The 130,537-nt window shown below is 48.4% G+C and overlaps 5 protein-coding genes across 12 annotated transcripts in view; 4 read left to right on the top strand and 1 right to left on the bottom strand.

The window, feature by feature from the left end:
* Positions 1–9,092: 9,092 nt before the first annotated feature.
* Positions 9,093–23,080, top strand: PCMTD2 (protein-L-isoaspartate (D-aspartate) O-methyltransferase domain containing 2). Of its 2 annotated transcripts, none has more exons than XM_090065254.1 (6): positions 9,093–9,208; positions 12,843–13,191; positions 15,601–15,703; positions 17,259–17,430; positions 17,796–17,919; positions 19,434–23,080. In XM_090065254.1, exons 2-6 carry the CDS (start codon positions 12,885–12,887, stop codon positions 19,814–19,816), a joined length of 1,089 nt encoding a protein of 362 aa, XP_089921380.1. In that variant the 5' UTR covers positions 9,093–9,208; positions 12,843–12,884; the 3' UTR covers positions 19,817–23,080. The 2 variants fall into 2 exon arrangements, with proteins under 2 accessions (XP_089921380.1, XP_089921381.1); XM_090065255.1 differs by lacking the exon at positions 9,093–9,208 and adding an exon at positions 9,771–11,812.
* A 5,639-nt stretch (positions 23,081–28,719) lies between these two features.
* LOC149856800 (peroxidasin homolog) lies at positions 28,720–77,522 on the top strand. 5 transcript variants are annotated; one of them, XR_016438373.1, is made up of 23 exons: positions 28,720–28,975; positions 41,840–41,911; positions 49,167–49,238; positions 49,471–49,542; positions 52,002–52,073; positions 53,602–53,673; positions 55,819–55,988; positions 57,789–57,906; positions 59,892–60,061; positions 61,207–61,479; positions 62,180–62,296; positions 64,212–64,370; positions 65,527–65,639; positions 67,758–67,914; positions 69,115–69,223; positions 69,951–70,108; positions 70,637–72,140; positions 72,621–72,755; positions 73,446–73,654; positions 73,871–73,985; positions 74,679–74,772; positions 75,228–75,373; positions 76,118–77,522. XR_016438373.1 is itself a non-coding variant. In XM_090020768.1 (23 exons), exons 1-22 carry the CDS (start codon positions 28,812–28,814, stop codon positions 75,321–75,323), a joined length of 4,218 nt encoding a protein of 1,405 aa, XP_089876894.1. In that variant the 5' UTR covers positions 28,720–28,811; the 3' UTR covers positions 75,324–75,345; positions 76,118–77,522. The 5 variants fall into 5 exon arrangements, 4 of the variants coding, with proteins under 4 accessions (XP_089876894.1, XP_089876895.1, XP_089876893.1 ...); XM_090020768.1 differs by having other exon boundaries at positions 74,682–74,772; positions 75,228–75,345; XM_090020769.1 differs by having other exon boundaries at positions 28,721–28,975; positions 62,210–62,296; positions 75,228–75,345.
* A 1,163-nt stretch (positions 77,523–78,685) lies between these two features.
* SRMS (src-related kinase lacking C-terminal regulatory tyrosine and N-terminal myristylation sites) lies at positions 78,686–93,832 on the top strand. Of its 2 annotated transcripts, XM_090020773.1 has the most exons (9): positions 78,686–79,402; positions 83,561–83,682; positions 86,944–87,110; positions 89,107–89,248; positions 90,126–90,284; positions 91,352–91,367; positions 91,716–91,941; positions 92,357–92,513; positions 93,269–93,832. In XM_090020773.1, the coding sequence occupies exons 1-9, from the start codon at positions 79,050–79,052 to the stop codon at positions 93,460–93,462; spliced, it is 1,536 nt and encodes a 511-aa protein (XP_089876899.1). In that variant the 5' UTR covers positions 78,686–79,049; the 3' UTR covers positions 93,463–93,832. The 2 variants fall into 2 exon arrangements, with proteins under 2 accessions (XP_089876899.1, XP_089876898.1); XM_090020772.1 differs by lacking the exon at positions 91,352–91,367 and having other exon boundaries at positions 91,760–91,941.
* Positions 93,833–95,626: 1,794 nt separating this feature from the next.
* PTK6 (protein tyrosine kinase 6) lies at positions 95,627–104,480 on the top strand. Its single transcript, XM_090064095.1, has 8 exons — positions 95,627–95,835; positions 96,876–96,997; positions 98,204–98,367; positions 101,179–101,332; positions 101,868–102,029; positions 102,933–103,114; positions 103,705–103,858; positions 104,293–104,480. The coding sequence occupies exons 1-8, from the start codon at positions 95,627–95,629 to the stop codon at positions 104,478–104,480; spliced, it is 1,335 nt and encodes a 444-aa protein (XP_089920221.1).
* A 17,867-nt stretch (positions 104,481–122,347) lies between these two features.
* The window catches only part of PPDPF (pancreatic progenitor cell differentiation and proliferation factor), a 10,881-nt gene continuing 2,691 nt past the window's right edge, over positions 122,348–130,537 (bottom strand). Inside the window, exons 2-6 of one of the 2 annotated variants that reach the window (XM_090065212.1) lie at positions 128,047–128,099; positions 126,044–126,133; positions 123,904–123,981; positions 123,230–123,326; positions 122,348–122,760 (exon numbers count right to left, since the gene is read on the bottom strand). In XM_090065212.1, the coding sequence (XP_089921338.1) occupies positions 122,646–122,760; positions 123,230–123,326; positions 123,904–123,981; positions 126,044–126,098 (345 nt within the window). In that variant the 5' untranslated portion in view covers positions 126,099–126,133; positions 128,047–128,099 and the 3' untranslated portion in view covers positions 122,348–122,645. The remainder of the gene's footprint in view (positions 122,761–123,229; positions 123,327–123,903; positions 123,982–126,043; positions 126,134–128,046; positions 128,100–130,537) is intronic. The other variant, XM_090065211.1, reaches the window with a different exon arrangement.

Raw genomic sequence — 130,537 nt, 5'->3', positions numbered from 1 at the left:
ATGGTAAAATATGGAGGTCCTGGTTCTTTGTTCCTTGGGACTCCAGTAGGATTGGGAGCACCTATATCTCATGCACTGAGCTCAGTCAAATCACTGTGATGTCAGCCCCCTGGAAATGAATGAAGAATGAAGACAAAATCTCTCTGAGGTTTAAATAAAATGATGTCACAGTTGCATCACAGCTCTAAAGGCTGGGACTGTGTTTGATAATACCTTGCTTCCTATTGATATCACTGAAACCTGCAGCTTCTCTGGTGCTAGGATGGATGCTTGGTCTATCTGCAGGCAGAGAAGGAAAAAGCCACAGGATGTGACAAGAAGTGCCGGTAGGGTGGCATAGCAGCAAGCCCTTCTGGCAAGTCCTGCAAGTCCCTTTCCCGAGAGTAGCAGGCAGGGTGCAAGAATGAAGTGCAAAAACAAAGCATGAGACAAGGATGTGACTGAACCAGCAGAGGCCAAGTCCTCAGATCCAGCCAGACCTAGAAGAGATGGCTTCAAGTAGCTGAGGCAGCTGCACGTTTCACTTGCTGGAACAGCCCCTGTGATATGCTATCATGAGGACACAGAAAACTTGGCATCCCAAGAAAGGGAATCGACACACCTGCAGCTCTTTTGGGCTGCTTCAGTGATGCCAAGCAGCTGGGTGCAGCCTAGATCCTGCCTCAGGTGCCATCCTTCCTGTTGAGCGTGGCTAAGCAGAGCTAGGTGGGACATGCCACGCTGTCTCTCCGTCATTCCCACTGGGGTTCAGCCGGGTTTTGTTCTGCATTGCAACCGTCCATGTCCTATACCAGTGTCATATAAATGCCAGGGAACTGTGGATACAACCTGCAGGGTTTTTGGTTGTCGCCGGGTTGGTCTAAGGGCATAGGCAGGCGAGGTTCTTTGGGTAGATGTGCTATCTTTTATTAGACCAACTGAGTAGTGGGAACTTTTTTTCCAACTATAGGCAGTCCTCGACTTACAGCGTTTCAAGTTACAACATTTTGCACTTACAGCGTTTATAAATTGACACCCCGCTTCAACTTTATGACTTTACAACGCTTGATCTGATGCGATGCCACGCTAGCGAACGAGTTCACTGCGTCTCTCAACTCCCTGGAGACCATCTGTCCAAACTTGCTTGGACACTTTCTTTATGAAAGCAGACAAGACTCCAGAAAAACCTGCAGCCAGTGCTCCTGAGAAGACTCCAGCCAAGGACCCTTCAAAAAGTCCAGCAAAGTCACCTCAAAGTAGTCCTTCCAAATCAATATGATTGCTATTTACAACATAAATACATTAATGTAGCTACATTACTCATCTATAATTGATCAAGTACAAAATTCTGAGGTATTTTTGGGGAAAACAGGGTATCGGGCCTTGGTTCAGGAACCAATCCCCCATTTATAGCATTGTTTCTTATAAGAAAATTGGTTCTGAGTTATAACGCTTTGACTTAAGACGTCGTTTTCAGGAACCAGTTGTGTCATAAGTCCAAGGACCGCCTGTACTCAGTTGGTCTAATAAAAGATATCGCATCTACCCAAAGAACCTCACCTGCCTATACAACCTGCAAGAAGACAGCTAATCATCAGGGCCTCATACCACAATCATAGTGCCTTTAATTTTAGGCTACCATTCAGGTGTTGTTTACTTACTGGCATTTATGATATAGTCTATATTTATTTATATTATTTAGCAACTTTGCCCATTCAATATTCTATAATTATTACATGCTATTTACTCATTGTATATATTATGTTTCTTATTTCTTTGATTTTCCATTTCTTATTTCCAGGTGCTTTTGCAACAAGCCACAAACATAAAAGCGTCAACCAGGAAAAGAACAGGTTAACCTCAGATTTTGTCAGAAATAATAGCACCCCCCAACACACACACGCACACTCCCATAGCATTTTTTGCCCATAAAAAAAGCTGAATTTTACTGACTTGGTTGCCAAGATTCATATTTTCTCTCCTCCACCCCCATCCAACAGTCCCTACTTTTAATTCAAAGTGGAATCCTGACAATGCAAAGTGTTAATAGAATTAGTCTGCGAATACAAACTGTCCATCAGGGCTTGTTAGCTCAATAGTTGATGCCATAATCTTATCAGAACCACCTAAAGGAGTATTAATCAAGAATGGCTGAACTGCCTGCTTGGATCTCAGAAGTGTAATTAAAGTCCAAATAAAAATGGGAACTCATTTTGAGTAAAGAATAGAATAACGCAAAACTATTTTGAACCAAAAGCCACTCAGCCAAATCATCAGCTCCTTTCCCAGGCATTTTAAATAGAGTTTTGTCTGAGCCAGGCTTGAGTTAAACCTGAGACAGGCTTTCAAAATGCTTTCTCTGCGTGACCCGGAGCAAGGAGTGGAATTACTTGTGTGTGTCAGGGTTACCCCCATAAGTAACGCAGGGAGGAGAGGACTGGACTCCAGTTTATATGGGCTAAGGGCCAGATGCTCAGCCAGTGCACAACCTAAGGATCAGGACCTATATTTAAAGGAACAGCACCACTCCACAGGTAAGAGAATACCGCTCTTGCAGTGTGTGTTGCACAGCTTGCGGGTTTGTATTTGTTCACCCCTCTCCTACTCTGTACCCCTGGTTTTGGCCTTTGTTTAACCGTGATTTCAGCCTTTGAGGAATCTACATTTAAATACTGGCTGATTGTGATTGCTGTTTGCCATGCTAATCAGTACCATTGGGTGGGGGTTCCTCCATCACTGTGTCCCATCAGCCTTTTGTGGGCTACTTGATAAATCACTTGCTTATGGGACAGGGATCCTCTCCTTCATGTTTGAATGCTGTCTAGCACAGTGGATCCTGATGCATATTGAAGCCCTCCTGGCACTGTATTAATACGAATAACAACACAATAGTTCACGCATGAAACATGTTGGGAGGGACGTTTATCCTAACATCCAGGGACTATGGTTTATATGCCTGCACCTGTAGGGCCTCAGTATCTACTACAGTGCACCTTGTCTGGCCACTTACTTATCCCTCTAAGAAGTGGGTATAATATGATACCAAAGTTAAAGGGTTTTTCCCAAGTGCAAATGGTGGTAGACAGTGCAATGCAGCAGAGGATCAGCTCTATCCAGTATTCCTGCTGACCCTGTAATGGCCACTTACGTACCTGTAGCCAGAGACATCCCAAAGGAGATCCTCCCCTGATTAAGATTTGTAAGGCTGAATCCTTGGTAGGAGCAAACTGTACCTGAGGTGGTGTGTCACCAAAACAGTGAGGTCTGCAAGGTCAATGTACCATGTTGGCATTAGGGTTGCTGGGGCCTGGGCAAGAGAATCATTTGTGGCCCTGTAGAGGCTTAATCCTGATGACGTATAGGCAAACTGGACATTTTCGATTTCAATTTCACTTTGCCCTATGCATGAAAATGCAATGAAAGTATCTTAACACAATATTGATAATACTAATATTCGGTGTAATTAATTTTAATTTTTAAAAAGTGTGGGGCCCTGGGCGATCACCCTGTTTGCCCTCCCTTAAAGCTGCTCCTGCGACGTGTGCCCGTCTGTCTGGCAATGAAACCCCTGAACTGGATGTGCAGCAAAATGAAGAGAGACAGCAACCAACCAAGCCAGTTGGCTTGCTGATCCTGTAACCCTTGTTTTCACAAATAAGCCTTACTCCCCTGAGCCGTTCTGTTGACTTCAGCTGGGCTCTTTGCATCGGTAGAGATGCCTTGTGCGAGTAAAGGATGCAGGTTTGGACGGCTGATGCACTGGAGCTACTTGTGCGCGTCCAGATCGCTCCCAGGAGGAAGGGCCGAGGGGATGGGGCCCTAGTTTGTACATGGCTTGGTAGCAATGTCTATACCGATGGTGACACCTGGTGGTAAACAGCCCTCAAAACAAACGCTCTTCTGAAAGGGCCGCCAGATCATCTTTCCATTTCCTGCCAAGCTGGGGCGTCGCGGAGGCCTGTTTTTGCAATACCAGAAACGGGCAAGGCTGTAAACGCCGGGAGGAGAAGGAAGGACTGAGGATTTCATTAACAGTCTTACTGCTGACCATAACTCATGAATAACAAAGCCCCAAGTGAGCCATCACAGGTGTAGGCAAGGCCTCTCTAAAGTGCCTGGAAAGAAGCATCGGATAAAATCATCACTTACAGGCTCACAAAGCCAGAAAAGTAAATAAAACGAGACATTCTGGCCTCTCTGCATGTTGGTTTTTAATGCAATATTAGTCATTTTTCCCTGCACTTGTGCTGGTCTTCAACAGCTGCCTGAATCCTACCTGCTGAGAAATGCAAAACTCCTGGTTCGGAGGTGATTCCTTTTATTAGACCAACTAAGGTTGCAAATATATATATATATGTGTGTGTGTGTGTGTATATATGTGTGTGTGTGCATATATCTATATATATGTGTGTGTATATAGCTATATATATATAGATATATATATAAATCTTTTTCTGCAAGCTTCAGGCACACACACCCTTCCTCAGGGTCAGGGAAAATTAAAGGTGGTAAAAAGTCCCCATAGGCAATGGGGGGAAATTAACTTCATTTATAGGTAAACAAACTTCATTTTTTTTGCACAGAAGCAGCTGAAGGTGGAAGTCTGTACCTCTGGGTCCGCTACTTACTGAGATGCACATGCTACATGCAGCCAGCAAGGACTGTTAAGAAGCAGGTGGAAAAGAGTCCAGCTTCTTTCCAAAGGGGGTATTCACCCCACAAATGCCACTTTTTTCCACCAAGAAAAAGTACATGAGTGAATAAGCAAAGTAAATCCATGTCAGATGATGCTAAAAAGGCCCTTCCTGCAGTACTTGAAGAAGAGACATGGTCTATGATGCTATAGAGGTGAAACCAGGTCTTTCTATTAACCCCTCTGCTCACCCAGGAAGGCGAGCACTCCTGGAGCAGGGTTCACAGCAGGTGTCCTGGGGGGTGTTGTACTTTGTGCCTCAAGTGCTGGAAACGATCCATTCCTCTGCTCCTTCCCATTGTCATGCCCACTGCTGGCTCCTGGCCCTAGACTTGTGGAGGACAATTAGATGATGACTTGAAGGGATGTCTCACCTTGCCCTGCCTGCTGGGTTCCTATGGGTTTTGCTCCTCTTTGCTTCGTGCAGCAGACAGAAAGCCTGCAGGGCACAGCGGTTGATGATTATTCAGTCTCCAACTGTTTCTGATTGTCTCTGGCGCCCGATGCCATAAGAAGAGGTCAAGTGCCCTACCAAGATGGGGGGGTAGAGGTTGTAGCTGTGTTGGCCTGCTGAAGGGCATTTATACCTAAAAGCTTGCAAAGCAGAATTTTTCCAACTATTTGAGTTGGTCTAATAAAAGATGTCACATCGACCCAAAAAATCAGTCTGCTTATGAAGATGGATCCCTTTCTCTATGTCAGTCTTGCCTGGCTATATCACCAGCCATCCAAATTACCCACAGGACATTTCTACTCCAATGATTTGATTTTATTTTTTATTTCTACCGGAGAAATAATCAGCATATCTCAGCCAGTTGGAACGGCACAGCAAGGTGAGAGATGGTTTATTTGCTGAAGGTCACTCCTAAAGGAAGGGAGTTGGCCTCGCTGGGTGCTGGCAGATTTTAGCCGCCTTGCTGACCTCGTGCTTGAGAGCCCTCGCCACTGAAGAGGACAAGGCGAGCACAATCGCTGCATCCCATTTTGGTTGAATCAGCAACCAGGAGTTGCAGCGCTCACCGCACACAAAAACTCCCATTCTCCCAGGCAGCTGTCTTTGCAGAATGAAAGTGCCGACATCTACAGTATTACCCTGTGCATATTCACGCAGGATCTGCTGTTATAATGCTAATGAAGGGAGCTAGGATAATCACCTTAAAACATAAATAGATCCCAGATGCTGACTCACCTTCTCTTGCTCGCGTCTTGCTTTCCGGAGACGTTTCTTTTCCGGGCCTTGCAGTGTGGGCTTGTTACGTCTGGGAGGACTAATATGCTTTTCCTTTCCTGATCTCGAGGCAACTTAAGTCAGGGAGTCTCTTAGCCAGATGCTGGAGTCCATCTAAGTGCATATTGTAGCCCTATAGTATAGCATGAAACACGGTTTTCAAGGCCTCTTCCGGTCATACTGCGAGACCCGCAGCCTCAAAGTTCACTCGGATCATGGGGTCTTGACCAATGCAACTAAGTTATCTACACTTCACTCTCCAGCATGGGGCATCTTGTGCTAACAGCTGAAGGGGGATAGAGCCCTCCAAAAAAATATTTCTCTCTTTATCACAATCGTGACCACAGACAAAGCAGTCTCTATTCTTCCTTTTTAGTAAGAAATCTGCATCTTCTATGCCCCAGTGAGCACCCCACATCAGTGCTATGTTTCTGAATATGCATGCACACCTCCCCTCCCTTGGCCTGGACTCTCCTACCCTTGCCTGCCCAGTGTCCGTGGCATGGTTTGGGGCAGGCGGAGAAGGAAAGGCAAATGCTGAATTGTGGGTTATACCATGGGGCATAACCAACATGGGCCTACATTCCTGCTCAGAGCCAGACAAGGCTCTTTGGGTAAATCTGGTCTCTTTGAGTTGGTCTAATCAAAGACATCCAATTTACCCAAATTTACCTCGTCTGCCTATGCACTTAGACCACCACGGCTACAACCTAAGTCCTTGCCAGGCATTCATGCTCTTTGACTCTCTCTGTTGTTTTTATTTATAAAATTGGCCGTGACATTTAAAGAGCTGATGAGCAAAACAGGCGAACTCTGAACTTGGCTGCATCGATTTGCCACTGGCTCTGCACTGCTAAAGCCTCCCTGGGGATCAGAGGGGAACTATAGGCATGCAAAGTGCGATGATGGAAGCTCCCAGCATCTCATGCAGGAGGAGAGTAAGTCCACAGATGTGAAGCACGAGCAAGTGGAAGGAATTGTTAGTACTAGGAAAGCACGTATCAGCCCAGAAACTCCCAGAGAAAAACTTCTGGAGCAGGCTGGTCCACAACAGTTTTATTCCCCTGTTTGCTAGCTGTTGGGATGCCTCTGTGATCAGCTATAGAAGCTGTCTGCACTTCCTCTGCTACATAGGAGCAACACAGCTCCATCCCAGCCATGCCCAGCCTATGAAATGAAGGTGATTTTTAGGGCAGTAGCTAATATTTCCTTTAAAGCCCCGGCTCCCAGAGTCCTGTGAATATAGAAGTTAAATTAGGAGTGGTTTCCCCACCCTCCCATTGAAAAATAAAATAAGATTCATTCTTGTGATGGCAAAGAAACATGCAAGAATGAGGCCCAGCTGCAGCCTCAAGGCTTTAAAACCAGGTTAGAACATAGTCTTCCTTTTATTATTTAGAAAAGAAAGATCTCCCATTTTCAGAGATCTGATTCCAGCTGGGTAATGCTACAAACAGGAACTGTGCTCTGGGTTGGGGCTTTCACCTCTTCGGAGCCCAGGCTGGTTCTGCATCCTGTACTAGGCCAGATATCCAAGCCAGGACCCTCTCCTCCGGGCTGGACCAGCAGGGAATTTGGGACCTAGAAGAGTGACAGGTGGTGGGAGCAAGATGCCGGGTTGGGGAGAGAGAATGCAGGAACGGGATGATATTTTGGTGACTGCAAGGGAAGGGGGAGAGCAGACTCAAGGCACCTGCTGGAAAATGCCAGCATTCAGCTTGTGCTTATTTTTTGACTACATAAAATAATAAGAAAAATAGGGTCAAGACCTCCACAGGGCCAAATGTTTTAACAAGACAGATTCCTACTTGACATCTCCAGGTTTCTTTTGTGAATCAACATCTCCCTGCCACAACAGTGCTAACACGGTGGGGTACCCCCAAAAGGCTCTCAGGGAACCCGGGGTCCCTGGTTGAGAATCACTGGTGTTGGGCACACCAGTAGGGTGTATGGGGGGCAATGGGGCTCTGCACAGGGAAGAGGGAGGGTTGGGTTGGTGCTGTTTTGGGGGAGGAAAGGCAGCCAGAGGTTAGGGAGATAGGGAATGGGAGCAAGGAGGGACAGACCTGGGGAAGAGCGTAGAGCTAGGGTTAGGGTTAGGGCTAGGGCTAGGGTTTGGATTAGGGTTAAGGCCAGGGTTACAGTTATGGCTGGGATTAAGGTTAGGGTCAGGGTTTGGGTTAGAGATTCATTTAGGGTTTGGAATAGGGTTAGGGTTGGGGCCAGAGTTATGGTTAGGGCTAGAATTAGGGTTAGGCCTAGGGTTTGGATTAAGGTTAGGTCCAGGGTTAGGTTTACAGCTAAAATGAAGGTTAGGGTCAGAGTTTCAATTAGAGATTTTTTTACAGTTAGGGCTAAGGCTAGCGCTAGGGTCAGGGCTAGGGTTTGGATTAGGATTAAGGTTAGGTTAGGACTGGGATTAGGGTTAAGGTCAGGGTTTGGGTTAGAGATCTCTTTAGGGTTTTGATTAGTGTTAGGGCTGGTATTAGGGGTAGGGTCGGCTTTCGGGTTAGAAATGTGGTTACTTTTAGGGGTAGGGTTTGGTTTAGGGTTAAATTTAGGGGCAGGGTTAGGGTCAACGTTTGGATTAGAGATCCGGTTAGGTTTACAGTTTGGATTAGGGTTAAAGTTAGGTCGAAGGTTAGGTTAGGGCTAAGATGAAGATGAGGGTCAGGGTTTCCATTGGAGATTGGGTTAGGGTTTGAATTAGGGTTTGGGCTGCGATTAGCGTTAGGGTCAAGGTTTGGGTTAGAGATTTGTATAGCGTTAGGGTCTGCATTAGGGTTAGGGCCAGGGTTAGGTTTAGGGTTATGATTAAGGTTAGTGTCAGGCTTTGAATTAGAGGTTTGTTTAGGGTTAGAGCTAAATTTAGGATTAGGGTCAGGTCTAAAGTTTGTGTTAGGTTAGAGCCAGGGTTAGGGTTAGGGTCAGGGTTTGGGTTTGAGATCCATTTAGGGTTTGGAGTCGTTTTAGGACTGCTATTAGTTTAGGGTCTGGGCTAGGGCTTGGATTGAGGGTTAGGGTCCAGGTTTCCATTAGGGTTACTCCTAGAATGAGGGGGTGCATTAGAGCCTCCCCCCGTCTCAGTGCGCCCTTCCAGCTCCCCCCTCCCCTTTCCCCCAGTGGTCCGTCCCAGCCGCCGCTGTGCTTCCTCCCCTTTTCACAGTGGTACGACCCAGCCCCCCCCCCCCCCGCCTCCCGCTTGGTGCGCGCCGCGCCTGCGCAGTGGCGCTGCCCGGGGCTCCCAGCTGGGGCAGTGTTTACAGCAGCCGGAGCCGGAGCGCCCGGGGGAGCTGCCCCCTGCCCAGGTACCGCGGCCCTGCCCGGGCATCGCTGCCCCTGCCAGCCAGGGCGTGCTCCCCCGCCTCCGGCCTCGCTTCGGGGTGCAGGGGGCTCCCCCTTGCCCATGCATGCATGGGGCGGGGGGCGCCCTGCTGCATGGAGCAGCAGTGCCCAGGGCTGGCTCCCCCCTCCCCAGCTGGGGCTGCAGTTGGGCAGGGGGCGGCCTGGGCTCTGCTGGGGGCAGGGGCAACGCAAGGAGCTCAGCGGCAGCCCCCCCTCCTTGCACAGCCCCTGCCCCTGCTGCAGTGCCCCCCGCCCCCACCCCCCACGGGTGCCCGAGGGGCTTGGGGGCACGCAATCCAGCCGTGCACGCAGGGGTTTCTTGCCTGGGACCTGAGCAGGGCCTCCTGCCGTGCAGGTGTTTGCTTCCCCTCCCAGCAGGATGAGACCCCCAACCCAAGGGTGCACGAGTCTGGGCGGGTGTGCACGGGTTGGGGGCTGTGCATGAGTTGGGTGTGCACAGCTCCGGGCAGGTATGCATGGGTTGGGGGGTGTGCATGAGTCTGGGGGGGGGGTGTTGCATGGGTCCAGGGGTGCATCCTCATCCGGTGGCGGTCAGGGAGCTGGCCGGCCCCGCCGAGAGGGGTGTGCAGCCTGGTTAAGATCCGCAAGCGTTTGCAGAGAGAGAGAGAGAAACTGTGCTGCAGAAAAGGAGAAGCTTCTGGTTATGGGTTTTCCTGGGGGGGGTGGAGGCAGCTGGATTTCTTTGCAAAAACCCCTACTGGGTTTTAACCTCCGTGGGCATCGTTCGTTTTCCAGCGCGTGGCATAAAGACCGGTTGGTGCTGTTAGACCTAAACAGGTCAAAACTCTTCGTGGCTCACAGGGCCCAACTCGGGAAGTCTCATCCAGAGGCCCCTGCTGCTGCATGCACGTGACCTGGTTCAAGTTGTTTGAAGAGCAGAAGGGAGTGAGCGGCCAGGTCAGGGGACCACGGGATGGACCTTAAACTGCAGCGTGGAAGGGTCGTGGTGGCGCTTTGTGTGCACGAGGAACCAAAAAAGGCATTTAAGCCCCATGGGGAGCTGTGGTAGGAGCTCGGCAGGGCTCCCAGCTGTGTTGGTAATCCGTCTTTAAACCTGCAGCTGTTTAATAGCATCAAGAACACCTGGTTGGGAGAGGGGTGGATAGATTCAAGAAAGAAAGAGTGTCTGAACTAAAGTTAAGGAAGGCAGGGTTTGGAGGACACGAAAAGAGGGTGTGTTTGCTTTTTCCTTCCATGAGAGTAATTAATTATGTGAAGTGTATTACCCACAGGCACTGACAGCAGCTGTAAGCAGGCAGTAGCTGAAGCATGGCATGCACGTAAGGCCAAATCGAAGTGTAAGGCTGCCGATGAAGTCCCCTAGAGTCCAGGCTCTTTCTCCTGGCAGTAAGGTGTACCAGTATGGGGGTGCAATGGGGCTCGGATGCACGGATCCAGGGATGCATGAGTCTAGGGGCACATCCCCATCCAAGCTGGCCGGCCCTGCCAGGAGGGGTGTTACCTACAAAAGGAGAAAAATATCTGAAATTCTTATACCAGATTTTAGGCAGACAAGGTTCGTTGGGTAAATGTGATCTCTCTTATTAGACCAACTAAATAGTTGGAAGCAGTTTTCTTTGCAAGCTTTGGGGCACAAACACCTTTCTTCAGGCAGCGGGAGCGTCTGCTGGTGTTTTGTGTTCTCCTGGATGGAAAAGAAGCCAATGTGCAAAATGTAGGTTTGTACTGGATTGTGGCGTGTGAAAATCGCCTAATTTCTGCCTGCAGTTCACTCTTAACAATTTTAGTGGTGAAGTTCATCATGTCTAAGGTCACTGCAGAGAGGCAGAGCAGGGTTGTGTGTGACTCAGTGTGGCAAGATTTGCTTGGTGGTGGTTGCATTTTTTCTGTTGGTTGTGAAATTGAGAGTGCGTGTGAGAGAGAGAGAGATCTTTTTTTCTGTCTTGCTGAATGTATAGAACAATTATCTGTGGGCAGATCTGATCCCAGAAAAGAGCAGTGAAGTTGCTGCTTCGGCTGGTTCTAGCAGAGCCAAAAGCCCTGTAAATCAAAAATCACATTGTACTTTTGGAAATGGAAATTTTTAGTGGGTGGGAACCAGCTAGATGAAACTGGAGTTGGAAATTAACTTCTTACCCTCTGCAGCTCATTCTTTAAAAGATGCAGATGATATGCAGCCTGCATTGTGCGGCGTCAAAGGAGGGTAAATGGACTGCTTTCTCTTTGCAGGATGAATTGAGTCTGTTAGGAGGTGACCAATCCGGTGACATCATCAGCATTGTTAATTTCTAAGGGCCAGATGGGGCTGAAATAGCATCCAAGAGATATTATCTCACTTCGATCTTAGAAGAGACCCTGACAAATTGCGCTTACTTCTATAGAAATGTCTTTCCAACATTTATTTATTCTCTGCGCTGATGGTGCTGGTTGAAACTGCAGAAGCAAAAGCAAGTTGGGAGTTTGTCCGGTGTACTCTGTTTCAGTGCATCACTTCTGGACTGAAAAAATGCCAGGAGTATATACACCTACCTCATCCCTAAACACCCAGTGCTGTCAGTACTGTGGTTGTAGCAGCCCTGGAAATGGTTAGCTCCCCTAATTTTCAAGGTTTTTGCTTTGGGGTGCTGTTAGGTCTCAAAATGAAAGGAGATGGGGACCACCAAACTCTCTCGCCCATATCATGTTCATGGCTAGTATTTGCAACCCCCTGAGGGAGAAAAGGAAGCAGCTGTGTCTGGTACACTTAAAAGGAGCAGTTTGTTAGGAAGTCGGCTGTTATAGTTGGGGTTTGTATGGCTGTTAACGAAGTGCAGTTAAATTACAAAGTAGACAGAGGCATTGAAAGATGCTGTGCACTTAATTGGCGTATGCCTTTAATTTGTATGCAGATCATCAGTGTTAGTTACAATGCAAACAATAGGCATCATCCTAGGACTGGATTTGGGTTATCCAGGTAAGTGAATTATGCCCATACCCAGAATGCACACTAGTGGGGTCCCTGGATTCAGTGAAGCAGCCTCTGAATTTTGCCCCATCCTTCTTCATGTGTCCCTGGGTGGTTTTATTTTTCTGTCCCCAAGCTCTTTCCCAATGCCTTGTCTTCAGTTAGAGGCAACATATATGTGTCTTAAAGTTTGTCAGAAACAGGCCCTGATTTTATTATTGCTTGGACTTTTTGGCATGTGTGGACAGAGGGGGAGAGAGACAATGAATAAAAATGGGCACCAGAATGTAGAGTTTTATATAGCACTTTCAGTCAAAAAAAATAAGTGAGATTATAGACATCTTTTCACTGAAAGAGGGTATGGTGCAGATAAGCTGCATGTGATAGCAGGAATTTGCCTTCCAAAAATGCGCAAGTCTGAAACCCAGGTACCAAATCTATTGGGTTTTGGGGTGGCTTTTTTACATATGATAGATATTGTGCATGTGTATTTTTGGTTTTTTGTTTTTTTTTTTTAAAGTAATTTTGTGGATGAAAGTTGTGTTGCCGTATTTTTGCACCGACGATCTTCCAAAGGAGATGCTTTGACTGGGGCTCTAAACGGCTTTGTGTGCGGCAGCCCGAGTGGTTATCATAGTATTAAATGCATCTTGTCATCTTCCTCTTCCCAGATCCCTGTTTAGCGTGAGAACCTGCGGGAAAAATTGTTGAAGATGGGAGGCGCGGTGAGTGCTGGTGAAGATAACGATGAGTTAATTGATAACTTGAAAGAGGCGCAGTATATCCGGACCAACCTGGTGGAGCAGGCGTTTCGAGCTGTTGACCGGGGAGACTACTATCTGGAGGAGTTTAAAGACAGTGCTTACAAGGACTCTGCATGGAAACATGGGAATATTCATCTCTCGGCTCCATGTATATACTCAGAAGTGATGGAGGCGCTGGATCTTCAACCGGGACTGTCCTTCCTGAACCTGGGCAGTGGCACTGGCTACCTGAGCTCTATGGTGGGACTCATTTTGGGTAAATATCATTTCAGTCATGTTCATTATTGCTTAAATTGCCTTCTGTTTTCACAAGGTATGGAACCCTTCCTCTGTGACTTTGAGCTTTTTAAGATATAATTGTGGCTATCGTTGTAAATAAAGTATGCTTTTGTCAAGCTTGTGGCATGGACAGACATAAGTTGCACCAGTATTAAATTATATCGCTATAAGATGCTCCCATATAAGTGGAGCTGAAACCTAGTGATCTTTTTGGTGTTTTTAAAGCTGTTTTGTTCAGGTTTAAAGTTGCAGCCGTTCAGCTCATTTATATTGGTATATTTGGTGTATTCCTACCAAAATGGGCATGGGTCTTGGGCTTGCTGGGCTTTCCTGTGAGTGTCCAGAGTGGAAAGAGCCAAGTTGGTCTGAGGTTGGGATTGTGCATGATGTATTGCTTCCGGCACTGTATCCCATTTTCTTTTTAGTCCACCTTGGCCAAGCTGAAAAGCACCTGAGGAGCCCAATTATGATCTCAAACTGGCACTCATTAGGGGTAAGTCTGCCTGTCAGAACAGCCAGTATCTAGCCTCCTGATCAGCTCTACTGTAGGAGTAAAGCCATGCTTTGAAGTACTGGCTAACATATGTTTTGTCTTAACCAATGCAAAAGCAAAATCAGTGGTGTGGGTTGCCTGCATTTAGCAACCTTCTTTCCATCCCCCTCCCAAGGAAGCATGTGGCATTAAATGCATAAGTAGATTAACCCTACCAGGATTCAGCAGCATGGGTGACTACACAGAGTTAAACATGTGAAAAAGCAGGAAATCGCCTTACGTTCTCCTGGTATGAATTGCTTAATGTAGGGCATGCTTGGAATAAATCTGCCTTCACTTGTCCTGGAGAAATCCAGTTAGTGCTTACTGGAAGGCAGAAGCAATGTGTATAGTTGGCTAAATAACAGTATGGATCCTATGCTCCTCCTGGGTACTGGGCACCGATTTCAATAGTTTTAAGTGTTTGTCATCAGCACAGCCTTATTACCGTTTTTAGAGGCTTTTCATAGAGCTGGTATTGGCAACGATAGTAATTAAGGTTTGAGCACTTAAAACTTGAGGATCTTGGTACCATTGCTTCCAGGAAAATTAGGAAGCTGATAAAGCCAGTTTCAAATCAAAGCCATTAGGGTTCAGGTAACCTTTAATTACAGTGTAAGCAGGGCTATTGTCTTCAGTGCTCTTAGTGCATAATAGCAGGCCTGTTAAAGGGCGAATAACTAAGTCCGCAACAATTTTGCTTTCAGTTCTTTGAAGGCAAATGGCCCCATTGTGAGATTTTTTCTGTGTAATGTTTGCTCATATTATGAAAAGTCACCTGGCAGGCCTGGATTAAGATCCTAATGTATTAAAGCGGGGGTCACTGGATAGGATTTCAAAACGGATAGGTTTTGGGGGCTGTTTTTGTTGGCAACAAAAATGATCTAGAGAGAGGTTTTCATCCCCTGAAGCAGTGGGGACCAGCCTTTCTTGGCCAGACATGCCTGTAAATCAGCCCTGCAGCCTCAAATGCCACTCCAATCCCTGCCTCCACTTGATCTGCTGCTCTGCTTTCTGTTTCCTGTGCTATCTCCTGCTGTGCCACCTGTCCCCTTCCCAATCTGCCACGTGGCACACCTTAACTAGTATATTTTCTCAAAATGTTGTTGCATCACAACATTCCCATCGCACCTTGCCATTTCCTGTAAAAAGTGGGAACACCTGTGTCAGAGAAAGCTGCCGTCCATCAGGGCTGTAGCCATCTCTGACCTTCAATGGCCCCATGTTTCAGATTGGTGACCAATGTACATAAATGCAGAGGACTCCTCTGGTGGTAGCTTAGTTCAGCTGCCCCCAGCAAGTGACCATGAGGCAAGCTAAGGTGTGAATTTGCTGGGTGTTAGCTACTCTTGTAGTAATTGTGCATGCTCTGACTCTGCTGCCAACATGAGCTAGGTTGCCCTTCTTTTACTGAGGGGGGCACATTAACCTCATACTTACTGCAGGTAAGAGTGTGCACATGGGAAGGTAGGGCCATGTAGCTCATGCGCTACAAACTCACGCTTTAGTTGACCTCATTTATGTAACCATGGCCTGGAATAAGCTGAGAAAGTGAGCATGCTTTTATTTTTATTTTAAGTATGGTGTGCCTGTATTTTGTACTTTTAAGAGAACATCTCTCAGCAAAGTGCACGGGCAGGGTTGTGTTTAGATGTGACCTCCACCTACTTGAAGGGCCCTCACCCAATAGTCATACTGCCTATTTAAGTGGGGAAACCCTTCCAGGGAAAAGCTGTTCATCGTTTGTACTGCAGGTAGTGCTCACAGGTCCCAATCCCTAGACTGATGCTCCAAAATGCTGGGCTTTCTCTAACTGCATTAAAGAAACTTCCTTTGTGCACTCTTACTTGGCAGGTCCTTTTGGTGTGAACCATGGTGTGGAGCTTCACTTGGATGTGATCGAGTATGCAAAGCAGAAACTGGAGGACTTCATTAAGACAAGCGACAGCTTCGACAAGTGAGTGTGGAGGCCGCTGTTGGGATGGCGCTTCGTGAGTTGAGGCTGTTCTGAGGACTCTGCTTTCATGGGCTTGACGAGTTGAACCAGGCAGTAAGATTTAATTGCAGTCAACCTTTGCTGAGCCTGCAGATGACAGGATTTGATATTTGTGACCTGATAGCAGAAATTTCCCCAGACGTTTAAACGGAGACCCTTACTCCTATAACATGGTTTTCTCCGTCAGACAAAAAACTTCCCTGGTTACTATATAAAGTTATTTTATGATGATTAAATCAGTCCTGAAGTTGATTGGGATGAATCTGGTCTAGGGTTTTCCTTGAAATGTCTGTTCTGCTGTCACGAGTAATAAGTTTCTGATGAGGTTGCTGAGGGAACTATAGGCTGTGTGTGGTAGTGGTCATATTTTTGGACTGCTTTTGCAGTTTTATTCCCAAGAAGAAGTGCTTCTGGTCCCTTGGGGGTGTCACTTTGCCCATGTCACACTATGGTCACAGCAAAGGGAAGCTGATAGAGGTGGAAGAGGTGGCCCTGATGGAAAGAAGGGCAAAAAAATGCCTGTAAATAGCAATGGTAGGACCTGCTCACCTGACGTCAGTGATCTAATTGCTTTTGTTCTCAAACCTGTCTTCCACCTCCTGTCTAGCTTCAATGAAATGCAATAATTTTAGCTACAGACCAAAGTCCAACTGCAGAAGTGTACCTGTACGTATTTGGGAGTAGGGAGGGGGGAGGCTTTTGTGATGCTGCAATGCAAGAACAAAAGGGCAGAGGGGAAGTACAGTATTAGTGAGGATGTCAATCAGATGAGAGCTTTGCTCATTAGTGGTTGGTAGGAGCTGGAAGATACCAGTGAAACTCTTAAAAGAAGAACATGTTCTTCTGTGCACTTCCAAATTCTTCTTTATGCAATTATCCTAATAGTCGAGTTGTATCCTGACTGTAGTGCAACAAGTCTATAAGAGCTTAAAGCAGCCAATAATATTCAGCTTGTAAAATGCTTTGGAGGATTTCCAGTAAGAGAAAACGGCATGTAAAACTGTGTTCTTCTACAGCTGACCAATCTGAATTTCAGGGATTGATGTTATAAATAAGAATACTCTTTTTTTTCTTTTCTCTTTTTTTTTTTTTAAATAAAAGAATAAAATATATGGCATTGTGAAAGGAGGAATATGGCCGATGGGATAGCTACTAAAACTACATGGGTAAGGGCTATTACAGCTGTTTCAAATATATTATTTTTCCAAAAGCAAAAGACTTCAAGAAGTGCGGTAATATTCAGTATGACACTTTACAAAGTCATTTTCTCCCACGACACCTGAAGTGGTGTAGTTAGTCTGTCATCACGGCCTAATATGGGTTCAAATATAGGTCCATTCTGGCAGACTGTGGATTCCAGTATTTTGAGATGCTGGGGCATGGGAGGAAAATTGGCCCATTGAAACTATTAATCTGTTGTCCTGCCCAGTAGGAAAGAAAATTGCAGAGGCCATTTCTTTTGTCTTAAGCAGCCGTGCAGTTCAAGACCGCTATAATTGGACTCCTTCATTTTCAGGTTTGAGTTCTGTGAGCCCTCCTTTGTTAGCGGCAACTGTTTAGAGATCTCTCCAGATTCGACTCAGTATGACCGTGTCTACTGCGGCGCCGGAGTCAAGAAAGAGCACGAAGACTACATGAAAAATCTGCTGAAAGTTGGGGGAATTCTTGTCATGCCGCTAGAGGAGAAGGTTGGCGCCTCTTTCCTTGTGATTTGCAATATCTTCTTCTTTGGTTGGTAGCTCTTCCTGCTATTCACTGGCTTCCTTAGATGTGCCTATCTGTGATTGCTCTTTCAGGCAAAATTGCCACCCTTTCTAGAAACCGAACTCTGCAGGTCCTACTTAAATGTTACACGTTCTGCATAGTTCCACCAACCGGTCCCATTTTTTCAGGTCTTTGGTATTTAGTTGGTTGGGAGCGTTTCATGTTGTGCTGCTGAACTTCAAATGCTGCAATAACTGAGTTATTTGAGAGCTGTCGCCACACTTTTGCTTTCTGAAGTTCTGGGGATTTCTGTGGTTTACCGAGCAGACTGTGCTTTCTCTCTCTGCAGCTGACTAAGATAACTCGCACTGGTCCTTCTGCCTGGGAAACCAAGAAGATCCTGGCTGTTTCTTTTGCTCCTCTAGTTCAGCCCAATCACATGGATTCAGGGAAGTCCAATGTCGTTTATTTGCGTAAGTATAAATACTTGTCAGCAAAGCTGCTTTTTCTCCTTGCACCAGTTTTGTCTTGATCTCGGCATAACGTTCCCACCTAAACTAAGCATACCTGCCATTCTTCTGATGTGAGCCATGCCAGCTGCTTCATATTCATTGCAGTTCTCCAATTTTTTTTTAAATTATTATTTATTTATTTATTTATTTTGGTTCCTGTTTTATCTCTGAATGCTGGAGTAGTGCGGTATAAGAAAACAGATTGTAATCAAGTCCAAAGTTTTAATGAATGCTTTGTGAAATTGAAGCTTCTAAGTATGGTGTGCCTTCATTTTTAAGCTTCACTCTTGGACTGTGTTAAGAGAACATAGCTCAGAAAAATGAAAAAAATGGATAGGCAGGGTTGTTTTCCGATGTAACATCTACCTACGGAGGCGAGTAGTAAGGTCATCCGTGAGGTTCCTTCAGATAGGAAACCCTTCAAGAGAAAAGTTCTTCGTTTGTATTGCAGGTAACACCCACTGGTCCCAATCCCTAGACTGAGGCTCCTGTGCAAGGTTTTCTGTAAACACATAAGAAGACCTGGTCCTTGATCTCTTTTCTCTGGCCTTTGATAATATCCATCACTACCGGCATTCTTTGTGTTGCTCACCATGCTGCTTTTCATGTTGGGTGAAGTGTGTCAGCTGATCATCTGAGCATTGCTTTGTGTTGTGTTCGCTATGTGAGCACCTACAAATATTTCATGCTATTCTCCAACCCCTCCCTGCCCATCTTTGCCTAGATCAGAAGAATGCCTCAGTATCTGTATATGCATTGCATCCTGCAGTAGTTAAGTCGCGCATGCTGAATGGACTGGAGAGCAGTGCCCAAGATAAAGTAGTCTTCCAGAGCCTTCAAGAGGATTTCTAAAGAAATCCCACTCCTAGACTTATACAACTCCTTTTCCTCCAGCCAGTTTTCATATGTTAATGAATTAAGCCCATGACACCTTTCAGTGGATAGGTGTTATTCCTGTTTTCCACATGAGAAAGCTGACAGATGCTGAAGTGACTTGCCTGTGGTCTTGAACCTAATTGGTGATGGATGTAAGAGTGCAAGCTAACCCTACTCGCTCCTGCTTCTATGCATTTGGGGCCATTTCCATGTTTCTCAGCAGTGAGGAAACAAACTTTCCTCCCAGTTGCTGCAGAGTCCAAACCGCAGTGATAAAGCCTTAAAAATGTAAGACTTAGAAGGTGCTGCATGTTCCCGGGTGATAGGATGTTGAAAATGCTCTTTTTTTCCCCTTGCTAGTTATCTCCCCTGAATGTTTTGCTATCTCCCCTTAATGTTGAGATGGAGGGAGAAGCGCATGAAGACCTGTGGTTTGGTGGGGGAAGAATGCTGTGCATTTTGGGTGAGACAACTGTTTTTATAAACGGGGCAGGAATTTGGATAAAAGGTTAAAGCTGCGGGCGTCTGACCACTCTTCATATTGTACTGCCAGAGCTGTGCCTGCACACCTGTTCATGCTCTCCGTTTTGTGTTTCTAGCGCCCATGGTTGTCCGCAGCCTCCAAGATCTGGCCCGCATTGCCATCCGAGGAACTATTAAAAAGATAATCCAACAGGAGGCCGGCAGTCAAACCGGAAACAGCCCAAAGAGCCTGCCCCGCTGCAAGCGCAGGCGCGTCCGCCACCGTCGCATGGAGACCATTGTTTTCTTGGACAAAGAGGTCTTTGCCAGCCGGATCTCAAACCACTCCGACGATAACAACAACTGCGAAGAGTTTGAGGATGAGACTCTAGAAGAGGAGGAAAAGGGTATCTCGGAAATGAAGCCGGACCCCCCTGTAAACTTCCTGAGGGAAAAGGTCTTGAGTCTGCCTTTGCCCGATCCCCTGAAATATTACCTGCTTTATTACAGAGAAAAATAAGTTTTCTTTCTCGTAGGAAGCGGAAGGGTAGACAAAAGAATAAAATACTTCGTAGGGCTTGACAAATGTACACCACTTGCTTGCCTGTTAACATGACCAAGTGTGGCGGTAGGCTGGCTGGGAATGTGGCTGCTGTATAAATGAACATCATGGCTTTTTTTAAGTTTGCTCTCCTCCTTGGTTGTGTGCTATAGTTTTATCCTAGAGCAGGGCATCTTTAGGAGGGAAGCTGGTGAAATGCCCAGCTGCTTGCAGGAAGGATTTAATTCCCTGAAAGTAACTGTGCAAGAGATGTCTGAGATCTCAGCTCTACTTTCACCAAATTGCAGTTTTTCAATACTCCATAGGCAGCCTCCTGGAGTCCTTCATTGTCCATGCTCTCCCACTAACTCTGCCGTGTCGTGTCCATTTGTAACGGAGAATGAAGTTCTTACTAAAATCTGACCTGGTAAACCTTATTTGGGGTTTCTTCCAGAACCCTAAAAAACCCCATGTCTTGCAAATGTACAAAATGGGATTTTGGTGTTGCTCCAAGGTACCCAGGTTTTGAACAATGGAAGAAAGCACTGGCCACCTTTCGATAGATAGGTCTCGGAAAGAAACGGTACGTTTTGCCATAGGAGGATTGAAAAGTTTGGCAGGGAGTTGGCGTGCCCATTGCAGAAATCACCTGGTTATATAAAATCCAGGCTGAGGCAAAGTGTTAACTCTGTAAGGTTACAACTAAGGCAAGCAATGAGTACATTTTAAAAATTGACCAGATGACTTCCAGAGATTGCTTGGATAACCAGGTTTGTGACTGCATGTAAAATTTTGGGAAGTCATTCCAAAAGGGGGGAAAAAAAAAAAAGAAGACAACAAGCCAAATGGGTGGAAAGAGGAGAAATGTAGCAGAGGGTTGCATAAAAGCAAGCTCTGATAGTATGATCAGCAGGTCTTGTTTTGGGCAAATTCACATGCTAAATGCAATGTAATGCAGTTGGGAGTACTGCTAGGCTGGATTGAGGGAAGTAACGAAAATGTTGGGCATCGCCCAGATGTCAGGCTCTGAATTTTAATGGGTCTGTGTCCCTCTGACGTCTGCTCTGGCAAGAAGATTAGAATAGATTTCCTGACCACCTTGTCTTTGTATGTTAGGTGGAACTAGATTTACTGCCGTTCTAGTTTATCTGATTTTTTGGGGGGATTTGTTTTGGCTTGTAATAAACTAAACAGCTGTTTAAAGTAGTTTGGGTAGAAAGACTTTATAATCTGGGGTTTTGTGCTGCATAAATTCTAATCTTTATTCTCAAGTCTTCCTGTGCCAGTGGTAGGAAGAGACTTGCGTTCACACGGAGAGGGGGAGTTATTTGAGCCGGTTTGCAAAATTAACTTTCCTGAGGACTGGAAGGAACAAATTGAGCGATGGATGTGGATTCCCCCAGAGGGTAATTTTTAATCATCCTTTCAGTGGATAAGCCTCCTGTGTCAGAAAAGGTGTTTTCCCATCAGAGAGGCCCTTTGAGTTGGGTTGCTTGCTCTTGTTCTCAATTAGATTGTTCTTCAGTTTCCCAAAAGTGGATGAAGATCGCCTTGCATATTCCTCCGTATCCTGTTGGGTTTTGTGGTGTTGAGTTGTACAACGTGCTTTGACTGAATTGGAGATCTAAATTTTGTGCAACTCTTACAAAAAAGTTTTAGGGATTAGTCTAATGAGCCCGAGTAGTGCGCTTAGACTCTCTTGCTCCCTCACAAAAGCTCTAACGGGGACAACTTGATAGTTTTCTGTGCGTTTACAGATACCCACATTGTACTCAGGACAACCAAAAACATGCGCTTTTTTTCTATAAAAGAAAACCCAAATGTGATGTGTATGAAGTCCAGTAAAATCCAGGTGTAATACATGTGCTGTGCGGTTCCCCAAAAGATTCTGGCTTCGGTTCTGTTAAGGGCTGCCGATCTGTAGGTAGGAGTCTTCCTCTCCAGTGATACTGCTTTTCACCCTCTCTAGCAGCCTCTTGCTTTTGGCTACTAAGCCCTTCTCCAGTTTTAGCAATTGCAGGACTTCCTACTGATACATAGAAATAATCCATTTTTTTTAAAAACAGCTGGTTATAAACAGCTTAAAATGGATGTTTACATGCATAATCCATCCCAGGGTCTATTAAAACTGCCCTAATTAAGGGAGATAATCTTTGCATTTATAGCCCTATTTGATTTCCACCCCCCCATGATTTTAAAATATATTTAATCAGGTTTTTTCCCACCAGATCTTCCCTGTTATTACATTTGCTAGGTTTTGCAATATCCTGGTAAATACATTTTCATGTGTCCATCTTTGTGTGCTGTAAAACACACACTATATATATTTCCTGGGTATGGGTGAGACAATATATTTATTAAAAGCACTGCATGTTCTAGGTTGTCCAGTTGTCCCATTTATCAAAACAGAAAGCAACATAGCGGAGAGAGTTTATCTGATGTATTTTAACTGTGAAATAGTGTAGCTTGTAGCCAGTAAAAGAAGGGGAATTGTAAATATAGCTTTCCCCTTTCACAGCCACTTGCACTGTAGTTTTGTATAGTAGATTAGTGCTTTTAGTAGACTAACTGTAGCATAACAGTTTTTGCGTAGTCTCTAAGCACCGTGGATACACCACCGGCTTTTCTGTTGACTATTTCACATTTGTTTGCTTTTTAAATGTCCTTTCTAAATTTCTAGATTTTGATAGGATCGTAAATTCATATCTGTGCAAAAAAAAAAAAAAGGAACAAGCTTCAAATCGTTTTAATCTTAAGTTTGTCAGTTCAAAAATGTGTACAAAGGTAACGACAAATTTGCATATCTTAATAAGGCATACAAAAATGTTTCAGTTGACAATTTTTTTAAATGAGTGTTTCTATACTAATAAATGCAGTAAAGACATTTTGGCTTTCTTAACATTGTATCTGGTTGTATTTAGGTTTTTTATGGAAATAAGTATTTTCATAACTACAGGAAGGAATGTGTGGTGTTGTAGACGAGATCGTTCGTCAAGTTGCGCAGACGTATTTTACGCTGAATCCTTTAAAACTTGGAGCATCAGCTTCCACAATAGCACAATTGATGATCTACAAACCAGAAAGTTATGGAAATGTGAAAGAAGTTGCTGGCCCATTAGGAGTGCATGTGGAATGGGTATGCATTTATAGTATAGCAATATCCTGGTAAGCAAACTTTCTTATTTACACCCGTCTGTGTGAGTATGAGGTAACCATCCAGGCTTCTTTCTCTCGCCGGCGCTGTGAAAAAAAATTCCATTTTGGCTTCAGATGCAATTGGAAACTACCTTGAATGGCAGGTGTATTAGCAGACCTGTTTTATACACTTTGGCAAGCAGCACTCTTCCTTTTTTCCTTTGCATCGGTCCAGGCCTGTGCATGGCGGCCAGGGGTAACACGTTCTTCTCTGTAGTGCAAAGCAGCGGCGATGCATTCACATGCTGCAAATTCCTTTGGTTTCCACCTGCTGCTGACCCGAAACTTTTGTATTTTCTATTTGTTTGCGGGTATGTGTGTGCCATGTTCTACTTCAGGAAGGCAATCTGCTTATATGTCGCTGAATCCGTTTAAAAGGCAAAGGTCCCCTTTTCAGTAATTGTCATCCTCCGACAGAGGGAACGTTGGACAAATGCTGTGTAGGGACAGGTAACTGGAATTTACCAGTTAAATTGCTGTATGTGTAATAAGGACTTCAAAACGGGCTATTGATTGGGGTTCCCTTTATACAAACTCTTAAAACACATTCCAATTCTGCTAAATACCTGGTCATGTGGGCACAAGAAAGGATTTGACTGATACTCTGAAGGGCTTGGAGGAAAGCCTCTGACAACCTGCATACACTTAAACTCCGGTGCTGTGTGATGGGAGAGTCTCTAGGTAAGATGTCATGCTACCACAGTTCTCTGGAAAGTGATGAAGAACTCCCCAGGAAGTATTAGTGAGGGGGGGATATTTTTCTTCCCTTCTGCTTGGGGTTAGTCATCTCATGTTTAAAAAAGGGGAGCCTGGATGGTCACCTTGCTGGGGTCACTTGACCCCAGTTGTCTGTCCTGCTTGGTGCAGGGGGGCTGGACCCAATGATCTTCTGAGATCCCTTCCAGCCTTCAATCTGAATGAATCTGAGCACTATGAAAACAGCAGTGCTGTGATAATCATCGTTCAGCTGTGGATATTTATCTAAACAAAATCTTTAGCAGTGTTTTTCCCCTTGTATTATTCTATGCTAAAAAGCAGTGTATTTCTCAGTTCCTCCCCCACACTAAGGGTGGGTAGTCATAAATGCTCTAGAGATCCAAGTTGGGGCATGTCGTTGGTGCCATTGTCCTGGTTGGGTCTGTGAGGCATTCAGAGGTGTATGTAACCAAATACTGAACTGATTCTTCCATAATTAAATCAGAGAAAGCTCTGTTTAAAATATCTATGTTGAATTGCCAACCTTGGATACTCAATGACAATAATTGGAGCGCCACTCAAAACATGGAGACGCTTGGACGGGGAATCAGTACACAGCCATATCTTTCCTTGAGGCATACTTGCAACCCTCATGGGTGTTTGTCTGAGTTGTGCTTGTAGCTTGAGGTAACCAAAAGTGAAGAGCCGTCTAGTATCTTGAGATCCGTGTAGTGCACAAGTGCAGCTGGGTTTGGACCAGTGTTTCAGGTGTATCCTTTGATTCTTTTCTTTATTTGATTTTTTTTTTTTTCTTTATTATTATTATTTTTTGGACTGCCTTTGAGAATCTGAGGATATTTTGAACATACTGCTTGTGGTTTAATTTCTTCTGAAGCGTCAGCCCTGTTAATTCCATGTAGGAAACCAGTGAGCCTTTTCCAAGGACTCTCTTAGACTTTTGTATGTAATGTATATTTCCAATATACCCTGTAAATGCGCACTGACGAAAGTGTGTCTGCATGCTATGTAGTAGAGGAAATGTTGCAGTATCTATAGTTATGAAAATTAAATGCACGTGTGCAGCATCTATTTTTAACAGACCTTTCTAACTGTAGAAGAGCCCCGTTTACACTGTAGACTGATAGCACTGTAAAAAAAATCATTACTCCAAAAAACAAAAACTTGGTGACGTGGGATTTCCTAAGGTGAGACTTTGTGAAAAATTAATCTCAGTGGCATTGTTGGGTGCTAATACAATAATAATTGAGCAAAAAAGTCTTGCTTTTTATATTTTCTTCCAAATTTAGGTTTACTAAAACTACTACTTAAGTTACTATAATATCTTGGCAGTGACCTAAGCCTAGCTCTTCATCAAAAGGTGACACACATTCTTGTCTTTCTCCTACCAAAACCCATTGATGGGTTGTCTTTAAATGCTAACGCTTTTATTTGCTCTTTTTAATTTTATATTAAGAGGCTGTTGATTTGTAGCCACTATAACATGCCTGATAACTTGATTTCTTCCCTTGAAACCTCCAAATAAATGTCATCATTATTTACTGATAATATTCATAATGGAAAATGTTCATTTGGAAGCAGTGTTGGGGGAGGGGGGAGGGGTTCCTTGCTGTCCAATGTATTTTCCACATTTGTGAAGAGCCAAAACACTTCGTCTGGGGGGGTTTCCCCTCCATATAACCTCTCCTGTCGATAGTGTTTCTATTTTGTAGATCAAGTCAGTTTCTAAATAAAGTGCTTATGGATTTTTTGATGTGTACGTAGTTTTTCTATTGTGTGCTTTCCACTGAGGTTTTATTTTTAAGCTAGCACATGGTTCATTAGTAGGTATAACACCTGTGGTGGGGGGTGGTTTGGGGTTTTTCTTTCTTTTTTTTTACGATAAATATTTATGAAACTTAATTTCACATGGTTGGATATCTACAATAAATATTCACTGTGTCAGGACAAGACAACTTGGACCTGACGTGGATGTGATCAGAAAAGGTAAATATAGAAACGATAGAAATATAGGGCTAGCGTGGACCTTGGAAAAACCTCTAATCACACCCCCCCCAGCTCAAGGCAGGATCTTCTCTGTCTTAACCTGTCCAGCTAAGCCTTTGTCTAACTTGTGCTTGGCAACTTCCAGTGATGGAGATGCCGCAGTTTCTCTAGGTGGACAGCTTGAACCCTTGTGTTAACTCTTCCCGTGGTTGTTCCCATTACCTGTGAAATTTCAACTCTTTCTTCCAGAGCTGTGCATGCCCTTTGGGGTATACGTTGTGATGCTGATGGAGAAACAGGTACATTTAACTATGCAAAAAACTATGCATTTAACTATGCAACTCAGAAGGCCGGTGGTTTGTAAAAGCAGCAACAGCAAACGGATGCAAAAGATAAAATGCGCAGCAGGGGGAGAAAAAGATGCTAATTTTCTCAGAAGATCCTATGACCCCAGCTGATTTCCTGCCCTTTGGGTGTGGGGCTTGACTCGTTGATCTTCCAAGGTCCCTTCCAGCCCAAATGTCTATGAAATTTATCATTCAGAACTGCGACTACTTTTTCAAGAGCCTGTTTCCTCCAAGGAACTGTAAAAGCTTGCTGCTTTTAATGCGGAATGGCTTCCTGTATATAATTGTTGCCAAACCTTCCAACTTCACCAATATCCCTACCTTGCCTTGGACAGCATCTGGGTGAACTGGTGTTCTTCATTGCAAAAATAATGCACCAAGCCAAGGTACCCTAGTCACTAGCTATTGGAAAGATTGAATCCCATATGAGCACTGACCTTAATGAAATGTCTTTGGAGCACCTATGGGTTTAAATGGGGGCCTTGGAGCTTATTTTTGTAGGAGGATTTAAGTGTGTGTGGGGGGGAAAGCATTCCTTTTTGTAAGCTGGATTAATTTGGAGAATATTGATATAGCTTTGGGACACTGAACAGTTTTACCCTGAAAAGGCTATGAACTATTTGTGCTAAGTTACTCCCAGGTACCATGGGTCATCAGGGTGTACCCAACCCATGGTGCCCGGGTCTGTCTGACTCCAGCATGACTGGGATATTGGTGTAGAGCTTGTATAATTTTGACATAACGTTTCAGCAAAATTTGAACCCAAGTCTTGTTTTATAAAAAAAAAAAAAAAAAAAAAAAGTGCATAGGTCAACTTTTAAACTAGTTTCAAATTAGAATTTAAACTTCTTGTTCATTTGGGAGAGTCCCGTTACTTCTAGTGGTTTATTAGCCATTCGTGGTGTTATTAGGTGAGGGAGTTTTGCCGCTAGAGGTCACACTTACTACCCTAGAATCAAGTCCACAGAGTAAAGGTGGAAACATGCCTCCACATTTTGCCTCGTATTTTCAAGCAAGTGCCAGTATAAATAGCAGCTCGCTGGAGGGCAGGAGGCACAAACCTGGCGCTGTGCGTCTCCTCTTTCTGGCAGAGAAGTGAGTGACTTTTACCTTCAACTACTTTAAAAGCCCAGACGATCAGATCCCACACAACAACCGCACGCTGTTGTATAGTTGGTTCATTTGGCTAGTGCAATGGGAATTATTTTAGAAATGTTCTGCAACGGCTTCTTGATCCTCTGATTTGGAGGGGGAGTATTGCTAGAAAATCTCTGAACCCTAGAAGGCTGAAGTAATGCCAAGAGCTTGGGGAGAAAGGGAAAACATAAATGCAAGGAAATACAGGCTGAGAAAGCTGAGCTCCTTTCATTCATCAATAGTGTAGGAACCTATGCCTGTATCCGGAGAAGCCTACCATTGCGGGAATCTGTAGTGATTGGAGGGCTCTCCTTCATTTCTAGCTTCCCTGTGTTTTGAAGACTTAAATTGGGCTCTTGCTAATCACTTTTTGTGTCATTTTAATTATTTTACAGTTTAAAGATGGGAACGTTGACTGACTTGATGGGAACTTTGGATGGATCCTGCAGACAGAAGCCTGGAAAGATGCCTTGCTCAGAGTTTCTGGAATTGCCATATTCCTTAATGAACTTCAGGGCTTCCCACTCAAGTTGTGGCTTTGCATATAATCATCTCTGAAAAAGTTTCAGAATTATTTAACCCTTTATAAGCTTCTTCATATTGAAAGTTAAGACCTTCAGTCTGAAGACCTGATTTGCCTTTCTTCCCTGAATTTGTTGTCACATAACACATGAGTGCTAGGATTTGCATTTTCCTGCTTGCGGGGAGAGAGCATCACTCTTTTGAACCCCTACTCATTTGAAAGGGTTTCATTGGCTTGTGTTTATGCTATGTTTCATTGCCTTTAACTTACTTAAATTTGCATTTTTTTGAATTGGTGGATGAGACATCCCAGTATCAAAGCATTTTATTTGGCCACCTTGATCAATGAGTAATCAGCTGAGGAGCTATTGGTTAGGCTGTCAAGTCCATTTTCCTTCTGTTTAAGTGTATGTTGCCTGTGATACTGTTCTCTGCAATGCTGTTTCTCTGCATGTAGTTTATTGTCACAACTGATCAAACTCTTAAAACCACCAGAAGCCTTAGTTGAATATTACTGACTTAGTTGCTTGTAGCATGGAGCCGCTACTGTCTTTCTGCCCTGAACAGCTTACTGTCTGAATAGACCAGACAGAAAAAAAGGCTCAGGGAAAAGGGATCCAAGTTGGAGTGGGGAGTGGGGGGGACCAAGACAGAGATTAAGGGATTTACTCCAAGATTGTACTAAAAATAATGGAGCCCAGGTCTCTTGCGACCCAGTCCAGACCTGCACCCATATGTTCTCCCATCCCGACAAAACAGACTTCATGAATGTCTACCAGAGACTTCCCTTCCTTCACATTTTTAAACCAGCCAAGAAATGTGCCAAAGGGGAAGGCGCGGAGTTAATTCATTATTCCAGCTGAAAGTCAAGGCAAGCGTAAGTTGAAAGCGATTGTGGGTGTCAAATATAAGCTCTGAAGGGGGGAGCAATTCGCTCTCGCATGTTGTATGTTAGGGCCTTGTTTTAATTGAAAACACATGGTGATGAAGTCTAGGAGGAGGGGACTCGGGGCTGGGAAACTTGTCAGCTCCCTGCAGTTCTGAACCGGGGAGCCTGCACGCCAGCAAACACCATGCTGGTCAAGTCTGCAGCTCTCCCAGGTTTTCTGCTTTTTCTCCTCTTGCCCGGCATCTCCTGCTCCTGTCCTAGCCGCTGCTTGTGCTTTCGGACGACAGTAAGATGCATGCATCTGATGCTGGAAAACATCCCCGATGTCCCACCGCAGACCAACATCCTGTGAGTAGCTGATGCATTTTGTTGCCTTTGTAACCTGATCGGACTTTGGGGCGAAGAAAGAAAAGCCAGAGGCAAAGGCAGGGGCTCTACCTTGTGCTTTTCCTACAGGATTGTGCTTGCACAGCAAAAGCCTCCCTTTTAGACACTGTCTTATTTAACCTCTGTTGCTAATTAACAGAGTGATTAGAAGAAACAGAAAACCCATAGGGTTGCAAGGGGTGACCTTTGATTATCCAAGGCTCATATTAAATGGGGCTGATGTAAAGGAAATCTGTGTGTTTCCAGCAAGAGAAAGCATGGGAGTGTGGAGAGAGAAGCTATCCAGGTCTGTCTGGAAGAAGTGTGTGCTCTTGTGCTTCGAAACACCACTCCCTTCTCCTTTTAACTTTTTTCTTTCCAATCCCCACAGGAAGGCTTCTTTTAGGGAGAAACCATGGAAAAATAAATAAATAAATAAAAGCTTATGAATCTCTATAAATCCACTAGGTTGCCGGCACTTTTGGGGCTGGTGGCAGTTACAAACACTTGGTTTGGTTTATTGCAGTCAAAGGTCTGCAGAATTGAAGGGAGGTGCATGTAGCATGTCAATGCCATTTTGGGGCTTGTATACAGTTCATCGCAAGACGTGTAAAACAGTCAACTGCCTAGGACGTCTACGAAATGCCATTTCTAAAATTGGAGGTGTGTCTGGCTGTCCAGAAGATCTTTATCTGTAAAGTGCAAAGATAATCTTAGTTTGAAGAGTTGGGCAGTGTCAAAAGAGTAGGAAGTTACCAAAGGTTCATTATACACGCAGCTGGCCTGTGCTAGGCTGTTGCTGACCGCAAAACTTGTTCGACATGAACCAGCCAAGGATTTGCTCTTGTGGACCAAAGTGTGAGCTCATCTGGGGCGTCTCTTTAGCTTTTTCCACCCAGTTTCCCACCATAGTCATTGCTGGCAGAAACAAGAGCGTAGTGTAGATGGTAGGCTAGCAACCACTGACTTTTTAATTTTTTTTTAGCTGTTGTATCATCTAGATGAACCTCTGGTGTCTAACTCCTGCCAGAGCACAAGTGCTGGCTATGTGTGTATTAATGTTATTACTGTTGCTACTGTCCTGGTGGGGAAATTTGTATTTTCAGTGGCACAGAGGACCATTATAGTGGCCTGTATGGGCCTCTGATTAAATGGGCATTATAAGCTATAAGGTCAGTCTGCAATGCAGATTCATCCAAAGAACATTGTCTGCCTATGCAGATCTTCATTGCATTGATCTGCTTTACAGTCATTTCCACCACGTCTATTCAAGCTGTCACCAAATAGGCTTTTTTTTGTGTCACACCTTAAAATGTTAATCCATTTAAGTTGTCCTTATTCTCTTTCTTTACCCTCAGGGGAACAGTCTTTGCCTTGTGTTGTCTATGGGTTTCTTGGCTGAGAGTTCTTGTATCGCTTACTGGCGTGTGGCAACAGAGCAATGGATTATAACGAGGGAAGACTAACTGGTCTTTTTTTCATAGCAAGGCAGCATTTTACCTCTACATCCAATTTAAATAGTTGCACTTCTTTCTATGAACTTCTTAGCATTAGACAGAGGGATATTTATGGGAGCAATTACTTTTTCTCTGTCGTGGAAACTTTTTCCATACAAAGATTCTGTAATGGTCTCAGATAAGCTCCTATGGGAAACAGCCTATATGTTCAGAGACTTGCAGGCTGGGATCCTGCTCTGTGACTGCACCTCCCAGGTGCTCTGACTAATGCAGACAATTCAAACCTCCCTTCACATTTTGTAAAGGGGATTGAGCTCTCTCTAGGATTTACCATGTGTAACCAGCCAGATTTTCAGGACTTTCAGGCATGCTGTTACCATGACTGCATGAAGAAAGAAGGGGCTAGACTTGGGTACCTTCCAGTATCCAGTTCTCCTGTAAGTTGGTTGTGAATGCATCCGCACACTTTCCAGGCCCCAAAGGTTGGAATACCTGGATAATTTTGCTTGATGTAGCAGGCCCAGGCAGCAAACAAAAGCAGCGGCTTTTAAATGCCAAGTCCTGAATGTGACTATACAGGCATGGACTGTAGATGGTGAATCAAAAAACAGTCCCAACATGGTGTGGGGGGAGACATACTTCATTGGGGAAAGTGCTTCAGTCTCGTCGAAGGAAACGCATGAATCACTTGGTTTTAATATGTCCTGTAAAATTAAAAACAGAAGCTCATTTTGGTCATACCTAAAGATTTAAGCTGACCTGGTCCAGGTGAAATATTTTCTGTTCCTGGATCACTGCAAAGGTATGGGGTGCCTTAAGCAATACTGTTTAAGATGAACATGCCTGATGGGCAGCTTTTAATTGAATTTGTAAAAAACAAACAAACACTTAATTGTTCACATGCCATTTAAGAGATGCTATGGAGCAAAGAGCACAACTTGCATACCCCACATGCCCCGATTCCAGTCACCCCTTGTTCTCGCCTGATCAGCAGGTGAACGTGAACGTTGTTTTAAGTAGAATGCAAAGCAAATGGTGGAGCTGTGATCTTTTGCATATCCCTGTCTTGGTAAGAGCAGAACAAACCTTAGTATGAACCAGGCACCTCCGTGCTGAGCCTCAGCCCTGTTGTCTGTACAGCTTGACCAGTCAGGAGCAGCTGCAGGTCCCTTGGCTTGCACAAGCCTTGCAGGGCCTGTGTGTCTCATGTCTGTCTTCCTCTCTTGCATCCAGTGTAGGCAATGGGGATTGTAAATGTAGGCAATGGGGATTGTAAATGTAGGCAATGGGGATTGTACACAACATGCAGTGTGCCGCTAGCTGACGGCTCCTTTGTGTCTGTAGCCAGTTGGCATAATTTACCGCAGCCTTTAAACTTAGAGCCAGTCCTAGGATGGATGAGCTGTTACTGGATCCCTTCTGGTTCCCATCTCTTCCCTTCCCTCCTGCAACCTCCATCCCAGCTGGGTCTAGCTAAGAATCTGGACCAGCATCTGATTTTAGCAATGGGATATCCATTTCTGCTAATGAAGCCTGTTCATTTTATCCGAACCAGGATGGCGGTAATGGTTGTATGCATGCGGGCAAGTCAGCTCTAAAAATGAGCGCAGTATCGCCGCAATTGTATTTTGGCTGCTGTCTGTTCAACTGGAGCACGGCTATCCAGATGTGATGTGCTGCTTACCCCTGGGACCCGGGCAGTGTTTGTAGCCAAGAGCCCAAGGAAAGGCAACAGCTGTGAAGCATACACTCACTGAAATTTTTCAATAGGTTGTTAACTTTTTAAGCCATTTCTGGCATTTAAAGCAATATACTCTGAAATGTGGGTCTGGGGAGAAGGGGCCGGTGAGAAGCACTTCCATGTGCCTGGCGGCTAATGAATCCCAGTCCTATTAGATACATGGATTATTCTCCTTTGCATTGTGCACAGCACACCATAGAGAAGTAGTTCTCACTACATTTAGCCCAGGGCACAAACCCCTGTGAGCTGAACTCACTGCTAGCCCCAAGCAAAGGTGACTCCATCTTTCCATCTCTCTTCACGGACTCTGCATTTTTTTTTGTGCACGGGTTTCCAGTTGGATAACCTTTGCCTTTCCTCCACGGTTGTTCAGTGTGCTGTGTCAGGTTGCCACTCAGCAGCTTGCTTCCTCCCCAGAGGTGGCTGCATTTTCAGTGGCAAAGCTGTATGCATGGCTTTGATCCTCTTTGGGGTCCTTGCGGGTAAAATGTTGGGCAGAAAATGAAATACCATCGCTATCAGAAATGGCACGGAGTGAGTTCGCGGGGTTTTCTTGGGGGCAGGGGTGGGGGTTCAGGAATGGCTTCAGATTTTTTCTCCAAGTATTGTTTTGTGCGGTGGATGGGAGGGAGGAATGAGGAGAACTGCTTAGGACTGTCTGTGTCTGTCTAACAGCCTGTAAACATGTATCCCCGCACTCTGGACATGCCAGGTGTGATCTTGTCCTGTTAGGCTATTTAATTAATCCTCATTAAAGCCTTAAGCATTGGCCAGGCTCTTCTCTCTGCACTGCAGAGGGAAGTCTGTTTATGAGAAGGAAGCGGGAAAGACGATTCAATACTCTCTCCTTTTTCCCCAGTTTTTGGGAGAATTCCTGTCTTTTTTTTTTTTTTTTTTTTTGAATGAGCTGGAAAATCAGGGGCCTAAACTTGTGACGATGGGTTGCATAGTGTCCCATGGGACTAGTTCCAGGATGGATATTTGTTTCTCCTGTTTACCCAATCCCCACCCCAGCCCCATGGCTTCTCCAGGATCATTTGCTATCCTAAACCACAGGATTTCTTTGCTGCATGCCTTGAAACAGCTGTTGTGTGTCCTCCAGGGGGTAACAGTGCTACAGCAATGGGTGGGGGAGGTATCCCTACCATCTTTCTCTAAGCAAGTGTCTGTGTGTGCACATGTATGTACACGTGTGCACGCTTAGTCAGTTGTGGCCTCAGAAAAGCTGATGCCCAAGCTGCTGGAGAAGCAATATGAAAGCACGCAGCAGGCATTCATCTTAGGCTGGCAAGTGCCATGTGCCTGTTGGTTCCCCTGATGGGGATTAATTTATCTTACTGCCTAGATCCCTCAGGAGCAATAAAATGATGCTCCAGGATCAGTGCTGGTGTCTGCGTTTCAGGAGGAGGGAAGAGCTGTCTTTCTTGGGCTCGGACAGCGTCCCGAGGCAGGGAGGATGCAGCGTATTGAGGAAGCCCTGCTGCCCTCCCACGAAGAGGCTTATCTGCTTTGATCAGGATCCAACCCTAATCTCCTAGTTGCAAAAGAGGACCAATTGCTGCTGTTAACATTTAATAGTTTGCATTAGTAGGGATTGCCTGGGTCAGCAGTTTGCTGCATAATCTGCTAATAGTAAGACCAAATATTTATTCCTGAGACCACTTCTTCACCACCCCCCCACCCTTGGCTAGGACTGAAGGGATTCTCTTCCCAAAGGGGTGGTCACTAGAGGTGTTAGCCTAAGACTGGACTATGCAGTAGACTACCACAGGGACTTGGGTTGTCTGCATGAGAAAAGGAGCCATGCACATGAAACTTAATGCAACCAGGATGTCAGAGCGAGGAGTCCAACAAGCAGACCAGGGCTAGGTACAGAAATTATACATGCACCAGTATAAACGATCATAAACTGGTTCAAATCTGTAACGCAACAGAGGTTCAGTGCACATAAACCAGTTTCAAAATGGCCAAAACTGGTTTAAGATAAACCTGGATGGATGTAATATCAGACTTGACCAATTTAGTTTAAATCGGTTTATTGAACTTCTGTCCCAGATCCAGCTGAGGAATGTGCTGGGTCTCCAAGTCCTAACAGGGCCACCAACCTCCTGCCTCTACTACATCAGTCCCCAGTACAATAACTGGGAGATCATTTGTTAGCTGGGTGAGTGGGGCTTTTGTGGGGGATGAAGTTCAAAGTGCTGCTCCTGCTGTCACTAGAGATGGGCCTATGGTCCAAGGTTGGACTAGATATGACCTCCTGTGGTCCCTTCCCACCCTCATTTTAGATGATTTTGTGATTCAGTGATGTACATACCACCCATGCTACTTAAAAGGCAATAGGAAACGTTGAGTTTTTCCTATTCGGCACCTAGGGGTGTTCCAGACTATTGTCTCTTACTCCCAAATTCTTGGTTACAATGTCAAGCGTCTCATGCAATGCTAGCCAAGTATTCCAGGTGAAACAGAAATGGTCACGCTGTCAGAGGCAATAAATGAGCATGGATCCGTGACTTGCAATGGAGCAATGTCAGTTTGCAGGAGGTGAGAGGTTCGGGCCTTAATGCAGAAAGCATCCCTAGGGTGAACTCTGTGCCAGTGCTTGTAGTCCGTGTTTCACTCCACTGTTCCTTTGCAATCCAGCTCTCTTGAGACCCTCTCCAATACTTTGTCCAATCCCAAGCTCCTCGGGACCGTGCCAGCCGAGCAATTAGTGCTCAGAAAGGCAAGGCAAGTGTTTTTAGGACCATCTGAAGGGATTCCTAGAAGTGTTGCATGTGGAGTGCATAAGGGCGCATTGTTGTTGCTAGCCCCAGATGACATCTTTTGTTTCAAGGACAGCCATCTCCCCACACTCCACTGAGTCACTCCATAAAAATATTTCATCTCGGGCCAGGTTTTGGAAATAGCTTGGGATATTGGCTGCTGGGTTGTTTTGAAATGTTTTTGCCTTGCGTGTCATAATGAGCATAGAGCACAGTTGAGAACCGGCCCTCCACTCGGGATGCTGACCGGAGCAAGGGCTGGTCTGGAAGTCTGGCTGTCGTAGGATGCTGATTTTACGATGGCGAATTTTTGTCCCTTGAACTTACAGGTGGAGTCATGCGGCAGTAAAAGCAAGCTGTTTTTACTTTTTTTGCTCTGGGTGATTTTTTTTGAAGCCTGAATTTTCACCCTCTTCCATCCCCACCTCTGTAGATTCATCCTGGACTGTGCTCCGCTTTATCGGAACTTGCTACGGTATTGCTCCCCATCTCGGCTTCCTTGACAGGCATTGGGGGTGACCCTCCTTGAGACCCAAAGATGGCACATTGGAAGAAACATCTCTTAGCATCCTTATCGATCAAACAAGGACCAATAGGCAATACTTAAAAGGCAATAGGAAATGTTGGGTTTTTCTTATTCAGCACCTAGGAGCATTTATTGTCTCTTACTCCTAAATTTGTGGTTACCATGTCAAGTGTCCCATGCAATGCTAGTCAAATAAGGATAACAGCCCTCGCTTTCTCTGTGTGAAGCTCAGTGAGGGAAACGCAGTGGAAATGCTTTTGGGAGCTTCTCTGTGGATCTGGTAGCCTGAGCAGAAAAGGCCAAGACTGAATAGATCTTGAAGCCCCAGCTTTCCTCCCATGTGGCTTGTTGTCCCCCTGTGTGGCATGCCTTGCAAGTCTGTTGGCAGAGCAGTGGCACCTGCCCGGCTTGTGCAATCCGTGCATACGTGGAGGCAGTCAGCCTGCGGGGCTCTTACTTGCTTGAAGTTTACTTAAAAATAGTTGAATGTTTTTCTCCCACAAAATGGTCTAGGATTGCCTCAAAGCCCTCTCCGATTCTCTCTGCCTGGATACAGTCCCTAAGAGCCAGGTCTTTGCTTATAAAGATTGGGTCTGCATTCAGTTCTGCTCTGAATGGCCTGGGAGACTATTCTTGTGAAACTGTAATACTCTTGCCAGTTCAATACTAGCAATAATTTACAGGGCCTACCTAGTGATATTCTTGCATTAAATGGTTCTTGTAGGTGATTATCTGCCTAGGCATCGTGGTGATCAATGCTTCTGTAAATGCCGAAATAGATTAAACACAAAGGAAAATGGCTAATAAGAACCACTGATTGCTTTGTGTCCTCCTGCCGTGAATTACTCAGCTTAATGATTTACAGGATGATAACAGCTGAGCGGTTCAAAAGCAGACAGCATTAGTACTTGGGTGGCACTGCAAGCATCTGACTTCCCAGCCCTCTGGGTATAGTGCTTTATGCTTCCTGGGATAAACTTCATGGAGTTGCATGGAAAGGTGGAGGGTTTATTCCTGTAGCAGGTCCTAGATCATCTGCTTATTTCAACCTGGCTTCCCCGCTGCAGCTACAGCTTTTTCACATAAGGCTTAGATCAGATTAACCCCCCAGTCAGCCAGTGTCACCTGCTTGTTGTCCAGTGGGGGTTAGTGCTGGGGCAGGATGGTGGCTCTCCCCAGCAGGCTGGCTTCAATGATACTGCAATCCTGGGCATGCCAGGCTGCGTCGGAGGCACCACTGCAAGGCACTACCATAGCGGTATGGATTGCAAAACCAAAGCTCGCTCTCCCGTGCAGACACGAGAGAGTTAAATCAGACTATCCCCCCCTTCCCTTCCCCACCCTGCACTTTGCAGATCCCAGGCTGGGGGGGGGGGGGGTGGGAGGTGAAAATAAACATGAGGGAGGTTTGCTGCTAATATCGAAAGCAGCTGGGGACAAGCTGGCGAGGGAGAAGCTGTGTGGTGGGTCCCCGGGAAAAGCATGCTTATTAGTTTAAGGAAACCTGAAGGTCTCAGAGACCGTACCCTGGAGGCGGGGGAGAAAAGCATTTCTGTGTAAGGAGGGATGAGGCCCCAGCAGGGAAGCTAGCCATCAAATGTAGGCACAGCATAGGCATGTCCCCGAGCGGCTTTCCACCCCATCCCTTCCCCAGTTACTCCAAGGCTGAGACACGGACCTCATGACCCCAAAGCTGACTTTATACATGGGCAGGAATATGAATGGACAGGCAGTACCCCTGAAGGGCGAGGGGGAATGAGAGGTATTTGACTGCTATAATGAAAGATGGGGAGAGAGAGGTCATTGAAGGGGATGGGAACGCTTGTCTGCACTCACGTTTTGAGGCACAGACATCATGTCTCCAGCCTGTCTGTCCTGCCCTTAGATGCTATGGGTGTTATATGTACTATTATATATATTAAGGGAGATATAATATATAGTAAGGCATGTTGTGGAGAGACCCTCCCTCAGGGTATTCAAGGAAGCATAAGGAAATTAGGTATCTAACTTTTTCATAGTTTCCAGGGTTGGAAGGGACCTGAGCAGATCATGGGGTCCGACCCCCTGCCATGGCAGGAAAGAGTACCGGGTCAAATGACCCCAGCAAAGTGTATATCTAGCCACCTCTTAAAGCCCCCCAGGGTAGGAGCCAGCACCACTTCTCTTGGAAGCTGGTTCCAGCCTGAGCTCCTAGCTGCCTTTTTCACTGATTCTTTTTTTGCAGTTGACTCTGGGCTCCAGCCCCCCTTGAACTCATTTGCAAATCCCATCTGAAGAGGTCCTTCTCATGTGTCTATACCACATTTGACCACTTTACATGCTTTTGCTCATTTATTGTGCTTTGCAGAGTCTTTTATTGTACCCATGCCTTCAAGGAGCAGGTGTTGCACAGTCTGAGGCTGTGCCGCAGTCGCAGGGGTTAAACCCCTAGTATAGCCCCACTTCATTCATTCCTTGGAGCATCCGACTCCAGTATGTAAGTGGTTATAACCATGGTTGGTTAGCCTCTGGTAAGGGCTCGGCTGCTGAAATGTCCATTTTTTCACCATCGGGTATTTTCTTTGCCTCTCCTGCATCCGTAGTCATGTCTCCTCAGCTGTGGCGTCAAGTTTGGGTGCTGGTGAGGAAGTGAATACAGACATCTGTGCGCTGCTGGGTGGTCGCACGGCGGGTGTCTCACGTTTTCAGTTTGTCTCAGTCGTTCTGTCCCGCCGGCCACTGCTCTTCTGATGTCAGGCGGGGCGATGCCAACCAGCGGGCACGTGCTGCTTAGGCTGGCCGGCTTCAGGCATCCTGCGATGCATCGGCAGCTATCGTTCAGAAAGGGGTCAAGGTGCTTCACGTGCCCAGATCTCTCCTACACAGGGCATGCATGCTTGGCACAGGACAAGCTGGGAGCCAGGGCAGAGGTTTGGGTGGCTGAGGGGCTAGCTCCCCGTTTGGAGTTGGCGAGCTTATGCAGAATATCGTTCCGAGTGCTTTTGTCTTCATGACGTGTTCGTTGTGTGAAGGGGTTCGATTGCGGCTGACGCCAAACTAAACTGGATTTGAGCAGTGGGACAGTGGGGTCCTGGGCTATGTAATGTTTTGCTGGTGGGTGGCCTCATGATTTTTCACCTGGGAGGCATATACTTGTGTTTTTGCTGGGTTGGCCCAGGAGCTGGAGGAGATGAATGTGGTTATGCAGCAGCCTCTTCCCATAAGAGACGATGGGCTGATTTTTTCCAGAAGCATTTTGTTGCTGGAAGTCCGTGAGATCTGTTGCTAGCTGCAGAGCCAAACAAGGGGCTCTTGCTTTCCAGCCATGGAGACCGGAGCAAGTTTTTGCATTCCCAGGAGTCTGCCGGCCAGGGCGCCAGCGATGCAAGCTCAGGCTCTGGCATGTTTTCACGGGCTGACACAGGTCAATGGACTAGGGTCAGCGTGTGGTCTCAACTGCAAAGCAGAGTGGATTTGCGTCGGGAATTAGAGACTGTGAAGGGGAAACCTCAGTGGTACCGTGCTGTGAAAAGGGGACGTGGGCGGCTGAGACCTTCACTTGCTTCGTCGTTTCCAAGGAGGAGTCTGCAAGGAGCTTGATTTGGCGCAAGGGGGTGTGAGATGGAGAGCGAGGGAGAAGGCATACTGCAAAATGAAAGCGTTTAGTTGTGTTGACCAGAACCAATTAATTGTTTCTAATCTTTTTGTCTGACCTAAATTACCGTCTGACCTAAACCGTGTTTTACACTTCACTGATTGCTTCCCGCTGTCCCTCTGAAGCGCCAGCCGACTCGGCCTGCACCCTGACGTATTCCTCCCATTTATTTGTTATATTTCCCGTTACCTGTAGCCAGCTGCCTGAACAAATTACACAGCTCCTTGCAGGCCCCTGGGGGAATGAGGCCTTCATGCGCATGCAACAAGGTGTCCATCAAGTTAGCGTTTCTTCACTGCTAACCTTTCCTCGCTTTCTCTTAGCAAGACTATAGAGAATAGCAAACGAGTTGCAATGCCACCCTTCTTTTTATTCAGGTGTATAGAGTCTGCCATCACCCGGATCAGTGTGCATCATCCAAATTCATAAGATCAAGACAATAGTATGTAGGAAATCACCCATAAGCCGATTTTGCAGCCAATATGGGGGAAAGTGCATTTTGAACAAGCTAGCCTATATATTTTATTCAGTTAGTCTATAAAGATGCCTATCTACTCTGCCTTCTGCATTTTGAGCAATGCAATAATTAAACATTAGGCACATCAGCAGAGAGGGTCAAAACCCAGCAAACTAGTTTTTGGAAAAAGCCATTAAAATATTCCAGGTTGTTTCAGTTTGGAGGGTTTTCAATGGTAGCACTGCGTTGTCTTGTAATGGCACTCATTGTATTGGGTTCAGAGGGGAGAGAGGAAAAAACAGCACAAGGCAAGAATTTGAAATTTATGATTGAATCAAGACACGCATTTTTAGTTTGGGATGTTCTATCAAAAAGTAACACATAATCTAAGGTCATTTTCCAGGGACTTTGGTATTTGATTGCTTTATCAACCTCACTTTTCAGCAGGAAAAAATGTTGGTTAAAAAAAAATTCACTCACCTCCACAAATTGCCAGTTGAAACGTTACCACTCTGACCGAACCCGGTTTACGGTTCATCCAAGCATCACAAAAACTTGCACGTGTTGGCAGACTTCTCATTTCCACAACAAATTCTTACCTCGCCGACTCCTTGTTTTTCAATGGAAGCATCATCAGGAAAAAAAATTCTGAGGTTCTAGCATATTTTAAAGTGCTGTAAATAGGATTCCAGGGGATCTGACACTTGCACCTGAAATTAAAGGCTTACCCTGCCCCCTTATTGGAACAACATATGCTTGAAAATCCATGCAAATCATTTTTTCTGTTCATTTAAGGGGAAAAATTCAATGCATCCTTCAAGAATGAAATGCCTGAAGCTTCTCCGACGGCAACACCAACTGCAGATGCTTCCTCAGCCTGACGAAGGGTATTTATACCCAAAAGCTTGCAAAGAAGAATTGTTCCAACTATTTGAGTTGGTCTAATAAAAGATATAAGATTTAGCCAAAGAACCTTATAGTGTCAACTAAAGCAAATAGAATAAGATCAAAAACTTCTTCACCCTTGTTCTGTTTTAGGTGGTGTGCGGTTGTGGTGGGGTCTCTCATTTCATGCGTGTTGTTTTCTGTCTTGCAAAAGCTTGCACTGTAGTGGGACTTGGGTCAACAGACATTTCTTATAGCCTTGTTTTCTACTTGGTCAAACGTGTTAAGTCATTTGGCTCTTATCCAATTAGCAATCAAGACTATAGTTTTAGACTTCATGTCAGTGTAGTTCCACCCCTTTACATTTGCCAGCCCCCACCCCGGACTCACTCTAATTGGAGTTGGCATAAATTGGAATTGGAGACAGCAATAAACCTCATTGATTCCCGGAGCATTTGTGAGCAGAATAAGAAATGCCTGTTACATGAGGCCAGTCAGCCAGATTGAACTATTTTAGGGCAAAATAAGTAAAATTGGCTGGAGTTGAAAGAGCGAGTCCACAAAGCTGTCTACACACCTGGGTAGCCCTGCACATGCATCTCTGTTTTGGGACATGCCTTTATGCGTGCAGGAATAAGATCATAGGAAACTCAGGCTGGAAGAGACCTCGTGAGACCATGTAGTTTCCCCCACAACGCCCGCTCCAGGGAGGGTCATCCCTGATTAAACCATCCCGGCCAAGTGTCTGTCCAACCTGCTCTTCAAAACTTCCAAGCATGGCAATGCCACAGTTTCTCTAGGCAGCCGGTTGCAATGCTTGACCACCCTCCTAGTCAGAAATTTCCTTTTTTCCAAACTAAATTTCCCATGCTGCAGCTTGAGGCCATGATGCAGGAGTTTGCATGCAAGTCTGGGGTTAGATGGGTGCTGCTATGCAGCTGCCACTGAAAATGTTCCCTTCAAACTCAAGTTGGAAATGTCGCGTCCTCTTTCTAAGACTATAAAAGCACAGGTCGGCTGGTACCCTAACAAAGAGGAACAGCGTATGGTTTAGGTAGCTTTGCCTCGTTTGAATGTGCAAGACAGCACCTCTGAGCAAGTATGCTTGCTAATGGCATGTGGCATCTCAGTGTTCAAACCATTTGTGACCAGGTAATTGTGTATAAATTGATTGCCTGAATTCCTTTCAAAACATGGCAGCTGCGCGTCTGCTTAAGAAAAGGATCCTGTGCATGTAGTGCTACCTTCTGAAAGGATATTTTGCCTTCATTTTGCTAGCTCCTTCAGGTTTCACATGTGGAAAGCTAAAGTGCTGATGATGACGTGCTCATAAATCATCTTTCTGTCGGGCATGCATTGATCAAAATCTTCTTGCTTTCAGGGATTTACGTTTCAACCACATCAAAGAGATCCAGCCTGGAGCCTTCAAGAGACTGAAGAACCTCAACACACTGTAAGTTGTCCCCCTCTTAAGGGGCTTCCCATTGTAATGTGGTCCTGTGCTTCTGAAAACGGGAAAATTGAGACAATCTAGGTTTTATAGGCACAGCCATCCATGGTTTAGTGCCAGCGTAACAGCCAGTTCCTTCATTTAGCAGGGCAATTGTGGGTATGTGATGCAAGAGAGATGTTTGAATGATATGAAGAGTAGGTAGCAGTAAGTGACTGCAGTGCTTATGTTACTAGTCCTTGTTATCACTCCATGTGCAGGGAAAAAAAGAAGTTGGACCCGAATACTCTAGTAAGCAATTGCATTGATGCAGGTATGAAGAGCAGAGCACCCAATACTCTTACTCCAAAGCTATCCTTGTCTGCTGTCCTATGTAGTAGGAGTCCTCCGTATAGTCCGACCTCTGAATCTCCGCAGACCCCGCCGTGTGTTTCACTGGGTCAGGCTGACCTCACTTGGGTGCTACCAGAACAGCTCACGTCTTTGCATTTGAGAGCCCGCTGGTTTCTAACAACACTCGACCTTTTGTTCTGCAAACTTCGTGCCGGAGCTCGCTTGGTTGGGAATGGGGAGCTCCATTTTCTTTGCTCTTGGAGAAAACCCCTCTCTTTTCAAGGTCTGTAGTGGAGTTTGCTTCTGAATAATCCGCCAGCAACCTTCTGCCTTAAACTAAAGGGACTTGTTAGACACCTTTGCTGTAAAGAATATGAGCTCATGGTGCACAAATGACATTGTGGCCAGAAATCTGCTTTTTTGTTTTTTTGTTTTTATCCTGAGCCTACAAAGAGAGCCCTGATTTAGCTTTGCAGCCTGACTTTGAGGGAGGCCAGAACTCTGAGCGGACACAGTGAGGAAGGGAAGGTGGCAGGAAGACACCAGGTAAGGTTTTTGGAGGTTGCCTGTATCCCTTATGCATCTGGATGGAGCATCGAGAGCACTCAAAATCCCAGCTTCTGTTTGCAAATACGAGCGACAGCAGCAACCAGTTTGGGAGTCCATTCGGTGGTGGAAGCAGCTGTGCCCCAGGGTTGTTTTTTGCTTGTCCAACACGGTGTTGCACGGAGTCGCTCTCCTGTTTTGGTGCATGAGTCCTCAGGCAGCTGTGGTGTTAGCTACTTGCTATGGTTTCCCCCCACCCAGCTCTCAGTCATGTTCCCTTCGCCCTCCAAATTGCTCAGGCTGTGCGGAGCAACTCCAAGCTTGGTGCAGTTGGCCTGCAGGATGTCAAACCCTGACAGCAGAGCTGATATCAGCTGAGTCAACAGACTGGAAGGAAACCCATGCGATGGGTGTCCCTGTAACTCGGGTATATTATATTGCAGCAACTCTGTCAGCTCTGCTTGAATGAGCCAATAAAAACTCCCAAAGCACCAGACATGGCGATAGGTCTGTCTCTGTCTCCTCGCTTTAAAGTCAAATTGTAGTTGCATTTAGCTCCCTCGAAAGCGAGGCCTCCCAATGCGACCTTGAAGTCGGGCATGACGAGAGCAGATCCTATCACAGTGATGACACGTGGATTTGAACGCAGTGATGTTCAGCAGGTCGCGTGCTGTGATCTCGTGATTTGAGATTCAACCACGTTTCGGGTAAGATGGGGCACCTATTCTACAAGGCCAATAGTATGAAGCAGCCCTATGCAGGGATAGGAAAAAACAAAGCCATAGCAGATCCATTAATTTAGCCAGCATCATAATGGACAGAGGTCTTTATCCAGGATACTGGGACAGGGGTTCATAATCTTGCAGATATTTCTGGGGGGATGAGTGGGAATGGATCTAAAAGATAAATGCTGGTCAGGCTGTGGGGTGGAGTTGTATAGTGTCGCTCTTCAGAGGGCTCAGATTCAGCAATAAGTGGAGCACAAATGCCTGGCTGCATAAACAGAGGTAGAAAGACCTTAGCCAGGGGTACATCTTATTCCAAAGACACCGATTTGTATCTGCAGTGTGGCAATGTGCCTCCATCCAGACCTGCTGAACTCTGCTGTCTGACCCTAAAACTCTCCTGAGTTATTTATATATTTCCAAATGGTGTCATGGTTTGGTGCTGCAGAAAGATGCTTGGCAGGGAGCAAAGCAGGACTACCAAGCTAGCTCGAGGTGAACCCAAGTGAAATGAAGGCAGCTGGCAGACCTGTGCTTAGGCTCGTGTCCCATCTTTACCACCATAGGTTTGCACGTCTGTCATCTCCCCGTCGGGTGTGACTGGCCCCCAGCTGCGCAGTGTGGCTCAGCACTGTGCAGCTGCATAAACAGCCAACAAATTAGTTAGTCTTGCAGGGGTTTTCACATTGCAATTCAGCACAGGTGATGGAGCAGGAGATGGGATTAATAGCAGTACTTCCAGATTTGGGCTCAGCGACCCTCCCTTGGGGTTATGAGACATGCACGTGTGCTCCTTAATACAGCTGCCTTGAGGTTTCCCATAGTATTTCCAGGGAGTGGCACAAGTGTCAAGACTGGAGGTATTGATGACTAGTGGCTGGTGACCTATACTGGCCATCCAATTCCTATCATAGCCCCTGTGCCTTCTGCTCTTAGAGAAATGGGGCTGGAAGGGACCTCCAGAGGTCGCATCTAGTCCAACCCACTGTCTGAAGCAGGATCATCCCTATCTAAACCATCCCTTACAAAACTAGTGTCTAACCTCTTAGCAAAACTACACCGTCCACCCTGCCACAACACAACACAACACCCAAACCTGCCCCGGGTAAAGCAGAGGAACCACAACAGCCAGCATTATGCTGCTACAAAGTTTATAATATGCTCAAGAGATCTCAAGAAGAGGGCAGTCTTGGATCTGCAGTGCTTCCAGCCAGTTGCCATCACCTCCCTAATGATTTGGGGACCCAAGGGGGTTTCATTGCTAATTTATTTTTTAGCCTGCTTGGGAAGCTGTGGATGACAAGCACTGAGACAGAGAGAAATGGCTTTGGAGGGAGCTTCTGGGTTTCAGAATAAGTCCTTTTATTGTGCAAGGATCAGGGAAAGTGAATGTTTTTGTCCCCACTTCAAGGCATAGCCCAGCATCGTTCCTCAGAGCTGGTTGGGAGGCTAGTCTGTGAAGCCCTTTCTGAAATCAATCTCCCAAGTGTTTCTTGTATCTCACTTGGGAACAGGCTGTTCCAAACCATTTTGTCAGTAAAAGGGAATTTCTGGCTGCACATTGAAATAATACTTCAATACAAATTTAGTTTCTCCAGATAGGCATAAAAAGCAAGTCTGGCTTTGAGTAATGAAAAAATCTAGAACTCTTGGTTCAGAGATGATTTGGGTTCACAGACCTTTTATTGGACCAACTAAGAAATCGCAGTGTTTTAACTTTTTTTTTTTTTTGCGGTGTCTTATTTGCTTTAATAAAAGGTATCATCTCTGAACCAAGAGCTCTTTGCATTTCTTTTTGTCTTGAACCAACACGGCTACCAAATACATCCCTGAAACATGGCTTTTGAGTAAATATTGTTATGGCATTTCCCTTCTCTGCTTCTTGATCGTGCCAGTAAATGAGAGGAGAAAAACAAATGGCATGCCCCTGTGATAGTAGTACATGGGCTGTTGAATGGGGAGAAGGGCAGTGCACACCCGCGTCCAAGATCACTCTCTTGCATCATCAAAGACCAATAGTAATATTGATTTTACAAACTGCAACAAGAAGCATTGCCTAAATTATCCTTCTATCTGTGCTTGGCAAATAAGGGACGAAAAACCCTTTGGCTGCTTGATTTTTCTCTTAGACAACGAGGAATCTCATCTGCATTTCTGGAGCAGGAATAGGAGCCATGTTGTTGCGGTCTCCACTTACATATTTTAGAGGCATATGGTGCAAAATTTACTGATATGGTGTAGGCCTGACACTTGGCCTCTAGCTTGAAGGACTCCTGAGTGTAAATAGACTTTTTCTCGTTTCTTCCCTGCCGTGGCCCTTTCCATCATCCCACCCTATCTGCTCTGGCATACCCACTCTCAATAGATCTGTTCATCCTTAGCCGATGCTTGTTGGGAGCTTTCCACCCTCATCTCAAGGTGGTAGGAGCCTGGGAGTTTTGCTAGTCACATCAGTGGGGAGACTGGTCGAAAACCTGAGCTCCGTCATGGAAACGGGGCTATGGTGCAGCTCTTACCAACTGTTCTACAGAGGCAGACGTGCCTGGAAATTGGGACTCTTTTACATGCAACAGCTTGCAGACTAAACGCCTAAAATCTTTGCAGGACTGCAAAAAGTGATCTTATATCCTGATCTCTCTCTGGAGGTAGCTTTCTTGACTGAAGACTTCCACTTCCTTGCATCATGTTGTGTAGACCTTAGAAATGAGTATTTTCCCCCTCTGAAAATAAAGTGCTGCTATTGCACCAGCTCTTGTGTTTCCAAGGACTGTTGCAGTGTGGAAGGATCTTTCTTTTTGATTCACTGCCTCTCGCATGCTTGGATCAGCTTTGTCAGGGAAAGGGGATGTGCTTTCAAAATAGAGGAAAAAATAAATCTGGCTGTTGAGTCTTTTCTAAAGTGCCAGGAAGGCTTGAGATGTTTCTGCTTCCAATGACTTTCTAAGCTCTCATCAGGCATCTAGAGGATTTTTTAAAAATGTATTTAAGGAATGGGCTCGTAGCCTCTTGCATTTGCTTCTTGCTCTGTGTGTGGCTTGTTTCCCGAGGGCTGGTGCTCAGTTTTGCTTGGGATGAATGGTCCTGCTGGTGGAAGCTCTGCCTTGAGCAGATTTCCTCGTGGCTGATCCCCTGGAAACGGATGGGTTAACCTTTCGAAAATAGCAGCTGGGTTTGGTCATGGAAAGGGTTTCATTTGTGGGATTGAGTCCAGGTTCAAATTGTTAGGATTACTGAATTAATTCCTAGAGGCTGGTTGTGCCAGGTGCTGTACAGAGCGTTGGATGGGGACAGACAGCCCAGCTGCAGGGAGTGAGCGAGGAGGTCGGGGTTGGCCTTCACTTACCACAGGGTAGGAGGGGACAGATGGCTGGTTACCATAGGTCTTGCTCCCTTTTAGCTCAGTACAAATTGACCGTTTGTCTGTGCCCAGGGTAGAAATGTCCCTACTTCAAAGGGATGGCACCGCCCTGCAGCTGTCTGGCTGCCTGCGTGCCACGGGTGGCTGACGTCAGTCCCGTTGCTAGCAGACAGGTGTCGGCCGACATGGAAATGGCATCGCAGCTGGCACGCATTGCCATCCCATCTAGTGGTCTCAACTGAGGCCAAGGATCAAGCAGCCCTGGGGACCCAGAGGCCTGGCCATGCCTGGGGCTGGTCCTTCAAGTTGAGGGATGCTTATGCTGCTGCTGCCTTTGCAGCATTTACTCCAGGAGAGCGAATAGACAGTGATGTCTGCCTGGGCTGCTTTTGCCAGCACTCGTTAGCAGCAAGGTTAATTGTTGAGCATTCAGGAGCTATTTTTTTTTTTTTCTTTCAGCTTTGCTGGCACTAGAAACAGGCTGTCTCAAGGACCTTGTCGTTGCGGGGAGGTGGGAGGAGAAGCAGCTGCTCGGCCAACACCAGGGTGTTGAGCCTTGCTTCCAGCTGCAGGGAGAAGTTTCCCAGCGTCTTTCTGTATTGACCTTCCACCCTTTCCTTTCTCTCCTGCTTTTGCTGCTGACTTATCTCCAGATCTTCTCTGTAGCTGGGGGCAGCTCCTGCAAAGACGACGAGTGCAGTTTCTAAGACACCCTTGCAGCCAAGGAGCCCGAGTCTCTCTGGCTTGCCCAACATTGCTCACCCCTTCTGGAGATCGCTACTTGCAAGAAGTGAGCTTTGCCCATTATTTTTTAGGCTCTACCGGCAGGGGTTGCCAACACCAGGGCCCTACTGAGAGATCTCTGAGCCCTGTTCCTACAAGCTACCCTGCAGGAGGCAATGGCTCTTGTGGGATTTTTAAGAGCATAATTGCCAGAGAAGATCACCAGGACAGGCAGAGAAAGAGCATGAGACTCTAACTTCCTCGGGGTCCCATCCATGGAGAGCTTTGAGAATTGGGGCCTGGGTATTAGGCCAGCTTGAGCTTTAGTGTTGCTAACTTCTTCCATCCTGCGGCTACTCCCAAGAGCGGCCGGTTTCTGAGCATCAGCAAGCAGCACGAGCGAAAGGCTGAGAGGGGCAGTTCGGCAGCTAGGATGAATGGGTCAAACCGTCTGTATTCGAGAGCTGTTTGTAAGCCATTGGTTCAGTTTCACCGCTGTTAGGCTTGGCGGCAGTCGCCGGTGAAATATCCCACGGCACCTAGACGCATGCTTACCACGACTGCAGGCACCAGTTGGGTAATGGCCAAATGAAACCCGCCTCTGTGGTCGTTGGCACATGCGTGGTTTTTTTTACATGCATAGTCATGGGGATTGCACATGCAAATCAGATGCTCATTGGCTGGAGCACTGTCATCCATAGGTTTTGTACTGAAATCTTGCACCACGCTCACTGACCTGAAATAGTCCTAAGGGTCGTTTCTAAATTGCCTCATGCTGGCCTGTGCTTGTTTTGCTATTCATGTTTTTTTTTCCACCTCTGCCTGGAAACCAGTTGGATCCCAGGAGCTTTTGTTTTATTACCACTATTTTTAGCTGAAGTAGTGACATGTTGATTTGCTCCGAGTTTATTAGCATTGCTTTTCTTCGATGCAATGACATGTTCATTTGCTCTGTGTTTGTTCTGCTCTCATCACTCTCAACCTGGGAGGTTTGCTCTCCAGCATTGACTCTTGTCCATGAGCAGGACACCAAATACTTTTAAAAAGACAGATTGCAGCTTGGTGCTGCAGTGAAAGCCAGGGCGCGGCTACACATGGACGTTAGTGCTCTTCAGCCTATTTTACTGCGCATTAAAGCATCACTTTAAAAGCTGTGCTATTCAGTTAATGTGCATTAAAACAAGCTAATGCACTTTAAGGGTCACTAAAAAAACCATGCCCTTGAATTAATGCTCATTAAGATAGGCTAAAGCACATTTTCCTAGTACCTCATAATAGCAATACTAGATTTAATGCGCATTAACAAAAGCACATTAATGCACATATAGATACACCCATGGTGCCACAAGGCAAAGAAATGACATGGGGCTCAGTTTTAGTTGGGCCTGATCCCATGTTAAGAGGCACTCAGTGCCTATCAGGATAAAGCTGTAGTGGTCAATGTGTTATAATCCAGTGAGCTTTGATCTGATGGTCCCTTTTGGGCTTAAACGCTCTGCAATTGAAGAACTAAAGACAAGGTATAGGAGTGTTTATATTCATGTGTTGTGCTTTCCCTCCTGGTTTTCAACAGGTTACTGAACAATAACTTGATCAAACAAATTGCAAGAAGGTCCTTTGAAGATCTGGAGAACTTGAAATACCTGTGAGTGCCTAGCGTCTAACCCTGATAAGACCTAACAGCCTCTCTAACCACTAGCAATCGAGTATATGCTTGTGTAAGCTGCGAGTGTGTAGATGCCATTGATGCACTGCTGCTAATATTAATTGGAAAGCTCCAGCTGTATTTTTCCACTGTTTCTTTAATCCCCTGAAAGGCACCAAATGGCAACGTATCCTAGTGCTTAATGTGGTTCTGTTTCCTTCTCTCTCCAAAGCTACCTGTATAAAAATGAGATCCAGAGCATCCAGCAGCATGCCTTCAAGGGGCTCCACTCTCTGGAGCAGCTGTAAGTACTGAAGAACAGTGGTGGCTTCTTATACGATTCCTTTTAGAAAACTAAAGGGGGTCTGGTACCCAAATGGATGCATGACCTTTGTAGGACTGCAGCGGCGTTGCATCGGGAGCCGCTCTGTTTGACTGGTTGATACCAAAGACTATTCCTATGTTTGTCTGCCCATGTCCCCAAGAGATGTGCCAGCTTCTGTAGACCTCTGGAGCATACTGTTACTCTGGCAGGTTCCCCTTTCCATCCTCCACAGGCATTTAGCTTGTTCTGGAAAGTGATGGGAGAAGAGACAGAGTTTCTAGAGTAGCATTAATCAGGGGGAGCCAGACCCTCTGGCATTGCAACTGCTTTGTGTCATTGGAGCAAGCCCCATAATGTAGCCTTTAGCTTGCATTTTGGATGAAGGATCTGTTTCTTTTGTCCAAGCCAGGGTGCCCTTTGCTGACAACTGGACTGTAGTGCAAGTTGGACAGCTCCAAGTATTTATGGCAACCATCAACACTTGGGTGCATGTACAAATTAAAACCCCGGCTGTGTGGGTAGGGTTCTCCACCAAAGCCAAGGCCTTGCTACCAAGCTGCATCTGTGAAGAAAGGAGCATTGCATTCTGCTTCACACCTGGATGACACTTCAACTTCCCATAACGGCATTCCTGCTGCATCCCTAGGAAATCTGAATTGTTTCTCTGCACAAATGACGTGGGTTTCCAATTATCAGCACTTCAAACTCAAAAGACAAATTAGGGCTGAGGTCTTCCAAAGCATTCTCAAAACTGGGCTGTAGGTTTGCTGCTATCCAGGGTCCGTAATCCCTGGTGGGTGGGTAGGTAGATATATGAGTGTGAGGATTAAGGGAGGAATTCAGAAAGCACTTGCCCAAGATGGAGGATATGAGCCAAAGTGGGGAGTCCTTTCTAGCTCTCATGTCGCTACCTCTTTCAAAGACTATTGAGTTGGAAGGTAACTGGTTATTTAGCAGTGCAAGGAAAAATAGGTTCCAGCTTGGTCTCTGTGGCTGACAGTAGTAAGTAAATGTAGTTACAAGAGGAAATGTTCAACAGTCTTAATAATAGGTGTGCTATTGAGCCCTCTCTAAAATATGCTTTCCTTCCCAACAAACTAAGCAAAGACAGAAACCGCTGGAGTGGGTGCTGCTCATGCTGCACGGAGGGGGGCAATTCTCAGAGACGCACCGTTCTGGCCACAGTGACACTTGAACAATGAACAAACCAGACTTGGTATCAGAGGGATGAAGGGGAAAGGAAAAAAAATCCAACATATCTGTTTCCAATCTCTGAAACAGGCTCTCCTCCAAGCAAATTAGCCTTGCTCCAGTCTGTTAGAGAAGCCAACTTCTCAAGTAAAAGTAGAGCCTGATTGATGGACAGTATCAGATGCTTTCCTCAAAGTCCAAAGCCATGACAGCTCACATCTGAGACCTATTAAAACACTCAAGCCTGGCTTCATATTCCTTCCCTCCACACACACAATCCCCCAGCCATGGACTGAGTCACGCTGCTTTAGTTTTCTTTCTAATAACCAACCCTGTATAGCAAACTGTTCCTTTACAAATGAAACAGCCACCCACTGAGACCTTTTATTTCAAAGACCCATTGGATGCACCTGGGAAGAACATATGCTTGCAAACCTCAGACTGATCAGGGGATCCCCATGGCATCATATAATGGGAAGGTGCTCTTAAACCTTGAAGCTGTGAGAAGGACTTAGCTGAAAATCAAAGCAATATCCATGATGTGAGTTGATGCATCAGTTAGAGAGAGGTGCGAATATCTCATGGTGCTCTTGAGCATCTCATTGTCTGTGATATGGGAGTGTAGAGAAGGGCCTACTGCAACCCTGTACTACACGATAAATCAGTGGACGCGATGTTGCAGTAGAACCAAAAATTTTAGCCCAAGCAACTATATTTTCACAGACTGGGGCTATCAGACCATCACTCTACTGGGAAGCTCCTTGCTCGGCGTCTCCGGGGGTTGCTTAGAGATGGTTGGGGATGCTGTAGGCAGTAGGAAGGAAGCGGGGAAGCTGACTGTACTCTTACAATCACTAGCTAAGCTGAGGACAGATGCAGACAACTCCACTGAAACACAGATTAGCATGGTCTCTTCCTGCAGCTAAGGCTACGGTGAGTTGGTGGTGATAGTGAAGTTCCTAGGACTGAGGGGAGAGCTTTGCAAATCTGACCTCCTGTGTATTTCTTAGGCTATTAGAGAAGGGGGATGAGGAATTCACCAAAGTTTCTTGGAAGGGACGGAAAGGGCCAAGCCTTTTGAATATGGGGTTACCCTTTTTTTCCAAAGCAAATTACAACGACAAAAGCCAAGGTTGTCTTCTGAGCACCTGTCCTACCTGCGTGGTGGCTGAGGGGTGAACACTGCAATTTATTCTCTTAAACAATTGCCATATAACACCACCCTCGTGCTTTTCTCTTTGTGACAGCTACCTCCATTTCAACAACCTGGAAACCTTGGAACCAGAGACGTTTAGTGACCTGCCCAAACTGGAGCGACTGTAAGTAGAGGCGACGTAGGCATCTCTTGCTAAAGGTACTCGTTGCTTCTCTTGATTTTTTAGCCATTGGACGAGATGCACCTTAGCTGATGGGCAGGGGGGTTTCCATAGGTTTGATTTTGGGCTCACATCCTGCGTCAGCTGCATGGAGCAAAGCTCCATCTTGAACTGCATTGGAGAGCTGGGAAGGAGTTTCTACAAATGAAGAGACTTTAGGTGCCTGCAGGGCAGAAAGGTTAGCAGGATGATATGGGATGGAAAGATATCCTGGTTCTGCGCGTCCTCTTGCGTAGGAAGCTGTAAGTCCATAGACAGTCCTGTGTCAGCCAAGTGTTATTAGGATGCTGTTCTTTTATGCTGGCCTGCAGGTTATGATTAGTCACTCTTGGGCAGCTTGCATGAAAAGAAGAGGAGAAAACGTAGTTGGAGAAAAGGATAACAAGAAAAACATGTCTCATTCCTCGGGCTAGAGGCATCAATCCTTTTCCTGTCCCACTCCCCAGTGTACCTCAAAGCAATCATGCTGCAGCCAGTTCGGGTGCAGCGTTATGCTCCATGTTGAAATCAATAAGCCAGGTCCATGCCACCCACAAATAGACCGTATATCCATATTGCACCAAAAGAGATCAAGGTAGGGTGGAAGAAGGCAATTAAACACACTCTGAACTGTAGGAAAATCCAGACCTGGGTGCAGACATCGTGGCTAATTTTTATCTCTGTAATTGAGTGAACCAAAATCCTGGGTCTGCACATCAGGGCAGCTTTGTCCGGACCCAAACTGTAAGGTAGGCTGGATGTCAGTTCATCCTGTTGCACATCCACGTGCCATACTGGTCCTGCATTCCTTTCCTTGCTCCATTATTTAATGCAGTTGCTCCCAAATATCTATCATGGGCCTATAACAGCTCCCAAGAGAGGAATAGAAAGCTCGTTATTCCCACTCATGATCATTCTAATAATTAATTTCCTGCTCTTCATTTCCTGGATGATGAAGTAAGAGTCTTGACTTATGTGCTGGGAGCCTGGAGCTGAGAATTTTGCCTTTGATTTTTTTAAATCTAGAAATCAGACAAAGAGATGATGTTTGAGTTTTTATTAGATCTGCAGTAGGGCTTGGGTTCAAGAGCATGTCAACCCTAGTGGGAGGATTTGGGTTGCGAGTTGGTTGCGCCGAGCAACCCGCAACCAAAACCAAAGGGATGGGTGTAGCCCGGAGGCATTCGACCCCCTTTCCTTTCTCAGATTGTGACGTGATTTGGCTAGGTTGTTTCAAACCCTGAGTTGCCCTTTCCACTACCCATCCCACCCTTGTTATTGCATATTCCACTGGGTTCACTAGCAAATTAACAACACCCACACTGGTCCCCTGCAGCGGTTGAATTATCACGCGCACGCTGTAACCTCAGCCGTTCAGCTGGGTTCTGGTGACCAATCTCAACAATAATTCAGCTGAGCCTTGACCTAGGATGTTATTGTCTGTATAGGGTGAAGACTGAGTAATGCTTTGGCATTGATATTCTCATTACAGATTCTTGCACAACAACAGAATTTCCAAAATCCAGCCAGGATCCTTCTGTCAACTGGAATCCCTCAAACGCCTGTAAGGGAACAACATTGCCTGCAAAGAGAGCTGTTGTTTATCTTGTATCAAATGGTGCAGATCTTGGGAATGGCATGGCTGGCCAAGGGAGGTTGGAGTTAACACGGTTTGGAGGCCACTGCTATGACCACTGCACGGTTGTGGCCCCGTGCAAAATCGGGCTTAACGAGCTAGTCCTGCTGCATTGCGATGTCTCAGATGCCTGCAGTATGTCCTGTATCTTGCTGCAGGTCAGGGTCTAAATGCAACCGTCTTAGAGCTCGGTCCTGCAAGATGCTCCAGGAACATGTTGCTCTCCTGGCAGGGCTTTGAGCCCATGGGGACCTCATCCAAAGCCCAGTGAAGTCAGAGGAATGACATGTGTTGCTAGTCCTTGTAGGCTCCTTCAGGGCCATACACCCAGTGGAAGGAGAAATGATAGGAAGTGAAGTCTTGTAATATCTGTTTTATGGAGACTGAAATGCTTGCTACAGAGCCAAAGCACGTGGTTCTCTTGCAACAAAACGCACACTCTGCTATGTGTTATTTTTCACTTAACCTGGCCGTCTCCAGGGCTCTTTTTGTTTCACTTAATCCTACTGAGGTTTGAGCTGGTCCTTTTTATGATCTCTGGCAATGAGCTGTGTGATAAGTTTGGACCAAAAGTGCAAGCCGAAGAATTTTTGGGGTTCTGCCATGGTTGCAAACTCAGAGAGAGGAGGATCACGTTTCCCCACTGTAGCCTCCTCTCGTTGGCTGCGAGCAGGAAAAGCTGCTGCTGGTCTTTTTTTAAAAAAAAAAAGAGAGAAATTTTACTCCAGCACAGGAGTTGAGCTGGGTATTTGCAAAACATGGTTCGATTGGTTGTTGGAAACATCGTGCACATGTTTAATGAACTGTGTCGATTTTTTTTAAAGACCTTTTAAAATGTGAAATTCAAGCTTTCTTCCACAGCCCAAAAGGGAACAGGGCATATAATCCCTTTATCTAGCACTGGCACGAATACCAGATCTGCAGAGAAGAAAGTATGGGATGAGCTCAAATTCTGTTCCTCCCTTTCCATAAAGGTTGGCTGGGCAATAAAACCTCCTTCTCTGCTCACGCTGGCATGTGCTTTGCAACTGCTGGGTATTGGGGGCAGCTCCAGACACAATAGACGGGAAGAGGTTCTTTCCACTGGTTTCAGTGGCTCTTGGTGAAGCCTCAGACCAGCAAATAATCAGATTGTGGTTGCTCTTTCCCTATCGATTTGCATTTATAAGCTGCTGCATATCTCCGCATGGCACGACGGGAGCTTGCAAAATCCGTGATTGGAAGTTATTATATCGCTAGAAAATTTGTGCCTGCATTCATGTTCCCATAAACAAATCGTGGATCCAAATATTAGTATCTGCCAGGAACATACCTGCTTTCTTTAGCTTGGAGCTACATGAAATATCTACGTATTAGGCAACAACATTTATTCAAATAATCGGGGTATAATTCAAAGTAACTGGCCCCGGGGGAGTGAGAACAGGATTTCTACTGTCTGCAGGTCAGAGCAGCGCCGCACAGAAATTGGAATTTGGATCTCGGGGGAAATTCTCATGTTTCAGTGTTTTGTTTTTGGACTGAACTGAGCTCAAAAAGATTAAATTGGAGCTGGCTGGCAGGGTGGGGGGAGAAGCCTTTAGATGAAACTGTTTTCCATCAGAATTGAAATGCTTTGTTACTATAGTTTAACGTTCAATTGACTGGAAACGGAGTGTTTTATATCACTCCAGCAAACAACAATATTTCACTTGGGTTGGACCAGCCACTTCAGTTGTCCTGATGGGTGACAAAATCACAGCGTTGCATAGGGGAAATATTTTTGATTTTTTCCAGCGAGAAGTTACTCGGATGGAAAAACTCCCAGCCGTCGATTGCTGAATTAGATGTGTGTTGTTGGCAGAGAAGCACTGGTAAAAACTGAAGGCTAGCTGTTCAACAGCTCCCAGTTAAGCCCTTACATAAAAGACCTTTGGGACAGAGAGGACTTCTGAAAATCGCCCTCCTTCTGGGCTCCTTTTTCAAAGTCTGGTCCTTCAAGGTGTAGGCAAACGATTGTATATGCTAGAAAAGAGGGTTGAGATGTGGGGAGGAGGATGGGAGATGTACTTGCACGTGCGGCCTATGTTTCTCTAGGCGGCTGGACTCCAATGCTTTGCTCTGTGACTGTGACTTGATGTGGCTGGCTGAACTGCTGAAGAAGTATGCCGAGCAAGGCAACATCCAAACCGCAGCTACGTGCGAGAGCCCTCGGGAGCTTCAGGGCCGCTCCATCACCACCCTGACGACTCAAGAATTGAACTGTGGTGAGCACCTTTTGCTTGCTTTCTCTATTCGTCCTGCAAAGCTCAATGCTGAAGTGGGAGGGCTTGCGTTACAATAAGTGAGAACAGACCTGAAACCATCTGCTTCCCATCCGCTCTCGTTGCGGCAGAGAAAGAGACGCTGAACGAAGTCGAGTGACTTGATCCAAGTAACTTGCAGGGAAGAGGGCACCTAGAACCAGGACCCAGGACCCTTTTGGTTCATACTTCTTTGCTGTGGCCATGAGACAGATGGAGCTGGATGAAGGATGGGTCCAGAAGGGGCCTCACCCATAAGCATCCTCTAGAAGTGGACAGCAGTGGTCTCTGAAACCATTTCAGCCATGTTTTTACGTTTCTCAGTCACCACATTTACAATTTATTAACTGCTAGCATGCCACCTCCCATCCTGGGTGCGTATTGGTGCAATACTAGCGCTCCACAGGAACGCCTTGCCTTCAAAGGGAAAGCAGAGGACTGTAGGTCCAGAAGGGCCCTCCTGAACCATCATGTCCAGTCTCTTGCACCATATTCCATTTTTGGGTGGGGGACCAAGCTGGAAAATTGGGGGGAAAAATAGATTTGGGACAGCCCAAAGCAGAAATGTTTTAAGGTGTTTCATGAAATGTGGGGGCGGGGGGTAGAAATCGTTTGGTTTGACTCAAAATTCAGTCTTAACTCTTGTTTTTCATGCTCCTTAACCCTTTTGTTTGACCTTTTCTTTGGTTTCACCATAAGAAAATGTCAACACGAAATAGGTCAGCATTTTCTAAACAAACGATTTCGTCTTGAAAATGTTCTAGCGAAATCATCTGCGGCTCTTTTCAAATGGCTGCTTCCTTTTCTTTTTCTGTTGAAACTATTTGCCAGATTTGACTCCAGTTCGCAAATAGTTTTGGTTTTGCTGAAACTCCGTTCCGCCCCCTCTTCCCTCCAAATTAATGAACACGACCGTATATATCTCTATCTCTATCTATATATCTCTATCTCTATAGACGTATAGAGATATGTCTGAACAGATATTCTGTTCTCCTTTCAAAAGTCAGAAGCTGTACATTATGGCTCTTTCAGTTTCTCAGATACTTTGACTCGGCACCTGAACTCAGATCACTTGAACTGCAGTTATTGTTTCTTTAGGTAGCGGGACCATACACTTGCTGCGAACTTAAATAAATGCTTTGACACCACAACTAAGCAATAGGCCCTGACCCATCAATATGTTTCCTTTCGCTCTGATGCGGACGGCTTCCAATTCAGCAGGGTACTTGGGCCTACAAGAGCGCCTCGTTAGTTTTAGTGGGACTATGCATGGGCACGTGCTTAAGTACCTTGTTGTTCAAAGGCTAGACAACATTGCTATTGAGCAAAAGGAATCGGAACTTGTGGTAGAGGTGATATCTTTTATTAGATCAACTCGATTTTTGAAAAGAAAAAAAAATTAATTGCTAGCTTTCGGGCATAAGTGCCCTTCTTCAGGCATAGGAGAAAAGATTATAAAAATGCTCCTGGGTAAAAATGATACAAGGTCCTGTTGAACATTCACTCAGGTAGCTTTAACTGCAGCAAACTAAAGCATCCTTCTAAAATTCAGCATGCGCTGAATCTGGGGGATAGCGAGTGGAAATCCCCTGGAAGTGGCAAGGCTTATGACCATACGTTGGGATACTTGCGTTAGAAAGGGAGGCTGGGATTTGAGCGCTGAGAGAGACTGAAATGGTAAAGCTGTTTTCCTGACCATTCATCTCAAGTTTTGGCCCTTCGTTCTGCCCTTCAGTCGGGCTTTCTTCCCATGCTATCTTTCAGAGAGCCCTCGCATTACCTCGGAGCCCCACGATGCCGACGTCATGTTGGGGAACACCGTTTACTTCACCTGCAGAGCAGAAGGCAACCCGAAGCCCGAAATCATCTGGCTGCACAACAAGTAAGTCTCGCACAATGCTCTGGGCTTGGAGAGAGTGGTGGTCGCAGGGCTTTCGGCTTGTACTGAGCTGCAAACTCTTCCACTACTGCCTGCAAGGACTAAGTCCTCTTGCCCAGCGTAAAAAGTAAAAGTAGCGTCTTAACTGCATCTCACTTCAGTTCTTCCAGAGTGGTGTGTTGTTTTTTTTTTGTTTTGTTTTTTTCCATGGTCCAGCAATTTAAGTGCCTTCTCCAAGAGTTTATAGCTCACTCATAAGTGTCCTCTGCAAGCAGACAGCAATGGTCTGTGAAACCATTCCAGCAGTGTTTCGGGTTTCTCACAGCCACCACGTTTGCAATTTCATAACTGCTGGCAAGCCACCTCCCAGCCTGGGTGCGTATCGGTGTGGTACTAGCACTCCATAGGAATGCCTTGCCTTCAAGGGAAAGCAAAGGAATTTGGGTCCAGAAGGGGCCTCCTGGGCCATCCCATCCAATCTCTCGCACCATACTCCAATTGTGGAAGAGCTGCTGCCTAGCAAGAAAGGGCTTGATGCTCTATCGTGTTGGGCTCACCATCATGAGCTGCAGTCGTGTCCGGTGCTGGAAAGTCCCTGGGAATTACTTAGCCATCCAACGTGCTTTGCCTCAGCAGCTGCCTGATCTGAATGAGACCCTGCCTTGCTATTTCACTAGCTCCTTTTTACTGGGAGTGCGCATTGGGCTTGAGCACAGTCCTTTTGCAAGAATAACAGCTGTTGGCTTTACTGCCAGCACCGAAAGCCATAAAAGACTGTGCTGTAGGGAAAGGAGTGATATCTCCCTGTGATGGAAATGCTGGCAAGCTTCCAATGATAGGGGAGAGTGGGGTGGCACTCCTAAACGTTTAACATCCTAGAAATCGCTCTGATGGGTCTGTAACATTGACCAGGGAATTAATAGATATCCATCAAGAGGGTTGCTCTGCACAGTGGACAGCTCGGGACAGAGAAGTTCCCTTAACCCAAGAAGCTTTGCTGGGATTAATGGAATCCAGCTGTGGGACCTTCCACCTCTGGCTGGGCTCCAGGAGTTGCCGGTCAATGCAAGGAGAGATAATCCTGTGCAAATTCCAGGTCCTGGGATGGAATTTCCTGATTCACTAGGATTTCACTCCTAGCTCTGTGCAACAGCCCTCCAGCCCCGCTGAAGTGAAGATGACTGCACGTTAATAACATGACACCCTGCGTTTAATCATAAATGTATATTTAATATTATTTTTTGTGTAGTGATGCCTACAAAGAAAGGTTAGGCTGCTAATGCACTGAGACCATTGCTTATCCTCCTGACATCAGTGTTGCTGAAATGTCTCCTTGTCTGTCTGTCTCTTGCAGCGTAAGCGCTTTGCACTTGCCTTTTTAGCTCTGTTCCTGTACAGCCCCTAGCACAGCCGAGCTCCCCCATGACCAGGGCTCCTGATAATAATGCCAACCGTGAAATAGTAGCAGTGTGAGCAATCACTTCAATATTACTGCATGTGACTTGCCTGTCAGAGATCACCAGATGAATGTATCTGGGCCTACGTGGGGAAAAACCAGTAAATGGGTCTGCGACGTCATTTAATCCGTTTGCATAGTGGTATATCGACTTGCAGTTTATTATTCAGCCACTAGATGTTCCTGCATGCTGGTGCGAGTTCCTGAAAGATTGAGAATAATTCGACCTGAGTTGATTAGACAGCTGAATGGTTGTCTGTGGCCTTTTTGCCTAATCGAATGTCTCCTGATTTGGTAAATACTTGTGATTCCATATGTGACAACTACTGATTAAAGGCAAGCAAACAAAAAAACCAAGAAAACACCCTGATGGTCAACGTATAAAGAGGTAGAGACTAATTTATGGAAATGCAAGATTAATCTCCCGCATGCAAAACTCCCCAGAAGTTTGATGTCGGCGTATAGGGGAAAGGCGAGTCCTTTTGCTTTTCACTCCAAGCTTTGCCGCTTTGTGGTTGGCTTTGTTTTTCAGTAACGAGATAGATATGAAAGACGACGGACGCCTGAACCTGCTGCAAGATGGGACCTTGATGATCCAAAATGCCAAGGAGTCTGACAAAGGCGTCTACCAGTGCAGGGCCAAGAATGTCGCGGGAGAGGTCAAGACGCAGGAAGTCGTTCTGCGCTATTTCGGCACCCCGTGTAATTGGGCCTTATGTGGTTCTCAGTTGCCCTGCTTGTGAACCTGAGGGTTGGGAGTGGAGTTAGATTTGGCTCCTCCTTTAGTTATGCGAGCAGTGGACATGCTGCTGCAGCCGTGGGAAACTCTTAGAGGTACCGAGCTGGTCAGAGGGGCGTTATGGTGCGAGTAGTAGGGCTGGTTTTGGGAGAGCCACCATCCTATGGATCCATCAGCTGCCTCTTCTCCAGACTCAATCAGCCCAGTTCCCTCAGCTTTTCCTCACCAGTCCTGTCCCCCAGCCTTTGAACCATTTTTGCTGCCCTCCACTGGACTCCCTCCCATGTGTCCACAGCCTTTCTTTAGTGGGGCCCAAAACTGGACACAGGACTCCAGATGTGGCCTCACCAGGGCTGAATAGATGGGAAGAATCACTTCCCTTGCCTTGCTGGCAACACTTCTACCAATGCCCAGGATGCTGGTAGCCTTCTTGGGCATGCTGCTGGCTCATATTCAGTGTATTGTCCATGTAACCCCCGGGTCCTTTTCTGCAGAGCTGCTGCCCAGCCAGTCACCCCCACCCTGTGCTGGTGCGTGGGATTGTTCCCTGCTAAGTCCAGGACTTCGCATTTGTCCTTGTTGAACCTCATGAGATTTCTTTTGGCCCAATCCCACAACTCATCTAGGTCACTCTGAATCCTAGCCCTACCCTCCAGTATGAGTACTGCTCCCCCCAGCTTGGTGTCATCTGCCAGCTTGCTGCGTGTGGACTCTCTGCCCTCTTCCAGGTCATCGATGGAGGGTGGGTGCTAGGGAGGAAGGCATCATTCGTGCCACAGAGCAGCTTGGAAGGTCAAGGCTATTTGTTGGGTGACAATCCCCAGTATCTGTGTGATCTTCGGTGTTTTCTCTCGGCTATTTCTAGAAATCCCTATAGGGATTTCCAGACTGGCGTCTGCAGGAGATAGCAGAGTGGCTGGGCAGTCAGTTGTATTAGTGTGTGAAGGGAAGCTGGATGTGTGGAAGTGCACGCCGCCCTCGGGAGAAGTGTGCAATTAGCAAAACCCTGCGATTGTGGCATCCACCCCTGCGGGCACGATTTGGTCTGTTTTGGGGGGGCTGTGCAGGAGGGGGCAGCCCCTTTCTGATACGTGTTGCTGACTTTCAGCTAAGCCCAGCTTTGTGATCCAGCCCCAGAACACGGAAGTGCTGGTTGGGGAGAGCGTCACCTTGGAGTGCGGGGTGTCCGGGCACCCTGCCCCTCGCATCGGCTGGACGCTGGGCTCGGGCTCCCCGCTGCCACGCGACTCCCGCTTCACCATCACCAGCTCCGGGGGGCTGTACATCCAGAACGTCACCTTTGCGGACCAGGGGCAGTACAACTGCGATGCCAGCAACACGGAAGGGGCCATTCAAGCGACAGCAAACATCATCGTGCAAGGTAAGGTGCCCAGTGACCACCTGCGTGGATAGCAAGCACTGGCCATGAGTTTAAGCCAACATGTGAAGACCGGCTGCCTTCTCAATGGGCTGGGTCCTGTCCCCAGATCTCCCTGATTTTACGTATATATTGATATAGCAGGGAGATACTATTCTATCTATATCTATAAATAAAATCAGGGACATCTGGGGACAGGACTCAGCCCATCAAGAAGGCAACCAAACACGCGCTTATACACGTACATGTACAAAAAACTAGAGCTCTTGGTTCCAAAATGATACCTTTTATTGGACTGACTGGGAAATCATAAGAAAACTGTCCTTTTCTGCAAGCTTTCAGGATCAAAGTCCCTTCATCAAGCTCTGCCAAAAAGTATAGATGGTACAAGATTTCCTACTTATGGGGATTTTTTACCATCTGGTACCATCTATACTTTTCCCAGAGCCTGATGAAGGGACTTTGATCCTGAAAGCTTGCAGAAAAGGACAGTTTTCTTGTGATTTCCCAGTTGGTCCAATAAAAAGTATCATTTTGGAACCAAGAGTTCTAGTTTTTTGTATGTCGTCCTGTCTCAGACCGACACGGGTACCAAGTACGGTCCTTGTACGCGCCTGCGCTTGTAATATTGATTTATTTTGGCACCCCGTGTGTGTGTGTGTATTTGGTCTACACCTGTGTTACTGTTCTCACTATTCTTCAGCTTCTCCCAGGTTCTTGGTCGTTCCCACAGATCAGACTGCGACTGAGGGGCAAAGCGTGGATTTCCCTTGCTCTGCCGAAGGCCGTCCTCCCCCTGTTATTGCCTGGACGAGAGCAGGTATTTCCCCAGTGATTATCCCCTGCGCCCAGGCCGCGGTGAGGAAGTTCCTGCCGGGGACGTTCTGCTGCAGGGATGAGGAGCCACGAAGAGCAGGCTGGCGTCCAGCTGAGCTCCGGGTGGGGTGTCCTGCGGGGATGTCTCATCCTGCGATGTCCTTTTGGCTGCTGCTTTGCTTATGATGGAGCTGGCAGGTAGTGCAGTGCTATTCCCAGCACTCCCTGGAGCTCAGGGCAGCCCTAATCCGCTCCCTTCAGAGTAACTGGAGTACCTAGGCTCCGTGCAACAGCAAAACGGGCTGAGTCACTCTGTCAGATGACTTGTGAATGTATGCCATTGCATCTTGTGAGCAACTGGAGGGTGAGGGCTAAAATACTTGGCTTGTGGCCACAATACAATCCCCTGGGCTCTGGCAGGGGCAGGGATAATGGGAATACAAGAGCTGAGAGCAGCCAAGTCCAAAAGGAACCTCTCTTTTCAGGGTCAAGGAGACAGCTCAGCTTATTTAACCTGCAGGTACTGGTGTGGTCAGTCCTGGCAGGCTTCTTTTCCATTCTCTTGTAGCCATGATACCATAGTGCTGGCTTCACGCTCTGTATTTTTGCCCTGAATCTCCTGGGGCTATGAGCTAGTGGGCGGGGGGGGGACCCAGGAGATGCATGGCTCATGACATGAGATCATGGATGGTAATGTTAAGAGCAGGAAAGGACCAGTGATGCTCACCACATCAGTAATAACAGGATGCAGCGGGGGGGAGCCTGGATGCTCTCAGCCTTCACATCTTCGTCAGAGATGTTAGGGCAAGCTCTGCCCTAACATCTCCCCCGACCTGCAGCCTCCTTCAGTCTCTAGTCTGATGAGAAAAAGATGAGTCTGTACTGCAAAGGACTATGGTACTTGGTCATTATGGCCTGGCTTGTTCCTCAGCGGGGAGGTGGTTCAAGGAGGGAACCAGTTTGGCCTCTGACGCACGAGCAATATTTCTCTCCTGCTTTTGCAACCCTTCCCGAGGCCAGCAGGCAGTGGTGAACTCCTGAAGCTGTGATGTGTTGGCTTCTTCTCTGAGCTGATCCTGTGTAACACTTTCTGGACCAGGAGCCAGTAATCCCAGGTCCACCAGCCTCCAAACTTCCTCATGCTTCCCAAAGCCATAATTAATAGTTAAGAGCTGGGAAGTATTCATCTCTGGTACTTCAGCATCTACAGCAACTACCATCGACCTTGGGCAGACCAGCTGAATTATCCTTCAGCAACGGACTCGCCATCCCCTTCAGCCTTTCCCAGCTTCTCAGTTTGCCTTTAGCCATGAGTAGCAGCGTGGGAGTGATTCCACTTCGATTCAAAAGTAGAGCTGGGAAAAAAATATCACTCGGTTTGAACCAACAAAGAATATTTTCAAACTTTGCAGCGAATCCTAAAGTAAAAACGTGTTTTGGGGTCAAAACATTTTTTTTTTCCATTTGATTTTGCCTGTTTCAGTGTTTTGAAGGGTTTTTAATGTGGTCGACATGGAAATATTTTCATCCTAAAAGTTAAAACATTTAGTTTTAAAAGAAACTGCACTTTCCAGGTTTATTGCGGGGGGGGGCGGGGGGTGTTGTTTTTGAACAATTTGATGAAATTGGTGTGAATTCAGAAAAAAATGTGGGTATTAGCAAATCTGATTTTTTTTTTTTTCTTGCCACTGAAAAGTTTTGTGTGACACCCCCCCCGGCCCCCCAATCCTCTCTGCTCAAGTCTATTCATACTCCTGGAGGGAAGTTAGAAAGGACCTGGAGGGTGAGAATAGCATCTTTGCTTGGTGTTGCTCATGGCATTTAAGGATGGGATCAAGCTCTAGACTATGCCACAACCATCTCCAATGTCAGGGAACACAAGTTGCTTCCTTAATGAATGGTTTTGCTGTTGCCCTCAGGCGGGCCATTGCCGAGTGACCGGCGGCACAGCATCCTCTCCACTGGCACCTTGCGTGTAGTGAGGGTTGCCTTGCACGACCAAGGCCAGTATGAATGCCATGCCATCAGCGCCATTGGTGTGAGGAGTCTCCCTGTGCATCTGTGGGTGACGCCACGAGGTAGGACGGTGCAGGAGGTACCGGAGGGCAAACAGGTTTCATTTGCTTTACGGTGTGCTGGATGTTGCCCGGTCTGAAGGGGGTGGTCCTGCGAGGTGGATTCCTTCTTTGCATCTGAATCATGGTAACAGTCTTTAAAAGAAGGAAAAAATGCAGGGAGTTATAGAAAATGCGGGTTGAAGGGACCTCAGGAGGTCACATCTAGTGCAACCCCCTGCTCCAAGCAGGACCAGCCCCAACTACGTCGTCCCAACCAGGGCTTTGTCTACCTAGATCTTAGAAAACCCTAAAGATGGAAATGCCACCACCTCTCTGGGTAACTGTTCCAGTGCTTAACCACCATCCTAGTGAGAAAATTCTTCCTAATATCTAGCCTAAATTTCCTTGCTGCAGCTGGAGCCCATTGCTCCTTGTTCTGTTATCTGCCCCCATTGAGGACAGTCCAGCTCCGTCCTCTTTGCAACCCTCTTCATGTAGTTGAAGGACACTATTAAATCCCCTCTCGGTCTTCTCTTCTCCAGACTAAATCAGCCCAGTTCCCTCAGCCTCTCCTCAAGTCCTGTCCCCCAGCCCCCAAACCATTTTATTTGCCCTCCGCTGGACTCTCTCCAATTTGTCCACGTCCTTTCACATTGTAATACTTTGTAATGCAGTGTCAATCCTCAGAGGCCAAAGCAGTTATTTTTTTTTCACTTGCATCAGCTGAAAATTTGGCATGCAACATAGGAAGAACAAACCAGCTCCCCAACCACAGACTGTGACCGGGGAAGGAGGCTGCGCTCCTACATAACACAGGCTAGAGACCCCCCTTCATTAACTTCTGTACCAAACCTATAACTCCGGTCGGAGCTGTAGCCTCTCCCTTGGAAATTGTTGTATTATGAACCCCTGTTGCTGGGGGGGGAGGGTGGTCCTTGCATGTTCCCAGGTATTTCCAGGAGCAGAGATGACAGCACAAGATCAAATGTGAAATATAACGTAGGGAGGAATCGCTAATGAGACAAAGGAAATAGATGAGCCTTAATCTGATGGTGGAAGCTGTCTGGAAATCTCAACTCCCCCCTTGTGAGAAGTTACAGACTTGAACCAATTTGTTCCTAATCAAGCAGCAGCTTGTTGTTTCTCCCCCCCCCTCACCTTTCTCCCTCCTATGCAGTGGTCCCCGTGTTTCTTCATCGCCCCCAAGATGTGGAGGCAGAGACTGGACAGGATGTTGTGATCATCTGTGCTGCCCGCGGGGATCCCCAGCCCACCATCACCTGGGTCAAAGTAGGAAAACTCATCCTTTCGCCATCACCAACGACACTGGGGCTAATGCCCCAGAGCCAGACCCCTTCCTGGCATCGTTATCTAATGCTGCCACTGTTTTTCAAATGAGCTTGTGCAGGAAGCTGCATCGAAGGACATGCAATCAAGTCATAATGGACAAGGCTTTTTTGATTGTTCAGGACCTAGGCTTTTGTCCTCCAAGTGGCTTTTCTGTTTCCTCCAAGGATGTAACATGAGCTACCAACCTCTCCATATATTAGCTGGCCACAACCCAAAGACCAGGATAGTTCTAATGCAGGAAAATTTGTTCTTGTTTTCAGGGATTCCCACTGGTGGGAATCAAATGTGCCACCTAACTTAGTTCTGGATCTGACGAGGCAGACTAAAACACCCAAGGCAATATCAGAGAGCAAAGAGGGGGGTTGGCTGTAGCTGGAAAAGAAAAATGCTTAGTTTTTCATTAGATCAGGAGCCCTTTGGGAGGCACCTTGTCATTCCCCTCTGACACCACATTGCACTGCAGTCCTGGTTGAGGTCTACAGCATAATATGAAGACTAACCTACCTGAAGTAGAACAAAACCGCAGAAGAGAGAGTGCGAAACACTCAGTAGCCTGAAAAAAACTCTCTCAGGCCTATAGTTCTAGACATGACTGAACCTGGGGAGCCGAGGGAAGTAAGGAAATCTCTGTATCGGCTCAAATAGATTTCATAGACATCAGGGCTGGAAAGGACCTCGGGAGATCATCGAGTCCAGCCCCCTGCCCAAAGGGCAGGAAGTCAGCTGGGTCATAGGATCCCAGCAAGATAAGCATCCAATTTACTCTTGAAGGTGTTCAATGTAGGTGCTTGAACCACCTCCGACGGCAGACTGCTCCAGACCTTGGGGGCTCGGACAGTAAAGAAATTCTTCCTTATGTCCAGCCTGAAACGGTCTTGCAGGAGTTTGTGACCGTTCAACCTCGTCATCCCTTGGGGCGCTCTGGTGAACAGACGTTCCCCCAGATCCTGGTGGTCACCCCTGATAAACTTATAGGTGGCCATCAGATCGCCCCTGAGCCTGCGCTTTTCCAGGCTAAAGAGTCCCATGGCTCTCAGCCTGTCATCAGGAAGGAAACAAACCTTCTCTTATAACTGCTTAGGTTTTGCTCTACTGTCGAACTGAGGCACTACAGTCAAAAATGAGCTTTTTGCATTGGGTGCTGCACAGATAAATGATAGACAGGAATTTCTAGGGTTAAGTGTCCTCGTTAAGATTGCCAAGGATTTTCCAGGCCTATAATGAGTTCGTTGTGGTCAGTCCAGATTTGCACCATTGCATGTGAGATGGTAATGGCCCTTGCAGACCTCTACCTTTGGCCAGAAGACCACAGACTCCAAAGAGAAGGGCATCTCCCATTCCCTTGATTGTATTGCACATGTTACAGTCCTAAAGACCTTTGAGACCTGCTGATAAAGTGTTAGAGGGAGGTGCATGTTAGCTACTGAAGGCAAATGGATGCACTGAAAAAGAAAGACTTACTTCTTCCAGTTAAAGAAAGGCACTTGGAAATGTCACTGGAGAGCACCCCTGAAAGCTTCGATCCTAGCAACAAGTCTGAACTGTAGTTGTTTGGCTTAAAATAATAATGTGGTTACTTTAAGCCTTCCAACTTGTGATAGCTGAATATTTGGGGTTCATGGCACTGTACTCCAGGCCTGTCCCAGGCTGCAGCCTGCTCAGGGAGAAGCTGTTCCTCTCGAGGTTCAGCAATGCCCCAAGTTCTGTGTCTTCAGCTGGGCTCAGTTTCTCTCCGGAGGACAAGGAGGCGAAGAGCGATGAATGAATGAATGAAGTGCAGATGACGACATGAGAGGGGCAGTGGGAAGGATTGCTGTATGATTGTGAATAGGGAGGAGACGTGCTTTGGGACAGCTAGGGATAGTGTCCTTTGTCTGGGCTTTTGGATTTCTCTCCCCCTCCTCTGCTACGCTGCACAGCATGATGCTAACATCTGGTGGCTGTGTCAGTTAATCCCAGCTGGGCCTCTATTTCTTGGATAAGCCCAATATAAAGCTGATGGGATGCTTTCCAAGCACTGACATTTCTTCCTTTATTTTTTCATGGTGTGCAATGCAGGAGGGCATTCAGATCACAGACAGCGGCAAATTCCACATGAGCCAAGATGGGACACTTTCCATTCGAGACCTGGGGGTGGCTGATCAGGGCAGATACGAATGCATTGCCAGGAATCCCTTTGGGTTCACCTCCAGCACCATGCAGCTGACCATCACGGGTAGAGCATCTCCTTTTCCTCCATGATCTTGTCTTTAGTCTTGAAGTCAGAGAATATATGGGCGCTTGTACACGATACATAGTATTTACATACACAGGACGAAAAATCACCGTGTCGCTAGGTTAGTTGCACGAACAAATGTGTTGATGATTATTTTTTTCATGGGAGATTTTGATTTTTCATGGCAGAGGGGCAAGCTAGGCTGATGCCTGCTCCTATTAGAGGATAATTCTGTCACCCATAAGAACGGGACTGGGACGAGCTTCCTAGCTTAGACCACCGAATTCAGTCCTTTCCTTTAGCTTGTAGAGGGGTCATCAGGACATAAAGGGTATGTCTACATGAGATGCTAATGGCACAGTAGACTAATTCTACTGCTCATTAGCATGGCACAAAAAACCTGTGCTAATGCACAGTAGAACTAGTCTACTGTGCATTAGCATCACTTAAAAAGCGTGCACCAGCACTACTGTGCAGTAGCACCGATTTACACCACGTTTAGTTAGTGCCTGTCATTACAAGTACTAAACTAAATGCACCGTAATGATGACACATATGCACTTGTAGATAAGCCCAAAGAATGGGAGAATGAGAACAACGTTGCCAGTAAAATCTCAGTGTTTAAATAATTTGCTTCTATCCTTAGTCTTTTGCGGGGATTATTCCTTGGGAGAGATTCAGAAAAAATATTATTTCAGTTGGCACAGAGCAAAGCTTGGCCACCAAACCAAAAAAAATAAATCATTTGCTTCCCAAAGCTCTGCTCGCATTGAGAGATGCTGTCATCCTGCTCCACAAGGCTTTTCCAAATAACAGTTGATTCTTTCCAATGAACGTTTCTGCCAGTTACCTTCTTCCTTAGAAGATCTGTGGAAAGTGATTGCGAGTGCAGAATGAACGCAACTTAAAGGCATTTGCTTGTTTTATTCAAGCATGTATCCATATACCAAAATGTTGGGGGTATTCAACTAAGTCTGAGGGTATATTCTGCTGTGCTGCGTCTTTCACCTTGCAGCAGCGTGCTTTGCTTTCGTAGCTGTTCTACGAACTGGGACAAAATGTTTCCCTCGGCTGTTTATGATGGCATGATGAGCTAATTGCAGCATTGTATTTTGTACTGGATCCAGATGGCAAATCCTCTCGAGCTTGAATTGTAAAGCAATTTCTGTTAATCGTTGTCTCCCTTTTGGTGTTTAAAAGCTACGGATGTTGGTCGGAGTGGTGACACCTTTGTAGCCTCATCGATCAAGGAAGCCATCAGCAGTGTGGACCACGCTATCAATTCGACACGAACTGAGCTGTTCAGCAAGTAAGTGCCCCGGGGGTTCAGGTTGCTGGAGTAGATTGAGATAATTAAAACACTGAGTGGAGAGAGCTCAAAAATAATATATTCTCCTGCAAAGTTTATAAATAAAGCTGTGATTCCTTTTGCAAGCTCGAGAGTGTAGGATTAATAGGCTAAAATCGCATAATGAGAGGTCTTCTGAATTTGGGAAGAGTCTTACAAGAAACAGTTTTATTGTCCTGAGCTATTCAAAGAAGAGGCAGAGCAGCCAGGAAAACTGTCTGATCAGCACAATTATTTTATAAATACAATTTACTCAATTCATACTTAATTTTTTTTTATCTAAACTTTTTCTTGATGGATTTTTTTTGACATAATGCTGATTTCACCTAAAAACGGTTGGCATGGAAGATTTTCAGCTTTTTATTAAAAAAAAAAATCAGTTTAAACCTTTCCATTTGCTGTCAGCACTGCAACTAATGTACTGAAGCAACACATTTTTAAAAAAATGTTACAATGAGGCTGAAATAAATCGATTTTTGTCAACATTGTTCATGGAGGGGAGAAAAATGGACTTCCCTGGCTGGCTCTAATTTGTCAGGAAAACTGGGTCACTAATATAGGAGCTGTTGGAGATTTATTTCCTGAGCGATGCTAGCCCTGGTGCCTGCAGCATGCTATTACTTTGAGCAAAGTAGTTGTTTAAATCATAGAGAATCACACGTAGCCCGTTTTAAATTTCCTGCAACAGGCGACCCAAAACCCCCAATGACTTGCTGGCGCTCTTCCGCTACCCCCGGGACCCTTACACCCTCGAGACGGCACGGGCTGGTGAGATCTTTGAAAGGACCTTGCAGCTGATTCAAGACCACGTCCAGCAGGGTTTAATTGTGGATATGAATGTCACAGGTACAGGGAGGTTATTTCTGACCTGGCCTTGGAGGATGGGAAAATTTGCAAGTCAAATCAACCCAACAGTAACAGCAGCAGGGGGTAGAAAGATGGGACTGGAAGAACATTTGGAGTGCTTTAAATATTAGTAAGTTGAGAAGTAGGCTGTCCAGGTTTTAATTCGGGGGGTATTCATTCAGGCCCGTACCTGGGTCACCATCTTCCCTCTGACCTCTAACTATAGACAAGTCATCCCTAGGCCTCATATTTGTGCTGTGAGAGGTCAGAAAAGATGGCTCCGTGGCTAATATAGTGGCCGCAGACTTCAGATGCCAGCTTTCAAGTCACTCCTCTGCTAGAGAGTCCCCAAGTGGCCCTGAGGTTGGATATTTGAGCCTGGGTCCCCCTTCCCCAAAACCGTTGGAAGCCAGAGATGCAATTTTGCCTTGTTGACTGGGAGTCCTAGCCGCAGACTCCAAGCGGCCCCTTAGCAGGATGGGTGATGCCATGGATGAGCTGTAATGCATTTTTGGGGTTGCTTTCTAGGCTACCGGTACAACGACCTGGTCTCGCCGCACTACCTCAACATGATTGCCAACCTGTCTGGCTGCTCTGCCCACCGCCGCACGCCCAACTGCTCCGACATCTGCTTCCACCAGAAGTACAGGACTCACGACGGCTCTTGCAACAACCTCCAGCACCCGATGTGGGGGGCTTCTCTCACCGCCTTCCAGCGTCTCCTCAAGCCGGCCTACCAGAACGGCTTTAACCTTCCCCGGGGCTTCTCGCTGGCCGAGGACTCGAGGGAGCTGCCCCTGCCCCTGCCCCGGCTGGTCTCTACAGCCATGATCGGGACAGACACCATCACGCCCGACGAGCAGTTCACGCACATGCTCATGCAGTGGGGCCAGTTTCTGGACCATGACATGGACCAGACGGTGGCAGCCATCAGCATGTCGCGGTTCTCCGACGGGGCACCCTGCAGCGAGGTGTGCACCAACGACCCGCCGTGCTTCTCCATCATGATCCCGGAGAACGACCCCCGGGTGAGGAACGGGCGCTGCATGTTCTTCGTCCGCTCCAGCCCTGTGTGCGGCAGCGGGATGACGTCCCTGCTGATGAACTCCGTCTACGCCAGGGAGCAGATTAACCACTTGACCTCTTATATCGACGCCTCCAATGTCTACGGCAGCACGGAGCAGGAGTCCAGGGAGCTGAGGGACCTGAGCAACCCGAAGGGGCTGTTGAAGCAAGGGCGAGTGGTCCCCAGCTCGGGGAAAGCCCTCCTGCCCTTCTCTGTGGGGCCGCCCACGGAGTGCATGCGGGACGAGAACGAGAGCCCCGTGCCGTGCTTCCTGGCGGGGGATCACCGCGCTAACGAGCAGCTGGGCCTCACGGCCATGCACACCCTCTGGTTTCGGGAGCACAACCGCATCGCCACACAGCTGCTGGCGCTGAATCCCCACTGGGACGGGGACACCGTCTACCACGAAGCGCGCAAGCTGGTGGGCGCCCAGATGCAGCACCTCACCTACGCCCACTGGCTCCCCAAGGTCCTCGGGGAGGCCGGCATGAAGATGCTGGGCGAGTACAAAGGCTACAGCCCCGACACCAATGCCGGGATCCTCAATGCCTTTGCCACGGCGGCCTTCCGCTTCGGGCACACCCTGATCAACCCCGTCCTGTATCGCCTGAATGAGTCCTTCCAGCCCATTCGCCAGGGCCACGTCCCCCTCCACAAGGCCTTCTTCTCCCCTTTCAGGATCATGCAGGAAGGGGGCATCGACCCCCTCCTCCGGGGCCTGTTTGGCATCCCGGGGAAGATGCGCGTGCCCTCCGAGCTGCTGAATATGGAGCTGACGGAGAAGCTCTTCTCCATGGCGCACTCCGTCTCGCTCGACCTGGCGGCCATCAACATCCAGCGGGGCAGGGACCACGGCATCCCACCGTACAATGACTTCAGGGTCTTCTGCAACCTCACGTCGGCACAGGAGTTCGAGGACCTCCGGAATGAGATCAAGAACCTGGAAATCCGGGAGAAGCTCAGGAGGTACCGTGGCCTGGGCTCCCTGCCCGCCACCCAAAAAGAAGGCATCAAGGCCACTGAGATCAGCATAGTTGCCTCTCTACCACTGAAGGGTGATATTCAGAGGATATCCCATTCATATCCAGGGTGATATTCAGAGGCCAGGGTGGCATGCATGCTTTAAAAGCCCAAATAGAAAAGGCACCTGGGCTTTTCCAAATGAGCATTGTCCTACTTCTCATCCTTTGGTCCTGCACAGAGGACAACGTTTCTGTATAGAGACAGCATTAATCCCCTGGAGATGTTTTCCGAGCAGATTTAAGTTGTCTGTGTTGACTGACACTAGTGAGTCACGGTTATTTTCCAAATGACTCCATGGGGAACACCCCACAAATGAGCTCCTAACACCCAGAGTCCACATTCCTGGTAGGATGAGGAACCCAAGTGAGACTTCTCTCCGCCCTTTGATAACTCTTCACGTTTTTTCCACTTCTTACCCTGCAGCTTATACGGGACGACCAAAAACATCGACCTGTTTCCAGCACTGATGGTGGAAGACCTGGTCCCTGGCACAAGAGTTGGCCCCACGTTGATGTGCCTGTTAACGACGCAGTTCAGGAGACTCCGGGATGGAGATAGGTACCAACCCGCGGAGTCGAGCCGAAGCCTTTGGTTTTCTGTCTCTGGATATTGCTTCCCCCGTGCAGCCTGGAGGGAGCAGTCCTTGACTTCGTCTCCCGAGTGCCGGGACTCGGTGCTACGGAGGTAGCAGGAGAGAGCTCTCTTCTCCTGTAGTCTGTGTATGCACAGAAGGATCAAGGGCCTACATCAGGACAGGCCTTTTACCCCTCTCTTATTCGAGGGCTAAGCTAAATGGAGCCGCCTGGGTACTTTCAGTGCTCTTAAGTTTGTTCATCTGTTGTTTCCAAAGTGGAAAAGCTTAAACGTAAGTATTACGTGTGTCCACAGTAGGTGAGCCCCACTCCCGGCAAAGCTGGCGGTGGTGCTAGCTCCCCATTGCTACCAGCACCCACCGAGTGGATGTGGACAGGTGTGCAAACCAGTCTTAATCTACTGCACTAAGGCTATTCAGTGGCGAGCCAGTTATACTGTCCGTCGCGGGAACGTGGGGAGGGATTGACTGCAGGAGGCACCATTACGCCCCCAGGCTCAATTTGGCATACGACCCGAGCCAAGAATCGAACTCGGGTCCTGAAATGCAGACACTTGGTGCCTTAAACCGCAGCGCGTTCCCCCAGCCACCTCTGCCCCCAGACCTGTCGCACTGCCCGTCACTCCCAGTCACTCCTCGCATTCGTTCTGCTGTAGGTTTTGGTATGAAAACCCTGGCGTCTTCACTCCAGCGCAGCTGACGCAGATCAGGCAGACGTCCCTGGCTCGCATCATCTGCGACAACAGCGATCGCATCCGGCAGCTCCAGAGGGATGTTTTCCAGGTGGCTGCTTACCCCCAAGGCATGGTCAGCTGCGAGGAAATCCCGGCGGTCGATCTCCGCCTGTGGCAGGATTGCTGCGAAGGTGGGAGCTGAGCAGAGGTGGTGCTTGGGGTCCAGTTAGGATGGCTTCCTCCCACTTAGTAGTTGGCACAGTGAGCCAAAAAATGCCTGCTTTTGCCCACCTCTGGCACGATCGAGGGCTTCTGCAGGGGGCTGGGAGGCGAAGCATGGGAGGTAGTCCAAGCCGAAAGACCCAAGCCATACGAATGACTTATTTTGCTCCCTTTCCTCCCTCAAGATTGCAGATCCCGAGGCCAGTTCCAGGCTCTTTCTCAGCGATTTCGGAGCAAGAGGTCTCTTGGTTTCAGCTACCCCGAAGAAAACCCCGACAAGCACAAGCCTGCACCCCCCAGGTGTGTTACCTCAGCCCCTCTCCCCTTCATCTCATCTCGCATCATTTGGTGCAGGCGATCCTCTGAAACGTGGTGGGCTGTGCTGAGGGCTGGACTTCAGGGATGTTTGCAAAGCTAAATGCAGCATCGGACTCAAGTGGCAATGCTGTTCGGGGAACCGCGATATTGTGTGCACCAACTGAGCCGGGTCCAAAGGTTTCTGAAGGCAGTAGAAAGGTTTCCCCTGATTTTAATGGCCATGAGATATCACTGAGAGTAAATGCAAGACTGCGTTTAGTGCTGCTATTTCCTGGTGCTGTTTTACAGGCATGACCCCAGCGCAGGAGATTGTGAAAAGTCTGGGGGCAAAGCCTCCAAATCCCAGAAGCCGAGGTGCAAAGATGCATTTTTCCTTGCACATGGCAGTAGCACGTGTATTCACTCTGGAGGGAAAACCAGCATTTGCAACTCTGATTCTGGTTAATTGAGACAAAAATGCAGCAAAACCCATAGATGTTTAGCTGCAACCCTTGATGTTTAAAGCACTGACACTGTCCCTGAATTCTCCTTTTTCTTATTTAAAAAAAAAGTCGCGTGCAATACAAAGCTGGAGGTCGCTGTAATGTGAGCGCAGTTGTTTTGAATATGCACCTGCAAGGCATTTCAGAGGTAATGTTTTCTGTAAGAGTCCCCGTTTTCTGTCCCTGGCTACAGCAGTGAGGAGCCCTCCCAGAGCCGTTCCCCGAGGGAAAACCTCGAGTCAGTCGTGGCTGAACTAGAACAGACTGTCTCCGTCCTACAAAAGCAGGTAAAACATCATATTACAACGGGGCTTTTCCACCCACTCACCTTATGGGCTGGTTTAGGTGCCCCGGGAGGATGTCCTGTAGACTTGGTCATGGCTGATGTGGCTGGCTGGCCCCACTAGAAAGAGTGACCAACTCTCAGGGGGAGCAAGAGGGCAGAAAGGATGGAGGCAGAAGGCTACTGTTGTTTTGGAGCCTTTCCATCCCTCCCATTTCACCAGAGGGCCTCCACGACGGGATTTGTCCTTTGCGTCCCATGGTATCGCCTTTCCCTGAGACCCAAAAGTCCAGAGGCACACTCAGGCCCTATGCGGTGGCAGGACTGAAACTTGACCCAGCCTTTATGTCCTCTCCAGAGCAGCCCAAGGTGGGGTTAGTCTTGGAGGGGTGGGTGGTCAGGTGCCAGTGCTTTGGTTTGGTAGCAGGATTGGTGATTTCCTTGCCCTACTCACTGCAGGTTCATGCATTGGAGGGCCAGCTGCGGTGGCATCACAGGAATACCACTGTCTACAGATGGCGGACAAAGACCGGAGAGAAATGGAGAAAAAGATGACAAGTTTGCCTGCTCCAAAGAGGTCTGCGGTTGTGCACGCCATGCAGAGGGTGGGGAAATCTTGCACTTATACATGCATCAGTGCAAGATTGTAGGTCATGTAGAGTTAACTTACTGGTCTACCAAAATGACCCCCAATCTCACAGCCTTTAAAAGATCTCTAGAAAACCCTGGAGGAGATGGATGTGGGGGCTCTCTCCAGATTGCCAGGTTCTGATAGATTTGCAAGCAATGTGACAGCATCTGGAAATGGCAGCTGGCCCGTGGACTCCTGCTGCGCCCCGTGCCACAGCAAGACGGCTGGAAGCACAGTGCCACATGGCCTCCACATCACCATGTCCATGGGGTAGCCGTGCATGATAGAAAACAGCATGGGGGACCCCCTATTTTGGGGGCTCTCGCATCCTTAGAGGAGAGAGAAATGTCCTGGCTGGCAGGCAGTACTGTGTAAGGTGGGGCACCAGGCCCAACCAGTGAACACATCACAACCAGGGCCCCCCAAACTCGGGCTGGTGCTGCCTGTGCATGACTCCAGGGACAAAGATGGGCAGGTTGCACTGGGCATCTGGGACCTGCTCTGAGCAGACAGCAAGCGCTGGGGGAGCCTGCTCAGAAAGGAAGAGGTTTGACATAGCTCAGTGCATTCACAGCAGAGGCTGGATCTGCAGAAGGGGCTGCTGATAGCGAGGGCGGCAGTGCCGACAGGTCCCTGCCCCGTTGTGCTGGCGCTGTACCAGTAACAAAGGTCCCTGCCCCGACCTGTTTGCCATTGAGCCATTCTCTTCCCACCACAGGTGATCTGGGCACTTCTCCTCCTCCTCCCAGCCAACCTGCTCCGCTCCACGAAGGATCGGCAACAGCCAGCCAGTGAGAACAAGCTGCTCCACCCAGTCTCACGCCTTCTTCACCACTCCACCCAGGGCACCCAAGCTTCTTGCAGGACTTGATGTTACACTGACTTATTCACAAGGGCTTTTGACCCTCTTCACCCTCTGGGTGCACTCCTCAGCCTCGGGTATGGTGCTTTCCCCAGGTCTGCAAAACCTCCATGCAATGCCCTTGGATGGAAGCAGACCAGCAACCTGCTGCTTCCCTCCAGCAGAGCCCTGGCTCCAAAGGTGGAGACGAGGGAGAACTGCTCTGATGTGTGCTTTCTCCCTGCCATGCCCATCCCACCAGCTCTTGCCGCAGACATCCCGGGAACACTGCACGTGCACCTTAGCCAGTCGCATCAGCAAGGATTTGCAAAATCTGATTTTTGCGTGTACAGGTGTCCCGGCAATCTTTGGCTGAGCAAATGAGACGTTCAGAGTGCAAACAGCTGGGCCTGTTGTTAATGCAAACAGTGATGGGGGAAAAAAACCTGGGTCTGTGGGAAATATTTCTACCCTGACAAATGCAATGCCAGAAATAGGAGGGGTTTTGGATTTACCCAGGATCATTTCAATTCTGGTGGCATCTCCCAAACTGAATTGCTGAGCGGGGGAATCTACTGCTTCCAACTCAACCGCCAAAAACCTTGGCTTTGCCCTGGATGGTGAGCTCCAAGCGTCTCCCCTTGACATTTTTAATTGGGAGGATGTTTTCCATTCACCTTTTTGTCCTGTAATGCCTTTTGTTCAGAGATACATTTACAGTGTAAACACAATGGGACTTGAAGCAAAACCTCAGATAATTAAATGTAATGGCCTCGCTCGTTAATTCACGGGGGCTGTTGTGTTCTGTCAATTAACAGCGAGGAGCGTAGAGCACGCTGTGTTTGATGCCTTAATGAATGCAAAGTGGTATTTGTATTTATTGTTCCCAGGTGCTCTGCAGCTATGCAAGAAAATATGTAACCAGCTTTCTAAATCTTTTTCATGGTGCTGTTATTCTTTAGAGGTGCTTATTAGTGGTGCTACAACTTCTGTCCAGGGGATGCCCTGACCTCTCCCAAATCGAGGACAGGTTAGTTTTGATGTGTCCAAGAAGCCAGTCGCAGAGGTCAAGAGCATATGCCCGAGTCCTTCACTGCCTCTGGCTCTGTTCCCTCTCCCACCCTGTGTTACAAGGATTGTAACCTCCTACCGAAGCGCTGCTGGTTTTTCTCCTGTCTTAGGGGTGTGAAGGGGATGAAGCAGCCGTGAGGCTTCTGTGAGGATGTGGAAATGTTACAGGAAAATAAAATGATGCTAGAAAAAAGTTGTTGTTTCCAGCTGTTTCGTGCCATGGGGTTTTGAGCTCTGCATGTGTGCACGTGTGCTCAGAGGTGTGACTGCAGACTCCACGCAGCGTGGCTCCGGTGCATCCCTAAGTGACATCCGTGATCCCCAAATACAAGCCAAGATCCAGGACTAAATCCTCTGGTGAGTAGTGAATGGCTGGTGATTGCATACAGACACACACCTGCCACATCCTACTCTTCCTTGTACAGCAGCATGAAACGAGTCCAGGGAACATACTCCAGGGTATGGAGCAGACCAGCAAGGTCCACTCCCCTTATGATGCCCTCCACAGGGCTGCACTTGCAACCCTCTGCCCTGTGGAGTTAGGGAGGGACCTGTCCCTGAAATCCTAATGTTCAGGTCACACTTGGGGCAGGCAGTTTTACATCGTCAGAAGCTGGGAGTGGGACACGGAAGGGGCCTTGATGCCAAGGTGTGCGATTTCTCTTCCCTAAGCAGTCTCTTTGCATGGGGGTGCCTTGTTGTCTGCCTTCAACCACCTGAACTCTGATAATTAATTATAAAACAAAGATCTCAATGTGATGGACTGAGGCAGCCCCTCAAATAACAGGCACAAGAAGTATCCTCCCAGCTCAGCAGGAGAGGAAAGGTTGCCCCGAAACCCTCCAGATTGAAAACTCAGTCTGTTGAGGTGGATGCTCCCTGAAGTGGGACGTTTCAGACCATTTGTGTCCTGAATTTCTCTTTAGCAGCCAACCTGAGGCTATTTAGATGCCGGAAAAGCAATGCAATAAAACTTCCTTTTGGAAAAAAAAGTCTATTTTAGACAGATTTGTATCCTCAAATGAGATGAGGGAGGGGCGCGGGAGGCCTGGTCAGTGAGAGGAGGAGGAGGGTGCGATTCCAGAAGGCAGCTCTGAATGACCCACGGAGGCAAAAGATCTTGGGTTGCAACCTGCAGCATAAAGGAAAGTCGAGGCCGCTTCCCATCTCAATGCACCCCTGCGTGGGGCTTGTCCTCTGCCCTGCTGCTCTGCTGACCTCGGTCACGGTCTCAGCTCTACTACGCCGCTGCAAAGGACGTGAACAACCCTGTGCAAGCCGGAGATTCGCCTACCTGGGGTTTGCTGTAGGTAGGTCCAGGTCACCGATTTCTGCATGCCTACGCACAGCGTCATGAATGTTTCCCCCCTTCCCTAAAGATTTTGTCAGCATGCAAACAGCCCTGACGGAAGAAGCGCAGGCCAGCTGTAGCCATCTAGCCAGATGTGGCTTTCTAGCCAGATGTGCCGGCAGAGCCAAGCCTATAACTCCAGCTGGCAAACCCGTTCCACCGGGTTGTCTAGTTTCACTTTCCAGATGAAGAAGCTCAGCACAGACGCGCCTCCCCGGTGCCGAGAGGAAGCAGCACGGCACGCCGTCGGTGCTGATTTGAGAAGAGCGCGAGTAAGGGTCTGCATTAGGAAGGCAGGAGGGAAGCAAGGTTGGTCCCTGCTTTGGCTTCTGGAAGTGGCTTGGAGGAGCAGCTCTGTGCTGGGACGTCGGGGCTGGTGTAACAGGGATGGAGCAATTTGTCAGGAAGCGCTTGGCCTTCCTGGCTTCCTTCTGGAACAAACTGCGCCCGAGCTCCGTCCCCGACAACTGCTCTCTGGGGTATTTTGGTGCTGACCTTGTCTCGCCGCAACCAGACTGGGATCCGGATCCTGCTCTCCCTGCTTCCCCGCTCTTCGTCGCTCTGTACGATTTTGCAGCCAGGAGCACAAACGAGCTGAGCGTGAGCCGAGGAGACAAACTCCGTGTCTACAAAGAAGTGGGAGAGTATGTCGTGGCCCGCAGGCTTTCAGGGGAATCTATAGGCTACGTGCCTGCTAATTATGTGGCAAAGATCAGCCAAGAAACTCCCTCCCATCAGCTGTAAGTATCTGACCCACCGCACTTGAGGGCCTTGAATGGGGAAAGTTTGGCATAAAGTAAAGCAGAAGGCAAGGGACAGGCAATGCACCCACTTTGGCAGTATCTGTTGGCATACAGTGCTTGGCAGGTCCCTGCAGCATGTGGGGCCCTGGCAGAGGCAAAAGCCGCAGCCTCTTGGAGGGCATCTGCAAATACTCGACTTGTCCTTCTGCATGTGCGTCTGTTGTCAGTGGTTGGAGTCCGGCTGTAGGGCTGGGTAAGGACAGGCATGTCACGCAGGTGGAGGGCTGGCTGGCCCTGGCCTAGTGCTTGGTCCATGCACAGCTTTTACGGTCACTTAAGGGTGTCAGTAGTTCAACTGGGTTAGATATGTCCACGCTAGATGAGCTGATGGAAACGTGCCTTGCAGGGGGAAGCAGTGGGAACAGCTGCACCAGCACAACACGGCGTCCTGCGGATTTATGAATCGTGCACTGGAAGGTGTAGCTGAGCCAACCCTCTGGGTGTTATATCAGTGTTGTGACTACTGGATGCAGGTTTACTCTTGTGTTGCCTAAACCATCAGGGCTGCATCCTGCTCTTCCTCCTCTCCTGAGTGCTTGGATGCAGGGACAGGTGGGGGTTAAAGGTCATGCAGAGAGGCAGGGGAAGCTTGTTGGATACCTAGGAAGGCAACTTTTGGGTACCATCCCATCAAGGCCATGCCCCAGCTCAATCTACTTCTGCAGCCTGGGAACAACCCCGTGGTGGGAGGGGATGTGCGGTGCAGCTCCCTACGCCTGCTGGAGCCACTGTCCACTCCCCGCCAGGGCTGGGGGCATACTACACACATGAAGGGAACGGTGAGTTGTGCAAACTTTGTCTAAAGGCAGGAGCCCCCATGGCACCCACCAGCCCCCCTCGCTCCCCATCAACATTATTGCAGCCAGCTTGAATGTTAAAGCATTGGCCACCTCCTCCCCCGTGCATGATTGAGTTTCTTATTCAATAAGGCAACGTTTCCTTGCCCAGTTGGGGAAATCTAGTTCCAACATGTTTTGTAAAGAGCACCTGAGTCTCTTCCGTTCTGCCTGTATCACCGCCGTGAGTCAGGGCTGGGAGCATATTACACACACGAAGGAAACAGTGAGTTGTGCAAACTCCCACTCCAGCCCCAGGGAAGAGTCCCATCTCTCATCTACCGTGCCCCTCACCATCCCATCCCAGCCTCCTTCCTGGATGTGGGATGAGGATGGGAGAAGGAAGGTGGAGGAAAGTCTCCAACCTGCCCATGAGTTTTCAAAGCTCGGTCCTTTCTCCTTGCCTAAAAATAACTTTCAGTTCCAGCTGGGGCTTTCAGCACAGGGGGAAGGGGTCCACTGAAGGTTGCATCCTCCCTTTCAGTGCCAAGGAGGAGGCTGAAGGGGTGTGTTGGTTCAGCAGAAGTGTTGAGGGTTGACTTGGCCCCGACTGTTTGAGAACCACTGGGTGGGGGAAAAGAAGGCAAATGGAGTAGCCACACAGCAATAGTGACAAGACGTCCGAAGCCAAAAGCCTCTAAATGGGTTACTGCTGGCAAAATAGGTAGTCTAACTAAAGCTGCATCTGCTGTTTGCAACCCCACCCAAAGCCCCACGCCACGAGCAAGCGGGGCTCTATCTGCTGCTCCCTGCACCATGGCAAGTACGTCCACTTCTGACGTACCCGGACCCACGTCGAAGGACCGGGGTGAAAGCCAGGGCAGGCTCTTGGCAAAAGTCCTGGTGCGCTGTGCCCATAATGCAAATGGCACAGACGTGAGACATCGGCCTGGCTGGGTTACGCCGCATCCCCTCCTAGCACGGGTCAGCCGATGCGGTTGGTAACGTAGGATAAAAGCCAGAGCAGCGGAGGGCAAGCCTTGGCAAAGTCCCTCGTCTAGATTCATTCCTAGGCCCCAGAAACTTAGCAGCTGCTTCGACTAGCCCCAGGTCAGAAATGAGACATGTTAGTACTATGGTAAGAGGAAGCTGAATCAGCCCAGCGCGATCTACCGTGGACTCGGCTTTGGCTGATTCAAACAAGTTCCTCGCTTTCATTTCTCACCGGTTCCCGGTTTTCTTGGTCATCCTAACAAGTGAAGCTGGAAATCCTGTGTGGCAGAGCGGTGTGGAGGTCCCACTCCTCCAGCAAAGCTCTGGGTTGCCACTGCAGGTTGTAGGAGCAAATAATTGGGAGTGCTGCAGGTTTCATGTCCCTGCACCCGTGAAGCTGGCAGTACAGCGAGGATCTTGGGAGCATGTCAGCATTAGCTTAGATGGCTGAAATCCAGCAATAAAACTCTCCCGGGGCCCAATGGGAGCAGGGTTTTGCCGTCACTGAAAATCCTGGGGAGCTTGCACCCAGACCTGGACACAGGCGTGGGTGAACTGAGTGGCCGCCTGGGACCTGGACAGAAAGGAGGCCTAAAAATGAAAAAAATTACAATTGCAAAAAAAAAGTTTGCCAGTCACATATGTGCGCGATATTAAACATCATCAATTGAAAACGAACTTTTTAAAGACATGGATACCACAGATGTGATAAAGACTTTTGCAACAAAGTCTTGTCTTGCTGGGATCCTATGACCCCTGCTAACTTCCTGCCCCGGGTTGGGGGGCCGGATGCGAAGATCTTCCCAGGTCCCTTCCAGCCTGAATGTCCATGAAATCTATGAAACAAAAAAATCATTATCTTTGGCAAAGGGAGAGCCGATACTAAAAGTTCGCCCAGGGCTGCAGGAGTCTAGGTACGGCATTGCTTATGATCGACGTGTCCCAAAGGCAGTTGCATTTCCCTGCACCGCTAGCTGTGCCCTTCCCAGTGGGACCAGGGCACTGAGTGGATCATCAGGTGCCGTGATCCTCTTTCCACTCGTTCCTGTTTCCTTAACCACTCAGCTAAATGAACGAGCCCCGCATCTCCGGTCGAGTTAAAAGTGTATAGAAGAAAAAGTGTCAGTTCCAAGTCCCCGCTCTAATCTGGGGCAGGGCAGTGGCTTTGTTGTAGCTTCCTTCAAGCAGAAAGGCATTTAAGAAATAGTTCAACATGAATATGCTGTGATTGCAAATAACACAAGAAAAAACAAAACAAGTCAGTCAGCATGCTCTGGGTGCAAAGGTTAGTGCTGGCGTGCAAAGGCAGAGCCACTTGCTGTCACCCGACCCGTAAATCACCTGTCCTGCTGCTCGCAAAGTGCATGCATGAGCCAGAAGGAAATCCCTGTGTTGTGGGCTGGGATGCAGGGCTCGGAGGCTTGGCTGTCCTCGGGGAAGGTGAGGGATCAGGAAGCCTGGTGGGACTTCTCGTTTTTCCAGCCAACTCAAGAGATGCTTCTCCTTGCTCGCCGTCTCTTCCACGGTGTGAGGGACATGGGGAAGGCTGAGAGCACATCCTGTATCCCTGGCTAAGCATTTAGTACACAGTGAGGGGAGCACATTGGAAAGCCAAGTGATGCCACTGAAGCTAGTCCAGAGCACAGCCCTCTCTTAGCTCAGAGCTGAGAGTGATGTCAGAAGGCAACGCATGCCGATGGGACCAACCCCTCCGTGGGCTTGTCCAAAGCCACCAAATCTGGCATCCAGGCTCCACGGGGCGGTCCTCCTGCTAGGGGCTAGAGCAGCCGGCTGGGCTGGAGTGTGACGTCTGGGGAGACGGGGAGGGAATCTGTTTCAACACAAGCCCGGTGACCCAACCAAGAGCCCTTCTCACACCCATTCATGCAAATATACTCGTGGGCCCTTCTGCCTGTGCTACGTTAAACCCCATTCCTACGAGGCTTGAGATCGTACAACCTCGTATAAAGATGCAAATCGGAGGTCTTGCCAAACGGGAATTTGCCATGTCCTCCCTTCCCCAATACGCAGGGACAGAGGATGGCCTTTCCCTGCTTGCCTTGTGTCTCTAGAGTGGACGTGGGCAAATACTGGTCTTGGGTAACCTCTTCTCTGCTGAGGGAAAGGCCCATCTGTGCTGCGGGCATTCAGGCTGCTAAAACCACCAGGGATAGGGTAGGTATTTGCAGGTCTCCTCTTGCCTGTGGCCTGCCCAGCCATGCAGAGTCAGTTTGGCTCATGTGGGATTGGACATACTACGGGGCTTTTCTCCTTCCTTTGTGACAAGGACCTCGCGCTCTGATCTGCCCCTTTCTCTCTCTTCCAGCTGGTACTTCAGTGGCATCAGTCGACATGAAGCTGAGAGGCTCCTTCTCTCGCCGCCCAACGAACACGGCTCCTTCCTCATCCGTGACAGCGAGAGCAGCAAGGGGGAATACTCTCTCTCAGGTAACCCCAGGGACTTGGCGACCTGCTGCCTGTTTGCTCTCCATCTGCCTGCAGTCCATTTCTGTCTTCCCCTCTGGCCCCCCAGGCATCCTCACCCAACACAGAAGCAACACTTAGGTGAGATCAAGGCCAACTTCTTGGTCAAACTAATCCCATGCTCAGTTTAGAGCAGCCTCCAGGCTCTTCTCTTTGGCTCAGGCGTGGTTATATGATCCATCCACGAGGCATCTGGGCCTCATTGGTCTCAGGACAAGCTTTGGGGAGCAACAGGGCCATTGTCAAATGTAACTGTCCTGGAAACAAGACTTTTCTTTTCCAAGAGCAGCTGCTGAGCTGAATAGCATGGGGCATGGGGGAGGAGAAGTCTGTTCAGGTTTCGCTGTGTGTTATTGCTCAAAATGAATCCACTTCATCCCTGAAAGCGAGCTGGGAAGCCAGGACAAGTGTCACCAAGTGAAATGTGGACTGGGAAGATACCGATCTCTGCAGTACCGTGGGAAAGGAGCATATGCAGCGCTCCTCCAGGGATAGGAGCACGTCATAAGCATTTAAGAGGATTTAGCAACCTTTCCAGAGCGGTGAGCTGCAGGGCTTCACTCCCATGGTTTACTTCCTTGCTGGTCGATTATTCACCAAAAACAAAGGAGTCTTTTACTCCAAGTTATCCAGGTCTGATGCTCATCTCCCTTCCAGTAACCGGGACTAGCTTCCCGGATTAAGGACAATAAGAAGTCCTTCTTCAAATACATAGGGGGTAAAAAGAGGGTCCCGGGTAATGTGGGGCCCCTGCAGGACACGATGGGCAACTTAGTCATCACGCCAGATGACAAAGCTAACATATTTAACGATTTCTTTGCCTCTGTCTTCCTAAGTAGGGACCAGTTCAGCCACCTCCCTGCTGGGCCCCCCTCGGGCCCCGGGAGAGACACGCCTGGGCCAGGGGTTAGCGAGGAATTAGTTAGGGTACTTCTGGAGAGGCTGGACGTGTTCAAGTCCGCTGGTCCGGACGATCTTCACCCTAGGGCTCTGCAGGAACTGGCCGAGGTCATTGCGGGACCCCTGGCGCGGCTCTATGAGCACTCGTGGTGCTCTGGCGAGGTGCCGGAGGACTGGAAGAGGGCCAATGTGGTCCCTATCTTCAAAAAGGGAAAAAAAGAGGACCCGGGAAATTACAGGCCAGTTAGTCTTACCTCAATCCCGGGTAAGCTCTTTGAAAAAATTCTCCTGGCACACATCCAGGAGGGCCTTGCGGGGGAATGCATGCTCAGGGGCAACCAACATGGGTTCATCAGTGGCAGGTCTTGTCAGACCAACCTGGAGGCCTTTTACGATCAGGTCACCAAATCATTAGACGCAGGGGTTGCTGTGGATGTAGTCTTTCTGGACTTCCGGAAGGCTTTCGACACTGTCTCTCACCCTGTCCTCATCAAAAAGCTGGGAGACTGTGGTGTCGATGCCCACACGGTCAAATGGGTCGCCAACTGGTTGGAGGGCCGCACCCAGAGGGTGGTAGTGGATGGGTTCTTCTCCACCTGGAAGGACGTGGGCAGTGGGGTCCCCCAGGGCTCGGTCCTCGGGCCCGCACTGTTCAACATCTTCACCAGTGACTTGGATGAGGGGGTAGAAAGCACCCTGTTCAAGTTTGCTGATGACACTAAGATGTGGGGGGATGTGGGTGCACTAGAAGGGTGCAATAGGCTACAAGCTGACCTTGACAGGTTGCAACGGTGGGCGGATGAGAATAGGATGGGGTTTAACACGGATAAGTGCAAGGTGTTGCACATGGGGAGGAAGAACCGGCACCACACTTACAGGTTGGGGAACTCCCCTCTTGCCAGCACGGAGACGGAAAAGGATCTTGGAGTCGTCATTGACTCCACGATGAACGTGGGCCGGCAGTGTGGGGAGGCAGTCAAGAAGGCCAACCGTACCCTGTCATGCATCCACAGATGCATCTCGAGCAGGTCCAGGGAGGTGATCCCCCCCCTCTACGCGGCGCTGGTCAGGCCGCAGCTGGAGGACTGCGTCCAGTTCTGGGCGCCACACTTCAAGAGGGACGTGGACGATATGGAAAGAGTCCAGAGGAGGCCACTCGTATGATCAGGGGTCAGCAGGGCAGGCCTTATGAGGAGAGGCTACGGGACCTGAACCTGTTCAGCCTCCACAAGAGAAGGCTGAGGGGGGACCTTGTGGCCTGCTACAAACTGGTCAGGGGGGATCAGCAGGTATTGGGGGAGTCCCTGTTCCCCCGTGCACTGCCAGGAGTGACCAGGAATAACGGTCACAAGCTGGCGGAGGGTAAGTTTAGATTAGATATTAGGAGGCGCTACTTCACAGTCAGGGCGGCTAGGGCCTGGAACCGGCTTCCAGGGGAAGTGGTGCAGGCTCCTAGCCTGGGGATTTTTAAAAGGAAGTTAGATGAGCACCTTGCCGGGGTCATCTGACCCCGGTGCTCTTTCCTGCCAAGGCAGGGGGTCGGACTAGATGATCTACCTAGGTCCCTTCCGACTCTAGCTACTATGAAACTATGAAACTATGACCTAAATGAGTCGATATTAAGGCCAAAAGGCACCAGTATGATCCAGTCTGATCTCTGCATGATGCTAACCAGAGGATGCTGTGCTAACCCTGTACCTTTTTGCTTCAACCTAGTAATTCCTATATGGGCCCAGAGGATGCTAACCCTGTACCTTTTTGCTTCAACCTAGTAATTCCTATATGGGCCCAGAGGATGCTAACCCTGTACCTTTTTTGCTTCAACCTAGTAATTCCTATATGGGCCCAGAGGATGCTAACCCTGTACATTTTTGCTTCCAACTAGTAAATCCTATATGGGCTCAAGCAAATATAGTTTGCTTGAGGGTTTGATTTATAGGCATGCCCTGTCCTTCATACACTGTTGTAGTGGTGAAGCATCATCGTTATTAAAGATGCGCTTTTCTCATTTGAATTCAAGCACCGTCTGCTTCCACCCATCAGCTTTCCGCCTGCCCTGGTCTGCACAGTTAAATAGCTATCTGCTATTAGAAACTTCTCCCCCCTATGAAGGGATTGTAGATCATGAGCAAATCATCTCATAACCTCCTGTCTTGGAAAAGCTAAACAGATTGAGCTTTGTGAGTCTGGAAATCTGGAGGTCAGCGTTGTACTGGAACGAGCGAGTCCTGAGACAGACCAAGGGTCGGCAGCGTCACGGGAGAGGCCGGTCACATAGGTACCTAAACTCCAGTTTCCCTTTTGCCCTTTTATTCCTCTTTGCAGTCCGCAATCAGGCGAAAGTCAGCCATTTCCGAATCTGCAAGTGTCCCGATGGCGGCCTGTACGTTCAAAAAGGTCACGCTTTCCCCAGCATGGAGGAGCTGCTCGCTTTCTACACGGAAAACTGGAAAGTGATACAAAGCCCTTTGGTCAAACCCTGCGTCCTCAAGGTCGGTACCCAGAAATTTAGCAAGTGTTAGTTGCCTTCAGCCTTCACACGTCTTAAGCAGGACCCTTGCCATTAGCTCTTCTACCTTGGTGGATCCCGTATTAGGTCTTGCAGGTTTTCCTGCGGTGTGGGACAGATGATTGATTTTCGTGGGGGGGATGGTTTTACCCATGCGAATCCATGCAAACAGATTCCCGAGAGAAGCCACAGGTAGCCTCCTCTAAAACGAGTTGACATTTTACTGGTAAAAACCGGCCTTATGTAAGCCAAAAAAAAAAAAATGCACAAAGCACTGGAAAGAGTTCAGGGGAAAAACCTGAGGGAGGTGGGGGAAAAATGAAGGCAAAAAATCTGTTAAAGGAAGTGGAGAAATTTTGAAGAAAAAGAAAGTGAAAGGCATTTTATTTACACTGCTTGCACTCACACCCCCTGTATAATTGTTCAGTCCTCTCCAGCTATATTCTTTATTCAATTAAATGCTGAAAGCATAGCTGCTCTCTTATCCTCCCATCAGCTTCTTTGCTCAAAGGCTCTGGAGTGTTAATTAAAGGGTTACGGAGCTTCACTTGTGTTGGGGCTTTTATCTGGCTTTCCTTTGCTCCATGCTGTAACTGGGTTGCAGAGGTCTTGCTTGCAGGCTGAATTGGCAAGGTCAGTTAAATACACTGGCCTAAGGTGCTGATCCAAAGCCCACTGAAACCCATGGGGATCTTTCCATTAATGACAGGAGGTCATCCAAGTGAAGCAGGCTCCTGGATGGGTGGAGGGACCAAAGGCAAGCAGCCTTGTCTACGTGCTATCTTCTCTCCTGGCAAAAAGCAGCACCAGGCCATGTAGCAGAAACCCTGGTTAAATCCAGCCTCTGGATTTAACTTCCTTGCCTAGAAGGCCTTCTGGTGTGTAAGGAAGGGGATTTTCCCAACAGAACCATTTTTGGTCCAAAAATGCCAATCCTTCTGAATTGGCATTTTTGCCAATCCTACAACCTGCACCCCTTCCAAATAACATTCCCCAGGAAACTGTTAATTTTAAACCAAATGTCCTTTCCCCCTTGCTGGAAATGGCCTCTCTTCAAAGTCTGCCATATAATTTTACAGTCGTAACGACAAAATTTAAATGAGCACGATCATTACAGTTGCTTCTTTTTATCTTTCAAACACAATCAGTACACCCATTAGGAGCCCACTCACAAATGTTCAAATCACCTAGCCTATTTGTTTCGCAATAAATTGTATCCTTCTAGAATATAATTTAATAATCGAGATAACGGTTAAAACTTAATGTTACAAATAATGCAAAGCTCCGCGCGATATAAAGCTAAAATCGAAATCGGGTATTCTGATTGGCCGGAAACAAATTCGTTTTGGAGGTGGAATTTTGTTCCGCGAGAAATGTGGGAAGTCTGACTTTTGGGGTCTGATTTGAACTGCGAGAGTATTTCCGAGCACTGGGAACCCCAGGTTTCAGCCTGCTCCGCTGACGACTGGAGTCTGCAATAGGCCGAGTCCGGGTGCCTTACAAGGCCGGCCGGTCAAGATTCAACGACACGGCTAGGTGCCATGATGTCTCTTGGGCCAGCTGAGGTGCATTCCCCTTGCAGCAGCTTCCCTGCAGTCATGCTCCCTGCAAGGCCCAAGTTTCTCCCCCGAGAGACCAGAGCCTCCAAGATGCCTCCAAGCTCTTGTCCATGGGGCACCTCTGGTACCCAAGTGTGTCCCACTTGAACTAGGAAAGCTTCCCAGGGCACATTTGGGAACCAGAGGTGAGGACAAAGTTGAGGAGAAGCAGCACAGAGACCTGCCATTGGAAGTAGCCTGTGGGTAAGAGACTGTGTTGGCCACTAGCATGGTGCTGAGCCTGCCCTTCTATGCACGGCCAGGGTCCTGCCCAGCCTGACACCCCGGGCTGCCCTGGGTCTCAGAGCTGCCTCTTCCAGGATAGTTGGCTGGCACAGCTCTGAAATGAAGTGTTGTTCTCTGTGCCTGTGCATTTGATAGACACCCCCCGAAAAGGATGAGTGGGAACGGCCTCGGTCAGAATTCACTCTCAGGAAGAAGCTGGGAGAAGGAAACTTCGGTGAGGTGTGGGAAGGTCTGTGGAGGAACACGGTGCCAGTAGCCATCAAAATCATCAAGCAAGGTACGCGGAAAGGGAGGCCGAGAACTTTTCACCTTGTTCCCTCTTGCCCCGATGCAGTGTTGTGACAATTTCTTCCCTCTGATTCCCTTCCTCTTGGTCACCCATGATGCAAAATGAGGGTGGAAGGGAGCTCAGGAGGTCACATCTAGTCCAACCCCCTGCTCCAAGCAGGACCAGCCCCAACTACATCATCCCAGCCAAGGCTTTGTTGACTCAGGCCTTAAAAACCTCCAAGGATGGAGATGCAACCACCTCTCTAGGTAACCCCTTCCAGTGCTTCACCACCTTCCTAGTGAGAGTTTTTCCCAATATCCAACCTACACCTCCATTGCTGTACCTGGAGCCCATTGCTCCTTGTCCTGTCATCTGCCACCCGTGAGAGCAGTCCAGCTCCATCCTTCTTGAGACCACCCTTCAAGTAGCCAAAGTACCTTCTTGTGTCAGAAAGAATAGCCTATTTGGAGACAGGACCTCATGCCTGGTGTAGGGAAACCCTTGACATGCCCGCATGCCAGTGAGGTGTGTGAAGGAGCAGATATGTCCTATGCAGCTGTTGCCTTTATAACCCAACTTTTCTTCCACCCTGTTGGGTTGGTGGCCTTATCTTGAGGCATTGAGATCCCAGCCCACTTGGTCCCTACCTGAGACAGCCATCTCAGTCTGAAAAGATCAATCTCCATAGTGGGCTCAGGGTGATTGAGGGTGGGTGAGAGCGTGTGAGCCTGGAAAGCTAGAGGATTGAGCTGGGGCGGCAGGTGCATAGCCAGGAAAGCAGGTTTCTATTTCAATGTGCAGAAGCCCATGATGTAAATGGCAAGGCTGGACTCTGAGAGGAGGGTATTACTCACCTTGGGGGTACCATCTTGTTTCTCAACAGCTGATATGAAGGCAGAAGATTTCACGAAAGAGATTCAGAATCTGAAGAGCCTGAAGCATGAGAAGCTGATCCAGCTCCATGCCGTCTGCTCCCGGGGCGAGCCGGTCTTCATCATCACCGAGCTCATGAAGAAAGGCAACTTGCAGAGCTACCTCAACAGTCAGTACCGCCCTGCGCTTTCCACTGTGCACCAAGAGGGCAGGCAGCAAGCTTGCTGCTGGATAGCCATGCTCAGGCTTGGTCAAGCTGCCTTTGCTGCTCAAGGATGACCTGCTAGGACTGCAAGGCCTCTGCCTTGGTCAGATTCAGCAGGTCAGCTGTAGTGCAAAGAGAGGGCAAGCCAAATTCTGCTCTCAGAGACAGGTGCAAAGCCCCTGCAATCAATGGGGCAGGTCCATGGTTGCACCAGTGTGAAAGACAGCAAGTTGTAACTCTGGGCGCAGACAGACGTGCCATTTGTCACATGATCGGCCTCTTGAAAGGGCTCTACAGCCATGCCCTTGCAGAAGCACACAACTATAAAGCGCTTTAAAAGTCCCTGATTGCGTGGCAAATTAACCTTTGTCATGTCTATGCATGTCTTTGGGATCTGGATAACTCCCTTGTTCATGCACAAGGTTTTGATTTTTTTTTTTTTAATTGATATATTAGGCTGGGACATTGTAGGCCTTGATGGGTCAGTATAAAGGTACTTGGTATCAGTCTAGTTTGTCTCCTTTGGATGAGAACAGGCGAAGATAATCTTTTTCACCAGTACCATTTTGACTGGGCTGGTATAATGAAAGGGGTACAACTATTACGTATCGTTAAGCACCATGAAGACACCTGTAGTTTGAGCTCCTAGCTTTGCTTGGCGCACATCTCTAAAAGGTGTTCACATATTCGAGCAATTTGACTGGCAAAGCACTTTGGGCACTGGTTCATGGTCAGCTAGATAGCTTTTGGTGGTGGGTTTACCTGGACCCTGGGAGCAAGTTGTCTCTAGCACACATTGTCCAAGAAATGTGTTTTTTTGGTTTACTCCAACAGATGGTACAAGATCAGCATCCAATCCCCAAACCACCCCTTAATTAGGTCTCAGACTTTCATTCATGTGCGAAACTGGTAAAAGGGCAAGTCTCCTCCCATCATCATGACTCATCAGCAATGAAACAGCTCAACGAGGAACGTGCCGGTGGTATTGACTTCTCTCAGTCTTTCCTTTCGGTCTCCCAAGCAGTAAACAGCCCTTGAGGGAAACGAGTCCAACAACTTCTAACCAGAACTTGCTCTTCCACTGCTCACGCCCCCCTGCACTGAGTCACTTGACCTCATTTTGGGCTCTGTCTCCAGCTGGGCTTTATTATCCCAGCGGCAGAAACTCCTAAGTAAAAGGATCAGTTCAGAAATGCAGCTCCGAGCTGGGAGGCAGGTGTCTACTGATCATGAATTACTTGACAGAAATCAGCTTCCTTTTTTGCAAGACACATCCTCTTCCCGCTCTGAACTGCCCTCCCATTCCAGTCCTAGAGATTATGCAGGTGTTTAAAGCTGGAGTGATGGCATACGTGCTTTGCAAAATTTCAGTTTTCAAGGGTTTGGTGGGGTCAGTCTCAAACAAAATGATCTTTGTCCATCAAACTTTGGCTCAACAGGTCTGGAAGGGAAATCCCTGAGCACCCTCCACTTGCTTGATATGGCTTGCCAGGTTGCTGACGGGATGACGTACCTAGAAGAAAAGCACATTGTCCACAGGGACTTGGCAGCTAGGAACATCCTCGTGGGAGATGACCTCACCTGCAAAATTGCAGACTTTGGCCTTGCCAGGCTTCTCAAGGTTGGTCGATTGGGAGGCACTGCCCTGTTTCCTTCATTCATTTCTGCAGCCCTTTCCCAACCCCAAAGAGCTCCCTTGCATGTCTTTCAAAGTGCCTTTGAATTGCCCTGGCAGCTCCACCTCTCCCCACCATGTCAAGGCTCCTGCCTCCTTTCTCAGTCTCCCTAAAAATATGTGAAACCAAACACCCAGGTTTAAACCTCTCCCTGTTTAAAGGGAGATATTGAAATGTGTCTTCCAGTTATGACTGGTACCAGGGTATCTGCTCACCACCACCTGGTCACCTCAGATCAGTGTTGGTGGAGGAATCCAGATGGCTTGGCCCTCTACCCCTCACCTTGCTTTGCCTTTGAATAGAGGGGGTATATTGGGTTGGTGTCACCTCGACTCAAGCCCTGTCCCGGTTGTTTTCCAGGATGATATTTATTCCACCAGCGGCAGCACCAAAATCCCAGTGAAGTGGACAGCCCCAGAAGCAGCCAACTACCGCACCTACTCACTGAAGTCGGACATTTGGTCCTACGGCATCTTGCTGTATGAGGTCTTCACCTATGGCCAGACACCGTATGAAGGTATGGCTCCATCGTCCTGTCTCCCCAGCATCCGGCTGCCCCTTAATTGTGTCCCCCCTTCATGCCAAGCTGTTCTCCTCTCTCCTTCCCACACTGCTCACGTCCAGCAGACATCACTGATGGGATTCATCATGCGCCTCTTACCACCCATCAGTGCTGCCAGGAAAGGAAGCTTTCAGCCTAGCCCCTAGAGAAGATGCTACCCAGCCTGGAGATGTTAAAAGCAAGTTGCTTCAGGCAGGTTTCATGTCTGTATGAGATGCATTGGGTAGAAGATCCAGTGGTGAAGGAGGACCTGCTAGATCCTTTATATAGCACGTGTTTGGGTTTATATTTAGTCTAGGGAAGAGAAAATTGAGAGGCGTTTGACTTGCAAACTCTTCAAAGAGCATGTGGACCAATTCTGCTATGTCTACCTGAGATGGGACAAGAAGCTGTGGTATTCAATTGCAGTGATATTAGGTCTGAGGAAGCATTTGCTAACTCAGAGGCTGGCTAAGCCATGGAACAAATGGTGTAGAGAGGCATGAACTTTTTCTTTCCTTCAAGTGCAGGTGAGATAAACATCCATCTGAGACGGGTTAGACTGAGAAGCTCCTGCCTTGAGCAAGGCATCAGACTAGGTGCCCTCCTCAGCTCCTGTCTGGCCATCTCTACCTGATTTGGGGAGCAAACCTGATGTGCAGGTGGCGATTTGGGAGCTCCCGCTTGCACAGAAGGGTCCCTGGGCATTGCTTGTTTTTGTTCCCTTGCAGGAATGACAAACCAAGAAACCATCCAGCAGATCACCAGAGGCTACCGCCTGCCCCGGCCCAGCACGTGCCCTTCGGAGATCTACCTCGTCATGCTGGAGTGCTGGAAAGGGAACGCCGAGGAGCGTCCCACCTTCTTCGCTCTGAGAGAGAAGCTCAACTCCATTTACAGCCGGGTGTACAAATTGTTCTCCTGATGGCAACCGGCCTAGGTTGCCCCATGACACTTAGCCTGAGTGACCTCCCCATGCTCGCTGCATGCAGCAGGACTTGCTGCAGGGCTTCGCTCCAAAAGGCCTCTGGAGCAGAGCTGGAAACGCACCAGGCCTTCTCCTTGGGAGGCCCAGGAGAGAGCATTGACTGTTGGAAGAGATCAGCTCTGGGGATGTTGTCTGGCTGCATCCCAGGGAGCAGAAGGACTCTTCCTTGTAGATACTGTACAGCAAAAACGTCAGCCTGGGCGTGACATGTCCCAACTTAGAAACAGTCGGTTTGCCTCGTATAAACTAGTGGCTGATGCTAATTTATTTGCCGTGTGCATCCAATGTATCTATCAATAAATGTGCATCCGACCATCCATCCTCCTGCAGCCAGGGTCATTCTTCAGCCTATAAATTAGTACCCATGCATGGTTATACCCAGGACAGCCACAGACCCGTGACCGGCCATGTTGTAGTTGAGTACAGTTTTGCCGTGCTTCTCATGGGCATGGCTGTGGTTTGGAGACATCTAACATCAGGGAAGCAGTTTGTTGGCTCAGTTAGCTACAGGCCTGAAACTTGGTGATGTCTAAACCCAGCCAGCCTTTGGGGTCCGCTCATCAATCATTCCTGGAAGCAGCAGTTGTCCTTCCTCCTGCCAGTGCGTGTTCAACCCTCGCCTGGCGAGTGCCCTGTTTAGCCTGAAAGCTCTTTCGAGCAAACGCTTGCTTTCTAGGTGGTTTTTGCCAAACACTCATTAACCCCATCTTCAAAACAATAATCCATCATCATCGCTAGCTCCTAGAAGGAAAGGAGAGCTGAGCTCAATCTCCCTGTCATTAGCTCCATCTAAAGGCAGTCTTAAGCAGGACAGTCCCCATATTCACGTTTCTGCTGAAAAAGGGTCCCTGTACGTTTTTTGACCTCTTCAAACACATAAACTTGCCCAAAAAATCCTTCCGTTCTTCATCAGAGTGCAAGAGGATGGACTGTGAAGTGGTGGTAAATCCTCAAGACAGCGTAGGAAATAGGCCTCACCAGTATAAAGGAAAGAAAATGCCTCTATCCCATAACGAAGGTGCCTGAGTATCTTGCGGTCTAGTCTTTCATGCATTTATCCCCAGGTGAGGCAGGGAGGAGCTTTTGTCCCCACATTATAGGTAGTGTCCCTGTGTCTCAGTGACTAAAGGGGCAGGGTTTTAAATTTAGCTGGGCATCCCAGGAGGCAGAGAGGTGTCCAGTGGGGTGGTCAGAGGCACCTGGACATCTGGTTGACATGAAAGGCTCATGCAGATTCCACTCAGGCCCACCTAGAGTTGGAAACTCAGGCCCCGTGTATCCTTCCCAAGGCCACGGGTGTGATGTGGAAGGGAGATCTCTCACTGCCCGGCCTAGCGTGCTGTCTGCTGGGCCACCAGCAATTATGCCCCTTTCTATACATCTATGCCCACCACCGTTATGCCCCTTTCTATGGCACAAAAGAGAAATAAATCAGAAGATCCCCTGTCCTGATCCATTCACCCGTGGTATGCACGAGTGAAAGGAAGGAGAACCACAGAGCAAAAGCCTGGGGGAGTGCGTGGAGCCTGGATGCAGGCCCCTGACACGCTCACTTGCTGGAAAATATGAGTCACAAGTCATTTCTCTTCCTTGTGCCTCAGTTTCCCCTCCTTTCTGTAACAGGGAGGCTCCTCTCTGACTTCCTCCTCCCCTTTCTCTTCTCCTCACCCCTGTTGTAGCCCACGGGTGAATCCTTGTGCAACACGAGGAACTCGCACACGGTGCCGGGGGCTGATCCCTTGGCCCTGGGTCATCCGAGACGTGGCGGACAGGTGCAGGGCTGCCTCCCTTCCTCCTGTTTGCAAGAAGAGGAGTGGCTCACAGACCCGGGCTGCGTTGCAGCTGGAGGAGGAAGTCCAGGGTGCATGATCGCAAGGTGTGTTCCCTACCTGTCCCATCTGACCTGTCTTGGCTGAGATGAGTTGGCAGAATTACAAAAGCCTCTTCACAAGGTAGGAGGAACCGGGACAAGGCAGCAGCAGGAGGCCTTGGTGAGCCTCGTCCAAGAGCTCGAGCCTGGGAAGCTACAACCGCATTTCCTTTGCTCTGATGCCCACGAGACCCAGCCTTGGTGGTCACTCAGCTCCTCCACCTGCCCAGCATGAGCTCCACCAAGTACACCAGCCTCTGGGACTTCAACGCTAGGACGGAGACAGAAATCAGCTTCAAGACCGGAGACCTCTTCGAGATCATCAGGCAGGAAGGGGAATGGTGGTGGGCCACGAGAGTGGACAGCTCTGGGAGGCGCCTGGCCGAAGGTTACGTTCCTTACAACTACTTAGCCAAGCAGGAGACGATGGAGGCTGAACCGTAAGTCAAACCCTGCTGGGATCGCCACCTCTTTCATTCGGGAAGCCCGAGGGGAATGAGAGGAGTGAGTCACATCTCCACCTAGCTCTGCTGGGTCTGAGGAAGCAGTTTGATGTTGATGGGAGCATGCCTGGAGAGAGAGGTTTGAGCACAACAGCCTATGAAAGTCCTTTATTGGGGATATCGAGACCCCGGAGCTGCTGTCCAGCCCGGCCTAACATGTCGCAACCACAGCCACGGAGGGCAAGGCCAGCTTCCAAAATGGGCAGGGTTTTTTTTTAGTTTGTTTGATTGTTTTCCCTGGCTCCCTTATTGCTGCATACAAGGGAAGACCTCTAGTGAGGTCTTTCAGAGCCAAATTCGTGCATGCACGTGTCACTCCAGACACCCCATGTAGCTGGGCACAAGGCCAGGGCTGTTAGCTGCGATGATTTGCTCAGGTCCCTTCCGACCCTACAAACTATGAAACTATGCAGCTCAATGTCAGCGATTTTGCATTCCCCTAGATAGCACCCGGCAGGTGAAGAGTTCAAGTGAATTCAACCCTTACTATCTGGCCATAAATCTCAGAGAGATTACAGAGCCAGATAAATGGGTGTGAATTGAACTTCCCACTGGAGACTGGCACTGGCCAGTGGATGCTCTGTTATTCTCTACCTTATCAATCAGACTCGTCTGCAAAGGTCGGCGGGGTGGTGTGGGCTAGGAAAAAGGGGAATCTGAATGAATGAGTGGGTCCTAGGCAATGTGATTAGCCAACAGGAGGATGCACGCTTGCAGCCATGCTGGTGCCAAGGCTCAAGGCAAAGGCATGCGGGAAAGTTCAGGCAACTGGGATCTGGGTGCTCCCTAAATGCAAGGGAGCTGGTCTCCGTGTTTCTGAATCCAGGGGTCAGAGTCCTGTCATCCTCTGAAGCTGGAAATCTGTAATCAGGGGCAAAGCAAAACCCTAGCAGGCTTTGGGTTGCTAGCTCTGCAGTGCAGTCCCATAAGCTAACCCCCCATAGGGAGTCATACCATACTCTGGTCTCTTCCTCCAGGTGGTTTTTTGGGAAGATCTCGCGCTCGGAGAGTTTGCACCAGGTGCTGGCGGACAGGAACCCGACTGGGGCCTTTCTGATCCGCATCAGCGAGAAGAAAGGAGCTGAATACGTGCTCTCAGGTAAAGGGACCGATGCCAGCCTTTTGGCTTCTCTCTCTGCACCTGGGATTTCACTCTGTTCCCCTTCTCTGTGCTGGAGAGACACTGCCTTGAGATGATCCTTTGGAAAAACCTACCCCTTTCTGATCAAGCCTTTTCATTCAGGCTCTGTCATGTTTTGCAAAATGTAAAGAGGTTTTAGGGGATGGCGGGGGAAGGGGTTGGTTTGTTTGATGGTTTCCCCCTGCTAACTAGATATAAGGCATTTATCCCCAGTAATAAAAATCCCGACTCTGCAGTTACACTAGAGAAACAGCGAAACCACATCAACAAAGCTTTTTCAGCTGTCCAAAGCAAATAAATACACTTCTTCCTTGTTGATGGTTCTTCGCTGTTACTCCAGGGTGTACAAAGGTTTGATCTCCAATCTGATTATGTTGGCAATGAGAGCCCATACAACTCTTTCCAATGTGTAAAGCAGCAGGAACCAGAAATCTCAGGCTTATTCTTGTCCCTCAAACCCTGGCAAATACACTGAGTTGACTTTCAGCTGAGATCTAGCACTTAAACTTTAGGTTCACTGGAGCTGCCACTAAAAATGCAAGGACTTAGGCAAACAAGGCTCTTTGGGTAAATCTGACATCTTTTATTAGAATAACTCAAATAGTTGGAACAACTCTTCTTTGCAAGCTTTCGGGTACAAATGCCCTTCGTCAGGCTGATGAAGCATCTGCAGTTGGTGCGTGCTCGTTTCTTCAAGCTTTTCTGGCAGGAGCTCCGTTCTCCTCTGCTGTTGCAGCAGTGCACCCTCTTACTGCTCAAGCCTTTCTCCTATATCTTCCAAGGTCAGGGCCAACCCCTCCGTTTCATGCTTCTTCAAGGGACTTTCGCCTTCTTCCTTGCAACGGGGGCTGGAAAAGGGCCCCGTTGCAAGTGCCCACGACCCCAGCTGGAATCCGTAAGAGCATCCTGTTGCTCAGCCTCTCTGAACAGATGGCGTTTTCTTAGCTGGTGATCATCATGTCTCACACCGAAGAGCGCGAGAGGCTGGCAGACTCTGTTCAGCCCAGTCCCCTGCCGCAGGGGAGATGCTGTTGCAAGTGATAGGTGCGTGAGGAGCCGCTGGTTCCCTGCGGCTTGCTGTGGGTTGCTGCAACTGGGAGGCGTCCTTGCCTTGAATGACTGCTTTGTACCAAGGGCTCATCCTGCCTCTCCCTGGTTTCACAGTCCGGGATGACTCCGTGGTGAGACACTACAAGATCTGGCGGAGCGCCCAAGGGAAGTTTTACATGAACAAAACGCAGTCGTTCCCAGATCTGCCCAGCCTCGTGGAGTGCTACAAGGCAAAGAGCCTCTCCCATGGCCTGAAGCTGACCATCCCCTGCTGGAAGGTAAAGCCTGTGCTGGGACCCGATGGGTGGCTCCAGGGATGCTGCTTGTGGTAAAAATGAGAACAAGGCTTATGTAGACTGGGATCGCAGCACAGGGAGGTGGTGCACCCAACACGGGCATGTTCAGGACAAATCTCGTGGTCTGTTCTTACAAAGAAAATCAGACAGATGGTCCTTCTAGGATTAGTCTTGATGGACAAGACCAAGGGGTTGATAGCAGAGGACTGGGGTTAGCTTTATGCACACCATTAAACCTCTATTAGTGGTAAAAAGACTAATGCCCACTTTTGTGATCTCCTCACCCAACAGATGCCATGTTAGCATGAGGCATCATATGCCCAAATGTTTTATGCACATCATTAAACCTCTATTTGTGGTTAAAAGACTAATGCCCACTATAGATTTCATAGACATCAGGGCTGGAAGGGACCTCGGGAGATCATCGAGTCCAGCCCCCTGCCCCAAAGGGCAGGAAGTCAGCTGGGGTCATAGGATCCCAGCAAGATAAGCATCCCGTTTGCTCTTGAATGTGTTCAATGTAGGTGCTTGAACCACCTCTGACGGCAGGCTGCTCCAGACCTCGGGGGCTCAGACAGTAAAGAAATTCTTCCTTATGTCCAGTCTGAAATGGTCTCGCAGGAGTTTGTGACCGTTCGACCTCGTCATCCCTTGGGGCGCTCTGGTGATGGCTATTGTGATGCCCTCACCCAACAGATGCCATGTTAGCATGAGGGACCAACTGTACTTGCTTGCCTAAAAATGCAGATGGCTGCCTAATGGGATTTCTGAAAGCATTCAAGCAAGTTATGAATTCCCATTAAAATCAAATACCTTTGCAAAAAATCTCACCTTACCTCTGCTCAGTTATCAGTGAGCATCCTTGTCCCATGAAGAAATAACCCCAACAAGGGGGGACCCCTTGGAAATCTTTTCTGACGTTTCTTACAGAGCTAATATTCTGCACCTGTTTCAGATCCAATGCTGAGCTAATATTCTGCTCCTATTTTGGATTAAGGGTGGGGGGACTTTTCCCAATCTGAAAATCTGATTTTTTTTTTTTCCTTGCAAATGTTTTATCCTTTAAGAAGAGACATGCAAAAGGAAATAAAGCAAATGTTCACCATTTATTTTCCACGTTTTCTGACAGTTGCTTATCTGTAGTGACAGTTCATAGATACGCAGGGAGTTCAGGAATACACATTTAGAAAATTTGATTTTTTCAGGGATCTCATGTAAGAAGCCATAGGGCCTCATTTTCAGATGTGTGAGCACTCTCAGCTCCCATCACCTAAATTAGCTTGATGTCCAATGGTCTCTGCGCCTTGGAAATACTGCAAGACTGAGAGTCGGGACCAGGCTCATGTTGGCTGGGAAATGGGTACCATGACCCCATGGTCTTGCCTAGCTCCGAGCGCCATAATTACATTTGCTACCACAGGGATTTAATTATAAGGTTAAGACCTGCCAGCTGTTTAACAACCAGATCTGAAGTAGTCTAAAACTTGCACAGTCACTACTGCATCTGTCACCCCTTTGCAAAGCACACAAAAAGAGCAGGTGCTTCATTGTGGGCAGCTCAGAAGAAAAAGGTGGGAGGGAAGTCCAGTGGTCCCTGTTTCCCTTTGCTATGGCATGACTTCATTGGGCTGGTTGGGTTTGTTTGGTTTTTTTCGCATCCCACCCAAAATGATTGGTCATCTTCCTCCAACTTCTTCCATTAAATCACTGATTCTCAACCTTGATAGACTCAAGACCCCCCCTCCCCCTTAGAAAATACAAGTTTTTAGTTTCCACTTGTTTTTTGGCTGTAGAAAATGAGAGCAAGTCTTCTGTTCCAAAGAATATAAAGGTCTCAACCGGTCCAAATGGCTTTAATACTATCGATGCCTGTTTGAAATGTCTGGGTTTATCTTGTGAATCCTGTTTGCACGCCCAACAGTGCTAACACTGTGTGGCACCCCGCAGCACCCTTAAAAGGATCAGTGCACCCATCAGTGCATTAAGTAAATCATCCGGGACAGCAATGAAGACTGGTTACAGAGCCAACACTACCATCTAGCGACTCTTTATGTATTACACCAGTTTTTTCAGCACTTGCGTATGTACACTGTGTTATGTAGTCCCCTTCCTGCTCAATTCTCTCCTTCAGAAATCAAACGCAGAATTAAATGAATCCCTGGTGTAAGCCTCTTGCAATCAGGGGTGTTATAGGAGAGCGTATGCAGCCAGTTAGTGCATAAACACAAGTGAAGGGAGAGATCAGAGGCAACGGGATGGCAAGAACTGAAGATGTAGGCATTGCAATAGTATACAAGATGGGCAAAGGGTGCGGATGTGGAGTGAAGTTTGCAGAGTGAAGCTGTGGTCACCAATCTCACCATTTCCAACGATGCCCGTTTCATTAAGCCGGATGTTTGGATGGAGAGGAATTCTGATCTTTAAGAAATTAAGTCTCTTTTGTTTTGGAAGGGCAGATGCAACTTTTACTTGGCCAAACTGGCTGCTTGCAAACGAGACCCCTTCACTTTGCAGCGGTGTATAAAAGAGAAAGCAGTATTTTGTAATCAAGGGAAGTGTCTGTGGTCTAAGTACCTAGTCACCACATACATCATGCACCACTTCATTAATAGGAGGTATACTCAGATCACTGCAAGATTTGAGTGCCTTCATAGGAAGGACATGGTGGAAAATGTATATCCTGGAACATGGCTCTGTGGTTGTAGAATGGGCACAGAAATCACAGTGGTTGTTTCCCCATCCCACTTTCTCAGGCTGAAATCCTATAAAGTTGTTCTGTCTTTGTTGATCTAGCAACAGCATGAACCTCTCCCTCACTGGGACGACTGGGAAAGACCCAAAGAAGAGTTTAGTCTGTCCAAGAAGCTGGGAGCTGGGTACTTTGGAGAAGTCTATGAGGGGTACTGGAAAAACAAGGTCAAGGTTGCAATTAAAGTGATCCCCAAAGGTGAGAGGGAAAGAGCGTGGGCTGGAATTGCTCCCCTTTAGGAGGGTAACACAGAGCAGTGGTTTATCTTCCCTCTGCTATTTATTTCCCTCCCTTTCTGAGTAGCTGAGACTGCCAAGCAAACTGAGTCTCTACCCTCCTACAGTCATACAGGAATTTGGGGGTGTCAGGAATGTCCTCCCCTACTGAAGACTGGCAAAGACTGGGGGTTTGGCCTTGCATTGCATGGTGGGACATGGTCTCGGATCTTGGGTTCTCCAAGTATCTATGAAACAATCATTTCTCTGTCTCCCTACTCTTGTGGTAGGGTATTTCTAGTTTGGGGCCTTGTACTTGTATGTGAGGGTTCAAAGTGGTGATTTTGAGGGGGGATCTTTGGGTCAATGGTTTCCTGCAAATGCAGGGGGCTGGGAGGCTCCATGCTGGCACCACTAGGTTGGTGCCTTGGGCACCAAAGATGTCATTCAGTCTACAGACCTCCATTCAGACAACTCATGCCCCCCTGTTCTCTCCTCCTGGCACGGGTCCTTCTCAGCGGACCTGACCTACCAGCGTACATTCAAGAACGAGATCGAGGCCATGAAGAAGCTGCGACATAAGCACATCCTCTCACTCTACGCCATCTCCTCGGTCGGGGACCCAGTATACATCATCACTGAGCTCATGCCCAAGGGAAACCTGCTGGACTTTCTTCGAGGTAAAGGTGTTTGAAGTAAAGCTGGGGGGCTGCCAAGAGACTTTGAACTGCAGCGGGTGGAGGAAAGGGTTCAAATAAACTTGTCTGATCAGGGAGGCCCCCAAGCATCTTGCCAGGATTTGACATGGGCTCGGGGGCTGGCTAGCTGCTCTGCACAGCCCAAACTGAGCACTGTCTGCTCAGAAGGGGACATTCAACTTCCACCAGGAAAGTGCTTTGGCAGTGTGGTGCAGAGGATTGAGATGGCTCTAGGCTTTTGAGGACCTACGTTTTGGATGCAGGCACTCAAAGGATCAATCCGGACTTTTGATTAATTAAGGCCCAAGAGTCAATGAGTTTGGGGGCTCCTAAGAGACCTGGGTACTTTTTAAAAGGTGGAAATTATAGACAATTATAGGAAGGGCAAGATACTTAAGCCATGTCACTCATTGCCTTCCAGTTTCTGAGGGTGGTTGTACTTCATTACTGGAATAAAATTAGTGACATACTTTTATCCTCAGAGTATCTCCCTCGGCTTCACTGAAGTTACAGCGGGGGTGGGAATGGCCCACTGAATTTCAATTTCCATCCTCCAAAGAGCTGCAATATGAAGCTGACTTGTGCTAGGACAGAAGCCAAGGCTGAAGCTGCTTTGATGGCCCAGGGCTTTGCTTCCATCTATGCAGACAGGAGAGAAAAAATGTAAATGAGTATTGATTGGAAAACTGGAACTAATACTTTGCAGGGCAGTCTTGGCTCAAAGCCGGAAATTGTGCCTCAACTCACAAGCTAGAAAAATGTCAGCTCCACAAGGTAGCATGTCATGGGAAGTGTGTCTCTGCAGACTTCTGTTCACACTTACATGCTCCCTTTGCAGCATCTCACATGTACTTCTTGTTGGCTCTCTTGTCCCTTTGTCATCAGAGTCGGAAGGGGAGGACTTGCAGATGCTCGAGCTGGTTGACATGGCATCCCAGGTGGCAGAGGGGATGTGCTACCTGGAGTCCCAAAATTTCATTCACCGAGACCTGGCTGCCAGAAACATCCTTGTTGGAGAGAACAACACCTGCAAAGTGGGTGATTTTGGACTGGCCAGGCTTATCAAGGTAGCGTAAATCAACTCAAGGCTGCAGAGGGTTTGGTTTGGAGGGGGCAGAGAGGAATTGTGATTAATGGGCACCAAAGAACTCCCTCCATGACCTTCAGCTGTTTGATGACCAACGACCATAGATGGTGACCCGTCGCCCCATCTGCACACCTCTGTTGTCCATGCCCTTTGCCTGGGGATGACGCCATTGGAGTGATGTTAAAGTGCACCTAAAGTTGAACCCATGCATGAGGAGAACAAGATGGGAGCATTCATTATGTTGCTCCCTCAGGTTTCTCCGGCAAAGTAGTGTTTATTCATGTGAGTAATTCCCTCCTGGTCTATGGGAGTGCTTATCAGGAGGAAGGTCCATGCACCTGGGCTGGCTCAAGCCTGATGCCCCTTCCATAGCTGTGATCTTGAAGAGGAAAATCCACCCTTATCTGTTGGCCTCCCCAGTGGCCATGAATTGGTGCAGTTGCATTGAACAACCCCCTGCTATAATACCCCCTCTTCCCCCTGCCCCCGGATTTGCCCTGTGGAAGGAGCAGGGCTCTGCCTCCATGGTGCATGCAGCTCCTCCTGCTCATGATCACCTTGTGTTTGCAGGATGACGTGTACTTGTCCTATTCCAAAAATATCCCCTATAAATGGACAGCCCCCGAAGCCTTCTCCCAGGGACGCTACACCACCAAGTCCGACGTCTGGTCTTTTGGGGTCCTTCTGTTCGAAATCGTCACCCACGGGCAGATTCCATACCCAGGTACTGTGCCACTACTCTCCATTCAGGGTTTAAAAGTGAAGGATGATGGTAGGAAGAGCTTGCTTTGGGTTGTGGGTAGGGGCCCCAGGTAATGATGTTAGTCAGGATCTGTGCTGAGAGGAGACCAGCATGTTGTGGGCAAGAGGTGCTGCTCTTCCCGTTGCATCAAATAGCAAGCAAGGCTAAAGGTCAATGTTCTTGTTCTGTCCTAAATTATAGCAACGTTTGGACGCTTATCTTGCTGGGGTCCTTTGACCCTAGCTGACTTCCTGCACCTTGGGCAGAGGGCTGGACTTGATGATCTTCATGGTCCCTTCCGGACCTAACGTCTATGGATCCCATTTGACACCCCTAGTGCCACGTAACTCAAAGCAGGACTGAGCTCAGATGGGAGCAAATGTTCCTCCAGCTGTCTCTTCCTTCCCTATTCATAGGTATGCAAAACAGTGAGGTTTGCCAAAGAGTCCAAGCCGGTTTCCAGATGCCCTGCCCACCAAAATGCCCACCGACCCTCTATGGCATCATGTGCAAGTGCTGGCACCTCTTCCCAGAGCAGCGGCCGACCTTCAAAGATCTCTGTGGCCTGCTCCAGACTTTCACCAACTACGAGAACCCAGAGTGAGCACTCGACCGGCAACGTTTTATTCACCATTTCCTTTCATCTCCTTCCAAGACCTGCATTTTGGTTATGATGGTTCCCTCCGTGACGCACACCGTGCCATGCCAGCTAATCAAAGGCTTTTCATTGCTTGTTCCTTGGAAAGCAGGAATACTCCTCAGTTCTTTCAGCGTCCCTCTGGAGTCTGAGTAACCTTCCCGGAAAAGAAGGCATTTATGCAGAAGCAAAGACTCATGGCAGTTGTAGTCAACTGTTTTACTAAACAGCCCTGAGAGATTCAGGAAGGGAATGGCACAAGGCAAACCCTTTGGGGCTGATTGTTCCCTCTGTCCATGCTCCCAATGCACTTGACCCCAGCCGACCAGGCAGCTGTATGTGCTTGCCGAGCACCCAGGGGAGATGGTGAATCTTCACAGCACTCTTGGACGGTATAAATGCTTAGTAAAAATATGCCAATGACATGCATGTCCCATAGGAGTCTCTATTGGACCCCTCCCACTGTGAGGAATAAAGGACTCTTGTCTCTTTATTAGCTGAGCAAGGCTCCAGAGTCTTGAAAAGGGATGAGTGTGAACCCCTATATCTTGCTGTCATCACATGTGTTGTGTATAGTGGGGTTTACCCACCCTGGCCCAAAAGAAAACACCTGCTTCATTCTGCAACGTGTGGTTGGGAGCCCATAAACTGAACCACATCTTTGCGTAGTGTCACTTATCTTTAAGATTTTGATAGCCACAACTTGTAGATGCAAGCCGTGGCCTACAAAGACCTGGGCTGCTAAGTGCCACAGTTGAGGTCTTGCAATACGGGATGCTGAAGCTGGGCTGTTGTCTAGCTATCTCCACCACATGGTGCAACGCAGGCTTGATCCAAAGCAGGATCCTAGCTCTGGTTCTGCCCTTCCCTTTTGGAAAGGCACCTGCTGGCTTTGCCTCCATACGCAGTAGCAGGCCTTTATCTGTCAAAATTGTTCTCCCCTTAGTGATTGTAGGTAATAGATCTGCAATAGGAGCTTTCTTCAGGTAACAAGAAGGCAGTCACACACACTTTGCTGCTGCTTATAGCACCCGTTGCACCCCTTTGTACCCCTACAAGCTCCATGGGACGTGTCCTACCCTCTCCTTCTCTCTCGGGCACTCCTGACCATCCTCCTCCCCCTTGTTGCAGGCTCTTATTGTCCCCCAACCCTTCCCATTTCCTTCTCAGGGACTCTGAGTGCCCTCAATTCACCCTCTACCCATGCCAGGGGCCTTGTTTCTCCCCTGCCCATGCCAGGAGCCCTATATGCCTACCATTGCCCCTCTTTCCCTATGTTGGGGGGGCTGTGTGCCCCCATTCCCTCATCTTCCCAAGCCAGGGCTCCTATATGCCCTTCCCCTATGCTCACTACCCTTCTTCCTCCTCCCACACATACAAGGGACTTCTCTGCACTGGTGCCCAATAAAGCCTCAATAATACATGTGGGATTTGGGAAGGAGAGGGGCAGCTTCACAAAGGAGTTAAGGATCATCCCAGCCTTTGCCAACACCTGCACAGTGGGGCAGCAGGGGCCTACATACCCTCACTCAGCACATGCCCCCTCTCTCCCTGCACAGACAAAGAAACAAACCCCAGGGTCACATCGCTTAATCCCTGAGACACCACGGGGAGCGGGGTAAGCAGGATCGGGAAAGGCAGGGCCACAAAGGTTGCAGTGTTTTCTGCCGGCAGGTGGTGCTGGAAGCCAAGAAGGAAGCGAACCACATCTATTTCCGCGTCTGCCTGGCTCAGGAAGAAAGCAATATGTCTGCAGGCTCATTGTCAGGGAGCTAGCAGTAGCCCTTGGACCCAGCGTGGGCTGGTGGGCAGCAGGAGCAAGGGGCTGGCATGGGCTTGGGTCCCACGTGCCCACAACACGGCCCTGTTTGCAAACATAAATGTGTCCGAGCCCGAGCAAGCAGCTGGGCAGCAAGGTGGAAAAACGTGGTCAGGAGCAGCCTTTGTGCCCACAGCCCAGGCTGGGCACGGTTCAGCTGAGGTCCTGCCACACCGCCAGGAGAACAAGGACGGGGCCTTCCCAGGTGTGCTTCTTCACAAAGGATGTTGTTATACACGATGTCCCAAGCTGCGCGCAAGTGGCGCGGGGCCTCAGTTTCCCTTATTGCAGGCTGAGCCGCTGGGAAAAGAGGAACGCCGTGTCCCATGGACGTGGACCTATAGCCTGCAGTAAGACGTGTTGAGTGCCAAGAGCGAGGCCCTTCACCCTCAGGCTAGGGGGGCAGGGGAAGCCCCGCCACTCGGGCAGCCAAGCCGTGTTCACCACCACCAAACTTTCCCAGCAGTGGCACAAACTTGGGCCCGGGCGGCACAGTCAGTCGCTGCCTGCCCTCTCGGCGGCACATGCGCAGTTGGCCCGAAGTCTTACAGGGACAGGCAGACTAAGCCTTTTATTATAGTATATTATATTAAAATGGCCACTTGATTTAAGGCAGCAGAAACCCAGCTATATACTTTATGCACCCTTTTGATCCTGCCCTAAGCGACTGACACCTCTTAATTGAGCTATTAATAGTTTACATAAGTCTCCCCCCATTAATGGCATATGTTGATTTAGGCTTCATGAAGTTGCTGTCCTCCCCCACCCAACACACACACACACACACACACACACACGCACACACACACGGCTTCTGTGGTCTCTACAGAATGACATCATGTGCACCTATGAAACCCAGACACGCACGCATGCATGCATGCATGCATGCAAACGCATGACACACATGCACACACACGACTTTTGCGGTCTCTAGTACAATGACACTGCGTACCCCTATGAAACCCAGTACTCGCTCACTCTCTCTCGCTCTTCTGCGGTCTCTAGTACATGCAGTGCATACATCCTCTAGTACACCACATGCTCCTATGAGACCCGGATGCAGCACGGCACACATCCTGCCTGCTCTGCACAGCATGATCAAAACTGCAGCAAAAGATCCAGCTGTTAGGCGCATGGTGGGATGACTGAGCGGCTGGTGGTGAGCCTCCCCTCCACCCCCTTCACTGGGACGTGGGCTTAGTGTGCATTTCACACCAGCTGACAACCTGCAGCTCACTGACACCCACAGCCACCTGTCCTCACATACACCCAGAGGTGTTTTGGCCACGCACCCAACTAGCAGCGCTGCGAGTCTGGGGGGGGAGAAGGAACAAACAGTACGTTCCAGCACGAGTACACATGACTCACAGCCTTTATTTGCCTGTGTACCATGTGTGCCAGCATGTGACATGCTGTTCCACAGCATAAAATTACTGCAGAGACAGGGCTTCTGCATCACCCAACCCTGGGGCTGCTGTTTTTTCAGCATGTGCCTAAGCCCCTTCAGCAGGGCTTGACAAGAAGCATGTGCTGCTACTGGCTGGGTGGGCCGGGGTGAAACACCGCCACCCCAACTCTCCTTTTCCAAGCATGCGTCTTCTCAGAGGGTGGTCTCTGGCCTCCCCCAGTTTCAAGGGGAGGGTGGAAGTGGGTGTCTTCTGCATGGCAAGGCTCATGGAGGGAGGGCACCACACCATGCACCACCCAGCAGTATAAAAACAAACCATTAGACAAGAAGGACCTATGTGATGCTTGCAAAGCACACCGCTGTTGCATGTGTGCGTGTGTGTGCATGCACATGTGTGTATACATCCATGCAGTTGTACATGCTTAGTTTGTATTGATAAGCTCTCTGGAGCAGGGGCAGGCACTGCTTTATTCCTGAACAACACCTAGCAGGAGGCCTCATGCTCTGGGGCCACATTAACTCGTGGTACCCTCTTATCAGTTTGCTCAGGGCTATTGCCTACGCTCTACTGGTATCAATGCAAAAGCACCACATTACAGTAGTGTAATTCAGGACTGGGTAACATTTGGCCCTTCCCGGGCAGAGCTGGACCACAAAGAGGGCCAATCTAGCCTGGCATGTCTGACCCAGCCTGGAGATTTGGGAGTTTGGGTCCAGGGGGCACACAGCTGCCCCATCCCCTCTACAAGCCTCCCTGGGGCATATCTTGCTGCAGCGGGTCCAGGGATTCCCTTGTGCTCCGGAGCGGGTGGCCTGCAGGGACAAAAGTGTACCAAATCAGGACAAGGAGTCATCTGCAATGAGCAGGCCACTGCAGCTGATGGAAACCACGGCACCTGGCTTGTATAGGCAAAGTCACACAAGGGCAGACAAGGTCCTCTGGGTAAATCTGATATCTTGTATTAGACCAACTCAAATAGTTGGGAAAAAAAAAATCTTTTTTTGCAAGCTTTTACACAAGGGTGGCAGTTTTCAGCCTGACTTTGGAGCACGCCTTGAACCCACAGCACAGTGCCATGATCCTCAGCCTCTGCTTGCACCAAATGCCGCCAGGTAGTGTACTGCTGTGTTTCTTGGGGGGGGGCTACCCATTATATGCCTGCTCATTTTTTCACACCAGGGTAAAGGCAGGTTACCGTGTGGATGTGCCATGTGTCCAGGCCATCATTTTGGGTGCTACTTCCAACCCACAGGCCGGACCTCAGTGGAGTGGGTAGTCTCACATACAAATGGAGTGGGGAAAGTAGGTGTGCAACTGAAACCCCCCAAGCCTGGCTACAGACCCGGGAGCACTGATCCACAGAGACCACCACCAGGTGCATGAAGACTCCCAGGGAAAGCCAGGATGTGATGGAGGCAGCAAGATTTCACATCAAGCTCAATGCCTGGGAAGGTGGTGAGACTTGCCGGATGGGCAACGTGACAGTATGAGATGCTGCACCGACCATGAGCGGACACCGACCTTGGGGAATGCCAGAGCACTAAAAGGAAAATGAACTGGAAGGCATTGCTAAGAGCAATGAAATCATGCTGGGGAGCAAAGGGGCAGCACGAGGAGGCAGAAAAAAATCAACCAATGGAGGCAATTCCATCAGTAAATGCAGATATGCCCCCGAAGAAGTAGCAACCTGGTGCAATCGCGCAGTTATTTGAGGCAGACATAGAGTTTTCCTTCCCTATGGGCTTCTGAGCACCCTGGTCAGGAGTCAGCGACAGCGGCACCTACTCTTGTGCATGCTGGACTGGAGCAAGGCCTGCCCTTCGGAGGGGAATGGAAGAAAACCTTGCACTTTCCAACCTCCTGCCAGTTTTCCAACAAAGGACGTGACAGGCAAGATCAGCTCCCCTATTCTGCTTCAATGCATTGCTTCTGCTGTCAGCTGTTTCACTCTAGCGATTGCGCTTTAGCCAGGAGCAGCGTTCAGATGCCTGTGAAACATGAGATAGCAGCATGTCACCCAGACAGCCGTCAGACACGGCGAGACTTCAAACCTAGACTGCAGCAAGACTGTAAAACCCATTTGACAACCGGTGGCACCGTAATGCTCTGCTCATACGCGGGCAAGCTGGTTCAGACAGTGCATTGGATCCGAGCAGGCTGCCCAGAACAGGAGACATCCCCCTCCACGGTCCAACAGACAAGCCCTTTTCATCTCTCAGTGTCTGGGGCGCCTCAGGAAATCAGACTTTGCAATGAAGCAACATCTCTGATGCGTCACCTCCAAGAGGAAATTGTGCCTGGGCACAACGATTCAAAATAAATAGCCAGCTCCATGGGGACATGATCCTCGGACACTGCTAAGTATATTTTATTACTTGCCAGGGCACCAAAAACACGAGTAAGCACGAGCAGATGTCAATGACTGTTAGAGATGGTACTGCTGTGGCAGGAGAAGGCATGCATGACAAGCAGAAAACATTTCGTTGGGCAGCTGACCACAGTGACGGCACAGCTGGAAACATCGAATGAGAGATAAGGAGCAAGACAGGCTCATTTTAGCCATATATGCCCCATACGCCATGGGAAGGATGAAAGAATGAACAACCATGCAGCAACTGGGTCCAGTGCAGCATCCAAAACCAGACAGACAGGTTTGGACATGGGGATTTGCTCGTAAGGCTGGCTACAATATGAAGGAGTTTCAAAGTCAGGTTCATCTCTAGAGAAACCAGTCTCCCCCAGCCAGACTCAGCACTGGTACCTGAAGCTGGATTTGCAGATGTGCCCAATGCTTACCTGTTCCCACTGACACTCTTGTGCCCAAAAGGAAGGTAACATCATTGGAAAATCCAGGTATTTTTATCCCGAGGCTTAAATGTTGATGGCTGATTACTGCTGAAAAAATCAAAACCATTTTCTACATCCACTCCAAGTGCTTAATATTAGAGGCATTTTCCCGACCTGAATTTATCCTAGCCTGGGAATTAAACTTCTAGTCTGTGGGTTAAACCTTGCCATCTGCCATTTGCAAACTGCAGCTGTCTCACATAATTCATCCAAGTTCAACATTTGTCTTGGCGCTAAAGTTTCCCGTATGTCCACAGGGACATAAAGAAGGAAGAAAAAATGGCTATTCAGCAGATTCCGAAAAAAAACCCTCCAAAGCCAAATCCAATGCAGGAAAAGGCAGCACATCTGCTCCCTGGAATGAGCTGATCTAGAAAGCCCTGCCTGTCTTGAAAGGGTGATTTTTGTGGCCCAACATAGCTCTAAAAAGCTTGTGCACAAAAACCTTTGCACAAATGCATGAGCCACTCTGCACATGGACAGCGCCCCCACTAATGCTAGCTGGCTGGAGAGAATGGCTGCAAAATTTGCACAAACAGCCAGGGCGTTGTGCACCCAAATTGCTCAATGCACGTGCTGCAGCTGTGCGCTAAGCCGGTTTCCATGTACCATCCCAGCAGTGGCACATAGCAAAGGGTGCAGCGGGTCCCAGGCTCCTCAGTTAGAAAGTCCAATGAAAAAGTGGGGAATAGCATAATCCAACCCCCGCTTTCTCCATCTTCTCTTGCCTAATTCACTGATAACACACACGTATCTACAATATCAAAACGGCTACAACCTTTCTGCGATATCCCAAGTCACTCCCCGCCTCGGCAGGGTCGTGCATGCCACGACTGGGCTGCGAGCAGTCAAGCAGACAAAAGCAGCAGAGCCTGGGTGTTTCATGCGGATTTGCTTGAGTTGAACAAGGGAACGAGGTCTCTGGAAGTGAAACGTGGAGCGAAGGCAGCAGGGACGCTTCCCAAATCCCGGGAGAGGCAGCTGTGAGCGCCGCAGGCCACCCCCGTCGGGTAGCTTTGCATGTTCACGGAGCTGCCAAAAAAAAAAATGTTTCTGGACAGCTTTCTCCCTGGGAGGTGCTGACACCTGGTTTTTATACTCATTGCTATGGCAGCCCTTGTTGCCTCGGTAACAACAGCTCGTTGGCAAGCGAGGCATCATGTCTCGAGAGCTACAGGAAAGGCCTTGTCCAAGTTGTCCCAAGCTGACCTCCGCTCAGGCAGGTTTTTTTTCCTCCTTCCCCTGTGCAGTTGTGGGGTGGCTGATGTGGAAAGCAGCAGACAGAGCTCCATCCCAAACCTCAGCTCCGATCAGGACCATCACGGGGTGGGAAAGGTCAACCGCTCATCCCACGGACCCCTGCACCGGAGCCAAGAAGGGACTCATTCACCCAGGCGCGACCAGCTGCATCCACGCTGCACGGAGGCCTCTGCACATCGGGTATCCGGGGTCCTGCATGCCGCACACCCTACAACCAGTCGGGCCCTGGGAACCAGTTCCACAAAGCCCCCGAGAAGGATGAGCGGAAAGGAAAGCCCTTTCCTCCCTGCAGCAGGTCAGGGGAAATGGGCTGCAGCTTCGCGGGCTGAGATCTATGGGACCACAGAGGCAGGAGGTACAAAGGGACAACCCTGGGACTCACGATTCAGGACTGACGGCTGTTTGAGGTGGATTGGCTGGTTGGCAGGACAAATGAAGCTAAACAGAGCAAACTTGCTGTTGAAATAATGGACTGGCATCACAGGCCGGTGTGGCCAGGCAGAAGAACTGGAGTCATGTCATCAGAGGGTTTTCCCCCGGCTCCGATGGCAAACACGGTGAGGGGACTATTGTGCCCCTGTGTGGCTTCAAAGCAGCAGAGAACAGAAAGCCAAGGAGTAACAAGGGAAGCCCTTGAGAGAGAGATGAGAGAGTGCATTTGGGCAGAGGGCTGGATAGACAGTGGCTTGGATTATGAGCTTCCTGTTTCCTGATTCCTAACGCATCCAGGGAAATGGGATTTTTGTCCACGTGCAAAAAACCAGGTCTGTATCAGTGACGACCCCAAGCCAGAACTGTTTTTTTCCTACTGGACAAAAACCTACAAAGGTCATCTCTTCGGTTATGCAAAAAGAGGGGTGGAAAGACAGACTCCCTTGGTCTCTGCTTCCTGCCCTGCTCCTTGGAGGACGGGAATATATGGCTATCGCATCCTTACCTCCTCATGTGCCATGCCCCATCAACCTGTGAGACATGTCCCTTCCCATGTAATGACGGTGTTTGTCTTGGTTGCATTTCATCCTGGATGCAGTCCTAGGGTAAAAGGCTCCCTGCAGTGGCAGTGACCAGAAGGGAGATGCGGTCTCCCCGCTCCAGCCATGGATGGCAATAAAAACAGCTTGGGAAATCCTGTTTGTACAGTGGGTCCTGATGTAAAATCAGCTATGCTCGACCTCTGCTCGGCCCAGCAAGTTCTTCCTGCCTCATCCCCCTCCAGCTCCATCTCAGCTATATGTGCCTATGACAGCATCTCTAGTAACACTGGACTTGCAGCATCTCTACTAACACTGAACTTGCGGAAAGGGAAGTGGGGAAGAAAATCCCTTGAAAGGGTGAGTCCTGGTCACTGCACAAGACAAGGAGACTGTCAGCTTCCTCACCACAGTCATTAGCGCTGAGCATGCATCTGCTTTTCCACCTTGCTCACTCCCTCACTGACTCACAGCCTTGCAGCCACCATGGGAAAGAGGATCCACAGAAGTGGATGCATTTATTCCTCAGGTCGCCATCTAGTTTTCAGCCTTACACCACTGCTGCAGGGAAGGGTGAGAAGGACAGCTATGTCCATCACAGCAGCTCAAGTGGTGCATGCATCTTTTCAGGGTATTGCAATGTTTGCTGCTGGCTGCTATGTTTAATGAGCAGAGTCGACAATGAAGTCCCTGAGGGGTTAAATCCCTACAGTGCTCATTGAACCTGCTGAGGTTGTTTTCCAGACTGCGTTGTGGGCTCGCCCAGTTTAAAGTCAATACATTTAGGGCTACTCCACAGCTTCTCTAAAGGCTGCAGTGACCCTGTCTGAAGTCTCCCCTCAGCCAAGCACAGCTCGTTTTCACCAGCTCCCCGCTGCTCCTGTCTTGTCCCCTATGTTACAAGGAGGTGAGGGGTTTCTCAGCTCCCAGAGACAGCTTTTATCCCATCTGCAAAGGCAACTGGGCTAGTCATTGTTTGCTCTATTGCAACTTTATTGGTGAATCCAGGGCTCCTATAGACGGGAGCAATATGATATTCATAGATTCATAGATGCCAGGGTTGGAAGGGACCTCAACAGATCATCGAGTCCGACGCCCCGCCTAGGCAGGAAAAGCTCAAAAGCTCAGCTCTGCACCTTGGACATGCTTTTGCTTCAAGTCCCCTGATGGGGCAAGTCCATAGTTCAACACGGAAATGGTGAGAAGAGGAAAAACAATTTCCATTCAGGGAGACAGACCCCTGGCTTGAAGCCCACTGGTCTGGGAGGCCCCGTGAAGAAACACGCACTAGGTTTCACTTCACACCTACCACGAGCCCCATTTCTCCCGGGTTCTCCTCACGCTGGGTCACAGCCAGCAAAAGCCCCATGCCAAAATTTCTCCCTCCCTCCAATGGCAAAACTCCCCCACCGTGTGATGCAAAGGGAGGTAATCTGGATGGACACCTCTGCCTTGCTCTGCATTACAGTCACTTCAATTTTCATTTTTCCAACAGGCAGACCTTTATAAAGGCCTGGGCTAATTTCCCTTTCTTTCCACCTCCACCATTGAACCCCTGGTTCAAAACCCTGAAGCAGGGTAGGAACAGGTGGAGAAGCCTGAGGCTTCGCAAGTGGCCATGCATCGATCCTGCCAAGTAGAGGAAATGCATCCAGGCCCCAGCTCTGCTCATTTCCCATGAAGCAGAAGGGTTCGGCCTGCGTCAGAGCTGATTTATACTGGTTGTTACCTAAGGGGCTGGCAGTGCACGGAGCTGGGCACTATACCAGCTTGAGCTCTCTGGCCTGGCTGGTGGTTTTGTTTCCCCTCAGATGGCCCAGTGGGTTAAACTAGCTATCGTCTTCCTCTTTGGGAAGCACGCATTTGCAAGAAGAGGCCGACTGCTAAAGTCCCCCTGCTCAGGATTTATTTAGCCCTTCCTCAGGCCATGCACATTTGACCCACCAGCGATGTGAGTGCTTGGGGACCGCGCAGGCTCTCTGCACCCAGACTCATCCAGGCATCCGTCACGTAAGAAGAGTCGCAGCTGGTTGAGAAAGAGGAAATGAAGCTGAGTTTCAGAAGTACTCCGTTTCCTTGTGCACGTTGTTTGTCATGCTGACGCGAGCCTCTCCATTCACCCTGCTCAGAGCTCAGCCTCCCTCGACTAGCTGGATCTTGCTGTTGCTTTCAATGGAAAGAAGATGAAGCCTCTTGGCAATCGCAGGCTCCGAGGTTGGTTGCTCCCAACACTGGGATGCTCTGGACCAAGCATGGATCTTGGCGCTAGAGGGGTCACAATACTTCTGTGGACCAATATATCCCAGAAGAAATCCAGTGCAGGCACCCCAAATCCTGGGGTGTTGCTGCACCAGGCGGCATGCTCTGGGCTTTATATTCAGAACATCTTGTCTGCCAAATGGAAGCACAGATGCAATGGGCTGGCTCTAGCAGATCAGCTCGATGTGCTCATTTGGTGTAATGCTGATTAGGGCAGCAGCACACAAAGCATAATGAACCAGCTTGCTCCAGAAACAACTCAGATTAACGAACCCATTGTCAAAGAGTCACTGGACAGTCTCCCGAAACATCCAGAGTGCGGAGATGAGAGCTTGGTGTTAGACTAGATGGAAAGTTATTGCCTCCCCCAGACAATGATCTACTGGTTACGTGCTGGATCTTAAAACCTCAGTCTAGGAAACATAAGCTACTGGGGCTTTTGAGAAGTACCAGGCCCTCTACATCATCATCATCATCTTTATTATTACTGTGATTATTCATTTATACTTCATGTAGAATCTCCTGATTGAGACAGGGAGCATCACTGTGTTGGAAGTTGTCTATATAAGTGTAATGAGAGAGACAGTCCTGACTTTTACTTTGGAGAAGAGAAGACCGAGGGGGGATTTGAAAGCAGCCTTCAGCTCCCTGCAGGGGGTTGCAAAGAGGATGGAGCTGGACTGCTCTCAGTGGGGGCAGATGACCAAACAAGGAGCAATGGGTTCTTATGGGCTCAAGTTGCAGCAAGGGTTAGATATTAGGAATAACTTTGTCATTAGGAGGGTAGTAAAGCACTGGAACAAGTTACTCAGAGAGGTTGCAGACCCTCCTCTCCATCTTTGGAAGTTTTTGGAGCTGGCTAGACAAAGCCTTTGGGACGATGTAGCTGGGGCTGGTCCTGCTTGGAGCAGAGGATTGGACTAGATGTGACCTCCTGAGCTCCCTTCCAGCCCTCATTTTTTCCGATTCTATAACCTCACAGAGCTTATAGTATCTCTCTCTCTCTCTCTATATATATATATATATCAATTTTTGTCTAGATATCTATCTGTAGGCCTAGACATTGATATAGTGGGAGGAAAGGAGAAATTTTATTCCCCCTCTTGTACGGGGAAGAACGGAAACACCCAGAAACGCACCAAAAGAGCCTGCAAGGGAGTGAGATACAGAGCCCAGAGGCTCTCAAGCCCCAACCCAATGTACTTCGGCCCAACCTGCCAAGTCTAAAGAGCACCGGGCTTTCCTCTCCCAACCAACGGTTCTGGGCACTTTGGCCTTGTGTCCAGGAGGATTCGGTGCTGGGTAAAAGCCGGCGCATCAGGAATAACGAAGGGGAAGCTTCTGCGCAGAGGGCTCAGCGCTTCCCTCTGCACAAACAAGCCTCCCCGCCCTGTCCCGCGGCAGGGGAGCGGAAGGAGATGCAAGTGCCTTTATCCGCCGACCCTGGAAGTGGGAGAAAGTTCACCTGCCCTCAGCAAGAAGCTGCAGAAACAAGTCAAGAAAGGAGGTCAGACCAGGTTTTGTCTGGGGCTTTGTCTCTGCATTAGGAGCTGGGTGCGTCACTTGATGGCGGGGAGGGAAGGGGTGTATCCCCTGCCCCTAGAAACCTGCTGCAAGCCACCCAGGCCGTGACAAGCCAGCAGCATTTGTGGAGCTGCGGCTGCTCCAAGCAGTGCCCCGCAACTGCAACAGCCCGGTTGGTCCTTTGGTGGGTCTGGTCCCAAATCTACTGCCTGAGTCTTTCCACTGATTTCACTCCCCTGGGAAACAGAAGGGGAGATGGAAAGAGAGTCCCCTTTCTCCAAAGGCAAGGTCCGACATCCCTGTCCCTGAAGCATTCATCCCAGGGACTCCAGGATTTCCACCGACCTCCCCCAGGCACATTGCTGTGCCTTGTAAAAGTCCTGGCCTTCGTCTCGGCTTGCCTAGCAAGCCGGGGCAGGATAGGGAAGATCTAGGTGCACAACAGAGAACTGGCAGCTCAGGGGGATGGGAAATAAAGCAACAGCTCCTGAGTGAAAGCCCAGCTCAGGCCCCTTTCTTATCCGCATTGTTATTTATAACATGAACTTGCAGTGCAGCAGGTTTAAAGGCTCCCAGTTTCTCCCCAAGCCTTGCAGAGAAAGCACCTCACTGGGGATGAGCTCCGACCTCCCGAGTGAGTCAGATGAGACCCAAGGCTGGGAGCAAGGAGAACCCAGAGTAACAAGACGGAGGATGCAAATGTGACTTTAAACAGCCCCAGCACCGGGCCTAGCGGTTGGCAATTCTCATTACCCCCGTGGACTCCTCCTTGAGGCACAAGGAGCTCCGCTGTCTCTGCTCTTTGCTCCGTACACCTTGGGCACTGCTTACCATTTTGGCTATCAGCTAACACATCAGACATGTCCCAGCCAGGACGCTGTGCAATGTGGTAATGATCAGATTGCATATGAACGGAGACGCTAGACATCTGCTCAGACCACAAACTGTAACGCCAGCCCAGCGTGCAATGCGAAGGGAGAAATGCATTGAATTCAAGGACTTACTGCCTTTGCAGGCCAGGGGAGAGGAAGCCCAACTGCCAGGAAAAATAAAGAACACAGGAAGTTTGCAGCATGTTGACACTCAAGGTGGTTTCTTATTAATCAGCTCAATTATATTATAGGAGTTGCAATCAGAAAATCCCCACTGGGGAGCCTGCTCGCCTCATTGCACACGAAAGCCTGATCCAACAAGCGAGGTGCAAGGCTGACTGATCCAGAGGTTGGGGTACGAACCCATAGACTGGAAGACGCTGCTCCCTCCATCCGTGTGTGGAAGCCACTTAAATCATATCCCCAAGCTCAAAGACCAAGCAGCACCAAATCTGGGGGTTTGCTTCCTGAAACATCACTGGACCTCTGGTTTTTAGGTGGGTCTTTGCAGCTCTACTAGCTAGTAACTTTGAAGGGAAAGCCAAGTTGTCCATCCTGATTAACACCAACTTGCTGCAAGACCTAAGTTAAGCCCAGATGTCCCCGCATCTCTCCTCCTGTGAAATAAGGATGATAAATGTTCTCAGTTTGCTTTGAAATAACTGCTACTCCCTTTGGGAAGCATTTTGAGACCTCTGGATGCAACCTAAGTGCCAGGTATTAGTATTAATAGGAGTGTTAATACAGCAAAATCAGAAGGACCTGGGGGTGACAGTGGATAGTAAGCTGGACAGGAGCCAGCGGTGTGTCCTTGTTGCCAAGAAGGCTAATGGCATCCTGGGCTGCATTGGTAGGAGCATTGCCGAAGGTCACAGGATGTGATTATTCCCCTCTATTCAGCACTGGGGAGGCCACACCTGGAGTCCTGTGTCCAGTTTTGGGCCCTCATGACAAAAAGGATGTGGACACATTGGAGCGAGTCCAGTAGAGAGCAACAAAAACGGTCGGGGGGCTGGGGGACATGACTTGTGGGGAGAGGCTAGGGGAACTGGGCTTATTTAGTCTGGAAAAGAGAAAATGAGAGGGGATTGACTAGCAGCCTTCAACTACATGAAAGGTGGTTCAAAAGAGGATGGAGCTGGACTGTTCTCACTGAGGTATGGACAAGCAGCCATGGGCTCAAATTGCAGCAAGGGAAGTTTAAGGTAGATATTAGGAAAATCTTGCTCACTAGGAAGGCAGCAAAACACCAGGGCAGGTTACATAGGGAGGCTGTGGATGCTCCATCCATACAGGCTTTGAAGGCCCAGCTACACAAAGCTTTGGCTGGGGTGGTCTAGTTAGGGCTGGTCCTACTCTGAGGAGGGGGCTAGACTAGATGCGACCTCCCGAGGTCCTTTCCAAACCTCACTTTCTATGATTAAGGGTGAAGTATAGCCCAACAGAGAGACCTCTTTAATGGGAGAAGAGGACAGAAGTCAAGTGTCATCAAGCCATCTCTAGCTTTGAAACTTTCAGAGGGAAGGGATGAGCCAGGATTTCCACAGTACCCCCCAGCAGCTCCACTCTCAACCCTCCCATCCGGGACAGGACAGCCAACGCGTGCACATTACCTAACATGGCAACTGAAGAGGGCAGGGGATGGGCCTGAAGGTGGGAGAAATGTTCCCAGTGGCAAGACAGAGGGATCCGTGTCGACCAGTTTGGAAACCAGCAAGCAAGATTTGCTTTGCCGACTGCTCTCCCTGTGTCCTGGGGAGTAGAAGAGGCGATATACTGGGAAAGGGTTTGGCCTAGGAGCTTGGGCACAGCTGAGACCAGAACGTGAGGGCTTTGCGTGCAACGTGTTGATGCTCTCTGTAGTCGCCAGCAGGCTCTTGCTTACCACTTATTCATGGCAAAAGCTGCTCTGGAAGCTGGGGAAAATCTGGCCAGGTGTCCTTTTGGCCATAAGTTTTCTCTAGTCAAAGCCCAAGGGATATTAGTTTGGGATGAAGTAGGCACCCGATGTTCTCGCAAGTGTTTCTATTATGCAGAGAAAGGCTGGGCTTGGGCAGCCATTGCACGTGCTTTCTAACATGCTTTCAACTGCTTCACGAGAGAGCAGAAAGGCGGCAGGGTATGCCTGGCCCGAGTTTTTACTCGTCTACATAGGGGTCAGGCAGAACCACTCAGTATTGACCGAACAAGAACCTGTTTGCAGAGGCTTAGGATCTAAATTTGCAAACATGTATTTAAAAAATCCACTTATCTTAGCCTGTTTTTAAAACTTTACAAGAGCTTTGTGCCCTCTAACAAGTGGTGTCCAGCACTGCTCCTGGCAATCGTGACATCCAAACTGCATGAGAGCAAGGCTCCCTGGACGTACATCCCATTCTGATTTGACAGCATCTCACCCCTGGACCTTGTTATCATCAGCCCTTTGCAAAGCTATAAATAGCCACACGAAGAAGTCAGGAGTATTTTTGGAGAGCAAGGCAAGGATGAGAGAGAGCAGGCTCCTAGACAAGCACATCAGAGAAAAGGATCGTGCTGAATCTCTCAAAATACCCAGCTGGGTAAGGAGGCAAGATCTGTAGGCATTTTAGAAAGGGAAAGCGACTCAAACCAGCCGTTAAGTGATCTCCGAGGACAGCAGACTTTGTACTGAAAACATCCCCAAACAAGTCCTTCCAGCCGTCTCACCAAGGAAGCCAACAAGTAAATCAGCTGTTCCCAAACTCGAGTGATGCAGCACGAACTTCCAAACTGTCTGGCATTTCTTATCCACCCACTGCCGAGGCTAGACTGCTTTTCCTATTACTCACAAACCCATTTCACATCACAAGCACTTTTTTGTTCCTGAGAAAATGACCAAGTTTGGTGTCACTGAACTGTGCTGAAGCCACTACCAGGAAAAACAAAAAAGAAAGAGACCCCAACACATCTCCCTGTATCCTTGACTGAATGTAGCTACCATCCTAGGTCCCGCATGGCTGTTTTTAAACTTAAAGCATCCTTCACTGAAGGCACTGACAAATGTTTAGTGACTGCCCAGACTGATCTTCCATAGCTTTTTGGAAACACAAACTGTGACTTCCTCAGCCATGAACCAGACATGTGCCTTCATCCCCCGTAGATCATTAGATTCATTTAACGACCTTTCCAAAAACTTTACATAGCATTCCCTGCCAGTTTACCCAGTAAGCCTTTATAGCCCCCAACTGCTTTCCTGTTTTAGCCAATTGTTTTTATTCTGGACAGCCAAGCAAGCAAGCCTTAATTGCAGTGGGTGTCCCCAGCCCAAGATGGGATGCACAGCCTGATCCTCTAACAAGGCATTTAACTTGCAGGCACACTTGATTGGCATCTGGCAACCTGTTTTTTTTTCTTTTGCAGAAAACTGAAGAGTTATTTTGAGCAGGAGTGGACAAATTAGTTGTTTATTCAAAACAACGAAACTATTTGAATCAGGGTATTTTAATCAAAAAAATATATCTGAGGTTTATTTCCCCCACACCTTCCCTCTGGTTTAGGTCTTAGACAGATAAATTAGTAGTTTCCAACCACTAAATCTGTGTGCTGCACCCTCTTGGGACAGTAACCTTGACACCCCCACCCCCATGTACCACCACCTGCCCCAGTACCCACCTACTTGCTGGTTTTCATGTATTGCCTGGTAACTTAGAAACCAGCTTCTCCCTGGGTTATAAAAAGTACATCAGGAAAAGAATCCAATTCCTAACTCACCGCCAAATGCAGCTCTTTCCCACCAGGGCCAATCAGCAACACAGCAATTAAGACATCTTTAAAGCCCAACATCTTGGATAAGTGCTCTTTTAAGAGTTTACTAAAAGGACATCCTGAGCAATTAACTCAGGTCAATTCCTTTGGCTTGAGGGCACCTGCAGAGATCACAGTTCCCATTTTGGGCCATGCCAACCTTCTCCTTGACATACTCTAATCAGTCTGTAACAGCCTGTGCAAAACCCTGCTCCATAAAGATAAGCTGTGCAAGGTGAAGGCAGCCTTTTGTGCAGTGGTGCTGTTGTTTGCATGGCAGGTATTAACTAGAAGACAAAGTCCATTTCCAAAAAAATAAGCTTGATTCTGTGCCTTAGCACAGGTGACATCCAACAGCCAAGCTCCAGACATTGCATTACAGCTGCATTTGTGGGCATTTATAGACAGACACACACCAGGCACCCTTCACTCCATCCATCACAGAATATGCAGGTTAAATCCTTCTTTACTGATATCCTCTAGTAGCTGCATTGAAAGCAACTTGAAAAGCCAGTAAGATTATGTTGAATCCAGGTTCAAACGTAGAGACTCAAAAGCAGCAGCCTATGGAGTAACTATAGGGCTTCACACTCATCATTGGCACTGGATCAGGTGGCAAAGGTAGGCTACTTCTACAACTGCAAGCTGTAGAAAGTAAGATCTCTTCCTTGGCACACATGGCCTATGAACACAAAGGGAAAGCTCGATCAAGTGAGTGGGGAATACATCACATCCCCCCATAGTTAGGCAGCTTGGCCTATACAGAGCCCCAATGAAGGGACTGCATTTTCAGTTTGGATTCCCATCTGTCAAAGGAAAGCTAGGATTTGGAAACTAGGATTCCCGTCTGTCAACCACACTCAAGCTTTCTTAACAACCCACAGCACCATGAGGAAGCCCCTCCTTCACACGAAGGGTCAAGAGAAGCCGCTCCACAGCGAAAACCAACCCATGGGGGAAAAAAAAATTATGTAGTATCCACATACAGCAGCTTCCCCCACGTCCACCCGTGAAACTCTCCCAAGCCCTCTGCTTTCCCACATCCAGGAGAGCCCAATTATGCTCATGGCTCATACGTTGGAGAGAGGAGAAATATAAGTCATCCAGCATATAAAAGGCTGCTCAAGTTTATTAGTTTCCATTGAACAAGTACAAAGTAAACAAAGGTGTTACCAAGTCTGCATGGAAAGCATGTAGTCAAGTTAGTGAAGTAGCAAAAAGATGGTATAGAAAAAAATTTTTGGTTGCGTTTTCTCTTTTTTGTAAAAACCTACATCTAATTCCTAAAGCAGCCTGGCTACTCTATGGGGGGAGGGTGGGGAGGGGAGGGGAGGGAAATGGGCTCTGATGCCTAGCGTTTGGATCAGAAGCGGCAACCAGGCGAGCAGCAGAGAGAGGTGCCAGCCTGTTCACGCAGAGGGCCCAGCATTGGGTTTGCTGGGCTCACTGGCATGGCGCTTCCTCATTACTTCCTGAGCCAGGCCACAAGTGATCACGCCGTTAGCCACCTGGAAGGTTCCTGATCTGGAAGACAAAAGGCAGAGGAAAAAAACCATCAGGCAAAAGATACCACCTTGGCTACCTCAGTCTCGACTATGCAGGTTGGCAAAATGTAGCTCCCTGTTCCTATTGCAGCCCATATGCAAAGGGGCAGGGTGTACACAGTCAGATCTTGAGGGGCTCCTTGCTAGACAGATGGTAGAAGGGCTCTGGCCTCAGACCAGACTGGTGCCAGGATGCATTGCTGAAGGGAGCCGCAGCGTCACCTGCATTGCCTTCTTCCCTGTGGGCTAGTTGCATTGAGGGCCGCATGCAACTGCAGGTACCAAAAATGAACTAAACTTCTGGTCATCATGGCTTTGCTGGAAGACAGAGTCCCCTCCTCACAGCTTCAGGACAATATTCCAGCCTCCCCCACCACCACCGCTTCCGACTGTTTTCCATCGTCACAGTTAAGACTAGCAAAAGACACCCCCCGCCAAGAGCAACTTACTTCTCTGGGGACTCTGACACAGTTGTCATGATGGGGTGGGGCATCTTGCCAAAGAAGAAGCTAGCCCACCAGTGACCGGGATCTGACTTGGGAAGACCTAGGAAGCAGGCAAGCTTAAGTCACGATGACAGGGACACGTAGCTCGATTACATGCTACAGCAGAAATGAGCAGGTCATTCTCATGCAACAAGCAAGCAAAAAGGGGTTTAGGCAAGCTGTTAAGATGACCAACACATGGCACTGCTACCTCAATTAAAAGGAGCAACTTTCGCTCAATCTTCCAAACACTGGAAGGAGGCTGCATAAGGGGAGAAAGACCTCTTGGATATTTTTAAATGGGGTCTCTAATATACATACTTTAGCAGTCAAGAACATGGAGACCTACTGCCAGACAGTTCTTGTTTCCCGAAGCATAAGCTTAAATGACACCAGTGTAGAGAGTCAAAATATCCACCCGACATCCAGGCGTTGAGAGCCGAGCAGACCAACATCTGCTTGAAAACACCCTGCGTTACCCATGGGTAGCACTTTTAGCCCCAGGAACATTTTAGTAGCTATACTGGTTCTTACAGAAGACCATGTCTGATGCTCCAGTAAGGAGTTAAAGCAAAAGCATTTGAGGCACAGAGGTCCCAGCTAAAGAAGGCTTGCGCCGGAGACCAGCTGGTGCTTACCCGGATGGTGAGGAATAACTTCCCCAGAGTACTCGGCACTTCCACAGGAGCTGTTGCTGGACGTAGAACTCAGACGCCCTGCGAATGAGAGGATACCCTGTTAGGCCAACATCCAGCCAGGCCCTCTCCTATCACCTGCTGCTCTAATGATGGGCAAAAATCACCCTCCCTGCTGCTAGTGCACATCTTGCCACAGCAGGCAAAGCATTTGCTGCATTTCTACTTCTTAGGACCAGTTTCTCCTACATCACCCTTTTTTCCCCCCCACTAGTGGGTGGCAGGTACCAGCTTTATAGTGGCGAGGCCCTGGAGTACAGGTGTAGAGCTTTGAGGGAAGTGTAGGCATTTTATATATTTCCAGACAAGATTCAAAGCTCACTTAAGGGCCTTCCCATTACACTGGCCTTTAAGAAAGTGTTTTGTCCACGAGCAAGGACACCGAGCAGTACCTCCAATTGCTTTCTATGCAGTGGGCAACAGTTTATTGCAGCGTGCTGGAAGATTCGTGTGCACAGAGCCTGATAAGACTGGTTGAGAGACCTCGGCAGAACATCGGACTCAAAGTGGATCCAAGTAAGCGAGATAAACCCACACTTCATTTCTCAGTTTGTGGTACAAATATCTCAGTGACATCATTCTGGTTATGTGAGGTTCATTTGTCAGCCTCTGACTCGGGACAAAGTATTGCAACCATTAGTCATTTAAGCAGTACTTAGGAATTGAAGTGGAACCTATTGCAACATGCTGGAACCCAGTTAAAAAAAAATTGCTTATATAAAGCAGCAAGGACCTCCCTTGGTTTTGCAAGACATAGCCTTATGACTCTGGGGAAGGTGCTTTACAGAAGCAGGCATGTTAACAGGTCTTCAGGGAATGGAGCAGGTTGCGTTAGGATCGTAATTAGATGCCAAATAGGTGGGACAGGTCTGTCTCCTGATGTGGGAAACTAACCTACATACATCCCTGCTCATCACCTGGCCTCACCCTGTATCCCTAAAGCACGATGGAGAAAAAGAGACCAGCGCCTCAGCTGCTATTTTGCACTGCTATGTGTAGACGATGGAGCCTGGCACAATCATGTGCTCATGGCTAGTGAGCTCCGCGCCAGTGGGGGCAAGACATGAGCCCCTTATTTCACCCCTACTCATTTCTGCCTTCTGTAGCATATAGGATCTTCCAGCTGGTGGAAGACAGCCTCCTATGCCCTGCCCTATCCAAGTCTCCTAAAGAGAAGGCTACCCAGGACAACACCGCAAGAAAGAAAGAGGAACGCGGGTTGCTATTCTGTACTCCCACAATGCTGAATGCTAAATAAGGCTCACTCCTATTCTTGGCTCTTTGCCTGATGTTTTAAACAAACAAAAATACCGCTGTGTCAGGCATTTGCTTTGCATAACCAGAAAACAGGCTTTGTTCAGGAGTGCTCCGAGACAAAACGGGCAGAGCTGGGTTATAAAGAGTCCACTCCACCTCTACCCACAGCCACCAGCCTCAGTCACATTTGGGGCCCAGTGACCCACAAGAGAAGCTGTGTTTCTACCACTCCCAAACAGGGCGTGGGGGTCTGATGAACTTTAGCATATGCCGATGTTAAACAGAAGTGACTGGACATGCTTTTAAAGCAGATTTTTAAGGAGTCGAATTTTGAAAGGAGTCCAGTACCTGGCTCCCACCAATTTTCAGTGGTATCCAAATAGATAACACCCCAGGCTAAAATCTCTCTGCTTGAAAGAACCGACTTCATCCTGTGGAGTGACACCGACTATAGAGGGAAGGACACAAGAGATTTGACATAGGGCTTGGAAACTGGTTGAGACTAAGCCTGTCAACTCTCTAGGCTCTCATGGTTCAAGATCCAGGCCATGTTTCATAGTTTCTAGGGTCAGAAGGGACCTGAGCAGATCATCTAGTCTGACCCACTGGGGTCAAACGACCCCAGCAAGGTGTTCATCCAACCTCCTCTTAAAGACCCCCAGGTAGGAGCCTGCACCACCTCTCTTGGAAGTTGGGCCCAGATCCTAGCCGCCCTGACCGTGAAGTAGCATGTTGACCGTGTTGAACCCCTTCTCCACCACAGGTATCTGCAGTGTTTTGTGAGCCCCTCCTTTTTACCCCAGGTCAAGAGTTTAATCTTTCTTACTTCTGTAGTAGTCATGGGTTGCCACAAGCGAGCCGCTTGACGGGATTGCTGCCATGTTCCTCGGTCTTTGTTCTTGTGCTGATATAAAACCTGTCGGGCAAAAAGGAGAGAGTATGAATATGGAAAAGCCACTCGCTCATACCCATGGACACCAGCCCCTCCAGTCACGACACCACTGCCTACTCGAATCAGGAGTTATCCAAACTACGGAGAAAGTGCTACAAGTTGCTCATGGCGTTTTCTACACCAAGAATTAAACTCAGGATTTCTCAGCCATCACTTGAAGCATACACAAACCACACTGACAACCCTATTGATGTTGTTTTACCTTCATCTTCACGGGTGGTAATAAAAAGGATGGCTGTAGACTATACTCTGTGGCTGCAGGAGATGGGACGAGGAGCACGGGAAGTTCAGGGTGGCTATTAGGAAAAGCTTTTCACCAGGAGGGTGGTGAAGCATTGGGACAGCTTAACTGGAGACACTGTGGAGCCTCCTGCCTTGTAAGCTTAGCAGCAAGTTCAAGACACTCATGTTTGGGCCAGTTTAAGTCAGAGGCGATCCTACCGTGAACAAGAAGCTGGACCTCATGAAGTGCTTTCCAGCCCTACTTTTCTAGGAAACTTTATTAAGATGCATTATTTTCTTCTGTGCATGGTCCCAAGCTAGAGACAAAGCTACCACAGATTAAAACTTTTTATTGAAGTACTTTTTTACCCAGAAGCTAAAGATCCAACAAATCCTAGGAGGAAAGATCACTGAAGTGACCGCTTATTGAAGGACGAACTAATCTGGCTAGTTCATGCATTATTTTCTCCGAATCACTAGCAGCCAATGTTTCGCTCTGCAGTCAGCAATTTAACTGCCCTGTTTTTGGAAGATCAGAGCCCAGGAGTTTTTAGAAACTCTTGCAAAAACAGCATTGAAAGGCAAACTTAGGTCCAAAAATAAAAGGTCTGGCTCCAACTTTGGCAGGAAGCTCTTTTCGGTCATACCCGTCTGCCCAGCTTTCTGACACCATTTGTGCAATGGAAATTTCACTGCCTGGATCCTTCATAAGAATCATGCCCCCAAAACAGCGTGCTGCATATCGAGCGGCACTTCTTTTGATCACTTGTGTCTGAGAACTGGCACCAGCAAAGCCTTGGCCCTCTGCTCAGGGGAGCAAAACAGCCTTGGAGTGAGCTCAAGGGTGGTTGTAAGGGCAGGCCACGGAAACTGCGGTAGTCAGATCCGTTCTGTAAGTGCAAGGAAGTCAGTCTGCTTGCTATGTCCTTCGACAGGAAAGGGCCGGACTCCTAGACTAAGGCAGCAGTTCTCATCTCCGCACCAAATATGAAAAGGCCGATTCAAACCAAACCCCTTTTCTTTAAAAGAGCTTAAAAAATGCTGTTGAGTGTGCAAGACAATCGGTGAGAGCAAGCTACTATCCCATCTCCATGAGTGTGCCACAAGACACATCCCACAGGCTGCAAAAGCAGCATGAGACCTCGTGTAGGTCCGTCACAGAGATGAAGCGCCTACAGGCATTTGCAGAAAGCGGGAGGAATGACTTGCTTGGGGCCAAAAAAAAAAGATCACATCCTTCTCCGAGCCAGCAGTTGCCAGCTCAGGAGGCAGTGGACACGGGGATAGGATTTAAATGCAATTCTCACTTATTCCCCAACTTGGCCACAGACTTGCCCACATTGCAAGCTGCTTAAACCGGAATGCAGTTCATCACCCGTCAGGCACTTCATAGTTTCATTTATTTTGCCTTGCCTATTTACAATGGGAGCTTTGAGGAACCAGCCCTTACTATTTGGAATAGCAGCCGAAAGTGGGGAGAGGTGCCCCACCTTTTCAGGAGACCTGGAGATGCTGCCGCACAAGGTCCGAGTCGTTGCATCTAGATGCAATTAGTTGCATAAATTGAGACTAATAGCTGTGGAGTTCTCTGCATTTGTGATTTAACCCGTACAACCAGAGCAGAAATAACGTAGGGTGTAAACATTCCCATTTACCTCCACCTCTCCCGAGCTCTTCAAAGCGTGACGCCTGCCGCACAGTTTGACTTCTGTCAGCAAAACAGAGGCAGCTAATTATACACAACCTCTCTGAACAGAGCCCAGGACTTACTATTAGCCACGTAAAACAGGCCATGAAACATGAAGCGAGTCTAACAGGGCTACGGGGACAGCGCCAGCGCTCCTGAGACAGCAGCACGTCTGCTGCAACTAAATGGGACGCATAAATGCCTGCGATTTCTCAGGGAGGTTTTCCAAATAGAAAGTTAGAAGCAAAAGCGCTCCCAGAGTAGCAAGGTCTTGGATGTCATGGAGGGGATGGACCTTTTCCACCGACCGTTAAACAGGGATGAAAACGCTGCCGTCACCCAACAGCCCATAAATTGGATCAAGGCGGGGATTTGTTAGCACTGGAGTGTGCTCGTTTTGTAGGCATTGCATTAATGAGCAACTGGATTTCACAGGTTTTATACAGCCCCTGCTGCTCTCGCTTGAACGACACGGCGTGCATTGTTAGCATGGCCCACATTTGGATAACTGATGCTCTGCTGTATTTGCAAGTGTCACCTGGGAATCACAGTCCACTTGGTCGCACCCTTCTCCATTTATTATATTGGCTTTCAGACAAAGCTCCAACAGATTTTAAACTATATCAGGCCAGAAAGTTCAAGATCTGGATCTCTTAGGGGTGAAGAAAAAAAAAAAGCCTCTTCTCATTCACCATCAGGGCAGCTAAGATGATTTTTTTGTTTTTTTACTAGGCAGTATGTTCATGCCTGACCTCCAGCTGCGCTAGCTTTTCTGCTTAAGTGAGGAAGCAACAAGAGCTGCAATTTTTAGAGCCGAATAGAGGAAGTTTATTCTTTACGGCTAAGACACCGTATCAGCTGGGTTTGTCATGTGCAAACTAATCTTCTCATCATTAGTGGGAGTCACTGAAAACGCAGCCTCAGCACGCGCTTGTCTCCCAGCCAGCTTAACAGCACCACAAAGGAATATTTAGTCCAGTTTTGGGCCCCCTGCTACAGAAAGGAGGTGGACAAGTTGGAGAGAGTCCAGCGGAGGGCAAGAAAAATAGTTCAGGGGCCGGGGGACAGGACTGGTGAGGAGAAGATGAGGGAACTGGGAGTATTTAGTTAGGAAAAGAGATTATGGGGGGATTGAATAGCAGCCTTCACCTCCCTGCAGGGGGGCTGCAAAGAGGATGGAGCTGGATGTGATGGTGGCAGATGACCGAACAAGGAGCAGCGGGCTCCAGATGCAGCAAGGGATGTTTAGATTGGATATTAGGGAAGAAAAAACTCTCCCACTAGGAGGGTAGTAAAGCACCAGAAAAGGTTACCCAGAAAGGTGGCGGGATTTCTACTGTTGGAGGTTAAGACCAAAGCCTCGGCTGGGATGATCCAGGTGGGGATGGCTCTGCTTGGAGCAGGAAGTTGTCACCTTCCAACCCTCATTTTCTAGGATCTGCGAGGTGACAGTCAAACAAACCAATATAAGCGGGCACGTTTGATCCAAGAAGTTTCTTCAGACACAGCTGCTCTCGGGGATGTGTATTTAAATCCCATCCTTCAGAAGTATTTGCTTGGGGGAAACATCCCTCAGAGCGGTTCTACCGATACTTCCCTTCAGCAGCATGAGACAGATGTGCCTGGTGGGACAGAGGGACCAGATGTATTTGGGTCAGTCGACCCATCACTCCACCGATGAAAATATGGGGGGATCTCAGCGCGATTAGCAGGAAATGTTGGAAGGAGAGGAAAGCAGGAGGGATAGTTATGGTCATGGGAAGCAGACTGGAGCGAGGGACAAACCGGGACACGGCTCCTGTCGCCACAAAGGATCTCAAGAGAGAGGCCTCCTGCGTTGCAGGAACGAGACCACTGACCTTTTCAACCCAAGAGGAAGTCTACCCAGCAGCAAAACAGGAGTCAGCAGATGCAGGGGAAAAGTCCAAGCAGTGCAAAACACTGGAGGGAAAACAAGAGGCACAGACGCAGAGACTCACTGAGTCGGAGGGTCGGCTTCCGCGCCCAGATGCAGCCCAAGCAAGGCCTGAAAGACTCCAGTACATCCCCCTGGAAAGTGCGAGTGCGCACACTAAACCAGACAGGGCATTATATTTATATAATATGATTAAAATCATGTTATACGATCTCAGCTCTCTCTCCCTTTCCATCCTAGCTGCATATAGGATAACCGACGGTCTGTCATTTGACATTTGTCTACTATGCAGAAGTCTACCTTGATTCTCTGTTACCACAGGAGATGCACACCTTGGAAGTCTGTGCGTTTGTGGTCACATACACACACCCCTGCGATATGGGGAACTATTCATCCCAATTTACAGATGCGAAACTGAGGCACGGAGAACTAGGGGGCCGCCCTGGGCGCTCACGTAGGACGCCCACGGCACAACAGGAACTTGTGTAGGACGGTCATCTCCCAGAGGGTGTCCTGCCACCGTCTCTTCGAATGCTGAAAAAGA

The sequence above is a fragment of the Crocodylus siamensis genome, chromosome 10 (assembly GCF_052110815.1).
Source record: "Crocodylus siamensis isolate JL-2025a chromosome 10, ASM5211081v1, whole genome shotgun sequence".
NCBI classification, from domain to species: Eukaryota; Metazoa; Chordata; order Crocodylia; family Crocodylidae; genus Crocodylus; species Crocodylus siamensis.
The sequence above is the reverse complement of the archived record's forward strand: the minus strand, read 5'-3'. Positions and strand labels throughout refer to the sequence as shown.

Excerpts from the sequence above, each read along its gene's own strand:
- PCMTD2 (XM_090065254.1), top strand. The coding sequence starts at position 12,885 with ATGGGAGGCGCGGTGAGTGCTGGTGAAGATAACGATGAGTTAATTGAT. Across the intron at positions 13,192-15,600 it reads TATGGTGGGACTCATTTTGG|GTCCTTTTGGTGTGAACCAT; the intron begins GTAAATATCATT and ends CTTACTTGGCAG. Across the intron at positions 15,704-17,258 it reads ACAAGCGACAGCTTCGACAA|GTTTGAGTTCTGTGAGCCCT; the intron begins GTGAGTGTGGAG and ends CTTCATTTTCAG.
- LOC149856800 (XM_090020767.1), top strand. The coding sequence starts at position 28,812 with ATGCTGGTCAAGTCTGCAGCTCTCCCAGGTTTTCTGCTTTTTCTCCTC. Across the intron at positions 49,239-49,470 it reads CTGGAGAACTTGAAATACCT|CTACCTGTATAAAAATGAGA; the intron begins GTGAGTGCCTAG and ends CTCTCTCCAAAG. Across the intron at positions 55,989-57,788 it reads GACTCAAGAATTGAACTGTG|AGAGCCCTCGCATTACCTCG; the intron begins GTGAGCACCTTT and ends GCTATCTTTCAG.
- SRMS (XM_090020773.1), top strand. The coding sequence starts at position 79,050 with ATGGAGCAATTTGTCAGGAAGCGCTTGGCCTTCCTGGCTTCCTTCTGG. Across the intron at positions 89,249-90,125 it reads CATCAAAATCATCAAGCAAG|CTGATATGAAGGCAGAAGAT; the intron begins GTACGCGGAAAG and ends GTTTCTCAACAG. Across the intron at positions 91,942-92,356 it reads GCCTTGCCAGGCTTCTCAAG|GATGATATTTATTCCACCAG; the intron begins GTTGGTCGATTG and ends GTTGTTTTCCAG.
- PTK6 (XM_090064095.1), top strand. The coding sequence starts at position 95,627 with ATGAGCTCCACCAAGTACACCAGCCTCTGGGACTTCAACGCTAGGACG. Across the intron at positions 96,998-98,203 it reads AGCTGAATACGTGCTCTCAG|TCCGGGATGACTCCGTGGTG; the intron begins GTAAAGGGACCG and ends CTGGTTTCACAG. Across the intron at positions 103,859-104,292 it reads CGGGCAGATTCCATACCCAG|GTATGCAAAACAGTGAGGTT; the intron begins GTACTGTGCCAC and ends CCCTATTCATAG.